Below are 124,208 nucleotides of genomic sequence, written 5' to 3' on the forward strand. Positions count from 1 at the left end.
GTGCACACCTTCTGAAGACAGAGGTGACACTTGGTTATTGTCTGCCCTTCCAGACAGTTGCAGTGGTGGCTGATAATGCAGCTGAAATGAGATACAGTGACAATGCTTACCCATACTTTGGCCTGTTGGATCCTACATAGCAGACTTTGTATCAGTACAGAGTCAGTGTGAAGTTACATCATCTTATTTCCAACACTTCTGTTGTCTTAGCAGCCAGAGGAAAACAAATAGATCAACCCAGCAGCTTTTCCCTTTTTACTGAAGAGTGTGAAATGTCAGCTGTGTAAGACTTATTGCACATTCATTAAGTTATAATTTCTGGCAGATATAAAAGGGGAGTGATTTTTACAATAACGAGATCTCCTTCAGATGTGTAAAGGGGGTCTTTTGTTTCCCATTGCTACACTTTAGATGCTTCCCTAGTTTTTGCATTCCAACATGCAGAGCCAACATAAGCTGCCATTAATGTGTACACTGGTTTACTGCCTTCCTGAGGTATTTTCTGTGCTGTCTGGTATTTCCAAATATTAAGTATCTTTGACATCCAAGAGGTTAAATTTGTGTCACACATACTGCCACCTGCTGAGGTTAACCAAAACAAGAGCTAAAATACTCCTTTAGAGTAGATTTCGGCTTTTTATCAAGTATGAATAGGGACAACATTTGCAGACAGGTGTGGTTACCCTGAAATGGAAAACCTCTGATGGTTTCAGTCTACACATAACTACTGAGGAACTTTTTCATTGAATTACTTCCATGTGAGGAAATTCACCTTAATGTCAAGTGTGCGTAAACCATCCTTCTGATTCCGTGCATGTCAATCCACTTGGAACAAAGGCTCATCTATGTCTGGTCATGTATGCATGTATGTACACACAGACATACAAATGCACAGGTCATCTGGTACAGGAAAGAAAATGACAGTGCTATAAATATTCTGATAAAACAATTGATTTAATAATATAAAAGAGTTAGTTATGGTTACAAGTAGAAAATGGTCAAGTATAAGTGCTGTGTTTAAAATATGCAACCAGAGAAAGTTCATCAAGAAGTTACTGGATTTCTTATGTTTTGTTCAGGAAATTATGGAGACTGTCATGGACAGCAGTTTTGCTGCTGGGAAACCCCCTACCCTTCCCATCTTGATTTGAATGTCAAGGATTCCAATCAGTAGAGATGATCAATGATTGTCTTAGGGTGGGAGTAGGAATGAAATTATATAACAAGCAAAGCCAATTATTGTAAAGGTTAAATTAAAGAGCGGACATATTATGCATAGTACATAAAACAACTTACATAATGATAGCTTGGCAGAAAAAGTATATAAAATGGATGGATTTTGCTTACTAAGTGGAACACGCTTGGAGGAGTAATCCTGTGTGTCCCCAGCACAAAAATAAAGAAGCGTCTGCTTATTCATATCAAATTGGTGTTGGAAAAGTTTCTTTTGTCCTGTTTTCAAAACTCAGACCGGTGTTTAGATTTGTGCCTTTCTCTTGGAGCAGCCATGCTGCACGGATCATTTCATTAATCACTTCCTTTTTTACTTCCCTGCTAAGGATTAATGAGTACTCTAAGTACATCCTGATAACACGTCCTGCTGCAGGGTTTGGATGCAGGCTGTGCCTCCAGACCGATTTCCACTCTTTAGCAGGACCAGCCAAAGGAAGGATAACCCTGCTGCCTGCATTGTCCTTTTGAAAGCTGCAGTTTCAAAAGAACACATAACAGTGGAAGCTGATACGCTACTAATGAAACTTTTACATCTCAACCACACAGGTTGTCTCTACCTTAGGTACAGAAGTAGGGCAAGGAAATTTAATTCCAAGACGTTTGCTGGGGACAAAATCGTACTTCACTTGGGGAAAAAAAAAAGGACAACAAAAAATCAACTTATTTTAGAAGATCATCGGAAGTGGCTGAATGCGGCAGGGAAAATCCCAGCCACAGGAAGGTGTGCTTATATATATATATATATATATATAATATATGTAGTTATTATATATAATCCCAGCTGCTGGAGCTGGGATTTTAAGAACACTTATGTCTTTGGGAGGAGCTATCAATTTAATTGGATTCTCATTACGGACCTACCTCAGCACAGGTGAGCTTTATGGGGTTCTTGGGTGTTTGTTTGTTTTTCCCCATTCTCACAAATGATCATGTACAAAATCCAGTTAATTTCAGTGGGATTGCACACAGCCTGGGTGAGAAAGTGGTGCGAAGGATCACGGCTCTGTGCATATACAAAACAATGGCTACGAACTTCCAGGGCGCCTCAGAGTTATCTCAGCGGGTTTAGAAATAAGAAGCGGGCGGGCAAGGCAAGGGGACGGGCCTGCCCCGTCACGGCGCCGCTGTGGCCGCGCTCCTCCCAGGCTGCGCCGGGGCTTCCCGTCACCGAGCCGGGCTCCTCCCCGCCCTGTGTCACCGAGCCGGGCTCCTCCCCGCCCTGTGTCACCGCCCGGCTCCTCCCCGCCCTGTGTCACCGCCCGCTCCCCCCTCGCCCTCAGCGCGCCGGAGCGGTGCCGGGCCGGGCCGAGCGGGTCGATGCTGCGCCGGGCCGCGCTGCTGCCCCGCGCCCTGGGCGGCGGCGGCTGCGGCTGCTGCGCGGCCCGCGGCTGGGCGGGCGCGGCGGGCGGCGGCTCCCGCCCGAGGGCCGCCCCGGGGCTGCCGCCGGGCCGCGCCTGGCGCCGGGCCGCGGCTGTGGCGGCGCTGCCGCCGGGCGCCCGAGGGCTGCGCTGGGCCGGTGAGCGGCGCGCAGGGCCCGGGAGAGCCGGGCGGGGAGAGGCCGGGCCGGGCCGGGCGGTGTCGGGCTCGTCGCGGCCTTGTCGTGAGCGGCGCTTCCTGACGTGTGCCGGAGCCCGAGAGCGGAGCGCCGCGCAGCTCAGGCCCAGGGCGGTGAGCTGGAAGTAGAGCTGTGTTCTCTCCCCGCAGGTAGATTTTACCTACATGCCCCCACCGAGACCTCGCAAGCCACCCTAGCCAGCGTGTCTCCTGTGTTTGCCGTGGTAAGTGCCTGCCGGCATTTCCGCCAGGGAGGGCAGCTGGGGCGAGGTGATGGTGCTTTTTCCCTGTTGGCTGGTTGACTGGCTGGTTGGCTTTTAATCTTAAGGCGTCATAAAAACAGATGGATTTGTGTCTCGGAGAACGTCCCTAGTTCTAAATTGTTGCTTTGAGTTACTCTGATACGAGGACCATTTAAAGCACATAATGTTGATGAAGATACTTTTCAAAGGCCCAGCGTCTGCTGGAAAGTTCTCTGGCTCTAATTGTGAAGGCAAGTCAACCCTTGGAATTGCTGCAGTCAGAAGTTTCTTTTTAACTTTATCAAGGCTTGCTAACACCTTTTAGAAATACCAATCCTCTGTCTTGATAGCTGCATTTCTAAGCAAACATAGGATTTGGTAAAAAACAAGCTCTTTCTATGTTGTCTTTTAAAGGAGACTGAAAGCTGTTTGCAAGCTGCTTGGTTTTCACATTATATTTTTCTTTTAAATATATATATTATGAAAAATCACATTATTAGTTCCAGTGAATGAAGGTGTGGTCTCCTTGTGGATAATGAAAAGCAGTCATTCTGCAACAAGGTGCCATGTAACCTCCACTGCTGTAACCTACTGGAATGCATGCTCAGGTAGACTTAATTCACTGAAAGTCAGTTTAAAAGTTAATAATGTTGAATTAAGTACATGGTTTATTTATGATTAATCCAGACATGGCAGTCTCTCCAAGAAAACAATTTTACTAGGAAATACAAGCATTAAATGAATAATATGAATGACAGATGCTAAGACAAGAAGTATTTAGGTGCAGGCTACAAGCTAAATAATGTGTCTTTGCAGTACTTGATGTGGGCACAAAGCCTAACAGTACAATCCATGGTACTCTTTTTAAGTTTTATTTGTAAATTTTTCAGAGTGTTTCAGAGCAAATAGCTGAATTTTTAATCCCAGATGTAAGATGCCCTGCTGATCTCCTCTCTGTGAGATCCAGTGATAATATGTATGGAAATAGCTCAAAGCTGTGCCAGGGGAGGTTTAGACTGGAGAATTAGGGAGCAATTCTCTACCAAGAGGGTAGTCAAACTCTGGAACAGGCTTCCTGAAGAGGTGATTGATATCCCAAGCCTGTCAGCATTTGAGGCATTTGGACAGCATCATCCTTATTATCAGGCTTTAACTTTTGATCAGCCCTGAACTGGTCAAGCAGCTGGACTGTGATCATTGTAGGTCTCTTCCATCAGAAATAGTGTATTCTAAGTCTGATCCTCTGTAAATCACCTTAACAAGGTTTGTGTAGGCTCACGGCCACGCAGATGGTGCTGGTCACTAACACAGTGAAATGTGGCCATTTCATGCAGTTATTTGCTTTATTGTGAATAGAGAGCATAAAAGTTGCTTTCTCTTCATAATGTGTTTTTTATTTGGCTTCTAGGGAAGTGCAACTAATTTTAGAAATTTAATTCTTGTTTTATAGTGGTTCTGTGAAAAAAATACTTTGTTTTTTTTCCCATTCCTCCAGATGAAGTTTGACAAGAAGGGAAATACTACCTATTTTGGTAAGTTTCCATTGTAGTTTTGTTTGGGGTTTGTTTGAGTTTTTTCCTTGTCCAATAAAGAAAAGCCCAATTGGAGATCTACATGGTTAAAATTTCTTCTGTTTTGCTGCCTTCCATTGGGTCTTCATAGCATTTTTATTGTTACAGTTTTTGTACATTTTTAAGTAATATTTTCAAAATAATGTGTTACTGTCTCTCACAGGAAGGTAATTTTTGTTTTGCCTTTTCTTTTTGACCAACATGCTACTTTTCCTGCCTTGTCTGTCCATGGAGGGTTACATTTGCTTTTTCAAAGGAGTCACTTGTTTCTGATGTGAAATTAATTGTCATGGCCAACTTTTTCACTTATATCTAGAATTTTTCCATTCAAGATACAGTCTTTTAAATTTTGTAGAAAATGACTTAGATTGAGGAGTCAGTGGGAGCAAAACCTTTAAGAATAGTTGGATTGTTTTATTGTGGGACTTGGTAACATACTAGGATGTAATTTCAGAACATACATGCTTGTCCTCTAAATATTTTCATCTAAAAACATTTTCATGATAGAAAAGAAGAAAACAGAATTGTACCAGGAGTTGGGTCTTCAAGCTCGAGATCTAAGATTTCAGCATGTGATGAGCATTGCAACCAGGAACAACAGGATCATCATGAGAATGGAGGTAATGGTTTCCCTGTATCTGAATGTTAACCCTGTCTCATCCTTGCACTTGGATTTTCTTGCACAGCAAGAAAACAGCAGCTTTCTGTGACATGCAGTCCAGCAGTAAATGTTTCTTTGGAGCTGTGCCTAACTCCAAAGCAGAGTGTGAGTTCACCAACTGTACATATTTGTGACCATTTTCCTGGTTGAACACAGGAGAAATATTACGAACATTGTCACAGAAGTAAAGGCTTGTGAGGAGCCTCTTCTCAGTTCCTGGTGCAGTGCTTTGTCTGAGCCTCTTTGCAATTAGCACGAGTTTTTCTTATTTTCCTACCTGAAATTACATTTGGAGATTGGTTTTGTCAAAACCCAGGTTATCAAACGTGCTACAGAGTTATGAGAAATCTTCAGAGATTTTTTTTTCAGACTCCTTACATGTACTGTCTTTTTCAGTTCTTGAAGGCTGTCATAACACCAGAGTTTCTTCTGATACTAGATTATCGTAATTTAAGTCTGGAACACTGGCTCCTCAATGAACTAGCATCTCAGCTGGCTGGGGAAGGTCAACTAGTCACATATTCCCTGCCCTTTGAATTCCGAGCCATAGAAGCAATCCTGCAGTACTGGGTGAGCTATCTCTTTTTTTTTTTTATTTATTGAATGTTTGGGAAGTTCTTGCCAGACAGAGAGGACAGTATGACTTTAGTCTTGTGTTAATATTTACACATACATATTTTTAAATGTATTCTGCACCTTTTTTGTTTTGACCCTTGTTTCTTTAGTTCTTATGGTTTTGTGTGTATGTGTGTTTTCATTCCCTTTCCAATAAAGTGCTATTTGGATATGATGGCTTCACCACCATTTGGATAATTAAAAAACAAGTCAGAATTCTTTTCAAGAGACATGCTGTAGCTGAATGAAAATCACACAAAAGTGCTGATGTTCTGGCCTCTTGAGCAGGAGTCAGATAAGATTTCTAGCTATCATTAGATATCTGTGGTTTCTATGTCCAGCATAACATTTATCAACAATACTGTTTTAGCTTTATGAGCCTTATTGGTGTGGTTGTCACTGGGTTTCAGTTCACTTTTTTAAAATACTGTATTGTGCACTGGCTTTGTGCTTATGGGGTATCCATATAGGAAGTATTTCCCAGGCATTGGAAAGCAGGTTGTGTTAACTACCTATTACTGTGAATTCTGTGTTGAGAGACAGGAGTCAGTTGCCCAAATCATTCTAAATGAATTATTTTAATTCTTATGAAGGATCATGTTGTTATCTAGATCAGCAAACTGCAGGGAAGACTTAACACTTTGCAGCCTCAGATCCTTGAGACACTGGAAGCCCTAGTGGATCCCAAGCTTTTATCTGTGGATAGGAGTAAACTACACATTCTTCTGCAAAATGGCAAGAGGTAACTAAGAATAAGCTGTGAAGACGCTAGAAGATGACTATAGAAAATGGCATGCCTTAAAGTGTTAGAAAAATGGCATCTGATATTAATTTCTTAGATTACTGTAATGCTGGGTTGTGCATCTTACTTGGAAATGGAAAAATCAGACTACAAATTGCCTAGATATGGGGGAAAAGGGAAAGAAATTCTGAATCGTCAGAAATACTGTCATGCTTCTTAAATAGCATATGACAAAACAAAACAATACCCAAGAGAATCAGACAGTGTGGAAATGTTTCCCTTTATGCAAACCTTCGTAAATCTATGGAAATCTGTGCTTTGAGGTTACTGGTACATTGCTAGCTTCCTGTATTGGCCTCCCTCATATGGCAATGCAAACGTGGGCTTGCTGCATGCTCAAGGAGTGTTTGTTTTTTCTGGGTTACAGATACACCCAGAAATACATCTGGATGCCTTCTAGTGTGTGTCTGTACCTCACTGGTCCCAGACAGATCACTGCCACAGCTAAGCATGTGCCTTGTAGAGCATGTTTTGAAGGAGCTTTTACAGCCCTGCAAGGAAGTCTTCCCTGGCCACTTCTCTGGCAGGGCTGCTGGCTGGCAGACTTCATGTAGAGATTACCTTTGGGCACTGGTGACACTGGGGAATTACTTGACCTTTTGCCTCTTCTTCCTTTAGCTTGTCAGAACTGGAAACAGATCTTAAAGTTTTCAAAGAAACGATTCTGGAGATCTTAGATGACGAAGAAGTAATAGAAGAACTTTGTCTATCTAAATGGACTGATCCACAAGTATTGTATGTATATTTGGAAACCATATATATTTTTTTGACAGTGTATTTTGTTTGAGGAGAACTTGAACACTAATCTAGATGTTTACTGCTAAAAACCAGAAAGAAGTCTTTCCAATATTTTTTTAACCCTAATGCTTGCTACTTCAGAAAACATTGTAGTTGCCATTTTGGAGAGGAACTCCATTGTTACACAGTTACAAAGAGTTCTTGACGTAACAGGCCAGCTCATCTAGTGTGTGGTGGGATGGCATCAGGATAGCAGAAAAAGCAAATACTGTTTTTCAACACATTCTGGGAGCATTTTCCTCAGTTTCACCAAAATAAAAACCAGAGGGAGGTTTTAAAGCTTGTCTTAAATAGGTCAGACTCCACACTTCCTTTACTATAAGTGTTCTGAATGCCTTGCCCCTAGGTTTTTGCTCACCAGCAGAACCTGAAGGAAAAAGGCCTTGGAGCAATCTTGGGCACCTGAAGAACAGCATTCCAGGAAATGTATGTGCAGAAACACATGGGGTTCTGGTGAAGGAGAGCATGCAGCAACAGCTGCACTGGACACTTTAATAAAAACTGAAAATACCTGACAGATGGTGTATACAATTTCCAAATATATTTTGGGGCTGAATTGTATTTGAATCTTGGGCATAAAGATGTATTTATATATAAGCAGATAACAGAAGTTACCTTCCAGGGTACTTTGTGATGATGACTTTTGTCTAATTGCATTGCATGTACATATTAATGCTGTTCACATGGTAGTGTGGGTTTGAAGTCTTGCCCTGCAGAGCTTAATCTAAATGTGCAGCAGGAACTCAATGTTCCAGAAGTGGGACATAGTTTGCATTTCTAAGGCATCTTCTGGAGCAGTATCAGATGTAGCTCTAAATTCCAGCTGCTCCCGAGTCAGCAGCTGATCTTTTTCCTGATTTTGCTCACAGCCTTCCTTTAGACTTAATACAGTCTCCTGGCAAAGCCTTTTGTTGCCTCACGGTAGACAGTGTGTAGGGGATCTAGGAAAGATCCCAGTGTCACCTTACACTCATGTCAAGAGAAAGCCACAGGCATCCCTTCTTTCAGACACCATTGCACAGGGGTAGGAGAGGTTGTGTGAAGAGCTGTGCTGCAGGATGCAGTGAGGCAGTCTGTGCACAGGGCACACCAGGGAGCGCAAGCCATGACAACACATTTGCAGGCACATTGGCTGTGTGTGAGCAGCTCTTTTCTGATCCAGGATTGATGCACTGAGAGGTGATGTTGGATGAGCTTGGGAATCCTGAAAGGATGTGGAGGAGCCCACTTAGGCAGATAGGTGCCATTGGAAATCTTTTGCAGCAGAATGGTGAGCTTAGCTCGGAGAGATGAGGCAGATCTCTAAGCTCTGTGTGAAGGAATGTCAGAATGTGGAAGAGTCATGAGGCAGATGGAGGCTGATGAAAGCACATCCAGTGGCAGTTACTTTCATTTCTTTTTGGCTCTCTCTTTTTTGTATATTCCCAGAGGAGCTGATGTAAACATAAAGATATTCATCAAGTATGACCTTGAGCTGAATCTGTAATACTGCAGATAGAGCTCTAAGACATCCAACTCTGTAACTCCTCTCATCTCCATGCAGTGAAAACCTCAAGGTCTGAAGGGCTTTCAAATCAGATTGTCTAACTCAGTTTCTGCCCCAGAAGAGAGAAACAGGTACTCTGTTAAAGGTCCTCGGGGAGCTTACATGAGTTGATTTGGAAGACATACCACTTATTTTCGTGGAAGACCATATCAGAGATGTTCATTTAGCAGTCAGTAATGCCAGGAGGAGATTCATTAAAAAATTCAGTCTCTCTAGAGAAATGAGATCATACCAAAAAACAAAAATTATGAACAATTTTCCTGGCTTTGCTGCTTAGTTGCCAAGCTCTTGTGGACCTCAAGTGCCTCAGTTTCATCTGTACAATGCCAGAAATGTGTTTCAGAGGAAGGCTAATGCACCAGCAGTAGCATTCTGAAGTAAGATTAAAGTCTCTCAGACTTCATTTAAGAGAGGAGCATCTTTCATTAAGATGGTCACTCTTTGGCTGATTCTGGATTGAAAAATGTTTTACAAAAATTGTTGTGTATAGCTCACATGCTTTGCTGCTAAACCATTTTAATATACCCTAAACCATCTCCATTACTGTGTAGTTGTTTGTGTATTGACTTTTTGTTGTTTTATTGTTGGGAATTTTTGACTGCACTGTTACCAGCTCTCACCACTTGAGGGCACCAAAAAGTTAATCGATCAAAATAGTTAGCATTTTATAATAACTTAATAATAATAATATATAATATAAATTTTTTGTAACTTTTAGACCTTGTAATATCTGAGAAACTTAAGATTTGTGGTGGTGTGCGTACTTTGAGCATATCAAATGTTAACTTTGCTACTTAAAATAATTGACAGCCTATGCTGAGGTGCTGATAAATAGAAAAGTATTTCTTTTATGTTCTGCTGTTGGAACTGATGGAAGTTCCTCACCAAAAGGTTGGATTTTGTTGTGCAGTGTCTAACAGCACTCTTGTTCCCCACAACTCTTATGTACCTTAACACATCAGTAATATACTTCTATACAATATGTAGCTAACCAGGAAAATATAAATTGTTGCTCACAGTGAGGAGAGTATGTCTGGGATTGACCATGCAGAGGAAATGGAGCTGCTGTTGGAGAATTATTACAGACAAGCAGAAGATCTTTTAAATGATGCTCGTGAACTCAGAGTACTGATTGACGACTCAGAAAGCATCATCTTTATCAACTTGGACAGGTTAGCTACCACTTGTTAGATTACCAAAAACTGACTGGAATTTAGACTTTCTTGGCCTAGACTTTTTCAAATCTTATTACAAGGAAAGTTGGAGAATTCTGTCTAAGTGAGGGTTCAATGGACTTGTAGTCACAGCTGCATTGCTCTTTTCTAATCATGAAACTGGATAAAGCAAAGCAAGAAGATAGCCTAATTAGTGTGTGTAATTAGTATGTATGTCTGTAGCTAGGAATCAGTCTTCCCTAGCAGAGAAACCCAGCTTCTCCTAAACTCTTCAGGGGAGCTATTCAATATAGGAAATATCTGCAAATTGGGAGGCATATTAAAATTCTGTTCAGAAAAGATTAGTAGCCAGAGTCTGGCTAGGCTACTCAGGTTTCCATTACAAGTTAAACTATTACTCTCTAGAGTGGTACAAAAATTAATAACTTGTGAGCAAGTTTTCTTTCTCTCTGTATGCTACATTTTTCACTTCTAGTCAGATTTCTTACTGAAAAACAGTTGTAGCTTGCATTTGCAAGAATGTGCCAGATTGGTGTTCAATATTCTTTCTCCTCTACACTGAGGAGTTATCTGTAGAAGCACGTAGTGGATGCCATATCAGGAAACCACAAAAATCTTTTTGTAGAAGACTTGAATATGGAATTCACCCAAAAGGATTGGAGTTTGTAGTCTGCAGCATTTAGCAAGTCCATTTTTTTTTCTTGTACAATGTATTACTTTGCAATGTAACAATACATTTTTGTCTGTTGTGAATACAGACATAAGAAATTCCAGCCAGATGGTGGTGAGAGGTCACAAATTTCAGCAGAAATTTTCTGTTACTCTGTATATACAGCTCTGAGAAGTGAGCAATGCTGGAAAGTCTGATGATGGTTAAGCAGAACCTGCAGTCTTTAGAGGTGTCCAGATGTAGCAATGTCAAATCAGTAGTCTCTTTGTATGGTTGTTTCATGATCTTTGCATCTGGGTTACCTAATTTCAGCATGACATCCTCTCTTTCACTATTTGTTTTTAGTGCATGCTATATGGAATTTTAAGAATTTAGGCAGCAAATAAATTTTTGGGTTCCCCTTACAGATGTTTCTCCCTTCTTTAGCCACCGTAATGTGATGATGAGGCTGAACTTGCAGCTGACTATGGGGACGTTCTCTGTCTCTCTCTTTGGACTCATAGGAGTTGCATTTGGTATGAACTTGGAGTCGTCTCTTGAAGAGGTAAGAAACAAGTCCTGCATTTATCATAAAATGTGGGTCCTACTCTTACAGCTTACTTCATATTTGGTTCAACTTCACTCTTTCCATAGACAAAGCTCCAGGGATTCATGTGTTCATTCAGTCACTTCTTTTGTAAGCAAATTACTGCATGGCAAACTGCACAGTATTGCAGCTTTTTTTCTGTGTCATGTCCATGGAAAAAAAATGGGGAGACAGATTTTTGGTTGCATAACTAGTTGATTATAAAGTAGTATTGAAGTTTCTTTAATGATCATCTATTTTGACAAGAAGCTTTGTCTTCCAGATACAAGGGTATCTGTCAAGCAGCCAGGGCATTTCCAGCACATCAGAGAAAGTACTCTACTGTCAGTAATTGTTTATACCTAAACTGGAGAGGAAGGAGTACAGGCTAGGGGGCTACAGCTTTAAAACTGCACATGCTGCCTTTAAAACAAACCAGCAAACAAAGCAAAGACTTCTTCCTTTTCAAATCAGTTAAATATAAGGGTTGAATTTTCCAATTTCCCAATGAAGGAAGGAAAACTTCATGGAACAGTAACAGAATACAGTACAGTGATCCTAAATAAAATGCTTTGCTGTGAAATAGCCCTTTTCCCAAGGGAGGGCTTGGCTGTTGATGATGAAGAGTTTACTGCTTCCATAAAGGAAGAAAACACTGGTGGGGAGTGAGAGATTATCTTTGGGTAATCCCTTTTCTGGAGAGGTAGTTGGATGCCTAATGGAGTGTTCTGTTTGTAGGACCCCAGGATATTTTGGTTGGTGACAGGGATTATGTTTCTGGGCAGTGGTCTCATCTGGCGGCGCTTGCTTTCCTTCCTTGGGCGGCACCTGGATCCTCCGCTGCCTCCTCACGTACGTATGGCCAGCTGGGGCTTCTGCCTCACACTCTGCCTGTGCAGTCCATCCCTGAGGCAGAAAGTAAGGTGGCTTAGAGGGGTAGGCCAGAGCATGGCAGAATTCAGCTCAGGGGCTGTGCCACAGCAGAGAAGGTGCTCCCTAGCTGGATTGAAGGAGGTGGAGAGCCCCAGCCCTGGGCAGAAGTGAAGCTGCAGGCTATTCCATGAGAAATGCTGTATTTACTTTCACCTGGAAGCCCAGGGAAAGCTGAGGCTAATAGTAGAAGCAGTCCTCATCTTCCCACCCACATACTAACTCTGCTTCTGTAGTCCCTGTCTTGTAAAAGAGTAAGCAGTGTTAAAAGGATGATGAGGACAAGTGCTAGCTGTAACTTCTCTCTGGAGAACAATGCCATAGTTGTGATGTCCTGACTTAGTCTGAAGTTTCTAATAGTTGCTCACATGCACAGCAGTTATCTTTGTCATTGATAGGACTGAGCTGTGGGAAGATTGCCAAAGAGACCATGTTCAAATTAGCATGTATTGGTCGTTTTCCCTATTCACTATCCCTTTTCAGGACTTGGTGGAACAATATTGTCTACCTCATCTCTGCACTGTAATACAGCAGACATACCAGTAGAGTCAAAAGTTAAGTTGCTACAAGTGACAAAAGGAGGGTCAGATAAATTCCCCTTCTTCCCTCTCCTCTTTTGCTATTAAGAGGTAGCTGGAGGTAGTTGTGGATTGTTGGCTATGGCTACAATTAACTAGAAAATCCTGTAGTGTAGCTCAAAACCAAGTCCAGCACATACTGACTGACTTAGAGAAAGATACTGGAAGGTATTAGGGAGGGAGAAGCCAAAGACACTGTTTTGAAAATAAGGGGAGCAAAATCGGGGTTCAGGCCTCTGTGGAGTCTTATTTCCTTCTACCACATGTAGAGAAGCTTCTCATGTAATCACAGCCTATTTTGTTTCTTGCCTAGGTTCCTGCAGTTTTGAAAAAATCCCAACCAGCAGCTGGAAGAGTGGAGATAAAGACCAGCCTGAAAGGAGAAACATTTGGGCTGAGCAGAAGCACATTAACAAACCAGTAGGAACAGCGGGAATGAAGAGACTTTTGTTGTTACAGGGTGGACTTTGGACACTTTCCTTATATTTGTTCTTTACTGAAAAAAATTTCTAAACTTGCTAATTTAATATATATATTTTGTGCCAAAAACATACAATGAAATTTTTAATGCTCACGCACATAAGGAGAGAAACACAAGGGAAGATAAAAAAATGCTTTCTACAGTAGTTTCACCTCCAGCCCGTGTATGTGCCTTTAGTTTTCTGTATCACATACATGTACTTTTTGGGCATTCTCATTTTTAGTGTTTCTGTCAAATACTGCTTCGCTTAATGACCTTTCTTACAGAGAACAGAATTTTTGGCTTAAAGAAGGACAGCGGTCAGCACTGATCAATAATTCTGGTTCTGAACTGCAGATTTAGGAATCTGACTTCAAAGAAAAATCAATCCACCCCAAGAGTGGCTTCTTGAATGGCTTTTTTAGACCCTATTTAATTGCAGAGAACAGGTTTTCCAAAGCAAAAAGCATACATTCATCTCTTGTGAAGCATGACTTCTAGATTGGCAGCAGTGAGAAAAAAGGAGCAATAAAAGGCTTTGAATTGTAGCTGCTAATCTTGTATATTCCTTAACAATTAATTTTGGCCCAAAACAGCAGTTCTGGGAATGGGGCAAGCAGGCCTATGCATAATGCCCACTTGTGTTTTCCATCTGACATTATTTCAACACACATTGATACAGCTGCAGTTTAACAACTCCTTGTGTTTCCATAATTCAAATTCTAGTAAAAATCAACAGATGGTTTTTCTTAAGGTGGGCTCTGTTTTCTCTCTTCCCTCCAAGACAAAGCATGGGCTAGCCTGCACCACAGTAAGTAGCCAGGTTAATTAAAGGTGTGGAAGCCTGATGTCCTGTAATAGGCTGAAGGAGGGAATAAAAGCCTTATGCCAGGTATTTCTGTTTGTTCTTGGGACTTCCCTTTAAGGGTGTAGTTCTCCACTGGTTTCTCTCAGGTTGTAGAGGGAGCATGAAATGTGTCTAAATCACGTCACACACTGTCCATTTCTTCTTTGGGATTTTTTTAATCTATTTTTAACACAGTGAGCAGCTCCTTAGGTGACACCACATAAATCATTATACTGGCAGGGGTTGAAAAGACAGTAGCTATAGCTGTGAACATTTTTCTCAGGACTAATGAGTCAAAGATGGAAATAAAAAGGTTCATAAATTAAAGTTGTCCAGGCCTGTGGTTCTGGTTTGGTTAAAGTCAGTTGTTCATGGTTACTTTCCAACAGTTCTTCTGTTCATAGCTTTAAGTACAGATACTAATGGCATGAGAAGCTGAGAAAAATAACGGGGCCTGTAATGCTTTTGAGTTTTCTAGTTGATTTTTTTTGCAGCCGTTAATCTTAGCATGTAAAGTAGTAAAAAAATCTGCAAACTGAGCAATCCAATGGAAAAAAACAACAGCTCACATACCTCGGCTGATAAACCCCAGGAATCTCGGTGTGTGAAGGGAGATGGATGCTGATGTTTTCAAATGAGCTGTAGTTACTTTAGGCCAGAACTGATATGTGTTGGTGCAGCTGTTTGAGAAGCTTTCTCGTAAGCTTTTTTGCCGAGAGGCTTCTGTGAACTCCTTTTTACTCTGCCTGTACACATAACTGACTCAAAGTGCAATAAAAACGTGTAGACACATCTTCTACAAGGCTGCTTTTTATCTCTACAGACAAATGCAAAGTACTCAAAACATAGTCAAGTGCAATGAAATTACGTGGAGTTCATACATACGAAAAACAAAAACCAGTGGAGAGAGTATATTTGGAATGGAATTGCTGCAGAACATACTGGTTTTGTCAATTTTGATTTGAAGAGAAAACCTTTATTCTGCCTTTAAAAGCACACTGCTTGTTTTGCCTCATACTGCATTTAACAGATTTGTAATGTTAGTACTGCAATCCCAGTTGTCTCCAGTTACTTCTTCCATGAAGTTCAGATTTATCTACTTTTTTAAAGTGTTTTGCTATTTGGGCAAGTCCTCAAAATAGATACCAGAATGCATTGTACATCAAGCTAATGTTCACCTTGCTGTTTTTGATTTGTTTAAAACAACATCCTTGAGAGAGAATTGCTAGGAAGGTAAGTTGAGATGTTTAATTTTGGATTAGGACCTTTAGAATTCAATTTTATTTAAAATAAAAATAATGCTTGCTTTTGTGAAGGAGGCAAGAGAGAGTAAACACCCATATGTGTCTACAGACTAGCATTGGTAATAATAATATCAACACATTCTGCTGCTCAAGTTTTTAATAGATAATTGATGCACACTGTTAAACCTGCAGCATACAAAATTAGTGTTAATTAAAGATAATACTGTTAGCAATAAAAGCCATTAACAACTCTATATTACCATGGTCATGGAAATTTACACAAAAGCAGAAAGGCTTGCAAAAGCATTTCCTAAAACTTCATCAGTCTTGCTTGTTCTATTTTCTCTGGTAGATCCAAGCTGCTTTACACCCTCAATGCAGGCCTCAAGATTTGAGAGACAGGAGGGGGATAGAGACAGTCCTGTTGATCAGCACCCACCTTTCTGTCAGTCTAAAAGCTGCTCCATGCTTATTATTTTGACAGTAACTTTCCATGCTTAGAATCCTTATCACAGTATGTAAGGAATCATAAATGCTGTGCTGGTTTCCCGATTTTCTCAAGAAGATACTCAAATCTGGCCAGTAAAGGTGGCCACTGAACATTTGTTACACAGCCAGATACTACTACCAAAAATGCAGCTGCCTGCTTATTTCGACCTCTAAAAGGTTTTCAAACCAGCTTGCTTGTTTTAGATAAGTGATGCTGCTGCCCACCACAGATTTCAGCAAAAGCTTGCTGACACGGTGTGTTGGTTTGGTTGGTTAGTTTGTGTGGGTTCAGGAAATAGCACAAATACTATAGAGATTTTTCACTAGAAGACCAGGTGTGCCCTGGTGTTTTAAGGCTGCTGTGAACTTTCAGAGTGAGTAGACAAAAAGCCTTCCACCAAGTCGAGCTTTCGCAGAACTTCTCTCTGCTGCCACTACAAGTTCCTTCTGCAGGGACAAAGAACAAAGGTTAGCAAAATGCAACTGCAGGTGCATGGCTGCCTTAAGCTTCCCTCGTGGATTTTAACCATCTCATTAGCGTCATATAGAAATGGGATGGAAAATGAGAGAGCAGCGCACCTCATCAGAGTAGCAGTTAAGAAAATAGTTTGGCAAACAGATTGTTTCATTTGGGGAACTGGAGCAAGCTGGAACCAAATGAAATGAGTTTCTTGCCCATATAAACTGCATCTCAGAGCTAAGAGCAATAGGGATGGAGCAGGAGTGTGGACTAGATGGTGCTATATCAACAGAACTCAACTGCTTGGAGAATGGCCTCAGCTGCACTTAGCAGTGCCTGTGTTTCAGGTGTTGGATTATTCACCCTAATCTAGCTGAGAAGAATTTCCAGGTGTTTCTCCATTGCAAGCTTTAACAAAAGAAGTCAAACACCATTTGTTGAAGACCTTAGCCTGGTACTGAGACTTCCTCTGTACTCACACTGAGAACCTGAATCCTCATGGAGGTGATGCTACAGTGAGCATAACATTGGAACTCAGCACTAAGAACATTGAACAAGCACTAAGTAACCTTCCAGCTGAACAAAATGGCTCCTCAGTGCCTCAGACAAATTAGCAATTGGTGTTTGGCAATTTGCTCAAAAAAATGGTCATCTGAGGGAAGCAAAGAGAAACAGGTACAGAAACACATCCTACCTAAATCAGTCAGGTAGGAACTGGACCTCTGTGTTTAGAAACACATGGCATATGATCAGTGTTCACTGCAGGTAATAGCCAGGACAGCAAGCCTGCAAAGACTAAATGAGGGGGATGGTTTTGGGAGCCTGGTTTGCTCCATAGCTGAGCATCCACTTTTCATCCAGGTTGGCGTGAACAGTAAAGCTGGGAGGCGCCTATGCTGCATTTCTCATGGAACCTTTCAGTACACTTCTAAGCAGTTTAGAATTCAGGCTGCTTTGAAGTGATTCAAATTTTTTAATTTAGGTGCCAAAGTGTTGGCAACTCCATATCTCATCAATCTATAAAACATTTAATTATCAGTTCAGAGAGGACTTAATTAATGGTGTAAAGAACTTAAGACTTGAAAATGTGTAAGATACCTAGTATATGCAAGTGAGGTAGAAGGATGCTATGAAGCAAGCAACCACAGTAATTTTTCTCACCTTTCTTCCAGATTTCACAGTGGTAATGGAACTCCCAAATCTTGATAGTTCCTGTAAAATAATATTGCTGTTTATAATGCTGGGAGGTTTTTTTAAGTAGGACTTTTTAGTTTCTCTCAGTAGTTTGTTTACCAGTTACTTACCTCAGGAGAAATCAGGACATATTGTGCCTAAAAAAGAAAAAAAAAGGAAATAAGAAGTCAGTGGAAGACAGTAGAAGACCAGTATGATAACCCTGGCTCCTAAACAGGAAAGTAATTTAAGAACAAACAGGAGGGGCCAAATTGCAGAGATTCAGAAATCTGAGAAAACCTTTTGTTTTCTGGAACCAAGGCAGAACACACTTGGTATTTGCACTGGATGTAATGAATTAGTTGTCATTCTAAACTTATGTCCAGAATTCACTTTCTTGTGAATTTCACATTCTTACCCAGTCCTCAGGACAGGGAGATGTCCATGATGTGCAGTGGCCTGTCACATTCCCCGAGGATGCCTGTCTGCCATTGTAAATATAAACACGGCCAGCAGCCCCACCAGACAGGATTGAGGTGACACCGTTAGTTCGCAGTGGGGATGCCACAATCATTTCATCTGCACATATTGCAAAGAGGATATAACAGAAGAAGTGAATTAATGGTAGATCAAAACACAGGAGAGCTGGCATTTACATGCCTGTAGATGCCGCAATTCCTATTAATGATGGCAACTAAAATGTTTCAATTTCTTACTGAGTTGCTTGAGATTTTAGAGAGGTCTCCCTGTAGGGAACAATGGAATATTGGTGCAATTCAACTGAGAAAGCAGACTGTGTTTAGCACTTGTATGAATATGTAGGTGACCAATTTTCCTGTTGACAAAAGCTAAACACTTCCCCTCTGGTCTAGATTCACCAAGCTTTACCTAGCCCATCGCTATCCAGATCACTTAAGTATATGTCTCCTCCAAAATGAGAAAACCTCTTGTCCCCACTGAATGTGCTGAGCAGAGAAGGCTTGGTGCTGTTTGACAGGTCATATACCAGAGCTAATCCAGCTTGATGCAGCACTGAGGGCATAAATAAAATCCTAGACGAGCTGTCTGGAAAAAAAACAAAAACAACAAACCAGATGTTGAGCATCAGACACAGGAATTCAGGTTTAATACAATTATAGGTGAAACTAGCATAACATGAAATGGATAAAATTAATATAATGTATCAAATAGCATCAACAATTATATGGGATTAACACTAATTAGCATAGGAAAAAAAACCCTATCTTTTACTCATAGTACCAGGGGAGAAAGGCATCCAAGTAAGACTTCTGCAGTTTGACATCCTCAATTCCTTACTGTCTACGGCCAGAGTGAGGACAAAATACTGTGTTGTTTCAATTCTGAGAAATATGCAGTCTACTAGAAAATCACTGTTACATAAATAATGCAAAGTAGTAATGCTGTTAAGCCCATTTTAAAAAAGGAAAAAGACCTATTGAAGTGCAGGCACAGTAGAGAGGACTCTACATATACAGGCATATACAGATGATTACAGAGATTTCCAATTGTTTTTTGGTTTTTTAAATTACATGGTAACTTAAAGGTCTCTTTTCCCTTAAACATTGTATGTGTCCTCAAGTCACACAGAAACAAACAGAAGGCAGAAATGGTCTCCAGTTTCAAGACATACCTGCAGTAGGTGCACCCACCACCAAAACTTTCCTTGTGTTCCCAGCCACAGACAGCACACCACTGGCCAGAGACAAACCCATTCTGCCCATCTCCTGTTAGATTTTAAAACACCTATGTAATTTCTACAAAATATCACTTTACTTCAAATTATTCATAGGTGCCATATTAAAGAAGCAGCCCTACCTTGTCTCCAGTTATCTCAAACCAGCGCTCTGTACTTGGTGGGTTATACCCGTACACCTTCCCAACACTCTGTCTGACATCCGGCAAGAGGGGATTGCAGCTGAATTACAATGCAATATATTATTGTACATGTTCTCCCCTTTTACTTTGCAATATTAGTGCCTAACAAATTCTAGAAATCTACTTTAGTAATTCCCATACTTGTTTTAATTAATTACACAATACTTAGAGTGCAGACTTGATCTGTCTATCCACTTTTTTATCATCCAATACATCTTTGGGTTTAATTTGTTTTTAAAAATGCTATCTCAAAGTAAGAGTTATCCATATGGTTATTTAGGGAACCCTTACCCATCAGCATTTTTGTGACCCCTCTCCCACCCCAAGGAAACCCAAGAAATTCTTAGGTGTCTTTAAATAACAAAGACTTGCCCTATATAGGGTCTAAAACCACTGGTCTTCATAAGGAAGGGTGAAGGCATACAAATACTAATCTAATAAAAATATTCTAAGCAGAACAAAAAGGAAACTTCCTAAAAAGCTGGAAGTCTAATCTATTGCAAATCTTAAACCTTGCAGAAGTAGAACAGAGTGAAGACAGAAAGCTGTCACATGCAACACACCTAGAACAAGTCTTCCATGTAGGGCTGCCAATCAGCAGTAATGTCACGTTCTCCAGCTGGCAGCTGGCAAGCGAAAATCCAAACCAAGCATAGTTTTCTTCCCCCTCCACCATCCAGTTGGCATCCTGTACTGACAGGAGTCCTGAGAGACCAGAAAAAAATATGAGTTAAATCTTGGTGTGCCCTGGCATTGAAAAACCCATTTGCAATCCTCCACTGATTCATTCTGCGACAACAAGTTTCTCTGTGCAAAATTACACTGCCCATGAGATGGCAGCAACTACTGAGTTGCTGACTTTGCTTGCTCACTCTGCAGCCCTTCTGGCTGGTGAAAGCTTTAATTTGACACAGTTTGTTTCTCAATCCTTCCAATAGCCTACAAGAAGTATATGAAAGCTAGCACTTGAGCCTGCCCTAAACTACTTACTGTTTATCAGAACTTGTAATTCTTCAAGGGTGCTGGGTGGGAGAGCCTCAGATCATTCTGGCTATTATTTAAATAACTCGTTCTGTGCTTTGGTTTCACAAAAATGCCAGTTAGCAGTGTTTTGAAAACCATGTTCTTGTGGTTTCTAATTTTATATGAATTAGAATAAGCTGCAACAATTATGCATTATTGTAAATCTTAACTACATGATTCTGACAAAGCTGCCCAAGCTTTATTATTTAGTTCCATTTATGACATTTCCTCCCTCATTCACTAGAAGCCTCATCACCTGTACTCATTAACTGTATTCACTTGTAGCATTCCTCTTTAGCCACATGAAGGAACATACAGAATGATAAAGATTCATTTGTTGAGGTTCATTTGCAATTTTCCAAGAAAGAGCAGTGAGCCTACCCTGGACTCACAATCCATGCTTGAACCCATTGCTTTAGAAGGTTTCCAGCACAATTGTTCTTGCATCCAAGCTGGGACACTGCAGTCTGGATGAACAGAAAACCAGATAGGAAAGACCTGGTTGAGATGATCCCTCTGACAAGAGCAGAGAACCATGTGTTGTTCTCTGAATGCCTGCAGCAAGTGGAGTGACTTCAGGGATCAATTTTTTGACTCATCCTGTTGGACACTTCATTATAAATTATTTAGACAGGGCAACAAGATGCCCTTTTGTGAAGCTGGCAGGTAACAGGAGATTGCAGGGGGGTGATCCCATTCAGAGGTACCCAGGCAGACTGGAGTAACAGGCTTGTTACATTCGGTCACAGTTTTGGAGGTAGGCACACAACTGAACATGCTGAGATCATGCAACAACAGCTAACATTTATTCATGGATACCCTCTTCTATAGAAAGTTCAAAATTCCTGTGCTTAAACACCCAATTAGTCAAACACTGCCCAACTTACTAGCCAACTGTCTACATTCAAAATTAAATAAGATTAGCTTAAGTCTCTAGCTTAAATTTACATCTAACCTATCATTACCTCACTCAACTTTTTTACTTCTACTCTTTGACAAACTAAGCCAACCATTGTTACAGCCAAATTTATCTATCCAGCTTCAGACCAGCTGTAGCTGTCACACAGGCTGACAGGAACCTCACAAAATTCAGTAAGGATGAATGCAAAGCCTGACCCTGGGAAAGGAGATCCCCTTGCACTGACACATACAGCTGGGGACAGACTGGCTGAGGAGCTGCTGTGTGGAAAAGGCCCCATAGATCCTTGTGGGAAGAGAGCTGAGTGTGAGGCTCTGACAGCAGACAGCCAACAGTGCCTCAGACTATGAAAGCAGGAGCATGGCAGAGATTGAGAGAAGCCATTGTTCCCTAGATCACACCTATAATATGTTGTTCCATAATAGGAAAGATGTTGACAAACTCGAGCAAGTTTAGTAGGGGTGTTCCATGCTTTCTGTGCCTAGAAGGTCACTCTGCATGGTGGGAGGACAGTAGACAATGAACATAAACTGAAACAAGAAAGATTCATACTGGCTGTAACAAGAGATTTTTTTCCCTATGTGGACTGCCAAGAAGTAGAACAGCTGCCCAGAGTGGCTGTGCAATTTCTATCACTGGAGATTTTAAGATGCAACTGGACAAAGCCCTGAGCAATTTGTTCTGGCTTGACAGCTTATTGAGTAGGAGGGACACCCTCTCACATCATTTCAGACCTGAATTATGCCATGATTAATTAGGAACAAATAATCAGTCACATAAACTATGGGAGGGTTATTTTATTCAGCAAGTATTACCTTGGTCACTCCTGTTGAAATGAGAGTAAAATGCAACCACAAATCCTCTCTGCTTCCCACCACCAGGTGCATATGGAGAGCCCACAACCAGATCAGCATTTCCATTTCCATCAACATCAGCTGCCAGGAGGGACCAACCAAAATTACAGTAGGAATACTGCAATAAACAGTTAGTTTAAGCCTGAAATAGAACTGAAACCATCAATTCTGTAGCAAAATAGAGCAATTTAATTCTAAAGAGCTAACTTTTCTTCTGACCAAATTACCCTCCCACTCCCTGGCTTCAATTTTGTTTTCTTTGTTTTTCTGTTTGGTTTGGGTCAGGGTTTTTTGGTGGCTTTTTTTGGTTTTGAGGGCTATGCACCTCTTTATTCACCCTGCTGTCTTTCTGCACTGGGGTATAAATGTATTTCCCAAACACAATCAATCTAAGCAAGCACCTGCTTGCTCCATCCCCCATCAGTCTAAATTTCATTGCAATGATAAGTTGAATTTTAACATTCTTTTTTTAAGCCCATAAGCTCTTTTCCCCTTTATCTCACCTTCTGCCTGTATAGTCCTGTGTTAGCCTGGCTAACAGGATTGTATAAACAGGACATTACATTATCAATATACCTGACAAGTTATGGTAATATTTGGCTGAGGTGCCAAGCCTCTTCCCTCAGTTCCAAAGTAGACATACACAGCACCCTAAACAGCAGAAAAAGAAAATAAAACATGAGAGCACCTGCATGTCAGTATCAAATATTAAATCCAAAGCAAATCACAAAAAGTGGAACAGTTCTGCAAGGGCTATTCATACAACTTCATTTTTCCTCTCAGAGCCTTCCCATAATACTTTATTTCCCACCCCAAACCTAAGAATATCCATGAATAATGGGTACTGCTGTAACCAAGCAACAAAGTAGAGAAGTACATTTTCATGACACTGTGTGTAAGGAACAAGGGCAGTATAGTGTGTATTTATACTCAATACACATGTTCAGATGGCTCAAATTTTGATAATTATTATTTAATACAATGGCAAACAGTGCCAGGCACAACAGATGCACACAATTTTCCAAGGGGTGAGTCTAAATAAAAGCAACATAAATTCTTATTTAGACAGCTAAATTAGTATCTAAAATTCTGAAGAGTTTTAAGCTTAATGGATATTGTTTAAATCAAAACATTTTACCTCTCGGTTTGCACAATCTTAAAATACTCAGAGACCATTATATGGGTTTATCTGGTAAGCTGCAAATCATTAAGCCTCTGTAACTTTATTATTTTAGTAAGTGTGTCTGTTTCAGATTACAAATTAGATATCATTTGTTGGCCTTGTGACAGCATATGACAAAAGTCATTGACCCATGAGGTCCATTCCAGACTCTCTGTTCGTAAACATTTGTATTTCATTAATGGCCCCTTACATTTCCAGCATGTCAGCGCTGCAAAGTTGCAATCTGGTTCATATTTCTAATGTGCAAAAAGGCCACTGAAATAAAAATACAGGTAGCTGTAATTGCTCTAGTCAAAGTACCCACAAACGTTATAAACTTTTATTTATGTTAAGCAGTGTTATGTTGAGCAACAACAGAAATTCTCTTTTTATTTAATTTTTTAAAAAAATATATATCAATAAAAGCATTCAGTTTGGAGAGTTTAAAAAACCAAAACAACAAACCCATATTTGTAGCTTACTTTGTAAGTAAGAAACTGAGATCCCACAGAAGGTGCTCCAATTGCCAGATCTGGCACTCCATCCTCATTGAAGTCCAGGACTGCCAGGGCAGAACCAAATCTTCCTGAAGGCTAAAAGAAAAGGAATTGCTCTTATGTTTTCAAATCAAAATCATGAAAACCAAATGTTTGCAGAGGGAAGAACTGGAAACAGATGACAAAAGTCTTTCCAAACAATTCTTTTTCTTTTAAGTAATAACTTCATGACAAGACACTAATTCAAAGTCAACTGTGTTAAAATGAAGGACAACTGAATATTATATGGTGCTGCTTTGCTATTTCCTCTTCTGAGTCCAGTGCACCATTGATGCTAAGTTTATGGTCTTTCCTGTTGACAGCATTATGACTGAGAACTATTAAAACACTCTGTAAGAAGACAGCAGCTGCTACTGCACAGTTTGTGAGCACAGAAACAAATTAAAAGGAAATGTATATCATTTCTCCCTGTGATCTTCTTTGTGAATAAAGGTGTTTTCTACAGAGGGTCATATTTAAAATCAAAAGGGTCATTTGCTCCTACTTCTTGGTTACAAAACAGCCACCATCATGTCAAATCAGAGTTCCCTCTTTTTTTTTCAATAGACTTACTACAGACAAAATTATCTGGGGAGAAGCTAATTAATGAATAAGTGTAGCCTCAAAGTAATTAAAATGTATAAAATGAATAATTTCAAACTAAAAAGGACAGGAAACACAATATTGTCTTAAATACGGGGAACCAGAATGAGCTATACTGTGATTTACAGAGACACAACCTGATTTTTATTTAAGGACGCTTTATGGTCTAACACTCACTTATCTTGTACAGTAATGGAAGTGAACCTACACATTACCATCATTTCGATTGTTCCAGTTTAATGATGATTATTTTTCTTGAAAACAATATGACACCTTATGACATCAAGAGGAGTGTTTCAGGAGTAATACTCATACACATTAATGATACCACTTCTCATCCAAAATTCACCAATTTTCAGGCAAAAAAAAAAAAAAAAAAAAGCGACAAATATCTACCTTGGTCCCTTACCTGATGACCCTGTAGTATTTGGTCAGCTTTTGCATCCAGATCCATGTCCTCTGCTGGCAAACCTGACTGGTTGCCATAGACCACATACACCCTTCCTATCTGAACATGGCCCATGGTGCTGTACCCTGGAGCTCCAGCCACCAGATCTTCATATCCATCCTGGTTGAGGTCAGCTGAGATCAGTGCCCTGTGCAGCAAGGGAGTCAATAAAATCAGCATTAGTTCCCAGACTTCCACAACATTAGAGGAAAAAAAACCCAAAATTCAGATAAACCAGGACCTGTTTCCCCATATTGTTTTGTAAAGATCTATACAGCATTTTTAAATTATATATTTATTTGTGTTTTCTTGAATTAAGTAAAACCAGAAGAATCATCTTTCATCAATGCATCTGAGATCTACAGGAACTGCTTTTTATTGACATTAGGCACCTGAGAGCAATCAGAGCAAGGAGCATGAAAAAGGCCTGCTTGCATATGACAAAGAATACAAAAAAAAAAAAAAAGGAAATTAAAATATCTTTTAAACTGAACATCTGATTAACTGATGGTCCTAAAAGGGGATAAGCAAAAGGACCACAGGTCTCAGTAATGTGCTGGAGTTTAGAGAGGCAACATGGAAAGAACTAACTACTGTTAATTTAGCCAGTGTGAAGTAAACTCACAAATTAGATAAGCAGCAAATTTGTTTTAATTATTTTCCCTGTTGCAGATTAAGGTAGAACCTCATTGGCAAGGAGAGAGAATATGCCTCCTTCTGTCCTGAATCTATCTTTGAACTCTCTACTAGTCTAGAGTATTTCCAAGAAGTCTTGCTAGACATCATCAGTCATCAACCCATGACAGATGATTAATTTCACACAAACATCATCCAACAATCAATAAAGGGTAGCAACAATCCTTTATTGTTCAGAACTAGAGCCACTGTTAGTTCTAATGTTGGTTCCTTCCATTCTGAGTTTGATCAACATCTGAAAGAAAAATCTGAAAGTGTTAACTTGCTATTCTGGACATACAATATAAGCCATTCCCTCAGATTTGTACCACTAATTGATTTGCACTGCCACCTTTAAAGAGTATCCAAAGGATCAATAATAATATTTTAGTAGGTACTCAAAATTTTCAGAAATTAAAGGGAAGTGGGATGAAGAAATTACCAACCATCCAAGCCTAGCATAGGGCGAAGTCAGAAAATATGAAGCTGCTGGCTTGGAGATGTGCTTAGAAGATTTCTGATGTGTAGCTGCCAATGCTCTCCAGACATTGGTTTTAAAAGCATGGTTTATCAAGCGAAGGGATTTCTGAAATAAAAATAATAAAGGGACATGACAGTGGTTAAAACACAGGTTGAAACTCTAGAACATTTTGGGACACCTCAAAAATCAAGTCACCAACAGTGGAAATCACCACATGCATTTAAGAGGAGTCTGACTCAGATCATAAGCACCATTTTAGGAAGACAAAAATCTGTATGCTGTAACGTGAGCACTACAAATGATTCACTGCCATGCTCTGCTGGGAGCTCTTATACCAAAAAAGCCATTGTATGTCTGAAAAATGTAAATAGTAAATATATATTTTGTCATTTTTAGCACTGCAGGATGTGCAGATGCATTCACTATACAAAGAGCAAAGTTTAAAAATTGAGTATTCATGATGCACATACATAGATTAACAATGGTACTGGAATGTCCATGAAGCCACCTACTGTTAACACCCAGACAACCTGCTCCATCATGCAGCATTTCAGACAGAAACAAAAACAGTTTTATATGGAGATGTATTTTACCTGACACATCTGTTACTTTTCACTTACTGTTGCCCAAGGCTGTATGTTGAACTGAACTCCTCTCTCTGTATAGTTTATATTCTTCTCAAGTGTTTCTGTAAGCAAAGAAGTTGTATTCTTGTGATGTTCATGTTTTGACTGTTTGTTTCTGCTAAAATAAAGAAGGCAGTGATAAGAATTAGAACTGAAATAATGACTCAAGGTAAAAGCCACTCTTCTGCACAGCTCCTTTTTACAAAACTTAGTTATTCATGCTAAGAGAATCTCAAATACATACATAAAGAAACTACCCAAAATATCTTTAATTTTCAGTAGCTCACTGTCCACATTAGCAGAAGACTCTCATCACTGAAGCTTTAAACCATCAGAGCTATACTTACATGTGGTTTTCCTTGTGCTCCTTTGTGCAGTTTATGAACAGAGGATTCTCAGGCAGGTAGCAGTCACTAAAGAAAAATATACAGAATGCACTTCAAAGATTTTACCACAATGGAAGTGAAACTAAAAATACAACTTTTATCCTTACTGATTCCTCTGTTAGAAGTCATCTGTTTTCCCAAGAAAATCAAAATCAGAGCATTATCATAACCCTTATAAACCCCTATGAGGTTTATTTGATGACTTTAATTAGGTTCTGTATGAATATAATGTCTTTATAGAGAAGGAAACTCATTTTAACATGCATGTATATGAATCTAAAGTGCTTTTAATGAAAGTGCCATTCTGGAACAAAGAACGTAACAGATTGTGCTATTCTGTATTTCAAACATAATTTCCCAAGACAGTAACAGTGATATTTTCCATATAAATGGATTAATTAATTGCCACTGTTGGTCTTCTAAAGTTATTTACAGAAAGGTTGTATTTGTAAGAGAGATGTACAAAGATAAACTTCTATAAAAATATGAAGTTGAGTAGAAGCCTGAGCTTAAACACCAGAATATATACTCCTATTTTTTCTAATCCTATTTGCCTTCAGAGTCTGAAAGCAATATCTGACCTCTCCTCAAAAGGAACATCTTTGCTGACTGATGGCAGCAGCTAAAAGGTGCTGGCTCAGATTGCCAGTCCAGGCAGAATCTCAGGGTATGGCTATGCTACATTTAAGCAAACCCTTGAGTAAATCTTAAAGAATGCCCCAAATTTTCCCTGCTAAGTATCACCTGGGCATGCCATAGGCGTGCCAGGGGAAAGGAGTATGAACATGTAAAAATACAAACTCAAGGCCTGTGTAATCCTGTGCACCCAGATAAAAGGCTGACACGGAAATCCCTTTGTCCGAGTGAGAATCTAAGCCAAGGACCTCTTCTAGGAAAGATCCTGCCTTAAGGAGAGCAGTTAAGTGGGTCTCAGCACTTGACTACTGCATGTCATAGTTCAGGATACACATTATACCTGGTTCCATTCTCTAGCATATGGCTTGTCAGCTCAAAAATGTTGTTGCTCCAGAATGCCATGTCATCCACTCCTCCAAGGAAATATTCATGGAACTTCTCCACCAGAAATGGAGATTTACTAGCAAATGTTGGAAAAAGCTGAGAGACAGGCAACATACTCAGTAAGATGGATCACATCTTCTCCACGCTACATATTCGTTTCTATAAAGAAAGCTGAAAACCAACCTTGCCAACAAGAAGCCTTTCTCCATGCCTGAAAAAAAAAATCAGATATAAAACTTGATTCATTTAATACTTAATTATTTAAATAGCTCTTTTCAAGAGTCCTATATGGTAAATACTATGCAAGTCATTACATTTCTATGTGAGTTGTTAATATTTTTTTTTAATTTGAAATGCAAAAAGTAACAATATAAACTTTATTGCCCTTAATTTTTAAGGATTCACAGTTTTTGTCAATGTTGTGTGACTATTGGTAATTAACTGAAATTAACAGGATACAGCTAAGCTGTTCAAGATGTTCAAAAGCAGACACTGCCAGGTATCCAAAGTATTTTTTGAATTATTTTTGGACTTGAAGGGATCTACATAAAGTGTAGATAAGGCATGTATCTAGAGACTCCTTCCATGCATGATAATTATACTGCTAACTCACCACAGTGCAATGGTACTTGAAGACACAGCTGTTCTCAAATAAATAGGCAGAAATATGTTAAATGTATACATGCATTAAATAGCTAAGATTCACCATCTGTGGTGCAATAATTAATTTAACAGTCATTAAGTAGTCCAAATTTGAATCCCAGCCATTAAAAAAAAAAATCAGGTGTTCTGTGATTTTGGGTGTAGGATGGAGTCTTCATTGCTGACATCAATGCATAAGGCATTTCAAATATGATTATCATATTTCTTCTATATATGTTTCCCTTACAAAAGTTCAGGCAGAGATATTCAACTTACAGTTCAAAAAACAGCAGGTAAGTACATTCAGCAATTGTGCTTTCAGTTATGATCTCTTTTCCATAAAATTCCTTATAAATAGCTGCTAGGTCTTTGACAGGTACATACCTAGAAACAAAAATAATGTATTACAACAATAGATGTTCCACATCACCTGATAAAAGATTGCAATTATTGTAATAACAACAGCCTATAAAATATTCCAAATTTCAAAAGAATACATAAGGTCATGAAGATTTACAAATACCAATATTGCACATGCAACTGAGGGGGGGGGGAAAGTGGATTTCTAAATCTTCTGCTCATTTTTATGGTTTTAAATCTATGTGAATTCAACATCCTCAACTTCCAAACTTTAAATAAATTTCACTGAGATTTCCCCTTAACTAAGTTATTTTATTAGATGCTAGGAGATTCCAGCAAAAAGTTTTCATTAGTTATTTTATATGTAACTACTTATAGCTTAGGACATAAATAATTTAATCTTTTTTGCTGTGTTCCTATACATAAAACTCCCTTCTGTCCTACCAGTTTTTAAATGTCAGTGAACAGTAAATATGCATATAAGGAATACCAAACTCATAACATTTAAAATAGTTGCAAGGGTTTCTTTTGAAAGAAAAATAAAGGGCAGCATTTTGTTAAAACAGATTAATACATAATTATGTGATATTATATGTCATTTTATTATATATAATTATACAAAAATAAACATTAAATATTAAAGAAGGCAACTCATTATCTTACCAACTGGATGCCAGGTAACTGAAGTCCAGCTCAAACTGACTCACTACATCTCCTCCTGAGGAAGAAAGAATGAAAAAACTCCACATAGCCCAATGAACAAAACCTGTTATCTGTCATGGGTAACAGTGTGCATGGCTCTTCCATATGCATTTATATGGCAGATCTTCCAGCTATATATTTAGAATACACAAATGGTTCACCTGAAGTATGCTGCACATTTTATACCTCCCAAGAATAATGTACAATTTAAAATCACAGGAATCACTCCATCCAAATCTTAGCATCCTTTGGTCTGCATTTTGGCTTTAATCCAAGCATCCATATGCCTTATGACATCTCCTGAAACCTGAGGACAGGTACAGCAGGGCTTTGCAAGCCATGGGGGAGTGCAAGAATACAGTGTCCATATGCCATTCCTAATTCCTGCATTTCCCAGGACAAGAGCCAGAATCAACCACCATGGTTTTGAAGAGGACTAGTCATTCCAATACAAGGATCTACAATTGGCAAATAGAAACATTACCAAAATCTCCAACACTGTGAGCTTCTGAGTATGAACCATGAAAATCAATCTGGAGAAAGAGAAAAACAAGAGAACTGCCTGTTTCTTTTAACATGAGCAGAAACAAACTCTCCAAGCAACACTAATGTTTACAGGTCCAAACCTGACCAACTTCACTCTTAAGAAGCTTGTGACATTGTGTCCCTCCAAAAATCTTCCTGAAACAGGGCTCCAGCTTTTCTCTTTCCTCCCCACCAGTCCAAAGCAAAGCTATCTGTTCCAACAAATCCAGTTGTATCAATAAATAAAATAATACAGGCTTACTTCTCCCATGGCCTTCAGAAATCCTTGGTCGATTCCCAGGCTATGCCAGCTAACATCTGCCACCATATGTGAAGCAATTCCAAACAGGAAAGCCACCAGCTTCTCTGTAGCCTACATAACAACAATCCATTTGTCCATCATTTTACTCCTGTCTTTAAGAAAATGTTAGCATTTTCTGTATGTGCATTATACGAGGATACAGGTGAGAAGCTCTTACAGTCCAAGAGTTTACCAGGACAAAGTGCTGACCACTCATTGCTTGGTGCTGTGGTCAACTTTTGTAACTTGAGAAGCTTTAAGCAGTTTATAAAGTCCAACACCATAGAATTACATGGTTGATGTGAGGGTAATTTGCATACTTCAAGTTAAATGTATACTAAACTGTTTCTCTGGACCAAGGATAAACACTTCCACTTCCAAGAACCAAACTCCCTCTGCAACCATGGTTGTTGTGTAGGCAGACAGAAGAGAGAAATACATTCCTCTGCACACTCACTTTTGATAAATTGTTTTTCCTTTCCTCCTACATATCTCACAGTCCATTAACAAGAGCAAGTCTGGACGAAGTTCAGGATTTCACAAGTGAGAAGTCTAAAAGGTGTCTGGTTTTCAAATGGCAAACCTTCAACCAGACCTCACAGAAATGCAAGACCACCAATCATATTTAAAAGTTTGGACCTACAAAATGTATCATAAGCACCAGACCACAGTGGAGGTAACTGAAAAACTTTATATGGAAACTGTAAATGTTTTTTATGGTAAAGATTAAAACAGGATTTCAAGTGTTCCTATATAAGTAGAGAATTTAATATAAAAATGTTTGGTTTTTTCTACACCTCACAAAGGATGAAATTACAACTAGTGAAGGTGAAGAAAACAGTTGAAAAACACTGTTTAAAAAGTTAATCAATTTTCTTACCCCTTCCCAAGGCTGAGGATAATTCCTTCTGATGTAGTCAATACTTGTTTTGAGAAATGGTGACCAGTGAGTGTCTTCAGACACATCATGGAACATTCCTATTGCAATAAAATTATATCAATATTTGATTTTGGGGGAGAATGAAATAGAAAAAAGAAAAAAAATGTTTCCTCCATTAAAAACCCCACAGACTTTTGTTCAATTTCATGTCAGACAGATGATATATTTTGACCTCTAGCTAATGAAAAGAGTCAAAAGAGACTTATTTTTATCTGATTTATACTATCAAAACACACACTAGATTTACCCTCTGTGATTTAGGTTTGAAGCATCTAAAAATTTTGTGCCTGCACCTTTTCTCTGTGCCTGAGAGTAGGTACAGTACCATGAAAAGCTGCCTCCCAAGCAGAAAGCATAAAGAGAACTAACAGAGAACCTGTAGACTAAATTAATGCATCTACTTGAATGGCAAAAAAGTTGTAGGGAATGGCAGCCAACTCAAAATGTCATGTTTTCTGGCAGGTATCAGCTCCCACAGGGCAGAGGAGAGCTATGTTATCATTATTACCACAATAATTTTCAATAGAAAGGCAAACTAGCCAAGATAAAGTCAGTGTAGAAGGAGAAAAAGGGAGGAAAGCAGGAAAAATCAGGTTTCATTTGAAGAATCAATTACTACTCTCACCTGAATTTAGGCAGAAGAGACTGTGTAGGATATAACAGTGACCTTGCCTAAAAATTTCTGTGTACCTACATGAAGCTAAGTGCAAAGGGATGTTGACATAAAGAGATCAAGCAGCACACAATGTTGAATTCTCTAAGGGGAAAGAAGGTAGATAGGATATTGTTCAGACCATCAGTACTCTTGGAGGAGGAGTGTGTGTTTGTTGACACAGCAGTGTGAAACTGCTCAAGGTAAGGGTAGATTAAACACTGAGAGAGCAGACCTTGGGGGTAATTCAGTTACCTTTTGGCCTCTTGATATTTTACAGTGCAGCTAAACTAGATAAAAGAAGGATGGTACTTGCTTGGCCAAAATCAGAGTAGCCTTCTACATCTAAGCTTTCTCCTGTCCACAGAGGCAGTCTGGATGGCTTTGTCCTTGATCTTGTTGCACTCAGTTAGAGCAGCTCAGGTCTGAAGAGGGACCTATTACTTCCATATTAACTAAGAAGACTGCTGATGAGTGGTCCAACTCTAACAAGGCAAGTGGACTCCAATATTAGTGAAGGAATGAAGATTGGACACTGCAGCTAGAGAAGCTCTGACGTGGTATAAGACAGGCCAAAATGGTTAGAAGGGAAAGACAAGCTAGACAGTTAGAACTAAGCAGAAGTAGGAACTGAAAATGTCAAGCAGCCTGTAGTTGGAATAACCAACAGGCAGCATAAACAGCCTCTGAGAAAAACAAGAACTTTGGCTGCAACAGCATGATTTGGCTCTAAACCAAAGAAAGATCCTAAGTACACCTCAAATTTAATGGAATTTGCATGGCCCACTAAAATACTTCCAATACTTTGAACTTTGACTAATATACCAAGAATATTGAAGCCAGTAAGGCTGGATATCCATCACTGCCATGTCTCTGGTATCTGCCTAAACTCCCTAATAGTTAGTAGCTGGAGGACAGGCTCTTTAACCCATTTGCTAACTGCTCACTATCCAGATTTACCCTTTCAGCAGCAAATATCCTACAGCAAGGCCTAGCTGGCTGTTTTATAGCTCTAACGTTGCTGGAGAAGCTGACTATAATCAAGAGCTGACCTTTCAGAACTGAAAAATCAGGGGACCACTTGCAAGTCAAGACATATTTTTTGCAGCTATTGCAAGAGAGTGCTAATTTTGTAGTGCAGCCTTCTGATCTGCAAGCAGCAAAATTAAGACTGACATTAATTTCCAAAAAGAACAGTAAAAGGCAAAAGACTGCAGTCTGGAAAAAAAAAGCTTTAAACTGGGATGTTATTAACACTTGCCTGCCCACCCCCAGCAAGTCCTACACTATTTTGTTTTTAGACACTTTAGGGATTTTTAGATTCCCCCATCCTCTTTTTGACTGATCTAATAAAAAAATAATAATTTTTAATATGGAAATAGCTTTAGGCCTTCCCTAAGATTTATAAGAAAAATATCATTTTGTCCTCTCTGTACTCAGTAATCTGATGTAATTTAGTCAAACAGAATCCTTCTACCAAATGGCCTTATCCATGAAATAGTTATTTTTACCCTAGAGTAACTTTTTAAAATACTTTCAAATATGTTATTTCATTATAAAATCTCTAAAGTATCAAAAAAGGCTCTAATAAAAATGGTGCATAGTTTTTGCAGGAAAGAAAGAAAGCATTTTTGGCCGTGCTTCGTTTCTTACAATGTAACCATTTTCAACCCACTAAATTCTGCAGGATTTTCACATAAAAATGCAGTTGTTATAACATTGGGCTTAAAAAGCTTCTCTTACCACGTTTGCAGATTGGAGGATAAAAGGCATCAGGATAAATGCTCCCAGCTTGAAAAGCATCTTGGTGATTTAATAATAACTGGGGAAAGGATGGGGGAGGAAAAGGAATCAGAATGTTATTGCACAGCACAAAACCACATTTTGCTGCCAACATCAATGATACATTCTAAATGCCAGCAAAATACAACTATTATCTTGGTAAAATACACCATGTGGTGCACAAAATCTTGCAGTCACTTTGCTGTCCTTACATTTATTAAACCTGCTTTCCCAAAGTCCTCTACTGATTCTTCTAATACAACTACTCACATAGGATATGACTAAAGAAGATAGGAAAACATGCAAGAAACCACACAAAGTATGTGTATGTATATATATACACACACATTGGTATAATTACTATATTTCTGTAAAAATATGCAGAAGGAGTCAAATTATTTTGAATAAAAAAAGATAAAAATACAATATTGACACATATTACTGAGAATAATAAAGAAATGCAAGACAGAAAGAAAAACATTCCAAGAAAGATGGACAAAATTAGGCAATAATATGCATCCTACCTGTCTATAATTAACACTCCCTTCATGCTTAATGAAAAATTCCAGAGCTCTATGTGCTGAAAAACAATATATTGAAGTGTTGATTTATAGTATTGTTTCCAGGCCCACATTTTTTTAGAAGCACTAGCAGAAGACACCACATTTTCATACCTAAGCCGAGTGCCATTTTCATGAAACACCATTTCTCACAGAACTGTGTACCTGTTTTCTCACCTAGGGAGTTAATAAGGAAGTGCTCTTTCTGTGGCACATCTTCAGTCTCTCTCGAATCCCTAGCTCCAAAGCTGACCAACCAAGTGGAAATCACAAGGAAATGAACTCCCCATGTCCAGAAATGAGCTACAGCAGTGAACTGACAGGACCACACGCAGCAAAGTGTGGACCAGAAAGTTCTAGCTGTGCTGTATTCAAGCTTCATTGTTCTTAACAGTGAGAAAGATATGTTGGGTATCAATGTGGGTGTTCAACAGTTTGATTAATTTTTAACATGCATGAGAAGTAACAAAAATCCAAAGTCAGCAAGGTAAATAACACTATTTATTCACCGACTCGGCAGATATTCTAATTGCCAAAACCTTTACTTAGCTGGCATAACAAGTGAATGAAACGAACTGACATCCTTTTCTTTAATGAGGTCTCCAAATTAATATTAGATTCCAGGAATAATCTATCAACACTATTCTAAAAATACCCAACATTTCCTCTAAAGCTATTTACAAGATTGAAGTTAATTTCTTCCTTACCAAATAAATCATATCAGAAAAAAAACCCCAAAAACAAACAACAAAACAAACAAAAACCTCCCCTCATCAAATCCAAAACAATCCATTACTATTCTGGAATAAGATCTAGACAAAACTGCGGGGATTTGAATGATCTTTCACTTTGAATTTTACCCAGTAATCTAAATCATCCTTATACAAATAAGATACCTTAAAGACCAGCCTTGCACTGGAAGAGAAATAACAACAAAATAATAAGTAAATCTAAAATTTTAAGGCTCAGACATTTCTACACACATCTCAGATTCCAGTGTGGGAGAGCCGCAGTTTGGCAGTTTGCTTTTTCTGCCTCACACCTCCCCCGCACTTCTCTCACTACTCAAGTGGGGCCAGGTTCCACAACTCCACCTTTACAAGGAATTTTATGCCAGATCCCCACAGTCCCACAGAGCGTCACAAGTCTGACAAGGGCCCCTAGGGCATTCCCACTCAGACCTGCTTCCAGGCACGGCCATGGAAGTAGGACACAGCACAGCTCTGCCAAGCACACTGAACACCATCAACATTCTGAACAGGCAGAGCTTTTCTCCATTTTAAAAGTACTTTCAAAACTCTGTCCAGAACTTCTTTGGTGCTGGCTTTGACTGAGAGGAATTCCTTTCTATAGTTTGTTTGTTTTTTGGGGGTTTTTGTTTGTTTGTTTTTTCAGGTTTTTTGTTTGCTTGTTTTTGTTTTCCTGGATCACTCAGTGTTTGAATTTCGGAAGTATTTTCATCTTATCATCATAGACTTTCATGTGAACAACAATAAGAGCACTCAATTTAGCAGCATCAGAGTTGATCACAGTTTAATGTAATTTTCTGACAAATGGACAAAACTTGTTGTAAACTATGACTCAGTAGTTCAGTGTATGCACAACTCCTCAGACAACCAAGATCTTTATATTATATAAACACAAGTTTCTGCAACATGATTAGATCCTTTGATTAGAAAAACGAAAATAAAGACTGCTTTGGGACAGATCTGTCAGCTTGTTTCTCTCTGCAGTTTTTTTTTTTTTTCTCAAACACACTCTATTCTGTTATTTCAAGTCCTCAGAAGCTCATACTCAGTAATTAGAGCCCTGAGCTTGCAGAGTTGGGTGCACTTGCCTAACCTCAGGCAGCATGACTTCTCCTACAGTTTATTATGGGTTTCTTGACACATTGTTAGGAAAGACAAATTGTTCCAGGATGCTGACCATGGGTACAACACTCAGTAAAGGAACACACTCCAGTCTCAAACACCATGAATAATCCCAGTCTTTAAATTGTTCAAAGTTGCATGTATTCAGTACTTAAAGTCTGAGAAAATCATCTGAATAAAGGCAATATCCTTCATTTTATCCTCTGTTTGAGCAACGGATTTAGAAACAAAACCAGAAGAACAAACAATTAAAACTGTCAATTATTATGAGTAGCTGTTTCAAAACAACCTCACACTGCTCGAGTTTGTGCTTGCAATAACTGTGGAAGAAACCAGATTTTAAAAATAGCACAGGCAAACAAGAAGTTCAAAACAGAAATATTTCTCCATTTTGATGTTCCTCAGTTCTCTCCTTCATTCTTTACAAGTCTAAGCTGTTCTGGCTACAGAGAGCAACCTACCAGAAAGAGACACAGAACAAAATTTTTATTATGTTAGTTACAGATAGAAACACATTACAGAATTGTATCTACTTGTGCAGGTATGGCATAATTAATACAGTTGCCACAAAGGACTTGTGTTATTCTTTAGTTTAAATATAACAATCCCATGAATTGCCTAAAGCATTCCTTTTCTTTCTCCAAACCAAACTCTGTCTGTGTACAACTCACAGACAAAAACATTCCAGTTACATAATGCCTGTGTCTTAGGAGACGGAAAAATACGCAACCCAAGTTAATGAAAGCATTTTACTTACAAAAACAGTAAAATTTCAAACTCCAAAATCAAACTCATTTATCCCGTTATTCCCATTTTAAAAATGATGTAGACTGCTTGTTACTTTAACGTTATTTCCTCCCTCTGCTTTCCAACTGAATCTGAATTTACTTCTCTTCCCAAGAAATTCAAAACACAAGAAAACATTCTGAACACGTCTTACCTATTTCAACATGTGTCGAAATTCCACAGGGGATACATCTTTGACAGAAATGGTAGAGTATAACCAGCAAGACAAACCAAATCTTCAGACCAACCATGATGCCAGCTGGCTCCAACTGTGGTTTTCAGCAGCCTGGAGCAGTAGCACTGTGACCTTTGAAATGTAGGTTACGGAGCATGCCTTTTCTTTCACACATATTGCTGACACAGCAAGCAAACAACTGCCAAATTTGAAAGGCTATTTTATACCAATGCTGTCTTTTACTGCAAATAAAGTCATTTATATAAAGAAAGAAATAAACTGTGGGTATTCTCCCCACTTCTGTAATATCTCTGGGATCTGAGCAGTGTAATCAGTGCATCACTGCAGAGGTTTCTGTTAAATCCAACAGCACGGCAGAGTTTGTCCAGTTGATGATGTGCTTGCCTTACAGCAACTACATCCCATTTCACAAAATAAATTAAAGCCGATTGCCAAAGCAGTATTAACAGAAAAACATTAGCTCCTGAGTTTCAGGTAATACAAATTGATAACTTTGGCCAGCTGATAGGATATTGCACACTTAAGTCTAGGTCTTATTTTCAGTATTGAAAGCCCAGCTGATATGTGGGAGACTCACGGAAGTACTCCTGCCAGGTGTGCTGCTATGAACTCCCGGCTGCAGAGGCTGGGCACCCTGCGTTTCCCTGCCGCCGTTTGAGCATGTGGCACAGCCACACCAGTCCCCAGCGAGATGGTGGCACTGGGCAGGGGCTTTGCATGGCCCTTGTGCCAGAGACTGTCACGGGCCCAGTGGCCCACAGGCTCCCGTGGCCAGTGCTCCTGCAGTATAGCACAAATTAGAGGAGACTGAGCGCCCTCAGGCCTTATCACGGTCTGCAACTTCCTCACGAAGGGACGAGGAGGGGCAGACACTGATCTCTGCGGTGACAGGACCCGAGGGAATGGCACGAAGCTGTGTCAGTGGTGGCTTGGTTGGGTGTCAGGTTCTTCACCCGGAGGGTGGTCGGGCACTGGAACAGGCTCCCCAAGGAAGTGGTCAGACCACTAACCCTGACAGAGCTCAAGAAGCATCTGGACAACGCCCTCAGGCACACGGTGTGACAGTCGGCGTGTGCTGCGCAGGGCCAGGAGTTGGACTTGGATGATCCCTGTGGGTTCCTTCCCACCCCAGAGGATATTCTGTGACCTTAACCTCCCCTCTCTCTACGAAGCCGCGGTCTCTACGCGCCGCGGGACATGAGGCTCCGGGGAAGCAGAAGCCCCCTCCCACCCCGGCCCGGGCAGACCGGGAGCCCCTGGCCGGGTGCTCCCGCCCCGTGCCCGGCGAGACGCCGCTCCTGGCCCGGCCCCTCGGCAGCAGCTCCTCCTCCGGGGCGTTGCGGGCGGGCCGTGGGCTGTGCCGGGCCGTGCCGGGCCCCGCCGCTGTCCCCGGAGCGCGGCCATGGCCAGCACCCTCCTGCCGCGGGGCGCCGCCGCCGCCCGCCGCCGCCTCCTGCTGCGCCCCGCGCCGCTCGCCCCGGGGCCGGCGCGGGCCGCCAGCCGGGCCCTGTCCGCCGCCCTGCTGCGCCGCGGCGGCCTGGTGGGCGGCCGCTGGCTGGAGACGGCCGCCGCTTTCCCCGTGCGGGACCCGGCCAGCGGCGAGGAGCTGGGCCGCGTGTCCGACTGCGGGGCGGCCGAGGCGCGGGCGGCCGTGCGGGCCGCGCACGAAGCCGGCGCCGCCTGGGGCCGCCTCCCCGCCAAGGTGAGCGGCCGCGGGAGCTGGCGGCGAGGGGGCCCCGGGGCGGCCCGGTGGGGTCTGCCGGGGCCTCGCTCCCCCGGCCCTGCGGGCGGCGGCCGCGGCAGCCTTGTCTCTCCCTCCCTCCTCCCAGGAGAGGAGCGCGCGCCTCCGCAGATGGTACGAGCTGATGATGGAGAACAAGGAGGAGCTGGCGCGGATCATCACGGCCGAGAACGTGAGTGGGGCGGCGGCGGCGGGCGCGGGCCCTGCCCCGTGCTGGCACTCGTGCTGGGGAGCCCAACGCAGGCAGGCGAGCAGTGGCTCCGAGTAAAACTGACAGCCGTCGGGCCTCTCCCTCAGCGCTTCACCAGTTACCCATCGTGTCCTCTTTAATAACATCCTGTGCGCTCACATGGCTCTGCTGGGTCAGTGGGTGAGGTTTCAGACATCCCTCTGGACATACAGAAAGCGCGTTGGTTTGATGAGGATAGTACCTAATCAGAGGAAACCAGACCCATGTTCTGCTTCATGGCATGCAAAAGTTTACATCCACCTAAACCATGGTCCTCGTGGCAGAAATGTTTGTGGCTGGCAAAAATCATGCAAGTCTCCAAGTTGGATTCACAATCTGTATCACTGAATAGTCCGGGAGCTCACAAACTGGTGTCCTTTTGGACAAAACCTTGCTGGAAGATACTTCAGCAGCTCCTCTGTGGTGTCACAGCTGCTAATGGCCATTCAGTCCACGGGATCAGACCTGGGGATAGTCCAAAGCAATACTCCCAAAACAAATGACCCTGGCATAAACTTGAACTGTTTTGACATGATTTGTGTCTTTCTTCAGAGTGGTAATAGCAGCTAACTCAGAGTTTGTAAATAAATGCATACTACATTTGCTGTTTTTCTTCCTTGTCCTGAGCAGGTATGAATCCAGGCACAGCATACAAATTATTGACTATACAATGATGGTATATTGAATCCACACAACTAGTGCTGCTGCAATCATGTAACCCTTGTTGGAGATTGCAGTGTATGTTAGAGGGAGCAGATCATAAAGTATTTTGAAAACAAGAGAAACTCTAAAATTACTTAAACTTGTTTACACTGCCTCCATTTGCTATTTACAATGTATCTTCAATCTGATTTAATCGAAGGGGAAGCCTCTGAAAGAAGCACAGGGTGAAATTGTGTATTCAGCCTCGTTTCTGGAGTGGTTTGCGGAGGAGGCTCGACGGATTTATGGTGATGTTATTCCAGCATCTGCAAAGGACAGAAGAGTCTTGGTGCTGAAGCAGCCAGTAGGAGTGGCAGCCATTATAACCCCAGTAAGCACAGCTGAACTCTTCTGTGTCACATGAAGGTTTTCAGCTCAGCCCCCTGTTCAAAATGTCACTTACTTCTGCAAAATCAGCAGGGAAGTTTTCCCAACTTTGATTGTACTATTTTCTCTCTTCCTAGTGGAATTTTCCCAGCGCTATGATTACCCGGAAGGTTGGTGCAGCTCTGGCAGCTGGCTGTACAGTGGTAGTGAAACCTGCAGAGGACACACCTTTATCAGCATTAGCTCTTGGGGAGGTGAGCTTTACCTCAACAACGGACTGATACTGTAAACAGGGAGTCTGATGGGCTTGGAAGGTAGCTCTGGCCAGTTTCATATGTGAAGAAAGGACAAACTGACTTGATGCAGATGTTTAAGTTTAGTGAGAATCTTGGCAAATTACTTGTAATATGGTCTAGAGCTTCAAAATGGATTGGGCTATTTTGATACTCAAAATATCCTTATATCTTTAATTTGCTTCTTTTGAACACACACACACACACACACACACACAGCTTAAAGTGAAGCAAAGCTTTTCTCTCAAGCACCTGTGGCACCTGTTCCTAGTAATGCTGAGTCCTTTTGGCTTGTATTGACTTACACACTGTTTTCTTCAAAACAATGAACAATCATTAAGTGACTATTCCTCTTACAAAATCCACTAATAATGCAAATTCTGTTTTTCTTTTGTTGCAGCTTGCAAACCAGGCTGGGATCCCAGCAGGAGTGTATAATGTTGTCCCTTGTTCCAGACAACAGACAGCAGCTGTAGGGGAAGTTCTATGCATGGATCCATTGGTATCCAAAATATCTTTTACTGGCTCTACAGCAACAGGAAAGGTACATACATGGACAGAATATCCTTGAAGATTATTACTGTGGTTATACTAGATAGGTAGGGGGAAAGTGTGTGTTTTTTATACAGAGCCTTCTTTTCTGGCTACTGTACACACATTGTCCAAATAATTGTGTACCTCTTGAGATACTGCTTACATGTTTTTGCCTCAATACTTCATAGAAGGATGGCTGATAACTGCTCTTTATTAAACTATAATGTGAACAGTCCTGTACAAGATATTCTTGGTTTATAGCATAAGGAAACAACATAGTAATAAGAACACTGAAACTGAGTTTCAAAGGCTATTCAAGAATAGCTTCAGTAGTTGAGAGAAAGTATTAGAGGAGTGAGGCCTTGGAATCTCTGCTATCAACCGCAGTCAATAAGCAATCTTGTCACCATCTCTAAATGAATCACTAAAACTGCAGAGTGTGGCTACAAAATGTCAGACTTCTCTAGGATGGCTGTATACAGAATGAAGAAAAGGTCTGGTGTCAAGGCAAATCATAATACCAAATTCTTTCAGGTCTTGGAAAACTTTTGTAAGAGTAGTCAAGATTTTATTATCAAAAATAATAGAACAAACAAAAAAAAAGTTGACAATACTAGTGTATAAAAGCTTGACCTGACCTGAAGTTGATAAAAATCTTTCTCTGCATTAGTCCTTGGCCATAATTTTATCTTTAAGGAATTTAATGGATGAAATTTGTTTTTGTCATAGGAGATGGTCTAGCACTGTAGAGAAGATGAGATTATTTCCTTGCCAGAGTTAATTTTTCACTGCCTTGCATCCATGATTCCACTGTTCAAGTCTATTAGAGGTACAGATGTGTGTGTCTCTTGTGTTGCCTGCAGATCTTGCTGAAACATGCAGCTGGCACTGTGAAGAGAGTTTCCATGGAGCTTGGAGGACATGCTCCTTTCATTGTGTTTGACAGCGCCAATGTGGATCGGGCTGTTGCAGGAGCCCTTGCTTCTAAGTATAGAAACTCAGGACAGGTGAGAATTTTTGTCCATGTTTCTAGACAGTGAAAAGCTGTACATAAAGTTTAAGTTGTAAATAAGCTATTTGATGTAAAAGGAAAGCATAGAATACTTCATTGTGAAGAGAAAGGTGCTGCACTCGCACATGGCTCTGGGCACTAAAGCCAGTTACTAGTAAATCTAAATAGCAACACTGAAATCCCATATATTTTCACAACATACATGACAGTCAGTAGCATCACTATTAGAGAAGATGATGTTTTCTAGGACCCCTTGCAAGAGCTTGAGAAGTGATAAGGCATTTTTTCGTATGTTTTGCTAACATTAAATTCATTGGAGAACTAGAGCCGTAAATGACACCATTTTGCTTTAGTCTGTAAAGACACAGATAGCTTTTTCTACAATGAGTACCTTTAAAAAACTGGTAGACAGGATTCAGTGTTTGTTGATTCAGATGTATTTAATTTAGGCAAAAAAATTTAAGAGCATCACTTTCCAGAACAGTCAGCTGAGAAGGGCTGTTTGGATACTATTCCAGCCTTACAGGTACATACAAAGTTGATGAACTCCAGCTTTTGAGAAGCACCAAATTTTCAGTGGGTTTGGGAGGTCATTTGATAGGGAAAACTTTATTGAAGAACATATGAAGACATGACTAATCTTGGGAAGAAAGAAAGGAAACAGAAACAGACAAGGACCACTAAGGGATCAGACCCAGACTGGACAACATATAGCATAAGAGGCACCTCTGCTACTGTATAGAAAGATAACTAGCTGTTACTTTTCACATACTGTAGCAATCAAAATAGGATGCAGTCAGAGCAAAGGGGTATCACAAATAAATAAGCCATTGAAAGCACTTAAAAAACAACTTTCAGGAAGAAAGCAAACTCAAACTCAGATAAGAGAGTTAAGAAAAACTACCCCAGACCACTAAGTGTGATTTGAGTTTTTTGCTGTTCAGTCCAGCATGCTCTTATTAGAAGGTAATGCAGCTTCTGGACCTTGATTGAACCATGTATCTGAGTCCACAAAACTCACAAAACATTTCCCCAGCATAAGCAACTTAGCATTGTGATATATTTCGCATACCCACTGACAGCTTGGTGAAGTTGTATTTCTAAAGTGAAATGGGTGGTGAAAGAAATGACATAGCTGGGTAACAGCTTAGGATGAGGGAGGAGAGGCAGGGGGCATCAGTGTAGTAACCTGATTCTGTGCCATGAAGGCCAGAATGAATCAATGGATGGATTAAATACCATATAAACTAATGGGTTTTTTTCTTACCTTGTTTGTTTTCAGACTTGTGTTTGCACAAACCGTTTCCTGGTGCAAAAGGGAATTCATGATGAATTTGTGGAAAAGTTTGCTAAAGCTATAGAGAAAGAACTGCATGTTGGAAATGGATTTGATGCAAAAACTACCCAGGGACCACTAATAAATGAAAAAGCAGTGGAGAAGGTATAAGTAAATATTTTATTTATAACATCCTAATTTTCTTTTTATGATTCATAAAATAACTTTACATTTGTGTTTTACCTTCTTTCCCTTGTTTTATTAAAACATATTTGCAGTGTGGAAGTGTGTTCTGTCCCCCAAGTCCATGTGTACGTATAGACAAACAGATGTGGACAGTTCATGGATCATCTCATCCCTGCCATTAAGGGAAAGAGAGGCCTCCATCAGGAGAAACTGATAATCCTCCTGGTTACTCCCTAGCTGTTGTCAAGTCCATTCACTAAAATTGGATACACTATGAGAGCTGTACAGTGATCCTGCAGTTCTGAAACCCTGTGATTGACAATTTCTTTTGAGGAACAATGTTTTGGGTTTTTTTTGCAAAAGCTAGGCAGAATAATTTATTTTGGTTATAAACCAGATCTCTGGATGTTGTAATCACTTGAAACTTCATGTGCATGGTTTGGGTCTTCATTTTGCAACTCCAGGACTATTTATTTTCTAAAAAATCCTAAGAAGTCATATCTATAATATTCACTCTTCCTAAGGTTAAAGATTATTGAGGCAAGTGGCCCATACTTTGTAAAATATTACAGCTTAGTTGCATGCAGGCTTGGTTTGAATCCATTATACATGAATGTTGCCAGATTTGCTTTATAAAGGAGTGGGAAAATACTCAGTTATTTGGGAAGCAAAAGGATACAGTCCTTGAATTCCTTTCCTTCATGTCTTCCCTTCTTGCATCACAAAAGTGTAGTATGTGTATCAGGTACAACTATATAAACAAGTAAACACTGTATATAGTCACTTTCTGTAATTTCAAAGAACAGTATTCTAGGTGGGGATTGCTGCTTTAGTTTTCTTATTACTTTGTTGTCTTTAGATGAATTGTAAATATAGGGGGTAGGTAGAATCATAGATGTAGGAAAATGTTCTTGCCAGTTCCGTCTTGAGAGTTGTTTCTCTTTCCATGGCAGTCATATACTTTATTTCCATAGTGTGGGATCAGTGATAAAAGATTCAGTTTTTAGTCCTGCAAAGACTTTTTCTCACATTAGATGTAGGTTTTTAATTTTACAGAAAAGTGGGCTGGGGACCACGTTCATAATTTAGCCCTCTAAAATTATGTCAGACTGAGAAAAACAAGAATTGAAGAGAAATTAGATAATATTGCAAATGATCCTCTGCAAAGTGTAAACCTGTCCTCAAAGTTTTCTCATATCTAGAGAGAGTGCTATTTCTTCAGTGGGAAATGTATTGTTGATCATTCTTAAATACTGACTTTAAGAATTTTGTTATGCCTACCCCAGGTAGAGAAACACATTAAGGATGCAGTTTCTCAAGGAGCATCTGTTGTGACTGGAGGGAAACGACACAGCTTGGGGAAGAATTTCTTTGAGCCAACATTACTTAAAAACGTTACAACAAAAATGCTTTGCACCCAAGAGGAGACATTCGGCCCTTTGGCACCAGTTATCAGGTAAGATTATGAATTCTATGTATTAAAATTCACAATTCAAAAAACAATAAAGGTTATTTTAAATAAGATTTGAAAGACAAAAAAGTATTTTTGTATGATCACACAAGTCTTATAAAAAGACTGGGGTATACATGTGAAAACATACTTTGAATATGTGGCTTGTTTGTTTCTTTTCCTTGATTTGATCTTAGCATCTCTGCAACTTTTTGAAAATTAAAAGTATCTCAATGGTTAAGCAAGGCTAAATAGCAGCAAAACCTTCATCAACTTCATGATGAAATAGGAGACAGGACTTTAGAGTTGTCGTGTGATTTGGTAGTCTTAAGCCTTTCTGATAGAGGATGAGTTGGATCTGTCTGTTCTCCTTAAAGCCTTCCCTGCCTTTGTGCAGAGCAATTGGATGTGATGGAAGAACATACAGTTATCTCTCAGAGTTGAGAGTGCTGTGTAGAATGGGAAATAAGTAGGCTAACCCATGTGAAGTAAATGTCTCAGTAACATCCAGCTACCTAGGGGGAATAAAGGCAATCTTAACTACTTAACTGCAGTTTAAATTAAGAGAAGAGGTAGACACTTCAGTGTGTCAAAATGAAAGTTAAATTAGCTCTATAATGTGCACTTTTGGCAAAAATAAGTTGGCATTTTAATTCTTGATAAGACTTCTTGTTGGTGAGTCAGCAAGACAGCAGGTGAGCTGCAGGCCTCATTTTAATTTTTTCTCTTTCTGTTGACAGATTTGACACTGAAGCAGAAGCTGTTGCTATAGCAAATGCAGCTAATGTGGGTTTAGCAGGTAAGCTTCTCTGTCAGATAAGTGTACTTCTGGGTTTTGTGAGCTTTAGTGTTATGGGATGATGATTTTGAATGTCATGAAGTCGCTTTTTCACAGTCTTCTGCAGTTGTTCTTACTGATTTTCACTCCTGTATCTCTGTGTCTGCACAACAGGGTATTTCTACTCCCAAGATCCTGCTCAGATCTGGAGAGTTGCAGAACAGCTGGAAGTTGGAATGGTTGGTGTTAATGAAGGCATTATCTCATCTGTGGAGTGTCCTTTTGGTGGGGTAAAGGAGTCTGGCTTAGGGCGAGAAGGTTCAAAGTACGGCATTGATGAATACTTAGAAATAAAATACGTCTGCTTGGGAGGATTATAAAAGCCTTCAAACAGCACAGTCCCCACAACTTCAGAAAGGGTGCTGTTGTTTTAATAAGCTTCTTGAGCCAGAAATATGTATGAATGCAACTTCTACCTTCTTTAGAACTAATCAACCCTGTCCTGTGTGTGTATAGAGATATCTACAGTAATCTGTGCTGCCAAATGTTTTTACATGGTCTTTGTTTATACATCCAGTTTTTCAGCAATGTGATCACAATGTCCATTATTTTTAGTAATGAGTAGGGATATACATTTATTGTTTAGATTATCCCTGTGTAACTGGGACAACTTTGAGACTTGTGCATAATGAAAACAGATTGCAACCTATAGCAAGGGAAACTAGACTACCATTTTTTACTACTATTAGTATTTCAGTGGAAAAGGGAGGCTTTGAAATGGCAGTCTCTCTTTAGAATTTTGTGTAAATACTCACACTTTCTAATGTGGTTATGTGACCTCCTTTAGAAGCAAGTATATGGTGGGGGGAGGTGTTTTTTTTTTTTTTTTTATTGTAGGAGAATCTGCTGCTTACAAAAGGTGAGGAATTGTTTTGAGCTGTATCTATGCATCCACATAGCCTGACACCTTTTTCAACATTGTTAATGCTGACTGCAGGGCTGCTGCCTGTTCAGCTTTAGGTTTTTGAGCAAAGAGGTGTACTTTGTGCCTAACAGTTTGCATGTCTAGGATGAAATACAGCCCTTGTTTGATGCCTGTTAGCCCCAGCAGTCCTGGGAACAGAACAGTTCATGACAAAGAATTGCTGGCTTAGTGAGAAGCAGGAGGAGGGTAAGATACTCACAGGAACAACTTATAGAATTGCAAAGGGAGACTATAAGGGCTGTGTGAAGAAAGCACAAGTGACATGATGATACAGATAAACTCCCTCCCTTCCATGAAAAGACCATGACTCTCCTTAGATAGAAGTACACTACTTACCCTGGTATAAATATTGCTCAGTGCCTAAAGGAACATAACTCACCCCCTTCAAAGAATAGGAGCAGATATCCATGCCTGCGGACTTTGTGTCTTGAATTGGATTTGTGGTTACACAGGTGAAGGTCCATTAGGGAGGAAGGTTTAAAAACCTTTGAATATGGATCATTTGTGACCTAATAAAGATTTAAATAGTGGTGGTTTAGAGGTGAGGCTTTGACACATCACCTCACTATTCTGCCATCTTCAAAAGATGATGTAAGGCTTCCTCAGTATGAAATAAACAATGTTGTTTAAACATTCTTTTACTGGCAGTCAAAAAAAGCACTTTAAAAAATGTGCAATGTAAATTCGGTGAATAAATCAGCACAGGAGAAGTTAAGTGGAATAAACTTTGTTTCTCGTGTTCATTAAAAATAAATAAAAGAAGGCCACAGAGCCCTTCTTCCTATAAAGTAATGAATGTAGCCTATGAAGTGAGGTATTTTAAAATATTTTATCCCATCAGGTAAAGAGATGCCAGATAACAGAAGACTTGGGGAGGGAGGGAAAGCAAACTGTGACTGAGTTTCACAGGGTTTTTGTTTAAAGCGCACATAAAATAGCATTGACTGCTACTCCTTATTTTTAAATATTTTGTTATGGTTGCATTTGTGTAGCAGTTGAGACCAGGTGGGTCTGGAGCACATTATCTGTCAGTAATGTGTGCATCATGCCAACCAAAGGGCAGTTAAAGGGCATTTACTGCCCTTCCAGTAATTCCCAATGCACCAAACCTGCATATTTGTGATAGTGAGGACTTAGTACTCTTGTCTGTGCTTGTTGTCAAGAACACAAAAAGGATGGCCTCTTTCTGCACTAATTGCAAGAAACTTTCCTGTAGCCAACTTGTCAGATTACACTATTGAGCACACAGGCTGCCTGAATTTGGGGAATACAGTGTTGTGGGAGAAAGCTGTTTGCCAGCCTTGGCTACCGATGTGTTTGGTATTAACTGGAAAATACAACTGGGTAAAATAAGGTCACGCCTTGGTTCCCAGCTTCCACAACACAATGATGCAGGCGTAGTTACAGGTATTGTACACTGGTAGTGTATCTGCCACTGAAATTCAATTATGTCTGCCTGGGAACTGCAGTATAAGGTCATCATATTTACAGCTGTATGACAGTGTGGTATTTAATATGAGTGTACTTCTTGGGACAGTGCAGTTGGAGGAGAAATTATTTAACCTTTGCTCTCTTCACTGCGAAGTTACTGATATGATGCATTAGTACATTTAAAATCTTAATGCCTTTTCTGATAATAGCACTTCTAATGAGTGTTTACCTTTTTTTTTAGCAAATAATACCTTTTACAATGCCTGATAACAAGCACAAACAATAATTAAAGATAATGTTTGAAAGAAACTTAAAAAATACCTTTGTATAGGTTGGATTCCAGCATAATATCCTCATGTCAGTAAAGTCTGCATCAGTTTAGCACAGAATAATCAGTGTTGTCTTCATAGCAAAAGCTGGGATTCTTCAACAAAAGACATACTTGAATTCTCACACCTCAGTTGTGTTGATTGCACTTGTGATAGTTTAGCAATTTCTGGATATCAAAACTGTGATTAAAAAATGTTTTCAGTTAATAAATAACTTCTGTGAAAGCACCAGATTTTGTGGTTTATTACCTTATTCAATGCTGAACTGACAAATAGACAGCAGCCACATTAAGCTCAGTCTCTCAGATTTGCACAGAAGATTTTGTTCTGACAGGTTTATCACTGGAAAAGACACCACTTCTTTGCACCCACATGTTCATACAGTGTAAAATTTTGGTACCCCATGAGACTACCTGAGCACAGTAATATGCCATCAGTGATTTTCTCTGCCAGTCTTTTATGCTGAATCAAACATTTTGTCACAAAATAGATCGGAGTGTCTCCCTGCTTTTGTAATGTGATTACTTGCATAATTCTTGATTTCATTAAGCTTTAAAACAGAGTTTTGGGAGCTCTTTTATTTCTGTTTATTTAATACAGTCTTGAAGAGAAGCTGTCTTTTAATTTCCAACTTGACACAGTCATGGCCAATTTCCATTTTATTTTCTTAAATTACTCTTTAAACAGCTGTTTCACACACATACATACACACCCCCACAGCCTCCACTGCCTGTCTTCTCTGTGTAACAAGCTCTCAAGAAACTGTTTACTTGTTCAACCAGATACTAACAACTTAGTTATCTTAAAGATTTTAGTATGGTGTTCAGAAGCTCTGAGTTACATTTTAGCGCTTGTTTAATGGGCTTCCAGGTCAAAACTTCCTGCTTAGGTCCTTCAACGAAGAACCATGAGAACTTGGTGGTTTAGTCACTTCATCAGTGAGTACCAAAGCTGCTTAGCACAACTGGGTGAAGTTGTTTCAGAATCATGCTGATTATTTTCTGTTGCACCACCTACTCACAGGGATGGGGGAAGGCTACTGCTATTGCCAAAATGTACAGTACAATACTAAAGGAGCAGATTCCATCCTTCAACAAAGGACATATATTTCATCCAGCTGCCAGTATTCCCAGTGACAGTGCTTTGAGGTACCACCTAGGCTGTGGCACTTTGTATCCAAACAGACTTAAAAAATTGCTTTCATGGTGTATGATTTTTTCCTCACAGAAAGACATTTTTATCTCATAGCATCTTTTATTATCACTATTCAGCACAAACTTAATACACAATGATAGAAGGATTTTTCTTTTCCAGTTCAGAAACAAGCAGCATAAACTACCCCTCTGTAACAGCATATTTTGGGTTATATTGCACACCTGTATCTTTGATTGCTGCTAAGCAGCTGACTCAAGTATGGAATCTGTTACAGAGTAAGCCACAACACCTGTGAAACCACCACACTTGGCCTGACAGCTGGTGATTACTTACACACAGCTAATTAAACCAAGGAAGGACAAGTACCACATGAAAACTTATTGTGAAGTGCAGTAATTTTTTTTCCTGCTCTCTAATCTACTGAATTATGTCACCTCTCTAGTAAAAGATGTTTCTGTCAGTAGGGAGGGAAAGAATCAGCTACTGCATTGCTTTTATGTTCCAGTACAGGCAAGCTATGGAAGACAACATATGTCTATTATCCGGGCTGACTGCTGGATCCAGTACAGAATACCATGCTTAAAAGAGTACCTGACAAGTTTATAAAGGAAAAGACAAAACTTTATTAATAGTTACATAAATGTAGCAATTTCAGCTCAGAAATGGTTCCAGTTACAATACAACAGCATTTGCAATAAATAACATTTTCTAGAAACAGATTCCTAATATAAATTCTGTAATAGCTCACCCATCCACCCACAGGGAGAAGTGCTTTCATACAGAGATAAAACACAGATGTGCAGCTCACCTGCACCTGATTCACAGCCTGTGCAAAAATCATTTGCCTTTGCTGCCTCCTTAAAATTAAATTTCTTAAACTTTGTATTTCCTTCCTTCACCTTGGGGAGTTAAGAATATAAAAAGTACATGAAATGGGTTTTTCTCTGATGCAGAAGTATGGAATTAGTATCCAAGTTAAAAATCCCTGACAAGCAATAACTGACATTAAGAAACTAATTTACCTCTATCCTGGAGGAACATTTTCCTCTCAAACCTCACCTAAATATCAGAAGACTACACTTACTGTTATTTTATTATGACCATCCTGAAGCTCCACCTGACTACTTGCCCATTACTGGTATACTGGGGGACAAAATTAGTTTTACTTGAAGTTAAAAGCAGGAATAGAACATTTGCCTAGGAACTCAATTATTTGAAGAATATCTGAGGGAAGTTTGCACCAGCACAGAGAACACATGCATGCACTCATTCTCTCACTGTTAAGTTCCTTGCATGTGTGTGCACTTCTGTTTGCCCATAGGAGACCAAGGAAAGGAAAACTGACATCATATAAGCAAAGAGCTGACAGCACAAAACAAATGCTTGAACAGTACTTTTATCTGATGCATCTGACAGAGGGAGAGTAACAGTGCTGAGTAAAAGGACAGACTTGATAATCCATTTTTACACACAAAACAATATTTTCCCCCTATGCAAATTAACAGTTATCTGTAATTAGAAATTTTACATTTTGCTTTGTTTCCACTGCTTAATATGACAGATTGAACCATATAGTACAAAGAATCTGGATGTGCATCTCAACAGATTTGCCAAGGTAAATTGTTTTATACTGCAGTATGATTTTGGTTAGGAAAATAAAAACCACTGTTTGCAGCCATGGCAGTTTCATGCTATGTATGCACTGCACTGAATACAACAATTGGGTACTGAACCTTTTTAATGCTTAGGAAGATTTCTTCCAAAATACACTCCTTCCTTAAAATGCAAACAAAGGCAGTCCTTTTACACAGCTGGATAATCCCTGGTTGTGCGTGTAAATCATAATGCAAATGAAAATTCAGTGCCTACACTTCAAGGCAGTGAGGCACTGCAAGTATCACCACACCATCTGCCTTCAACAAGAGGGAGTATCTTAGCAGTGCCAAACTGAATTACTCTTTATTTTCAGTAGACTCTGAGCCACACAGGACAAGCTCTATCTGGTCTCATCTGCTATTCAGTGCAGATGAGTATTTTGGGAATAGCCCCATCCCTATTTTACAAATCAGCTGCCAGTACTCTTTCTGTATGTGAAGGAAAACAGTGTGCAGAAGTAAATGTGAGGACTGACAACCTGCTTGGAACCTATAATAATCCAAACCAAAGCATTAGAATCCAAATTCTGACATTGTGTTTGCACCATTACAGCCAGTTTTCTGACCCTTTCATTCATGGTATGAACTGACATTCTGCAAGAAAGCAGTAGCTCTAGGAGAAAGAATCATATTGAATCAAGATACAAGGCTTGCTATAGTCTCTACTACATTCCTGACACAAACATACTTGGCCAAGTGATACAAACATGATACCACAAATTGACAGAGCCAAAAATTATTGCTTTCAGCTTCTGTGCAAGTGCCATGTATTAAAAGCAAGCCTGCTCTTATGGTAAAAGGAATACCTTCTCCTTCCAAGCAGGTGGAATAACCAAACTAGTAGAATCAGAAGCAGGTGAAAAATTTAAAGTATTTTCAACTCTGAAAACATAGCTAAAATAGTTAGCAACAAAAATGTCAAAGTATCATCTGGAGAACAGAATTCACCAAGCAACTTCCACTTGCTAGGGCCATATACAATGAGAAATGTCTAATACTTCTTATTTGTTAGAGTGAGAAACAAGCAAATCATGCATACATTCGCATGGCCCGTGAACTTACCAGAGATCCAAAGATCTGGGCCCAGCAGTGTGCATCCATGGGCAGGGGAACAGTCCTGGAAATTCTGCAGCATTAAGGAATGCAGGTTTACAGTTCCTGGAGTTATTTTACTAGAGAAACAGTTTTCCATTTTGGTGGAGTTTGTTTGTTTAAAAAAGACATTTCAATATCTTCAAAGAAGAACATCCTAGGTTTCAGCACTGGCTTTAAAAACATAAAATAAACCCAAAAGACATAAGTCACTAATTTCACAAAACTGACAGATGCTGCTGACTGCACTGACATATCCTAGAAGGTAAGCTTATAGATAAAGGCACACTGGAGACAGTATTAGCAGAAGCATCAATGGCAGCACGGCACGTACAAACTTGAAATTATTTAAGCAACTTATTTACTTGTTTAAAAATGCATGTTTTCAAGAGAATAATTCCTGCTAGAACATTCTATGTAGTTGTTCATAATGGATTAAGCCCAACATTTGGATTTCAAAGGAAAGAAATAAATTACTATTTTGAATGGGCTTTAACTTTTTTTCAGGAATGCTTTAAAGTGAACACTACTTTTATTATGTTAACACATAATAAATAAGTTCCTAGAACAGGAACTGAAAGACATCAGAAGCTGACCTTGCTTTCGTTGACCAAGTTATTTAAAAATATATATATACATACACATGCACACTCTCAAGAAGAGGGAGAGTGTGATAAAGTAGATTTGTTTCAAGAAATAGCCTAAACCCCCATACACAGAGTTGAAACTTGGTTTCTGAAGAAAGCAAATCATACCATACATACTGTATACTTTGCTGGTGTGTATGGGAAAAACATAGACAACACCTGTATTAGCCCTTTTAGCTCTTCACAGCCTCTCCCACCACAGTGATTCCTGCAGCCACACCGAGATCTCCAGAAAAATGCAGGGCTTGACACAGGGAAAATACTCCTCAGTGCTGAAGTAGTAGTCTTAGGGACTGCTGATGACTGCACTTGAGAACCAAAAGTATAAAATAAGTTATGAGAATGCTACATTGCTGCAGCTTTTGACCACTGATTTTTTCCAACCTAAATAGTTCTGACTGTTGCCCAAGTCCCTTAACAAAAGCACAGAAGCCACAGTGTTCAAGCCAGCTACTCTGTTGTGTTAGACTTCTAAGAAAGGATGGAGAAAGCCCCCAAATTCTCTACTACATTATTCCTCTTGATGAAAATGGGCTATGTCCCCCTCCCAACCCTTCTAAACAGCTCGCCTTGATGTCTATACTACTCCATCCTCTGATAACAGGTTCTATACCACTGTAATAAAAAAAACCAACCAACCAAAAAAAAAACAAAAAAACAAAAAAAAAAACAAACCCAAAAAAACCCCACAAAACAAAACCCCAAAACATTTAAAAAAAAACTCTTCAAAAATGCTCCCAGAAGAATGCTTTCTCCAGCAAAACACGAAATTCCTACATCTCAGCCCTAGACTTCAGTACATCAGTAGAGGACCCCCAGGAGAAGCTGATGTCATGGCCACACAGTACCACTGATACAGATGCCCTCACAAGTGAGGCCTGTATATAGAAGTCAGGTCTTCAGTTAGAGATTTCAAAAGCAGTACTGGGGCCATGATTTCAAAGCCTAACAAGCAGACTGTGAAGAAATTACCAGGTTGTGAACAAGAATGTCAGAACTGTGATACACCTTCCCTTGCCAAAGACCTAAAAGGATCTCTTCAGGCCAACACATCCAGTCACTCAATGGCCAGAGAGGAAAAAGTCAAACAATCTCATGTTCAAGCTAAAACATTGCTCATTGCCAATTACCACAACAATGAAAATACAATGACCCTCCTGCTCCACACAGGGTATTTGCCGAAAACATTTCACTGCACAAGTGCCCAGCACATTCCTTATTGAGCACTTGATGCTGACAGATGAAAACTCACCTCAGCTGAGCATTTAGTCTTAAAAGGTCCAGAGCTCCTCAAAGTGATCTAAAAAGGTTGTTTGGAGTGCTCAAAATGCTCCTCAAGGTGCATTGCACCAAGTCCTTCCTGCTACAGTTTCCTGGATGGAAATGGCAGACCCAAAACAGCTTGATCATTACAGAAGCAACCTAAGGCTGGCTTTCCCTGCAGATATCACACCTCCTATGTGAATAAGGGAACACTGCCATCCTACAGGACAAAGATATACCATGTTACATTACAGCTGATCCAGTGCCTAGTTGTTAACTTTATCTAAAAACAAGAATGTTTTCACCCAATGAACACTATCCTAGAAAAGGAAGTCACAAAGAAGAATTGGATAAAGACAATGCACTAAAAATGCTCTTTGTGTTTCCATACTAAACTGAAAATGAAGATGGAGCCTGTGGCCACATATTGCTCTCTATAGTTGTAAGGAACTTCATCTACATTGGCTTTTGCTGTTGTAAATCCCATCACTTCTCAAAGAGAGCATTAGCAGCACATATGAATCTGTGTGCCATTGTTAGTTACCATAATTTGTAGCAGAACAGCTCTGGCTAGTTTTGTAGCAGTAATATAGAAAAAAAAGGCCTTCTGAAGTTCAAGCATTCAGCACAGAACATGCAAGAAGTAAGATGTGCTTTTTCTTGCTCCTGTAATAGTGATAAGAGGAATTAGCTCACCATCTAATCCTTTCTCCCTCCTTCTGCCTTTCCCTACCTGTGCTAAAAATTTACCCTTTAATCTGCAATTAGTTGATATTTTAGGAAGATTTTGATGATGGAAAAACAGAGGTGGGCCAACATGTTTCAGATATGTCACACCAGTGTGTTCTGTGCTTTTACCCTCATTCAGTTATCTGTCTTTTGAGCTATAGTTGAAGGAAACTCCATTTCTGACAGATCCATTTATAAGTGTTCTAGAATTCTCTCTTTCAATCTTTTCTCTGCTGAAGATAGTGTCCTGATCACTGTCAAACTCTGACTCAGAGACCATCAGACTGGAGTTGTGTTCTGTACTTCTGTGTTTTATACCTGACAATAAAAAAGCAAAACAAACTCATTAGAAAGTATTGGGGTTTTAGTAAGATATAACCATCTTCTCCTCTGCTGTGATATGAAAGGTAAGTGAAAACATTCTCTGCAGTGCAATGTAACAGCATACACCAGTACAAAATCTGGCTTAAGAATTATTATACACCATTTCAGATACTCTGATGACTTCACTGCAGGCCCAGAAGTTTATGACTCTAAATGTGAATATATGCATTTAAATTTAAATGTACTTAAACAACTAGATTATCTTAGTGTATACCCAATGTATTTTTAATATCTTGAATCTGGAAATCAGTCTGTCCACTCAATGACCTTATTATCTTGAGTGGTAGTGAAAGGTCACATTTTCTAAAGAAACATTGTCTTTCTAGGAAGCAATTTCTCAGAACGATTTTATTTCCTTGGATTCGAAGATTTCCCCTGCTAAGAACTGAAAGTCAGGTAAATTAAAAGATATGCAAACAGCAGCTGAAATCTACTGATGTCTAACAGGGCACTGATGGGTTAGGAGAGAATTGCCATGCAGCAACAAAATCAGTTCCAAATTAAAGCACGTGTAGAGGAAGAAGGCTTACATGGAGGAAATCTGTGGGGCAGTTCAATGTTCTAAATTAATATAAACTCAGAAGCTCAGAGCAGAGGCTGAGCCCAAGGCTTTATTAAAGAAATTAACTGATTCTTCCCCAACCACTTTACTGTCTGTTTGTCTCTGCCATTCCCAAATTTATAGACCTGCTTTTGGGTTCCCCTGCCTACAGGTATCAGTTCAGACACACTGGCTGTAAGCTTGGTGGGTGAGTTCCATACAGCACCTACCATATTTGGGCCGCAGCTCCATTCTCTCCTGTTCGTCTATGTTATCTAGGATGGTATATTTTGTTTTCTTTCTTATCTTGGTCCTCTTCCTGCTAAAAAGATAGTAAGCAAAAAGACATTTCATTCTCATGTACACACATAAATCCACCCCCCTTTCCTTTTCATATATATCCCCAAACATATAGAATGTCACTGTACTTTTTCACCTCCACTGAAAAATATTTTCAGTTTATACCTAAATAAGGCAGTAGTACAATATGGTCAAGACAGTATAGTTATTTTTCACTGACATAGAAAGATGAAGAAAGCAAGGCAGATTGATTTGCTCTCCTAAGCCAGAGTTTATTCAAATCCAACACAGTAACTACAATTGCTAATTCATGTGCCCCCACAGTTCACAGTGGAGAAGCTACCTTACAGCTCAGCCAGCATTACAGCAAAAGCCAGCCTTGGCCTCCCCTCCGCGGTCTTCTGTAGAATTCATCTGGCAACTCAAAGTTTATAAAACCTCCAAATCTCCAGCCAAATCTTGAGTCTACACTTTTTCATGTAGTTCGCACAAGGCAAAGGGAATCTCTTGGCATTCTGTCCCATGCTGTAATTCCCTCCTCTTTTTCACATGGATCTCTATCAACCAGCCCTCCCTCTCAGGCACAAGCCATATGAGGACAAAGGAAACAAGCAGCTGAACTCATAAAAAATCCCTCAAATAATCATCCAATACACACAAGCCTGTGCACCTCCACCCCACACTGTGGGAGTGGAATGGGACACACTTTACTATTTAAAGTTTTCTACTAACAGCACTGTTCCTGCAACCATAAAAATAAACTTGATATCGACTCCTACACATTTTTTGCACACTGCAAAGACATCCTAGAAAAAGATGCAAATCCAGAAAGATTTTGATGGCATTTTATTTCTGCTAACACCCGAACAAGCTATCTATTTGCTGAGCTATTTGAGCTGCAGCAAAAACACTTGCTGTAGTGACAGAATTTGCAGAAGCTTGTCACTTGAAAGAGAATTTCTTATCAGCTCACTAGAAAAGACTGGAGGGGAGGCAGGGAGGGAAATGACATTCAGTAGTATGAATGCTCCTGTTTAAGGAAAAAGAAAGCAAGAAGTCAGCATGACTTAGATCACTAGAGTACTCTTTGCCTGCAAGCCACATGCAGCCCAGCCAACCATTCTTCCTATCCAAGGAAGAAACCAGACTGGGAGCAGATCCTTTCCCATGGCCTAGAACATGTGACCTTCAGGGTGTGTCTTTTTTTCCTTAGTATGGAGTGCCTGCAGGACTCAGTAGGAGACTGAAGATCTGCAGCATATTCTCAGCATTTTAACATTAATTACCACTTAACATGAAGGATACTGCAACATTAACTTTTTGGTTTTCGTAATGCAGAAGAGCACAGACACACAAATGGATACGCTTTTTTTACAAAAGGAGTGTGTGTCTACACAAACAGCTACTGGAAGCTCCTCACATGTCCAATATGAGCTCAGTGGTTTAGTGCTATGGACTGGACTGAAACATGTGATGGTGTGTGCAATTTTTGTGTATACCCCATCAAAAAGAAACACAAATCATGTACCTTTTACAGCAGCAGATGCAGAACCAGGCAAGCCCTACCATGACCACAATCAGAATAAAAACAGATACAGTCACATAGAGTATACTCCACTCTGAAAAAAAGAAACACAACAGTGCCTTATAAGGTCATATGAACAGAATAACTTCTAATACAATGCTATTAAAATAACCTGAGGAATGGGGAGTGGCAACAGGAATGTAGGAAAACTCAGCACCAACATATTCTTGCATGAATTCCTAAAAATCTTTAAGCTGTAAGATTAGAAATGCACATTAGAAAACTGTATTCCTCTCAAATGACTTCTACCATTCCAAGATATCTGAAGTCTGTGTAGGAACTGACACTCCTGCAGAGGGTTGTGGTTACCACCTCAGTTATCATGCCCTAACTAAAATAAACAGAGGTACCCTGGGTCTGGCACTTTAGTGCTTCAAAAGAGGAACTGATTAGAGGTAGATCCTTCTACCTGCACATTTATATTTATAAATCCAGGAAAACAGGAAAAGATAGAGAGAGGTAATTTGAACTCCAGAATGTATACTCACAGTTGTCAGTGTTATCAGGTTCTAAAGGTCAGTACTGGTCAGTCTGGAACACTGATATTTTCTTTGCTTAGATTAGATCACACTTTTGGCACAGAAGCATCAACCATCCACTCAGAGAAATTGAAATTGCTGCCTCTTTTCCAGCCTTGCAATAGTCCTACTCAAAAGCTTTGTGATCTCCATGTTATTCAACAACCCCTCCAACAGCCCCAAATTATTGCACAATCTCCCTCCCATGACCAAGTTTTCACTTTTTTTTATCAAACAGTGATTATCTTTAAAATTTAGCCTACCACTTTCAAGACATCATTTCAAGAAATCATTCAAATATCTTTCAACAGAAAAGTATTGTTGGGCTGGAAAACAGACTGGTTTAGTCTTCCCTCAGCATCTACCTCTTTATTCCCAATTCTGAGAACAAATAATCAAGTCTCACATGACAACAAGTTACTCTTGAAAGACATCCCTCAACACCCAAACTCACCACAATTACTCTCTCCATCATTTAGATAACGATGAATCAGGTTTTCCATCCACAGCTGGTAGCAAATGCAGCGCTTTGTTATGGGGTCACAGTGCCCATGTCCAGAGCATTTCAAAAGACAGGCTAAGAACAGAATCAAACACAGGATCAGTTGTGTAAATGGACAACTTGTCCTACATTCTCTTAATGTTAGACTACATTGGTGGCAAAGCATCTGGCTCATTACACTGTATGTTTTGAAACTCCATTTCCTTTGGGGTTATGTGTCAAATAGATCTACAGTGTAGCAGACTGCTGGCTGTGAGGAGAAAGAATGTAATCAGAATATATTCGTAACAGAACAACAACCTTTTCAACCAGTAAATAAAGACAGATTTTATTACACAATCAGTGACTATTTTATCACCAGAGCTTGCTTACTTTGTACTTGAATTGTTGTGTCCTGATTTTAAATTATGGAGAAGTCATGTCTGTAATACCTAAGGATCATAAAGGGTTGACATTACTAGTGAAGCTTAAAATAAGCTTAGAAGTTCAAGCATCTTTTTGGGCAAGAGAAAGAGTTCATTACAGGAAACCCCAGTGGCCTGTGTACATTGGACAAGATTAGAAGACTAGGTCTCAACACAGCTATCACACATATTGCCTGATACAGGCAGACAAGAACAAGTTAGATTACAAGCCTCTTTGCTGAACTCTAAAAACCCTGAAGGAAGCAGAGACATGAAACATATCAGCTTTATGGCTATATTAAGTTTTGCACATCTTCCAAGAAAAGGCAGTATGTAAGGTATCTTTATCCTCATTCCACAGGCCCTCCTGATGCAGACCAAATTAAGATGAGCTTTTGCCTGCTGATAGAGATGATGTCTTTTAAGAGTGTCTGGCACCAGACTACCTACCACAAATCCTGAAGCATTTTAAGTATTGTCCTCAATATCATTAAAAAAGCTACACCCACCAAGCCCAGACACCAGATGGCAGACAGAAAGACTTCACGCAGCGTTTCCAGGTGCTGTGTTAGCCAAATGCCTGCAAAGTTCTGAGATGAGCAAGCACAATCCAAAACATACCAGCCGTGTCAACTCTCAGGACTTTAAAAAGCAAGAAGTCAGCCTTCTGTTTCAAAAGCTGCACGTGCAGAGTCCGTGAGACATCTGATGCCTTGATCACCGTGGAAGGATGCCCGTTCTGCACGTAGAACACGACTGCAGTGCTGCAGAAAGAACAGCTAAGGTCAGGACTGCTGCCACAGATCACTTTTGTCAGGCATTCAGCAATAAAGTATAAAGGTGTATAGCATTTTGTCTTTTTTGCTTCTGGAAAGCCAATGTCACCATTGATAAAGATTAGGGAACTCTGTCTGTGGAGCAGTCAACTGATCTTCATTCTGAGCTGGGAGCAGCAGCAGTTCTCGGGATTCTCAATTTCACAGAAGACAGAGGAGGCTAACAGCAAATGTAATTCCCTCCTTGGTCTTCTGACTTTTGCTTTAAGAAGCATCTCCATTCTCATGTAGAGCCTTTCAAAAATACTCTGAAGAAATTTCACTTAACTTAAGGAAACTGAATTTAAAAGGAGAAAAAGCTCAGAAGCAAGGGATCCAGAGAACTTCATGTGGAAACTCTCCTGCCCTGTCATCCACAACTTTTAAGCTGGGTGGTGTTGATCTCACGCTGTATCAGATACTTCAGGGAACATTTTAATTTGAAAAGCTGTGATTAAAAATATCATAGCTATAAATAGTAGACTTTCCTCATCGTGTTTTTAAATATTAAGAGGTTCCCTGAGAACTAAATAAACACCAAAATGGATTTTAAATTACCAATTGACAAGAAGTAATTTAAAGCTAGCTCGTGTAAACAGGTTCTACCAATTATGCTGAGAAGTTTCTCTAGGTACACACAGCCATCTCTAGCACTCTACACCAAGCAGAGGGAGTATTTCTTCTTTACAGTAAAATACCACATTTAAGAGAATCCACTGTGGAGCTTTCTGTGCAAAAAATGGATTTTCATCACCAGTTACCTGGGAAAATGTTTATAAAATATTAAGACTATAAAAACCATGGAGAAGAAGTGGGGAAAAAAAGGGGCAATAAAATAGGTTTGATTAAATAGAGCTGGAAATTTATTTTGAAATACAATGAAAGCCTCACTGTGAGAAAGTCTGTTTATCTCACACCATCCATCATTTGGAACAAAGGCACTAAAATATATATGCATGCATCTTCTTTAAAGGAAAAAGAAAAAATCTGTACACAAAAAAATGGGACTTTTTAAAACAAAACACGTCAGTTCTGAGCCTCCACAGAGTTTACTTCATCAATTTTCTACCGCAGAAGAAATTCACCCTTTAAAGTATATTTCAAGTATATAAGTCATCTTACGAAAGATTATTTTGCAACTAATTATGAGCTGTCAGAGTGGCAAAGAAAATCACAAGTCTCTGGCACAGCAGAACATCTCTGTACCTTATATCTGAGTAGGCTTGTATCTTCTGAACTTTGATATCTGAATCCAAAACATTCAGCAGTACAGCCAACTGTCTCACCAGAGTGTCCTTCTGCTGCTCACTTAGCTGTCCCACTCCAACCTGCAGGATCAGCTCCACCAGACCACTCTTTCTGGGATCTAACAGAAGAAGAAGATGCTATTCCTTCAGAGCAAGTATTTCAGTACCAGCATGCAGTACTTGAAAGGATTTATTAATACTATAGTTTTCTGCATAAGATCCATACCACTCATAAGCCAACACTTTTGTTTTCTTAGAGAAGTACTCAGCTAATTTTGTCACACTCTATGAAACAAACCTGGTGCGTCCTAAGATAGTAACTCATCTTATCAATAGAAATAAAGTACTTCAGGGTGCATTTTCAGCATTTACACATTTGTGAGCAGAAGAGCAACTTTCACTCTCCTAAATGCTGCCATCTTAAGGTTAGAGGGAAGCACCAGATGAGTCCAATGATCAAGTTCCCTGCTAGTTATCTACTACTAACTACCACCAGAAAAAGGGAGCAAAAGATGGACTCACATTGTAGCATGCAAGACTGTGAGCAAATGAGGATGGTAAATTTGAGAAATATCAGGTATGTTTATCCTGCCTATCCTTACAAACTGAGGTTTCTTTTATATGGTGCTTGAATTCTAGAGTGCCTCACAAACAAAACAAACTTCACAGATACCCCATGATCCAACATCTATATAATATCTCAATATCCCATAATCCAATTACTATGATTACATTCAACAGTAAACTTCCATTATTTAGCTATTTTGCCTGCATTTACAAACCCCTGAAATTCTTTGACAATTTTTTTTTGTCTTTCAGGATGAAAAAAGAAAAACAAAGCCACACTCTCAACCATCGAAAACAGCAGCATTTCTACTTAAATTTAATGGTCAGCTCCTATCTCTTTCTATTGGCCAAACTTATTAACAACCAGGAGAAGAAACAAAAAAAACCTACAATAAATGAGAAGCAACAAAAGCCTAATGAAAATATTAACTAGTAGGTATAATTTTTTATTTATTTATGGTCCCAACTGTGGTGACTGCAGTTGTTTAAAATCCTGATGTCACCTTTTAACACACCTTGGGCCTAGTCACAGAACAGTAAGAAGACAGAGACCTGTTTGCTCTGCGTTTTAACTTGAGAGATTCTCATCAACATCTGAGCAAGCAAGTGAAAAGGAGAACAAAGATATGGTATTCACAACATGTCGATGACCTTTTAATTGTCATACCAGGCCGCACTTCAACAGTTGCTGAATCAACATCTGAGTCTCCCTTAGCATCCGTCACTTTCAAGTGGAAAATATAGGTTCCTTCCACAAGATTAGTTAGCTGCAGTACTGCCTCATGGTCTGAGCCATGGATGACATCCTGCAAAAACCAGGTCCAGAATAGTTACACCCTCAGACAAAGATGCAGGTTTCATTATCTGGTATGACACTATGAGTTCTTGCTTTTGACTTTTGGGACAAATGTGACCTACCCACAGTTTATAGCAGAGTAATGAAATTTGGAAGCGACAGTTAATGAGGATGTCTGCACACTATGGATATTTTCATTAGAAATACCCAAAGAAGAACAGATGACATTCTGAAGAACTCATCTTCTTGAAAATTCAGGACAGTTACATTATTATTTCTCAATTTTATTCCGGTATCCTTAGTTCTGCCTTCTTAAATCTTAATTTCTTTTCCTTGGAGTTTGTGCATTTTCAGCTATCAACTCTGCCAGCTACATTTAAGCTAAACCTCTTCCTTACACCTTCATGTGAATTGCCTCTAGAATTTTTTTATGGCTTTGCTTTTTCTCCTCTCGCAGTACCTGCTGATTTACCACTATCTTCCCGAGACCAAAGAGCTGTCCACAACACTTTTTGCAAATAGGAAATTTCCCAGTTTTATTAGCTGACACATAACTGAAGTTTATCCTCAGGGTATTTCTGCTGTCTGCCCCACTCAGAGAACAGAATCCCCTGCCCTAATGCCCCAGGCTAATCACCATTGTCTGCCAGGGAAGGTGCCTACACATCTAATGTCAAACACCATTTTTACCTTAAGTTTACCTCATATGCCACCAGGCAGGATTCCTTAATCTTTATTAGTACTTGCTCTCTCAGACCCTTCCTCCTTTGGAATATCTGAATTTCAGATATTTTTTTCCTCTCAAACTCATTTGCTTCATACAACCACCAATTACTCTGCATTGCTGCAGTCCTTAGCTGCTATATTCTCTAGCTGTACTGAAAATATCACCAGCCCCTTGACCACAGCATTACAGAGAGCAAGGAAGACAAACCAGAAACAGGCACCACATCTGACAGCATCCTGTGGGCCGTACCTGCTCTCTCTGCTGCAGTTACATGCATAACAAAAGCCAAATTTTGTTACAACCTCCAAGAAACTTACCCCAGCTGCTGGGCTTTGACCATCCCGAATCCACAAATACGACACAATCCCCTGGTCATCAGCAGACCCTGAGCCATCCAAGGTAACAGAGTTGTTTGGAAGCACTAGAACATGCTTCCCACCAGCATGTGCCCGGGGTGGACTGTTGTTTTCTAGCCATAAAAATAGTGAAGAAGGATTTGCTTTCAAAACACGTGATATGCCATTGCCAATACACCCACACTGCAATTCTTTACCTGATGATTGTAGATAGTACCAACTGAACCCCATGTCAAAGCTACAGGGAAAGGATGAGTGGGCATACAGAATCTGGCTCTGAGCATATTGCAGTTGAGGAGGAAGATCTTTTTCAGGAAGCATGTGGGATATTCTCAGATCTTCTCAGTCAAGCAAAATGATTTTCTGCCTACTGAGGAACACAGCCCATCATGAGATCACCATGCTAGGACCTTTTCATCTGGAAAATCACTTATTAACCAATAGAAGCTTGTGCAAGATACTGTATCTTCAAAATGCCTGTATTTAGGCAAAATGCAATCAGGTAACTTAAGTCTAATGCCCACATGTTTTTTGCTCACCACTATCAGTAAAACTAAGGCATGCACTGGGCATACAGTGAAAAAAAGCCAAAGAAATATGACTATGTCTCCTTCCAGAAACCAGACATCACTGATTTTTTTCAGAACACAGCTAGTAAGCCAGGGCTCAGGGAAGCTGCGGGTGAGTGAAATACCTCACTGGACACAAATAGTTGGACGTAAATAATTCAGCCCTGGGCAGATCTCAAGGGCATTGGCTGTAACAGCATAGGGCTGTGTCTCTTCCTAGTGAAATAAGTTGACTAAACTTGGTTATTGGAAAAGAGTATTTTTAAGATCAAACCTGCAACTGTAGACAGAACTTACTATGGTTACACTTCATAGCACAAACAAGAACATGGGCTTATTTGGGCAGAGCTGTTGCCATTTATTAACTGAAACTCTGAAACAGTTCAAGCAATGATGCACATGAGTAAAACAAAGTCCAGCTTTTTCTCCAAGATGTATTTGGGTCAGAGCAATCCCAATGCCAAATACAAGTTGGGCAGAGACTGGATTGGGAGCAGTCAGTATAATGCCACTAAGCCTTAAAGAGAAGGATTTAGGGTGTTGACTGACAAGAAGCTCAGCATGACCCAGCAGTGTGCACCTGCAGTCCAGAAAGCCAACTGCATCCTGGGCTTGCTGAAGTCAACACATCCTTGGAAGTGTCCAAGGCCAGACTGGCTGGGGCTTTGAGCTACCTGGTCTAGTGGAAGGTGTCCCAGGCTATGGTAGGAGGTTTGGAACAATTTGATTTTCAAGATCCCTTCAAATCCAAACCATTCTGTGATACTATGATTATCCTAAACCTCTTCCACAGCATGTATGTTGGCAAAAAAATCCAAAAACCCTAAAATACTCCACACTACAGCAACTGTTTTTCTATATAATTAAAAAAAAAAACAACAAAAAACCAAAACCAAAAAACAATAACAAACCCACCACAACAACAGAACACCAAAATAAAATAAAAAAACAAACCAAACAAACAACCCAGATCTTTTAATACTAAATTTTTAAGTGGAACTTGGTTCACTGAGATGTCACTTCTTGGAAGTTACTTTAAAATCCACAGTAAAACTGCTTTTCTGCTCAAAGCTTAATTTCAAAGATAAAAGAAAAACGTATCTTTTTAATGATGTAGACATACAATTGTCAAAAATATTATTTTGGAGCATGTTTATTGCAACTAATTTTTCATATATTGAACATTAAAATAGCTTGCATCAAATGAAATTAATTCTGCCAGTCACTCATAATACTACTTTACTACAAAAGAGCAGTTTTCTTAAACACATTTGAAATATAACAATAAATATGTTACACCTTTCTGCTCTGATTTCCTTCACATTCTGTCAGTGACTGAATGAACTATCCAGTTGCCCACCATGGCCCAGGAAGCAGAACCAGGCTTACCTTCCTTCACAGTAATGGAGAGCACAGATGCACTGCTCAAGCCCTGTTGGTCTTTCACAGTCAGCCTGAAGTGATAGGTACCAACCTGGAGACCAGTCACAGTCGCTATTGCCTTGTCATCATTTTCCATCTGTACAGAGCTTGGCCCACTGAAACAAAACATCTCGCAAACATCTACCCAGGCAGCCAAACAGTGAGTTCACCAGCATTGCCCAGGCCTTTTGATTTTATATGTGGTAATTCTACTACTGCTATAAGCACTGATGGCTAAAGAACTATTTGACACATGAGTTTAGTTTAGAGAATTCATTCATGCCTTTTTTCAAGACATTCTAAGCATTCAAGCCCAATTCCCCACCTATCAGAAGAGTAGAAAATACCCCCCAGAAGTCCAACCTCATCACAGCTCTTATTCCATGAGAGCATGAAAATAGAACTCATAGCAATTTCATGCAAATTATATTGCTCTAAGAGCCACTCACAACCTGTACAGGCTGCCAGCAGACCTCTCCCTGTGTCAGGTACAATAGCTGCATGAGCTAAAATACCTTGCCCTTTTATTAAGGATCAGTTAGTTTTGCACATAAACCTACAATTATAAGCTTTTCTAAAACATTTTCCATCATCATTCAAGAGTGATTTAGTCCCCTGTTACTGGAAGTTCAGGGCAAAGTGACTGACACTTTACTGTGCAATAAACAAGTGACTCAGAAGCCCTAGTTCTATGCACAGATGGAAAAATTTTTCAGGATGCAAACCAAGCCTGCTACTTGCTTTTTAACAGGAGACACAGAAACTCCTGTTATTTTCTCTTAATTTTATAAAAGTAGGCCTCAAAATGAAGCACTGCAAATCATAGGCAGAGACTGCCAGAGCTTTTCAAGTTCAACTTAAAATTGCTATTTCTTATGCTATTACTACCCAAGTGGGATTGTCCTGAAAGCAATTCTCAAATGTAATTCATGATTCGTGATTAAGAGGTTCTAGACTCAATCACTTTCACTCTTCTCTATTTTACTAAGTAAAATAGTTAGTAAAATCTTTGGATACCTGATATTTTCCCAGTGATAGAAGACAATGCCTTGGTCATCTTGGCTTTTGCTTCCATCCAATGTAGTACTTTCTACTGGGAAGGTCAATTCCTTGTCAGGGCCAGCCACTGCTACTGGAGGACTGTTATTTTCTGCAAAATTGGCATTTAGTGTATGACATTTTCTAGGTAGTCACTGGCAAGTCTTGCCAATCAGATTTTGCACAGGGTACTTGGACAAAATTTTGACAGATTGGCTCAAAAGGTACAAACCACAAGTATGACATGCACAAGCCAGCATGTGGGAAAGGTCAGCTCTGCAGCAAGCCAAATCCCACAAGTACTTCCTTTTTAATTAGTCTTATCTGAAGGCACAGTTACACTCCCAAGAATCTTGCTGCATACTCAATGCATTATATGAAATGTGAGAAAACATGAATGGGGGGGGTATTCTCCTGGTCCCACCAGTCTATCCCCTTCAAAACCTTCCACAAAAATATGATTCTTTGCTCTCAGAGGAGATATTGATCCATTCTGTCTGCTGCTCAAGGCCACTAAGCTAATGCCAAATTATAGCCTTTGAGGATTTAGTGCAGAAACATAACCTGTCACTCTGTTTTTAGCCTCTGCTTTTGCGAAATGGTAAAACTGGTAAAATACCCATTTTCCTGGGTATTTATTTACCCTTGAGCCTGACTTCAGCAATAGCATTTTTCTAACTCCACATTATAATGGGTCTCAAAAAGTCACCACCACACACCACACTTCCAATTTATGTTCTTGATTTCTGCAGTGAATGACTGCTATAAATTTGTCCCAGACGGGATCATCTACAAAAGATATATATTAAGCAGCAACAGAAAGATAAAATATGGCCCCATGGTAGAATGCACATGGGCAGAAAAGGCCACTGTGGATGTAAAAGGCAAACATACTGTGAAAAAAAAAGGCATTAAAAAAATCACGAGGCCAAACAATTTGGGCTTATTCTTCATTTGGTTCCCAAACCTAAATAAACATGTGAAAGATGTAGCTTTTGAAAAGTCCTTGGTTGACACTTTTTCCTAGGAAACAGAATGCAATTTGTTTGAGCGAATTCAAAGCACACAAAGAATGTTGCAGGAGAATAGCAAAACAATAAGAAAACTGAGCAAAGCACTCTGAGCTGCTTTCAAAACAGACTCTGTAGGACATGAAACTCAAGAGCTCCAATTTGGGTTTTAAAAGCACATTCAAATAGACCTGGTGTGAACCCTCAGGGTCAGCACCTGGATTTTGTTTGATTCTACACTTAACTGCCTGCTTTGACAGCAGATGGACAAGTCCTTGATGCAGAGTGTGCCATATCAGAGGTGCAATGCGGGCAGAGGAGGCGTTGGAGAACGGTGCCAAGGCACCAGGCTGGGCCAGCCCTGAGGGACACCCCAGCCGTGCTGCCCTGACTTACCAGGCTGCACGATGAGCGTGACCTCGGCCGTGGAGCGCTGCCGCGCGGAGTCTGTCACCGTCAGCTGGAACGTGTAATCCCCTTCCTGCATTGCGGAGAGCTGCAGGTACGGCGTGCGCACTCCCTTCGCGGCGCCGGCAAGGACAGAGCACCAGAGAGAACAGAAATAGTCCTGGCTAATGAAAGGTCTTGCAGAGCAAATGTAAGCAAAAAGAAATCCTTGAAGTCATAAATGCAGGTTTGAACAAGGAGTTCCTGCACCTTGCAGATAAAGAGGAGGCTTAAAATTTGGTCACAGACAGAGGTAATGTGTTCACTATTGCAACTGTTCCTACCAACCCAGAGAAATATCTGTAGGCAATAAATCCTAATTTCTCTGCATTATTTCTCCACAACAATAATTGTGAAACACACGGAACACATTCGGTTCTCAATTAGGAAATTAAACACTGATGAGAATTCCTACAGCTTATTCCATTTCCTTAATGATATTTTCAAAACCAAACATCATGACATCCTTTTGTACTTATAAAAACTGTTAAATGCAAAACCAAGCTTGACTTGAACCCAGACAAATAGGGTTATGGAAAAAAACCCCATATTAAACAAAACAACTCTGTCCTGTATCTACTCTTCCAGCAGCATTTGCTGATACCTATAAAAGCTCATAAAATGACTGGGCCCAGCTACAGGTCCTTTTTCTTATAAAATGAACATTTTTGGCACCTCTCATAATTCAAATAGGTTTGGCTATCTTTTTTTTTTTTTTTTTTTTGGATAAAGATGACAGTAAGAACAAAGAGACTTGATATACAACTAACTAACCAGCAGAGGTACTTGTTACATTACACTCTAGCAGTGGATATCATGTAATATACCGCAGACCAGCATCGGCTGAAGCACCTCTCCAAAAAAAGGCTGAGAAAGTTGGGGTTGTTCAGCCTGGAGAGGAGAAGGCTCTGGGGAGAACTCATTGCATTCTTCCAGTACCTAAAGGGGGCTTATAAAAGGAGAGAGAGGAACTTTCTATATGGACAGATAGTGACAAGACAAGGGGGAATAGTTTCAAAGTGACAGATGGCAAGGTTACATTAGATATTAGAAGAAATTATTTACTCAGAAGGTGGTGAAGCACTGGCACAGGTTGCCCAGAGAAGCTGAGGATACCCCATCACTGGAACTGTTTAACACCAAATTGGATGGGGCCTTGAAAAACCTGGTCTAGTGAGTGACATCCCTGCCCACGGCAAGGCATTGGAACAAGATGATCTTCAATTTCCCTTCCAACCCAAACCATTCTACAGTTCTATGATCCTCAGCTTGAGGCACACAAAAAAGATTACTAGTCTGTTGAAAAGAACCTGTAACACGCCCTTGCATCTCCACATTAAATACCTAATGAATCCATTGATTATCTCCTGTAGCCATTCCCTTCCTTCAGACAGTTTGCTTTAAGATAGAACAGCTCTCAAAAACTACATGTCCAGTTCGCTTGGGTGCTTTTGGAAAGTTTTTGTCTTGGTGAATGACCAGAAGAAGTCATTATGCTGTAAGTCCTTCCATAATTTTTAATTTCCTCTACAGTGTAGTCTTGTATTAATAACATTACTTCTTTCCTAAATACAGTGATTGATCTCTTTTCTGATCTTAAGGTCTAAAGCACTTGCCAACATGGCAGAAATCAAGTGTCAAAAAATGGCTCCTGAGTTTCAGCTGTATTAAGTACATTAATTATCTCAACCACCTACAGAGCTGCAAGAATATCCAACTTACCGAATGCAAGTCCAGTGAAAATATTTAGTAACTTTTCAGATTAAAAAAAAAAAAAAAAGCCCAAAACAAGAACAACAAAAACAATCATCAAAATAAGAGAATAAATTCTGTAAGCCATCACTGGAAACCCACATTTTAGTGAGAATAAAAGTCCACCACAGAGCTGCATAAACACTGCCAAAAGGTCTTGTCATCTTTCACTCACAAAACTAAGTTTCTATGTGAGTTCTACTGTTTCCCACAGGAAGTGTTTCAAGAAAATTCTGACTACCCCAACATTCTCCTATAGCCAGTTTTCAGCCTGACCACAGTCTCAGAAGATGGGAGCCCATGAAACAACCTCTGGGATTCAAGGACAGACAATGTGAACTTGAAGTCTTTCCAAACCACCTGGGAACAAGCAAGTTTGTTTGGCCCCAAAGAATATAAAAAATATGAAAAGGAATTAAAACTAGTATCTAAAATAAGAGCTGAATACATGTGAGAGAAAAACAAAAAAAATATACCATCACTCTAGGTATTTCAGTGCTTCTGAGCAGTTACCTAGGTATGTGTTTGCTCACATTAGAGACAAAGATAAAAGTGCTCTTCAATCCTATGCAAGGAGAAATACACATACCTGCATTGCTACAACCTTGCCTTTGCTTTTGGGACTGAGTGACCACTCATAGCTGACAATTTCATGGTCATCACTGCTCTGGTTCCCATTCAGTGTAATGAAGTTCTGGGGCAAAGTGACTGCCTGATTCGGTCCTGCATTAGCAATAGGTGGGTAATCCACTGGCTTGTTGACAGTCAGAGATGCAATGGTGGAGTTGGCTGCACCATCTGAATCAATCACTGTGAGTCTACAACAGGAAAAACAGTATCTGTTAAGATGAACTTCTGCCAACTTCTGAATTGAAATATTAATCTTTTTCTGGCACTTTTTCAAACACCACCTAAACAAAAAACACTGATTATATGATATGAACTTCTGCTTCAGACACACATATCCCTCAACTAAGGCAGGAAAGAAATTCAGAAAACTTTACAAACACATCTTTCAACTTTTAAGAAAAACAATTAAAAAAAGCATTGTTATTCTGGATCCAAGATTAAATCCTTTACCTGCTGACAGTGGCAACTTCACCATTCACTACAAACTATTTTAGAAATGTACTCAGTAAAAAAAAGGGATTTTACTCATCACCTATAATGAAACAGTATAGTGAAACATCTACAACTACTCTGGATGTTCAGAAGCTTTGCATATAGCACAGCAGCAGATCCTCACTTCTTATTTGTGGCACACCATTACTAATTTTAATGGAGCTTAATATCAATGTCAAGTTACAAAATTAAAAAAGTACAGGGTTTTAAAAAGCCCCAGACATTACTGCCTCTCAGAAGCACAAAGTCATCTTAAAATGAGAATATTTCAGACACTTCAAAGGGATGAAAGCTGCCCTCTGCAGTGTGGTGACCAACTAATCTCTAATCCACCTCTCTTATGAAAACTGCATACAGCTGACCATGTGGAAGGGAACCTGAGCAGGAACAAAACTAGTGCTCACTACCTCAGACATCAGGGAACATGTACATTTTGCCATGAGTGCACATCAAGAGCACTGGGTTTTTTTGTCCAGCTAATTTCTTGTATCAGCACATTGCTCTACTGCTCAGGAAAGCCAGCCTCCCCCAAAGGCACAGGGATGCAATGACTTCTTAATTCCCTAGGATTTGGAACACACTTAGAAGCATTGGTTGTGTAAGCAAGACACTGCCCTTTATAACATGGAAAAAATTAACACTCCTTTCTGCTACTGTCTGACATGGAATAATTCCAGTAAAAAATACAGAATTCAAGTAGAAACTGTAAAACTTTTGGTGGAACTTAGGTGAAGCACCAAGCTAATGTATATAATGTATAATAATGTTTATATATGCTGGTTTCAGCAATCTGCTGCTGCTACACTGATATGTAATATATTGACTGATATGCAATCCACTGGCAACCAAAGAACCCAAGCTGTGTCAGTGGGAAGTCTGTCTCTGTATAGACTGGGCATTAAGTTACACTTCAGAAAAAGAACTGATCTTTACTAAAGCAACTTGAACCACAAATATTGCTTCCACTGTCTGGGCAACCCCCAGCTTCAGCAATGCATAAATGGAAGAAACCAGTAGCAAGGCAAATGATTTTATAAAGAAAAGAATGATCCTTAGTAAAAGCAGTGCATAAACATGTTTTGTGAGGATCAGTCTGCCAATATTATTCTGTCTGCCACCACCCTTCAAAGGATGACTTTCACAGCCTGACTCATAGTTTCATTCAGGGCACTAGCCAACTTCTAAGCTAAGGAAAAAAAAAATAGTCTGTCACAGTTGTTATTACTGGAAAGTGGGGAGATATTTAATTTAAGATACCCTCTTTTCTGTAATTTTGTGTAATAAAGGATCAGAAGCAAGCATTTTTTATTAAAACCTCTCTGTATGTTTCTCCACTGTGCAAAATGAAGAGTAACTGTAACAGAAGAAAAATTAAGCTTTTTGTTTGAGGAGATATATATGAGCACAGAAAAAAACCAAACATTTAGCTGATATGACAGATAAGCCCCCAAGAAAACCATCATGCAGGTACCTGAAGGTGTAGTTTCCAGGAACAAGGTTAGACAAGTGCAAGACTGGTGTGTCAGCAGATGCCTTCTGCTCTCGCAGGGGACCTTGAATTTCTTCCCAGTGGTAACTCACTATCTTCACATCATCTATGCTTTCTACATTCATTAAAGAAAAACTAATCAGTTTCTTGTATTAATTGCTGGAATGAATACTTGAGTCGTTCATCCCTAACTCGTTTTCTACAATTGTCTCTACAAGTGTAGTTGAATAAACTTCATGAACCACAGTCATACCAAATTACCTTTGGTATTATTTATCTAAACAATTCTTCACACACATGAATTAGAAAAAAAAAAAAAAAAAAAAAAAAAGAATATCAGTCTCAGACTCTGCATATTCCTATTTGTCTGCACTCAGTAATTATAAATGTAACTACAACACCTCATCACACCCTATCTGACAACCCTCTATTATGGCCCCATGTACTGGCATAGAGGCTCTCTGGGCAGGACAGGAAGAAGCTGTAAGAGTAGCTGCTGTCTGGATGCAGCAGTCTCTGACACACTGCTTCTCCAACTCCAAGCGCAAGGTTGTGTTTTATATTTATTAAAATAATTTATAATTATATTTAACTGGACACATATTCCCAGAATAAACCATTATTCAGGAGCTTCTGAGAAGAGTGAGGAGAAGGAATTTCACCTGTAATTGACAAACAGTATATTAATTGACAAACTATATCAAAAATATAGGATATAAGCACAGAATGGTCCAGTACATACGACTGCCATCGATGAAGGTTGAAGTTGTAGGCAAGGAAACTTCCTGCACTTTGGGTGAAGCAACAGCAACAGGTGGCTGGTTAATTCTGACTGCTGTAAGAAAGATGGGGAGGAAGAAAAAAGGGAAAAAAAAAGAGTATTAGTGAAAGCCCAGGCAAAACTAATGTTAAGTCTACAGATCAATAGCCCCCAGTAGCTAAAACTAAGAAACACAGCTTTGCAGCATCTGCTGTCCTTTTTGGACAAGGCAAAGAAGAAGTTACTGATAAGTCGTGTGCTGACACAGCAGTGTTCCACTGCAGTGCTCCTACGTGGTGCAATTCAGATTGCATGTACTGTTGGGTGAATGAAAGGAAAGGAAATGCAGAAAAAGTGGCATGATGATATCTCAGGCTTTGCCTGAGGAGGGAGAAAGACTAGGGAGCACTTAAATACAAGACACTTAGTTCTACTTCCTTTAAACCCCTTATAGACACCAAGGTATGAAATACATTAGCATGACTGGACTGCCAGATGTCCTTGACAAACAGCAACTGAGAGACTGTTTGATAAGTATGCTGTACTTGTGTCAAAGACATTAATTATATCAAGTCAACTGATTTACCTGGTTTGACTGTGACATTTACAAAACCTTCACCAAAGGCATTTTCACCAGAAACTGTCACTTTGAAGGCATAAAGTCCCACTGATAACTGAGGCAAACACAGAACAAATAGGGTTACATATTGAACTGTACAAAATAAGTATGCTTAAATACGAAAATCTTATCACAAAAGAATAAATCTGGATGTCTGAATTCTCAAACTACTTTTATAAATACATAAATAAAAGGCCACTAGTCACTGCCTGGAAATAGGGAATATGAAGCAAACATTAAGGAATTTTTAGTCTATCTTAGAAAATTATTACAGCACTCTAAGATACTGGTATAAATTTGATGACACAAATAAGTGAAGAGACTCAGTATGGCTTGAAGCCATTTGAACTCCTTGAATCAAGGTGCCCTTCCTCAAAGGTTGTAATTTCGTGAAAGGACCACACAAACATAACGAGCCTGAGCTTACAGCTCACTTACATGAGAGAGCTTCAAAGTCTGGCTGTGCCTGTGCTCCATTTCCCCACTGTAGTCAGCAGGGTGACTGATTAAGCTCCACTCATAGGTGTAGGCTGTTTCTAAGAGCAATAACACAGCATAAGAACAATCAGCCCAGAAAACAAAGAAATCAAGTTCACCATTCATCAGATGAAATGCTGCAGTATAAAATCATGACTGCTACTGCTAAAGCCTGTAAAATGAAGCAGTATGACCACAAATTGAATTCCCAAAGTGTTGCAACTTGGTAAAGCAGCAAGGATGTAAAGGGCTTCACAAATACCTGACTTCTTCACAAAACCAGCTTCATGTGAAGACAACATATTTTACATAGCTACTTATGAAACATCTTTCATTTGCTCCTGCAATTCAGAAGCTGGCAGTTCTAAGGCAAATGCTGCATTCAAAACCTACTTTCCCGCCTCCCCTGAGCTTTACAGCAAGATGCTAAAAACTAGGCCACATCATCTTTTGGCAGAAATTACAGGCTTTCTATTGAACCATCTGGCTAGTGAGTTCAGGTTCTGAAAGTAAAAGCCACTTAAAAAAAATAAAATTCTTCTTAAAAATCCAGCAGAGGAAATCCTCTCTGCAGTTACAGCCACAAAAGAGGCAGTATTAGAAATGAGAAAAATTGTTTTATCCCAAGTGGTGGATGTTCTCATAACTCAGAATTTGTCTGCATTTGCAAGCTGGTAGTGTGTGCATCTCCTTGTGTACCAAGGCATTCAACTCACCTGTAGATGGTGGTGGGACAGCAAAGGCATTCAGTTCAACATCATTTTTGGGTAACATCACTTGTATGTTATCTCCAGCAGACACAGTAAGTTCTTTAACTGTATGTAAGACAGGATGAGTACACTATGTTATAACAGATGGAACTGATGTAAATTTTGCAATGGATTAAGGAAAATTTGACAAGCACTTTACAGAGAACAGGCAGTGACAATTAAAAAAAATCCTTAATGCATTATAAAATAACAATCTATTTAATCACGACTGTGATTCCCACACTTTTTACCAAACCAAAGTTTTTTTTCCTTCTCCAGCTATGAAGTGTCATTTTCCCTACTTCTGTCTCAGAGAAAAGCATTCTCATCATTCTTCTACATCAGAGGTAACTATGCTCTGCATACAGAGTATGTACTTTTCTCAGTAATTGGAAGCACAGGAATTTAAAAAATACAGTTATAGAAGACAAAAAAAAAGCATAGTAGAACTTCAATTTTCACCAAGAAGTACAACTTTGATGTTTGTGTTGCACTTGTAGGGCTGGTTCCAATGTCCATCTTGTGTTTCTTTTAAAAAATTCACTTGCACAGCAAGGCAAATGGTTACTTCTTATCTGAACTGTCCACTCAATCCACTTGCTATCCAGTCCTTGTCCGTGAAAACTTTTCTCCTTCAAAAAAATGCCAAAGTACACAAAAACAGCCCCCAGGAGAAATATATCAAAGCACAACTTAGGGAAACTTTGTTTAGTCCTGCATTTCAAATGTTTTAAATACCTTACTTTTAATATTGGGAAACCACAGAACACAAGTTCTCCGAAGGCTGCGTTCACTAGTTTCTAAATGTCCAACTTACAAACTCAGAAGAGATGCCAAAGAAGCTACTCAGCAGTGGCAGCTGATGGGTCTAAAAATGGATGAAGTGAAGACACTGACAGCCCACTTTCTGTCACTGCTACTTCAATTCACCCAAAGCTTCACAACTGATCACAGAAATTGCCCTAAACACCAGTGGAGCAAAGGTTTGCACTTTGACCTTCACATGAGATGGTAATAAAATGGCTAGAAGAGGGTGATGGCCAAAAGAGAGAAAGAGGGACTGTCATTGAGACTCTCTAGACAATCTGGCTGAGAACACACAAATCCTAGGCAATCCTTGCATAAAGCAGTACCTACAGTGAGATTCACCACAACCTTCCCCTCAGCTTTTTCTTCCAATCTCCTTTTTGGGCTCCCTTCAACCTTCACAGGAAGAGGAGGAAGAGCTGCCTAGTCAACAGTCAATGGTAATGATGATTCATTGTCTTGGAGAGGAATCTCTTGTAGCTCATCTCTTCCTGTTACCTTTTATTGCTATTCTGGCTGGCAGGTTTCATTTTGGTAGAGGCTGTCAAGAATGCCCCAAACCAGACTTCCTCTACCAAGAAGCAAAGGCTCTCCACATCCCTCAGTACATTAGGAATACAGAAAAACACACATGTGTGCTTCTCTGCTTCCTTCTAGTCCTTTGTCAGTGTGTGCAGGGAGGTAGGAAACTCAGGAGGAGAAAGGAGAACACGAACATACACACAGAATTTAACACAACTACAGAGGACATGGTAGTTAAAAGTTCTTTTCAAAATAAAACCATTTGTTTTGCAGCTGTGTGATAAGCTTCCTCATCATTTTGAAATTAGAGCAAAATTTTGTTTTCCCAGGATTTGGAGGCCAAGTTCTGCACTGTCAAGGGCTGAGCTTCCTCAGGTTCCACCTATGCTGTTGCATGGTACCTGGCAACTACAGACAGGCTTCGACTGCAGAGTTTCTGAGAGGGAACAGTGTTCTGAGGAGTCACACCAAAAATAACAATAAGGCTAGAAGAGACTATCCTGAAACTCCAGAAAGCCTCAGGTATTGCTTACAAACTTAAAAAAAGAACCTAAATCACTTAAAACAGGTCTTAATCTCTGCTTTTTTGCTGTATACTTGGCTGTATTTCCTCGAGTTGTCATTTCCCACTAATGGTGGACTTGGTCAGAGTTTTGCCTCAGAATTAAGTGACTACAAGGTCTGGAGTTTGCAGTGTTACTGTAGGTCTACAGGTTTAAAGTGGGATTCTGTAATATTTGAATAAAGAATGAGCTCTTATAACAACAGGTTGGAAACGTGACAGCAGAAAAGCCATCCCCACTCTCTGTCCAATCTGTAGTTACCTCTCAGCTCACCAGCTATGTTGAACATTACCTGCTCTAGCAGCAGTAGCAGGTGGTGTGAACTGCTGCATGGGCTCAGATGGAGCAGTATTAGTGGGAAGTAGCATGATCCCACCTTCAGTGGCGTTCTCTGGGGCCACTGTGGGAGTCTGGGTTTTCTCTGACACATCTGGGGAGAAACCTGGTACATCTGAAGAAGAGGAAGGTGTAGCAGCCTGTAAAAAGGAATTATAGGAAAAGACTTGTGAGACATTTTTCACATTTCTAGATTTAGGGGTATGTTGCTTTTTTAATAGCATGTACGATGACCCTAGTGATTTATGTTACTAGGAGAATCTTATTCGTGTACAGAATATCCATCTAACAAGGACTTTTTTTTTCCCAATCAGGCTTTGTAACAAATCCTAATAATTTTCCAAGTTTCAGATGTAAAACAGTCATGAGATAACCTGGAATACAAGTAAGGCTACTAGTTATCAAAATATTTAAAAAAATATCAGTATAACAGGTCTAAATACAGTCATAAACTTTTAAAAGCCAATGTCAGAAAGTCTGTGTGGTATTACTGTCTTTGTGCCATATACAAACATAACAGAGTCCTTGCTTCTTACTACCTCTGCTCAGTACACAAGTTGCTCATGCCTTTTTATCTCCTCAACAGTAATAAAACACCCTACATGTCTCTACTTCAGGCACAAAGCAAAATTGCCTCATCTTATTAATAAATCAGAACTGCAGCAAAGGACATGGTGGGTATGGCATGAACTCAGCACTTGATTAATCTTGCTGTGCAACAACATATTGCCCAGCAGGTTTTCCTTAATATTCTTAAGACTTATTTCTGATCTAATGATATGGGAAAAGCATTTTTCCAATTATGGCTACTGTGTTTAGCATGTGAAGGTACAGCAAAATACTATTATTTGTACATTGTCTATTAACTGAAGAATAGGATTATGAAGGTTGGCAAAGTGTACACTTATATCACAAATGGCTGAGGTGGAAAGGAACCCCTATAGATAGCCCAGTTCAGCTCCTGTCTCCAAAGCAGGGTCAGCTACAGCAGACTGCTCAGGACCAAGTTCAGTCAGGTTATGAGTACCTCCAATGACAGAGAATCCACCTCTCTGGAAAACCTCCAGTGTCTGGCCATCCTCACAAGAAAAAAGATGTAAATAAAACTCCCTGTATTTAATTTTGTGTCCACTGTATCTTGTCCTGCCACTGAACAGCACTGAGAGGAGCCTGGCTCCATCTTTTTCACATCCATCAGAGCTATTTATACACATCTGTAAAATCCCCTTGAACCCTCTCTGCTCAAGGCTGAACAGTCCCAATTCTCCACTCTTTGCATTTCAGGTGTTCTACTTCCCCTTTGCAGTTTGCCTCCCTAGGAAATAAGAGCAGCCCTGCCTTCTGGGCAGGAGAAAAAGCTCCCTGTGAAGCAGCTGGGAACACGAAAGCAATGCCAGGAACTGTTCCTTCCCAGCCAGCAAGGAAACAGAGAGCCTGGAAGTCATCTGCAACTCCAACTCAACCTCCAACAATGGACACAAAGATCCCTGTGGAGTGTCAGGGATTGTAGCCACCCACCCTTGAGGATGCCAAGGACAACACCAAGAGCTGCACTTCTGGGTGAGTCCAGAACACAGACAATACAAGCACCTTTGTGGTCCCACCTCCAGCTCTGCTCCACATGCAGATAGCACTCTCTGAGCAGCTGGGATAGCAGGATCAGGGACTGCAGCTCCCCTGCAGTAGTGCCATCAGGAATCTCACCCTTGACAGCATCATGTACAGAAAGAGCCCCAACCCATCCTGTTTTCTATGTTGACAAAAGGTTTTCCCTCCAGATAGGTCTCCTTTACATACTCACTCCACCCCTTATCCTTATAAAGGTTTTTCTTCCCACAATTGGACAAACCACAGTGTTCTTTTGCCTTCCTGAGCTTCCTCTGGCTTCTCTCTTCTCATCCTTTGCCAATCCAGCAGCTGAAAAGGAGCCATCATGGCTTTGTAGGACAGATGGAGACAAAGTCACCTCAAACGTACCTTTCCAGGGTGCCTCTTCTGCAGTGGCACCAAACATCAGACAGCAAGCCTCAGCAAGACACTGCAGTCAAAAAAGGTGCCCTGTGGCACTGTCTCATCTGAAGTGGTGTCACAGCCAAAAAGACAAGCTATAAATGTTAGCAGACAGAAGACAATTGGGGTAGGGACAATATCAGAAATTAAGTTCTCAGACAGAGACTATTACTGAGAGATCTGCTGGAACAGATGTGGAAGGCAAGATTAACCTAAATTCCAGCTAGGAAAGTGAAAGTTAAAGAAAAGAATCTTTTCTGGGAGTGAGTCCAATAGGCAGTTCTGCAGGTAGAGCTTTGTGGGTTGTTTGCTTTTGCCCTTTTTTACAGCCACTATTGCTCAATACAAACACACCAATGGTGAGAGCCCACATGGTCCAGTTCTCTGGGTTTGACTTGAGTGCAAATATCATAAGAATTCCAACAGAAAATAACAACAATCACATAACATAAAGTACAGACTTCAAAATAGAAAGAAAGGTAAATTGAAGTATCTAAACATCTTTCAGGGGTTTTATACATCCTCTGTGGATCAAGTCAATGTATTTTTGACTAAACAGAACTGTCCAGCTTCTGCAGGGCCTCAAAGCCAAAACAAGAGATGAACATTTATGATATTCAACTGTGTTCTAAGTCTTAAATATGAGCTCTGAAGGCAAGCCAATTATACACTAAAAGGCTCACCATCACATAAAGACTGTCAACCATCTTAAGGTTTCTCAGGTAGAGATTTATGCATTTTGACTGCACCATTATCCCTGCAAATACATAAGCACAAGAATTAAGTGAGGCCTTAGCTATTGAGTAAATGTTTGAAATATTGCAGCATCAACATAGCAGCAGCTAGACTCTGACTAAGACCTGAAAAACCTTACTTGGCTTAGCAGATCAGCAGTTAACCAGAAATTTTTAAAAGGAAATTAATTCTTTGCAGATATTTCACTTCAAGGATGGGTAGCACTGCAAATTTCTGTTCTGGGCATCTGGACAGCATATACTCTGTACAGATTTCAGAATGTACTCACGTTATTGAGCTGCCAGAGAGTGACATTCCATAAGATCTCTCCGAACTCTGATGTAAACCAAACAGGCAGGTGACTCACTTAAGTGACAAACCCCATATTCTCTCTCCCAAATCACACAGAGAAACTCCCTGCATCTGACTGCATTTATGATAAGGGTGCTCCAATGGCACAGACTCCAGAGGTCTGTGTTTGGTTGGTTTCTCAGTTAATTTAAAATCTCTTGCTCAAAGAACACAGTACCTGAAGACACTACATCCTGCTGACTACTGTGAAGGGAGGGAATCAGGGAATCACATTTTTGCCACCTTGCTCTGTCTGGCTTGTCAAAACAGCTTTGTCTGGAAGCTGCAGAAGGGAGTGTGTCAGCACAGATCCAGGAACAGAGATATAAAATTGCCGTGGCAGAACTGAGAGGATGATAGGAAAACATTGTACAATGTGCAATAAACAGGTCAATTCATTACACTTAGGAGCAAGCATGATTTTAAGACCTTCATATTTTCATAACCTATGCAAAAACAACACAGTTTGAGAGGTTGTTTGGATTATATACCAACGAAAAAACTGTTTGGAGACTTCTTGGCATTTTTAATCCAGTGTAAAAATTTAAGATTTCCTTCATAACAAAATTTGGCTTTCAAAAACCAACTTTTTTCAGAAGGAAATACAAATATATGCTAAACAATCTGTATGAGATTTGATGAAAATGTCTGCTTGCTGGAGAAAGAGACACATAAGAAGGAAATCCTATCACTAGAATATATCACAGACAGATTCATTAGGGTCACAAGTAAAATTCCCAAACCAGAAAAACTTGAAACCAAGCTGAAAATTTGTGTTAGGCATACCTGTCAGGGCTTAGGTGGCAGAGGACTGGCTGCAGGGGCCACACTGGTGGTCCCTCAGTTTGGCAAGTGGGTGGAATCAAGCCACCATGCACCAACACTGCATCCTCTCAAACCCAGTTAAAAAAGGGCAAAGGCCACTGTGGGCAGGGGACAGGAGGATGTGGAGGGATGCACAACAGGACACATGAGAGGAAACATCTGGAAGCAGACATTATTGTGCACAGGGCTGGATACACCCTCGTGGAAACATGCACTCCATGCCACCTCCAGGGGAAATGAGGCCCCCAGAGAAGCTCACACCAGTGCAGATGAAACAAAAAGGAAGGAACAGTGACAAGAGAAGGGACAAGTGGCAAGGAGGAGACTGCCATGCACTGACCCCAAACTTCTGTGCCACCTGTTTCCTCATCAAAGCAACTGAGTATAATCTGCAGTGAAAGGAAGGGAAGTGAAGACTAGGAAGGGAGAGAAGATGTGTCTGGACTGAAGCTGATTCTAGAGAAGGCCAGGGAGAACTATTTGCTAAAACTGCTTGTCATCTCCATTTCTCCACACGCCTAAATTCAAAGGATTCCCACCTAGGAAATAAAAGTTGCTTAGGCTTTGGCAGTTTCTGAAAGCTCTTTGCCTCCCCAGATTCCTTCTTTACATTAATAGAGAGCCTTTAGAGCCATTTCTCAATACATGTCATGGACAGAAGTTGATGTTATCCCATTAACATGTTTTCTACACCTCTGCTCACAGAGCATGTCTCAATCACCTTCTAACTACACTTGTCTTATCAGTTCTTCAGCATCATTATCAGCTGTGGCTAAAGACTGACCCAGCTTTGGAGTTTCATCCCTTCTGCACTGAAAACAGCAAGATCATTCCTCAGCCTTTCTAATGGAATTTCAGTGGCTGGGCTAGCATAGTGTTAGCATCATATAAAGAGCATACAAGAATGACTCCTCTGTGTCACTGTGAGAAATAGGTTTCTTTCCATTTCACTTCACAGTAAACTCCCATCTTCAGTCAGTGTAAAAAGAGAAAGGAAAATGTTTATATTCTGGCTGGGGTGGGAAAATCAAAGTAGAGATGTACAAAGTAGTGGCCATATACATTTATCACAGCTGCAGGATGTGAAATCTCAACTTTCATAAAATGGCATTCACGTGATCCCTTAGAGACAGGGAACTAACTTGCTCAGATCTGACACATACTTTAGGTAACCTCGAAGTTTTATGACTCCTCTAAGGCACAAGGCATAAGCAGTTCAGTCAGCAGGTATCCTGACAATTGGCTAAAGATTAGCATCACACTAATGGGTCTTCCATTAGACAGCAAAATGCAGTGAAAACAAGTTGTAAGTCTTACTGCACACCTAAAGTGCACAAATATGGTGGAGCACAGAGCTACTGCAGGTTCTTGGTGTGGCTTGATTTCCATCACACCACACAGGCAGTAATTAAAAGATGCTTGCAAGTTTGCCCTAGCAGATGGAAGGAAATATGGAAGACAGTTTAGTATAGCAGTGGTTGGGTGTCCTTAATTTTAATTTTGTAAGAACAGCTCAGCTATTGCCCTTTGCTAGAATTAACTGCAGCACTAGGGCATGACAGAATGCAACGAAATTTTATTAGCAGAGACAGTCTACTTTGGTATCATACTCTTCATATGTACAAATATACATGCTTTTTGCATACTAAGAAATAAACAAGTATCTACTCCTCTCACCTAAACCCCCATGTTAATAATGCTCATTTCGAGGTGTGCACGGCAGGAACTTTTTAAAACAAGTCTCCCATCATCAAGTCTGCTTGCAGAAATAATACCTAATTTTCAGCTTGCCACAGCACCTGTTCTGTTGTCATGTGTTCTTCCATATACATGAAGAGGAGCTCTCTTCTCACTTGTGCCAATACACTCCAGACCAACTTAGGCAGCCAGAAAAGTCACAGGCTACCCTGACTCTATAGGAGGTGGTCTCAAAAAGCAACCTGCTGTCATGGCTCCCACTTAATTCCAGGGCCATCTCCCTTGCAATTCTTCCAAACAGATCCCACAACAGGCGAAAGACTGCTCTACTGCAGCCCATGGTTGTATCCCTGCTTCCCCACTTATTCCTGCCCCTCCTAGGAGCTTCTGCCTCATGCCTGCATCCCTAACTAACCCCTTGTTTTCTGCAAGGATGAGGTCCAGTGGAGTCTCTCTCCTTCTCAGCTTCTTGGAAGCAACTCAAAGCAATAACCTTCTTGGAGTTATCAGCACCCTTCAGAAACTTCCTGTACAGCTTTTGCCCTGCTCTCTCGTCCTCCCAGAATCTTATTGGGGGATCTTAAATCCACCATGAGGACCAGGATTGTTAATAGGAGGCTCCTTCCATTTACCTGAAATCTTTATCTGTTTCTTACGACTTGCTGCTCTCCACACATCAGTCATCCCCTTCCAGAACTGCAGCTGTCAGAGGTTTCACGCAACTTTCTTATTTGCTTGCATTTTTCTTCCCTACAGTAACAGCAATAAATTACCATTTTTACAGCAAGAGATACTTGCTGGTTACAAAATCTTGTGGAATTTAGAGCAAGTCGGCTAACACTAATTAATTTCCTCTTTCCTCTGGCAAGGGGAGTCAAACCTAGAGAATGTTGAATTTATAGCCTGTTTAAACTTTCCAACTGAACCCACCTTGTTCTTAAGAAACCAAGGCCCCTTGAGTCTCAACTGATCAAACTAGTTGGCATAAATAGAAAACAGGTGCACCTTATGTAAATAGAGAGCAGGTGCATCCTGATTTATATATTGGATTTTAAGTAATTAACTTATTTTTCTAATTATCAGACACAAGGTTTCTGAGAACAGAACACCTTATCCACTTTAGCCTGCTGCACATCATGATCAAAAACCACTATCATCCCTCCTTAAGTTTCATGCCCCACTCATGTTTTAAAAGCATTATAAAAACTCAGCACTTACATCTGTAATACCACTGTGCATTAGTAGCATGAAACCCATGAAGCAGGCCTAATATTATTGCTGGAGGAGCTGATGTTCCCTGCTTAAAGCTTATGGCCTTTGGATACCAGAGGGTTTACTAGTTCTGCTCTGCTAACTTCTTCAATGAGTCACTAGAGGTCAGAAGTGAAGACCACTGTAACACTATTACATCAGGTCCAGATTCACTCATTTGTACACTTTTAAGGAAACCTCACAGTGCCCTAAATGGAAACTTTACTCCTTATCATCTGATGAAAAAAATAAAAGTCCTTTAGTGATTCACCTGCCTCTTAAGACAATCCTATCCACTTCAGCCTCGTCTACATTGGAACACAACTGTAAGTCATACAGGAGTTGTAATATTACAAAGCAAATACCTAAGATTTTCAAATATTTGAAAACTAAAATAATTGCCAAGTAGCCTCATCACACTCTGCTTACTGAAGGGCAAACATACCTCTTTTTGCAAAGCATCTTCAGGTTGTGCAAGTGGAACAGCTGCTTCCCTTTCAAGTGTCTTCCCAGGGAGTGGTGTAATCTCCGGAAGGGATGACCTCTCTGTGGAGTGCTCGTTGATAGAAGTCAGCTCAGAACTGTTTTTATTCAGAAGGCTTTCCACCTTCCCAGCCTCCCCTTTCTTTTCAGCAAAATCTTCCTGGTTATCTCCATCATCACCCGTGGAACTGTTGAAGCCATTTTCACCTGCCACCATCAGGCCCCAGTCAGTATAATCCATACTGTCCTTCTGTGGGTGTTTGATGCCCACCTGAAAGGGGTCCTGCTCCAACTCTTTATAATCATCAATGTATTCAGGTATCTCCTCAAGGCTGGGATCTTTTCCAAGCAGAGACAGCTTCTTCAGGCTACTCACTTCCTCTGACGGGTCATTCTGGAGCCCCACAGAGTGGACCATGCTTGGGATCACTTGCCCAAGCCCTAGCAGTGAGGCTGGCCTCTGAGAAGGCCTCAGCACAAAGGTAATGTAGGACTTGACAGTTTCAATTTTTTTAGGTTCACAGTTGTCCTTGTGTTGGCAGTTCACGATGTAACAGCGCCGTTCAAACATCCAGGACAAGTCACAACCAGAGAGGTCACAACACGCTGCGATGCACTCGGGCACTGACAAGGCGTGAGGAACCCGCATGATTTTAGTGGTTTCCAAGTTGGGAGATATTACTGCACCTGAGTACGTGGCTCCTTCTCTGCACTGCTCACAACTGGAACCTGTAACAACACCACCACCATAAGGCACAGCACTACAACCAAGCCATAATGTAGTTTACTGTGACCCTAAGTGGCTTACGAGACAGGTGGTACCCTGTTTAAAAAAATCTCATTTCCTTTCACTAACATCACCATTACCTTTTTAAAGCATGTCTCTTTGCAGTAATATTTTTACTTGGGAGGATTTTTCAGTATAGGACCTTGATGTATTTTGCAGAAGTTCCTTTTACTCCTGTGCTACAAATTCAAATACATAGAGATGACAGCAAGTTGCCAATACTTAAAAACAAGCACACAGCAGAGAACACAAAAAAAAAAAAAAAATTAAAAATCATGGGGTAACTCCATTACTTCCACATCATGTTTCTACTGGGATCTTTAAAAACATGTTTTAAAACAAGACTCAAATAAGATGCTGTAGCACATCATTGCTTCACTTGAGAGAGAAGGGAGCAAAACTCTAAACAGGAGAAAGATTTGTCATCTCATCCAAATGTAATGAAGAGTTCCTCAGTACTGGTCTTAATATAAAACCTGGATCAATTTCTTAAACTTTTGCTGCTTTACCCACAAGCTCATGTGAAAACCCAAGAGCTTGCTCCAGTATGGAGCTCTTTCCTTCATTTGCAGTAAAGCTGCAATGTTTTAATATGACATCAGGATTATTTTCATAGCACATTACAGACTGAGTGTGAAATCGTCAAAAAAAGCATGAATCAACATATTATATATTTCAGTCAGTTTTTAACATCTTTTCTAGGTGGTTTTTCCCTGGTTATAACTGCTTTTCACAATACCTCTCCCTAAAATCTGAATATGTTTCAAGAAAGTTGAGGAAAACCAGGAAATCATTCTCTTTGTTTTTTAACTGGACTTGCTAACTCGATGAATAGAAACAAACACACCCCCACTGTGGAGCTAATGCAGGAATAAAAGACAATGCTGACTTTACCTGCTTTGTACCTCATTATTCACAATAGTATAGGTCAGGAAAAATGGAATCAAGGAGCAGGAATAGGCTGGCAATAGGGGTTAGGTCTGAATATGAGATGCAGAGATTCTCCAACACATGCAATATGTCCAGCACGACATTTCAGTTCCCACCACTTCATCTGGGCTGAACTGTGGCACACTCCTTCACAATACATGAACAGAATACAGCCATCAAAACATATGTAGGGAATCAAACCGGCTAGGAAGAATGTAAATCTTGCAAAGTAGGTTAGTTCCATGCAAAAAAACCCCAACTAAACAAACAAACAACAAAAAAAAAAAAAAAAAAAAAAAAAACCCACCCAAAATCAAACAAAAAAAACCGGCACCACATACATGCTGAGGGATAGAGTGGACAAGATGGTATGATGGTTTTGCAAAGCTGGCTGTGTGGGGTAAGGAAAAACATGAAACGAAAACAAATTTTAAAGAAGACTGATGACTTGCAAATAGGTATAGCTGAATAGGAAGCTGACAAAAAAGAGCTTCAAGTACCATTTTCCTGACTGCAGCTACTCCTTCACACAGAGCTAGGATGCTGTCAACTGTTCCACTTTATATTTTCAGTGAAAAACATCTATCCAGGGAAACATGCACTTAAAACAACCTATCCTGTTCTTACACAGCCCAGACATGAAGTATCCTTATCTGTACCCAGAATATGCTCAAGATCTCTGCATTTTTTTTCTGTTACACTGCATATAAACATTTTCTCTACATACTCTACATCCTCCATTTCAATGCATCCCCTTTTACCTGCAAGAACGTAATGCCCTGGCAGAGACTTGAAATTGTCATCACAAGTCTGTCCTTTAAGTTGTCTGCACAATTTAGAACAGGGCAGCCAGAAAAACTCTGAGTTAAAATGAAATATAGGAGTCAGGCATCCCATTCAACCATTCTGTCTTTTTGCAACTCATATGCATTTAACTAATCCTATAAATCAGTAGAGAGATGAGAAACAGGCCTTTAAAAAGGGAAAATAGAAACATGACTCTGTGCAAACGTGTAATATTAGGTCAGCAACAAATCACTACAATGAATACTTTAGGAACAGCATTACTAATCTGGGCCAAAAGCTCCTTTGATGGCTGTTTTCATCATACTCCTTCTTTAACTCAAAAAAAACCCCAAAACTGAAGGTTTCACTACTTATTTGTTCAGAACACGATGACCAATAGCTCTTGTTTTGGAGACAGGCCTACACAACTGGGACGCTCCACAGCTTTAACACAAGGCCAGCCTCAAATCAGCTTCAAATCTCACTGTCAGTTTTAGTTTGACACATCAGTTATCACACTGCAGAGTCAACATCCCTCAAAATTCATGGTGCATCTTTAGTCATAGAGAGAAGACTGATTCCCTTCATTAAAAGCAAAAACCCTCTGAAACATGAGTCAATAGCATAAAACTTCTGCAAGCTAAGTGTTTCCCTTCCTCTTAGCTGCACCCTGTTACATCTCCACTAGGATAACACTGACATATCCAGAGACCCAGGCAAGTGGGTTACCATGAAAAAAACCTCCACCTATATCCCCCACCAAAATCCTAACAGTCACAGTGTGGAATACAGTTTCATTTTAAAGATACACCCTCCTTCAATGAGGGAACATCCACATCTGTCTTTGAGCTTCACACATCTGCTCCTTCACATCTTGGAGCATGAGTCCATTGATTCCAAGAGCCCATCAGGAACACAGCTGTTCCCCTGCTGCAGTTGGCTGGAGACCTTTCCTCAAGTGGACATGAAAACCTAAGAGTTGCTCTCCCTCATGCTCACACAGCCATGAGCACTTGAATCACTTGGTGGCAAATATTCTTCAGTCAGTCAGTATCAAAATGTGATGGTGTACTAATATGTAGGACATCACAGCTCATCAGCCAGCAGGATGCCCTGTAAGGGCAGAACTATCCACTCTGCTTTCCCTAGCAGCAAGCACTGCAAGAAAAAGTAGAAAGAAGGGGCAAGAGAAAATATACAGTAATAGAGAAAATCTCAGACCTTGCACCAAGTCACATTTGACTAGAAAAGTCAAATGAAAAGTCACATTTGACTAGAATCCCATTACTTTTTTGTTGGCAGCCCATAAAGCACATTATTCTCAAAGCCTAAAAGCTTCCGAACTACCTGAGCATGGAGGATCCTATAGCAGTTTGCTACAGGAAAAGTAGGATTGTCCTTGTTTTCTTGCCATATGCTCCATCCACTTTCTCTTAGCAGCAAACAAGTTCTACTCTGGTTTTAGGCTTCATGGGTTTTTTTAAATCTATCCAAGTAACTTTTACCTCATTTAGTGAATTTTGAGATGAAACATTGTATTGATAAAAAGTAAGTTTTGTTTTAACTACTACCATAATAACATAATGAAACAATTTTGATAAGGTTCTGGAAGCAAAATTAAAATTAGTTTTTATTTTTAGTAACAGTCATCTAAGAGGAGAAATTAAAATTCCGAATTTTAAGGCTAGAGAGAATTTCCACAGCAGAGCTATAAACCTCTGCAAAGCACACTTCATATCCTAAATGATGAAAAAGGCTTATACTCCATCAGCTTTGGCCCTACAGAAGGTACTGTCTTGGAAACCAAAAAAGCAGCATCACTGACATCTGAACATTTCAATATCTGAAATCTCACTGCACTGGTTCCTCTAGCAGCAGCTAACATCTCTGCACACATGAAAGCATTTTCATTCTTTTACTACAGGCTGCCCTGAGGTTGTTAGGACCATGAGGCCTCTCAGTTCTTTAAACACAGATACATATGTGATTGAACAAAGTACCCTTTTGGGTGTTGGTAAAGGTGCTGACTGAGGAACAAACAGATTAAAAAAACGCACAGTTACATAAAAGCAAATCCTCAACACAAGCTGTCAACAGTAATCTAGCTACAACTGCAAATAATGATCTTTATAATCATTACAGCAGTTTTCACACTTCTTTTGTCCAGGATCTGTCAAGGCATTATAATTAGTTCAGTGGGTCTGATGATCCTTTCCAAGTACGATTCTCATTCCATGAATTGTCATCATCCCTGTTTGTTGCTGATAAATCAACTAAGTGCTATTTAAAAAGAGGGGAGATAAAAAAAAGAAAAATAAATAAGAAGGGTAGATGCACAGCTGCAACTATTGTGTCCCTCCACAAGGAAATACCAGACCACTTCCAACAGAGGTATGGACAATGTGAACTAACCTGGCATACAGCATAACTCACTATAATCTCAGAGATTGTAATCAAGCACTACACCATCTTGTATCTCTGGAAAGACCTGTGTGAACCAGGAACTAGAACATCCAGGCACGAAGGTATAAGTAACAAAGAATGCACCAAGACCCCAGGGCAGTGGTTCCACTGTCATTTCAAAGGCACACCTACATCTTAAAGTGTCCTGTGACATTCCTGGCCCAGGCTTTACGTGTCAGACATGTAGGAAGAAAACGGTATTAATCTTTTGCAAAGTCCAAGATCAGTAGTAGTGAAATGTGTTGAAAATGGAGAGCTTGTAATGCATTTAGAAACACCTGCTCCTGGAGTAAGGAAAAAGACACTGGAGAAGGCTATCAAAGAATCTGGGAGGTCATATAACCTACATCTGGATTATGTGGACTCGAAAACAGGAGACTAGATAGCACAACACCTGTGACTGCAAGTACCTGGTAACTGCTGCTTATATTTTTGTTGGAGTGGCTAATCTCAAACCAAAGCACACAACACACACACACAATATGACAAAACAGAGAGTCAGCCATAAGAATACTATTCATAATATTTTCAGAAATGCATTTTAACAGCAGTATTTGCAAGGTCTGCTTTGAATGCTAAATTAGAGTATGTCTGCTCAAGACAAGAGCTAGACTTAATTGTTTCCAAGATACTGGACTCCCAGTTGCAAAGTAAACTCATGCTTCTGTGTTAGAAAACAATGTCTCCTCTCTCTCATAGAGAAAAAAGAAATTGATACATTAGCAAAAAACCCCCATCAAATAATGGCCAGAACAAGTGAAATGTATTTTAAATAGGCTGCCTACATCAATGAATGGATTTGAAAAAGTGAAATGAGATTATAAGCACACTAAGGAATGTCTATATGGATAAATTAGGAGCTGCATCCACATTCTGGAAATCAATCACCCAAAATACATGAGATGTTGAGTGATGGAGGCATGGTACACACTCATACCTATTGCTACACTCTGCTCAAACCTCCTGAGAGGCATGGACATTAATCAGTGATGGGTATCTGTATCATGAAGTTTATGAGGCAAATCTTGGTAGCTGGAGGTGAGGGAAATGGACTGCTGGAATGTCTTTGTGAGAAGACACCAGAAAATGCCCCATGTCAGGACAGAGCCTGACAAGACTGACCCACAACTAGCCAAGGCTGAGCTAGCCAGGGACGGTGGCAAAAAGTCTGGCACAACCACAGCAGCCAGGAGAGAGGAGTAAAATGCAGAAAAGCCATCCTGTATACAGCAAGGTCAGTGAAGAAGGGGTAGGAAGTGCTCCAGTGCCAGTGCAGGGACTGCCCTGCAGCTGTGGTGAAAATCATGGTCAAGCACACTGTCTTGCTGCAGTCCACAGAGATCCACAGTGAAGCACATACCCACCCCTGCAGCCCATGGATGACCCCACCCCAAAGCAGGTGGGCAAACCCTGAAGGAAGGTGTGGACCCTTGAAAAACCCAGGCTGGAACAGACTCCTGGCCTGAACTGCAACTCCATGAAGAGGAGTCCACATGGAAACACATCTTCCAGCAGGACCTGTGACCCCACAGGGGATCCACACTGGAGTAGCCTGTTCCTGAAGGACTTTCATGTGAAAAGGACCCACAGTGTTGTAGTTCTTGAAGAATTTCAGCCCATGGGAAAGACCCCATGCTGGAGTAGGGAAAAGGTGCAAGGAGAAAGGAGCAACAGAGAGAAGTATTATGAACTAATTGCAACCTTCATTCTCTGACTCTCTGAGATGCTCAGGGGGAGAAGAAAGAAGAACTGGGAGTAAAGTTGAATACAGAAAGATGGAAGAAGTGAGGGCAGGTGTTTTTATAGTAGTCCTACTTCTCATCCTGCTCTCCTTAATCGACAATAAATTAAATAAACTCCACTAAGTCAAGTCTCCTCTCTCTTGACTGTAACTGGTACATGACCTCCCTGTCTCGATCTCAGTCCATGGAGCTTTTAATCTTATTTTTCTCTCCCATCTTGCTGATAAAGGGAAGTGATAGAATGACTTGCTGTGTGCCTGGCAGCCAGCAAAGGTCAAACCACACATTCATTAAAAGCAGTACAACACAACTAGTCAAAAACCATAATGCATAAAATAAAACTAAATAAACATCACCTAAACAGAACAGAGTAGCCCACTTCTAGTTCTTTTAATAAACCAGAGCATATTCTTCAATATCCTTCCAACATTATTCATCAGTGAGGCTGCTTCTCACTTCTCTTAGTGACGGAATGCCAAACCTGTCCTACATTAAGTCAGTCTTCTAATTACCTTAAATTAAAGCAAGTATTGAGATGACTGGGGGTTTTTTAAGAAAAGGTAGCCTTTAAAAGCACAAGCTCATGTGCAGAAAAAAAACCTGTAGAATGAACATCTAGCAAATTCCTGAGTCTCAGACAATTCACCTCAAAGCCTGCACTAAAAAGAAGTCTTTTTGACTTAGAAGAGAAGAGCATTTACTGATATCTTGTAGCAAACATATCCTAGAAATCAGTAGGAACCCCCCAGCTTAATTAAATATTAATTGTATAAAAAATACTGCAAATTATTGAGATGGAAATGAATACTAACATTTTTACTAAAATAATATGATCTATTAGATTATATTATCCTCTAAACACTGTGAGCTGGTAGTTGAGATACAGGTAAAGGCCTGAAATACAACCAGCATTTTGAGAGCAATGGTCTTTTTCTCAGAGAAGCCAAGAGAGCACAGCGAATTTGCAACTAAAAACAGATAACTTCCTATATGCATGTGGAAGATGCTCTAATCTGCTAACAATTAACAGTACTATCAAAGGCATGAAACTGCAACATTCTCTACAGGCAAATTTCAGTATTTACTGCACATTACTGTCTTCTGTTTAAGTTGTTGTGGTTTGTTTTTTTTCCTAAAGACACTAGCATAGACCTTACAGCAGGTTACTCAGTATTTGATAGGACAGGATTTTATTTACAAAAAGCATACTTGTTCAGTACAGCACCAAAATACTCAACTCCATGTTCTCTTCAAAAAGCTTGGCACTATGAGATCCTCATGGTGATCTTGACAACTACCTGGAACCATCTACAAGCTCAGACATAGTTAATGCTTATTCCCCTCAGCTGCAGGCTGATATGCATCCCCTTTCATCCAACTTTTCCAAATTCAGCAGTCAATTTAAGCCTCAGCACATTAAGCAAGTCTCTCTCTCATGAAATAGCCCATTCTGTTTATACTAAAAGAGATGAAAGTCAGATAACAGTGCATTATTTTCTCAATTTCTGCTAATAGGGATACTTCCAGTGCCATCACAGACAGAATTCAAACACTATGTTTTTAAAGGAAATAAACCCGACTTCTTCATATATTTTTCTTCAGTTACCATATCAAAACTACCTGCATCAGATTAAGGCTCTCTCTCACAGAGGCAGTATCACTCTTCATTCTTCATCTGCCTGGTTATGGAAATAAATTACCTATTCCTGTGGCTGAAGCAAAAGCTTACAGGACTTTCCTGTGTTTTTGAAAGGATTGATATGTTTGTAGAGAGTATGATGAGGTAAGAGATGTGAACCAGTGCACTCATGCTATCATATATGAACCACCTTATGATAACTCAGAACAAAAATGTAGCTCAGAATGTAAGCAACACATTATTCTTCAATTGCTCTCCTGCAAGAGAAGAAGAGGGAAAACCAAACCTTCCCACCACCCATTCTTACCTCACGCATCTCCTCTAAAACAGCCTGCTGAAATTGGCTTCAAACATCTACTCACAACTACCTTCCTTCACTGCAACTTACGAAGCTGTAACTTACCAAAGCTTTTTGCACTGAGGAGTCACAAGATTTCCTAGCTTTTGCCTCATCCATATTTATTTCACAGCTGTATACACACTCCAGGAGATTTAATTCACTTGTTCTCTCTGGATGACTCAGACACAGGAGAAGTAAACTCCTACCTGTTATTGTCCATAGGAACAGGCAGAGAACACCAGGTCCAAATGCCATGCTGCACCAGGAAGGCAGTGACAACTGCTTTTCCAGCCAGTCGTGTGGAAATTATTGGTCTTAATGCTGGGTTTTTTTTCTAGTATTATTTAGTGCCCTGCTGTGGCCATCAAGCACTGAAACAGATAGCACAGGAAAAAATAGGTCAGATGTGAGCATTAATTAGAATGTCATAGTAAAAGACAATAGACAGGTGACATGCAGGCTTCATCATTACTTCCAGATTTCTTGATGGATGACATAGTAGATCAGGCACGTTGAAGATACAGAACCAATTATCCACCTGGAAATCTCTTTCTCTAGAGATACAGAAACATCTCAGAAATATTTGCCCTCTTGGGCTCCAGTACCTCAAACCCACAAATACTCTGCAGTTATTCAGATCTTGGTTTAGCTGTGACTGTAAACTAGCAGGTACTTTTAACAGAGGACTCACAGACAGCATTTTCCATGCTAAAATCCATGCAGTGTTAAGCCAGATTTTGAGGTAGTGCTCAAGCTATTATTTTCCAGCTATCAAGGCAATGCATGCAGACACTACTCCAGAATTTCTAGGAAGACATTCTTTGTCAGGACACTAAATTATCTAAATAAGGTATCCTAAGCAACAAATAGATGTAAGGAATGAATAGCTCAGAGCAACATTACTCATGCAAAGAAAAAACTATTTTAGCCAAACTCCCTCCACATAAAGGATCCTAAACGGATGCTTGACCAAGAAACACTTCTGTAAATGAAAACACAGTCTTTTCAGTGAACAGCCCTTCTCAAGACAGAGTATCACACATTCATGACCTTCATATTTCAGCTGCCTATGTCTACATATGATAGAAATGCTGCTAACTGGCTGCTCTTGGCAGATCCCTTGACACACATAACTTCATACGATGAAAGACCGGCTAGGTCTTTTCCCTTGCAAAAGGAAAACTAAGTTACTTAGACAAGCCAGGGCTGACTGAGCTAGAGTAGAAACCCTAGCAACTCAGCAGTTGGATTTCTGCTCTCCAAGAACGGATCCTTTATAGGTGGCAAAACTCTAAAACACACCAACAACTGGATCCTGATCTGCAACTCGCATTTCTGTGACTGACCACAGCTTTCCCAAAGCAAGACATGTATTTATCTCAAGACAAAAGGGACCAGATGTTTGTTTAGGTGTTAGCAGTTCTATCAACAGCTGAGTGGATCAACTGATGGAGTAAATATTTCCTCCAATTAGTTCATTAAAGAGCGTGGCTGCCTCCCTGAGGAAGCCTGACCTGCATGAGCCAAGCGAACAGGTGGCTGATACAGAGTATAAAAACTAAACAACTAACAAACAAATTTCAGAGACAGCAATGGGCCTGAGCTAGCTTCAACCCAGTTCCACCCCAGTGACAGAGAATGCCCAGTGTTGTGATGCTGGGATTACAGAGACCAGTGATGGGAATCATATTGGTATTGAGATAGAATTGTATATTGCGACTGCTACATTTTGCCAAGTATAATGGATGTATGCATTGGGATTTTAGTACACTTGGTATTGCTTCACTAAATGAGAAATTCCATGTCGCAGTATCTTCAAATAATTAAATCTGATTTTAGACACTGCATGCTCTACACATGGAATATCTAAATGAGCCTGGTCAGAGAATACTGACAATTTCTTCTCAAGCCTACAGTACAAGCATTAACTTTGCTCAAAACACAAACAAAATGACTGCAGAATATGACTAGAGCAAGGACTGTCCCAAGTACAAAAAGATAAGGCTTTGGGCAAGGTCCCCATAAAACTCAGAGAGACTATTACCAACTTTCTAAAAGTCTGATACTTGACTTCTGTGATCTTTGTTCTATCCAACATAAAACAAAATCCCCTTCCTAAGGCAGTTGCCTTAGAGAAGAGTAAGCTGGTCTCCCAATCTATTTCTATGCTGCACAATGAGAAAAATTATCTCTGATCACAAAAAAACAAATTAAAAATAGAACACATAACACTATACTGCTTCTAAGATCATTCTTTTTTTAATATCTGTAATTAAACGTTCTCTCAGGAAGCAATTCCTGACATTATACACACAGCTGTGCTCCTCTGTAACAAATTTGGTAAGGCTTAACCTGAGAGAGAGCAAAAGGTTTTCGGGATGCTTTCAGGTACTACTTCTATGATACAAAGTTTTCAGCAACAGGGCCATTTTTTGCTGTCTTGCATTACCTAATTGCTCTTCTGTCCTTCCATCAACTCTAAACTTTGGTTTTATAACAGACAAAAAACCCAAAAGTCCTTATGTTTTTTAAGCCAAGTCATTCTAAATGTTCCACTTATGCAGCCACTGAAAGAGCCACTGAACAGTGCCAGGGTACAGGACCATAGGCAATTGAAAAGAAATGAACACTTTTGCACAAGAGGGAGAGTCAGTCCTGAATCCAACAACATGGAGCCTTGTCTTCTGATTTCACTGTAAAGGTGAAGCAAGCTGAATTGTTTAATTTCACACTGAAATGAAGTACGGAGATTAACACAACCCATTCATAGAATGTCTGAGGTCAGAAGGAACTTCTGGAAGTCACCTTGTCTATCCTGCAGATTAAGTGGGGCAGCTGGGAGTTGGCTCCCAAGGACTATGTCCAGACAGATCCAAGGATGGAGACTCCACAATCCTCCTGGTCAACCTGCCAGCATATGGTCACCCTCACCATGAGAAAGTCTATTAATCCACATCTCAGTTATGCAGACAGGGATCTCCAGCTGAAAAGAGATGATTTCTTAAGCCTTTCCTTAAGCTGAATCCAGCAGGATACACTTACCCATGCACATTTATTCTAACACATTACTCGAAATTATTATTTTTATTTGGTGTTTTATTTCAGAACATTCAAGCTAAAACAGAGAGATGTACAGAGCATACAATTTTTATAGATTTCACTTTTCAATGGCTTTTGAAGTGTTCCTGTGGCTTTTGAAAAAAAATCAGAGGAGCAGAAGGACCATATGTTCCTACTAAATATTTCCAACTTATTAGCACAAACCCCCAAATACATCATCCTTGAGGGATAGAGGAGATATTATTATGGTAAGACCACAATTTCACATACAGACTTTTTCTTGTTTCTATGGAAATCCTTCTAGACTTGGAAAAGTTGTTAGCCACAAAAACCCCATGATTTGCAGAAGAATTTACTACTGCAGATCAAGGTTTCTGAGATATTGTGCATTTGCTGTAACCTTCAGCCATTCCCAGAAACAGCCAAATGGACTATTTACCTAAGAGAGACTTTTAGTTCTTTAGCCTAAGGAAAAATACATCAGGCTTGTATCAGAACATCACGAGGTCAAAATTAACCACAACCACAGGCGGAAAAATAATTTGTTTATTTTATAGGCCTTTTCCTCTGCAAGGCCAACTTTACAATCTCACTTGTCACTAAAAAGAGACAAGTAGCAGCTTCTCTTTCCTACAAAACAGCTCCCTGAGGAGTCCACAGGATCACTTGCATCAACCCTAAGAAAAACACTGAGAGATGGTGCAAATGATCCAGACTTTTTCAACATTACTTGTCCCGGGTTCACAAACAAAAGTTCTTGAAGTAAACAGTCATGGATTATTTTTTGCTTGTTTTTTGTTTGTTTGTTGTTTTATAAATTTATATTAATAAAACACAATGAAGCCAGACTTTGGACCACATGCACAATCTTCATAGAATTCTGATGGGATTCACACACCATGTGAGGATACAGTGAATGCACAAAAGCAGCACTGTGTCCTCCCATGCTCCTTTGTGGCTCCACATCTATTGATGTTTAATTTCCACATAATAAAAGAGCTCGCATTCACTGCAACAATAGCTTGTGCTTCCTGATACTAGGATCAAGCCCAGACACAAAGCATTCCCAGTCACAATTCAGTGCACAGCTTCTGACCCACAGATGAGAACAAAGCTACCAGACACTGCACAGCTTCTTAAACTGTTAAAACAGTAAACAGTGCTGCAATGTGTGCATGTAATGCTCCTCTTATCTTCCCCATGATACATTCCTGTTCCACACAAGTGCAAGTTTCATCACACAAACACAAGACACAGTAAAATTAAAGGTGGCCAAACCTTAGATCCCACCAGTTAAAAATAACTAAGGCCATGAGATTAATTTGCTAGCTGAATCTCTATCCTTCACATAGAACACAAAGCTTGTTATTCTTATAACATAAGCAGACAGCATTGCTGGCAATTACTTTGGCATTTCTTGGCTTTTAAGAGTCCAAGTCTGACCTGCAGTCTTAGCTAGAAGAGGGATAGCAGCCTTGAGCAGTAGTATGGTGAAAACACGGATGTATTATACATATATTGCCATACTCTGAAAACTGTATTTTTCTGTTCCAGCTCGCAGCTTTTGGCAGTGCTCTAACCAACAAGATAAGGAAAAATTCTGAACTGTTCCTTCTAAACAAACACTTTGACTTAATGATCTTTTAAACATATGCAGTTGCTGATCAGGACTATGACATCTTTTCATGGATAACACATGAAATACAACAGATTTCCAAGGTAAGGAATTACCTTCATATTTTTCCACTCCTACATCCCAAATTTCACTCTGCACTTTGGTTCATCTTAACTTTAATGCAGACTCAAATAATTTTCTCCCATTGAGAGAGAAGCAAGAACTAGTTCAGCCAAGCAGAACTATATTGCCACTTCCTACACATAATTAGGCCAGAGCCATTAGCAGTAAGAAACGTGTACCGACTGATTTACCTGTATCTGGGTATACATTCAAATCCTTCAGCTGCAAAACTGCAAATAGAGCATAAAGGAGTATGCTGGTGTTCCACAAAAGGTGTAGCAGAATCCCACCATGCCAACAAAATCAGAGACAGGGACAAATGGTGTCATGAAGGCAGTCAGAGAGCACTGCCAGGCAGCAGATACCTCCAGGAGAATGAGGGCCCTGAAAACACTGGGCCCAGCCACACTGGCATCTGTGGGAAAGGCAGGTAGGAGCTCCTTTGCCTCCTTTGCCCTTTTGGTTATTAGCTAGGGAACATTCTGGAGGAAAGAATGAAAAAAAGGAAAAAAACCAGACTTTAATATTTAAAAAATATAAAGCAGACTGGCTGAGCAAATGAACGTACAACAACACCTAATGAAAGTGTCTATACACATAAATACACACACACATACATTTGTCAGCATTTCTATTAAATGCAATACAAGACAATCCTTCAGGAAATCCACCTCTCATGAAAAATTCAAATTAGTCATTTTGTCAGTTGTGGTACCTGCATTAATACCTGAGACAGTTACTTAACAGCTGAGCATTAACATTGCATAAATACTGCAGAAGGAAAGAAAATTAAACTTCGTGCCATTAGCATTTGTCCCCAGTAACAGACAGAAAAACTCAGGACATGTGCAGACACTAGGACTTCTAACAGTAACACATGCTATATGAACACACATCATCAAAACAGCCACAAGTTAGGCATCTAAATAAAGGAGATATTTTTCAAGCCCTTCAGCAGATGTGGAAGATACTGCAGAGTCATCAATGCTTATTACATGTGCAAAGTCACCTTCCTCTCACACAATTTTCTAACAATAGGTACCTATACTTCAAAACAAAACCATGACTTCTGATGGAATGTTATTGCAGCTGCAGGACACAGCTGTAATTGCAAATGTCTCTCTGCTTTATTAAGAGGGCCTCCCGCAGGTCTTAGTGAAGGCTGACATTAGACTGGTATTACATCCCAACTCTCATCAATTTCCTCAGTCAGGTCCAGGGCACAAACAGCAAGTTAATGGTGATTAAACAACAAACTGAATAGCTGAATATAATCTGCCATGTTAAGTCAGACTGGATATGTGCTCCACTAGCTCCATTGGTAACCTCAGCTCTGTCAACTGCTGACACCAAACAGCCAGATAAAGACAAAAGAGCAGTGCTACACAGAAAGAGCAATTTTATTCTACAAGATTTCAACAGCCTTCATTACAACTGCTGTGGAGAGTGCAAAGAATAGTGGAAATCTTAAAGGTGAGAGAGTTAGCAGGGGTATATGGAGCCAAGAGCTATTGACAAAGAAGGAAAGAATATTTTAAACCCACCAATGAATGGTGAACTGCTCTGCTAAGATATAAAAACACTGTAATTAGTGTCAGGATTGATGTGTTTCAGGATTGTTACTACTTAATTTTCAACACAGACATTTGCATAGCCCTGAGGTCAGACAGCCCAGCAAGGAGGGAAGGATAATCAAAAATTAACCCTTAGGAAAATTACTAGCACATTGAGATCACTAAACACCTGAGAGCCTTTCTCTCCCCATGACAGGCCAGACACATCAAAATATCTCCCTTCAGAAGGCAGTCAAACTGTTGGACAACTCATCTAAACCACTATACTCAGTCTCCATTTCTTTTCCATTTTTACAAGGACATAGAGAGAGAACTGGTAAGTGAGGCAATTTTGAAATATGTACTCCTCAATGAAAATTAAGTGAGACCCATAAAGGGAGAGCTTGAAGGAACAAGATGGTATCTTATCCCTTCCACAGCACAGAGGCAAGACAAAGCAACCTTGCATGAGCCTCTGGATTTTCATCCAGCCTGACAGTAGCCTGTCATGAAAGGTAGCTCAGAATCAATCAATCAATCTATCTATCTATCTATCTATCTATCTATCTATCTATCTATCTATCTATCTATCTCTCTATCTCTCTATCTCTCTATCTCTCATCTGTCTATCTTCTAGTATTTAACTACTTTTTTTCCAACTGGAAAATAGGTCACACAAGAAAAGTATCCAACAGGTGTACGTGACACCAGTTTTGAGCTTTGATGGAAAAAGCAAAAAGAGATTTAGCAAACTGCCTGCAAAAAAGATGCATACAACCACAGAGAAGGTGGTAAAAATCTTCTTCAGTTTGCAGAATCCAAATTTGCCCAACTGCTGACTGTGTGACAAAATCCTGTGGTCTCAGTTAACTGCCTAGTTCCTTCAAGTGCCATTCTGGCAGAAAGCAATTACACACAGCAAGCTGCACTGCACAGCAGGCTCCAGCTAGGTGCTGAGGCATCCCTGTGCAGCAGGGGGACAATTTGCAAGTGCAGGGTTGATGCTTCTGGAGAAACTTGAGGAAATTAAAAGGAGAGGTGGAAGAAAGATTCTCACATGGATAGTTCAATCTGGATCACATAATTGCACAGAACACAAGAATGTATTTATTTTGAACTTGCTCAAGGTCAAAAATGACTATACTAAACTATAAAAAGCTTTGTTATAGCATTGAGCTGAAACTAAGAGCAATTCTCTCCACTTATATTCTATATCCTCAAATTAAAAGCAAAAATTAATTGATTCAAAACACCATTGTTGAACTGCAGTTCTTAGCATTATGACAAATTTTCTTAAAGTGGCATTTCCTGAACTACAGTAATTATTGGAAAAGTCTCAATCTTCAGCAGAAAAAAAAAAATCTCTCTACTGAAGAGAAAATTGCTCTATTTAAACCCACACAAGATTCACAGTTTTCATCGATTTTAATTCAAGACTTTAAATACGGCTTTTTTTTTTTTTAAGAAAAACTCAATAGGACAATATCATGACCACATTTAAATCAGTGCTAGGATTTAGAAGATCTCTTTTATGATAACTTGAACTGTTGCAATAGTTAATATTGCTATTTAGTACCTAATACTAAAAAAAAAAAAAAAAAAAAAAAATAAAAATTAAAGATGATTCTCCTTGTAACACGATCTCTACCTAAGCATCAGTGCTAGTATTTACAGACTGGAGACCAGTCCATAAAGTTTGCAGACACTTTATATCTTTGAAATGTAGAGGATAACTGTCAGATAAAACATAAGGTTGTCTCAAAAAAAACCAGGTTTATAACCTCAGCCAAAGCTGAAAGAGTTGCTTCTATGTTATTGTCCACTGCAATTTGCTGCACTTAATTTAATGACTATGTTTTACTTTGAACTCCAGCTCTAATAGCACTCACAATGAAAACACTGTGGAGGTAGACAATGCAAAACTACTACATTAAAATTTAAGTTTTACTGTAGAAGTTTTCTGAACTCACTCCCCTTACATGAGATGCAAACTTTCTGATTTATGGCCTTCAGGTGATAACCACTACCTTCATTAACGAACAAAGCACTATACAGTAAAAGAAATAACAGTCTGACACTTGAAGTCAAATGGATGCACTAGGGTTTTAGGTAATGTTTTTTCATGCTATGTTAGAAGGTTTTAATCATGCTATGGTGTGATAAAATCAGACTTAGAAGTGCATCTAATTTATGAAATCTTTCAAAGCTGTTCACAGATTGATTGGCAGAGACTGGATCAAGCAATGTAAGTATTAATGTCAACAAAGTTAATTGACCATCTCTGAGATTAGAGTACTGAACACCCAGTGACTGCCTGAGATACTGCAGGAAAAAAAGCTTGCATAAGGGACATGGGTACAACAGCAGGTAGCCAGAAAAGCCCAAATCTTACAGATGAAGTATATAAATTTGTCTTGCTATTATTTTATCGCCTTCAAGAAAAAAGCTTTAGTTAGTTGGATGCTGCAAATCCATTTCTACACACGGGGAAGTCTTTTGACCCAAATGACCATGTCAAGTTTTTATGTCCATTGTTAGTCTGTTCTCCTGGTCTTGCCTGAAAGATTTTTTTCACTTATGTACCCTTTAAGTCATTCATTGATTTTAACCAAAGAACAGATTACTAGAAGGTAATTAAGTTCTCATCAATTTTGTAAAATAAGCTAGGCCAGAGAAGGCAAAACTGCAATTTGAACATCTTTAGGCTCAAACCTCATAAAATATGCCATCCAGTTTCCATAATTGAAAATGGTAGCCCATGATGGTGGCATGAAATCAGTCTAGTCTGTGGAAAGAAGAAGCTACATGGCAAAAATGCAGAGGTACAGGGAAAGACAATTAGAAACATCCAGTTTTGACCTCAAGATACAACTTTACAGAAATTTTGATTAACTCTGTTCAGAAAATTACTCGTTTGTAATAAACAGATAAAGCACATGTGCACACACACACTCCCCTAAGATGCAAACTTTTGGAGCTCAATCTCAGATAATTGAGCACATTTTATTTCTCTAAAATCCATCTGTGTTTTACTGGGGGAACTCCTTGCAACAAGCAAAACAGTTAACAAACTGTGCAGAGGACAGACTTATCAAAGAAAATGCACCAAGACAGGAAACAACCTTTGAACTGCCTCTCCATCAAGGTTAGCTAGCTGAAAACTGGCATTAGACTAACAAAATTTGTATCAATCTCCAACTGGACTGACTCAATTCCAATCTGCTCAATACAAAGTCACATCATCCTGAAAAATAATCAGTGGTCATACCCTGGCATCATTCAGGAAGAGAATAGATGCTTAAATGGAAAAGCAACTATATCTGCTGTTAAATTAGATTATAAATTTGTACAGAAAGACACCTTGTGACAGAAATTGAAAGCTAACTGCCTGACAGTAGGAAGGATTTCTCTCCATGGGTACAATATCCCTTACAATGGTTTTTGCTTTCTCCACGGTCTTGAAATTGGAGACTGCTGGATATGCAGCACTTGTTCACAGCTCTGACTTTAATCACCAGTTTTCCATTAAAGATATACATTTAGTACATAGCATACTAACATATCAAAACTAGCATGTATAAACCTTTCCCACACACTTTCTTAAAGGAAAGATCTATAAGCAAAGTCTGTACAACTGGTATGTGGGGAAGGCCACAGAAAGCTTTCTCCAACATTACAGAAGGTACAGCTGGAAAGGGTCAGAAATACCCCACCTGAAACAGATATCATGTCTTTGCATATGGTTAGGAGAGAGAATAAACTGGTTTTAAAGCATTCCTGATGGAGATTTCACTAGCAGGTTCAGAAAACTGTCCATGATAACTCCTCCATCTCCATGCCTCTGAAATTAGCAGCCTGCTCAGAACAGCATCTAAAGACAACATATTGAGAGGTCAACTCTGTGCAAAGCTGAACCAAACTACAGCATCTCCAGGTCACCAAAACTTTATCACTTCATGCAGTTCATTCAAATCGACAGAATTACAGCGCACTGATGCACAGCTAGTGAAGATCAAGCAGATTAATAGTTGTGTGTGTCCTCTGTGGAACCTCAAGTTTTCAGAAGTGTTATAGAAGCACTCCTCCAGCCCTCCACCACGGTATTCCCCAAAGGAAATGCTGGGGAAAAGATTAAACTGGGCAAGCAGCCCCTGCGCACAGCATCCTCCACAGACCACGATGACCATGACTACACTTATCTTAAATAATGTAAAATCCAGGCTACACTGCATTCTTCACTGCCTTGTGCATAGGGGAAAAGCATCAGCCCAAGAAGCTTGTACACACCACTCTCACCTTTACCTGCACCACTCAGACCCACAACATGCTGAGCAGCTCACCTCCCATCATCTAAGCTACCAAAATGAATATAACCAGTATCACCTATTAACTCTGTATTATGCCAGGTTTTTAGAGATTCAAATTTGGCTCATTGCAACACCTAACTGTCAAATTGCAACACCACAACAGTCAAATCTTGTCAAACACAAGGATACTTACATGATACTTACATGAAACAAACATCTCTCAAAATTGTGCGGCTGAGGATCAGCCTCCAACTACAAGATATTGCAAAGGCAAAAACAGACAGAGAACCTACCCAAAGAGTTTAAGATATCAACTCCACTATCTTGTCATGCAGTGTGAGGAACATGAGAGTGTTCCTACAGTATAAACAGATAAGGAAGGAATAGAGGACAAAGCAGTTTGCATTTCATTTTGTTCCCTCAACTATCTGACTATTCTGCATTAGGCGCACGAAGGGGGTCAGAAGGATGGAAATGTTTCTGTATAACAACCTTAATGCAGATAACACCCGAAACTGCAGTGATATAAAAATTACACATAGCACTTTCTCCTGTTTAAGCTCCGTTCTACTGCTCAGAATGCAATGTAACAAAGCCTTTCACATCAGCATCATTCTCAGCAGACACATAAATACATGTCTGGGCTGCAACAAAAACACACTTTGACAGAAGGCTGGAAGGCAGTTTAACAAGAGCAATATTATTATATTCCTTGGATATATAAATATCAATATATACATACACACAGAGAAAAACATAAAGCTGTGATTTCTGATCTCGAATCAGACACAGCTAAACACACATGAACACCTAGAAAAAATCGTATCAAAACTGATCCTTCACACATCAATACTTATTTTTCTACACGCACATAAATAAATACATCTATCTGACAACTAAGCACACACACACGCTTCCCCAAAGCAGCCCCGTGTATCTCCCCACGCTCCCGGCCTAACAGGTCGCACGGAACACACACTTTGCCACACGCAGACGGGGGAGTCGAGGAGTGAAGGAGAACTCCCTGGAAGACGGGGCGGCTCATCGCTCCCGCTGTCCCGCAGCCTTCCAGCCCGGCGTTCCGGCCGTGCCGGAGCTCCTTCCCGCGGAGCCCGGGCAGCCCGGCGCCTCACCCCGCGCCCCCTCCCCACCCTCGGCCAGGCCGCGGCGGCGATCCCATCCCGCGGCGATCCTACCTGGCGCGGGGCAGGAGCCGGCGCGGCCCCGCCGCCGCTCCCTCGCTCCCCTCCGCGGCTGCCGGGCTCCGGGAGCGGGCGTGGGGCCGGGGCCGAGCCGGGCTGGGCAGGGCTGGAGGTGCCGCCGCCTCCTCCCCGCCGCTGCTGACTCAGGAGCAAGCGCCGTCCCTCCACGCCGCTCCCGAGGGGCGGCCGCCGCGTTCCGCGCAGGATCGCTGCCCACAGAGCCCGCCGGGCACGCAGCCCCCGCCCGTGGGCACGGCAGGGGAGGCGAGCGGTGGGAGGCGGTCCGGCTCCATCCCAAGAGGGAATGGGGGATTCCTGCCGGCGGCAAGGCAAGGAGGTGCCGGGTCTCCATCTTGAGGAGGGGGCGAGCGGGAGGCGCAGCCCCTCGGCACGGGGTCCCGCTCCCGCTGCTGTCCTCCCCGCCCGGCGGGACCGTGAGGGAGCCGAGGCACCTTCCGCGGTACTGGACCGTGGGCTTTTAGTGCTCCATGGAGAGAGAGCAGCGAGAGGTCTCGCACGTCCGAGGACCTTCAGCAAAGGTCGGAAGGTGTCGAGCCAAGGCGCTGTAGCGGGAAGGCAGCCGAGCCCTCTGCCTCACGCCTCTTTGGGTACCAGCGCCCGAAAGGCGACCGCGGCATTGCTGCTCTGCCAAGGGGCCTCGAAGCTGGGATCCCACACCCAGTCCCTGCGTGCAGCTCTCCCTGCTTTGCCACCTGCGCAGCTTTTCGCTGCTGTTCCCGTGTGCCGTGTTCTGGGGACACTTGCTGCTGGGGGTGTCCCACGGTGGCTGGCTGCCCGGCCACTGCAGCAGGAGGCCAGCACCTGTCGGGCATGAGCTGCGCTGGGGGATGCTCCCCAGCTCACACATCCTCATTCTACCTTCCCTCTGAGCCTTTCCTTAACAATTTTCTGATAAATGCTGGGCTGGGATGCCAATGCTGCTCATCTGTCAAAGTCCCACATCCTAATGACAAATATTTCTGTCGGAAGCCTGAGCAGCTTTTAAACAAAATATTCAGCATTTCTCTGTCTTTGATTTTGCTCTATTCTTGCTACATTCCCATTTTCTGTTGCAGTCAGAGTATGCAGAAACGGTTTGATTGCTTCTTTGATTTTTACAGCTCCACTCCAAAATAATAGACCAATTTCATTTGAAAAGAGGCATTTTTCTACTCAACACCAAAGTCCATGTGGCATAGAGAAGTGATTTAAGTATGTCTGCCTCAGCAACATTTTAGAACAAGTACTTTTATTTTTAAGTGAAGTAAAACAAAAAGAGCACTGAATTTGAAACTTGCAAAGGTTTCATGCTGTTTTGCACCAGCCTATCAAGGTCCCAAATCCTCTGTTCCACCTGTTTGTGATGCTATTGCATTGCCAAGTTCTTCTCAGTCTTCAATGAATTGCCACTACTTGACTCAGAGTAAATAGTGTTTTGCTGGTACTACAAGATGATAAAAAAAAATAAAGCATTTTAAAGATATTAAAATGTCATCTCTTGAGTGAACAACAGCTTTTACCTCCTCGTCTGATTCTCACCCTACCAACTGTTTTCAATGGTCTGTTATGATATTTCCTGAAGCTACTTATGTCTTCCTCAGTATGGGAAGGTTGTGATTCATATGCTTGCTCTCTAAAGTAAGGAATGATACCTTGGAACTGTAATAGTGAAATGCTTTTGAATATATATGAAGGAGCCTAAAGGAGCTGTCTTGACACTTTTTAATTTTATTTTTTTTCTATGTTCTTGTGCCAGTTTTGATTCCACAGTTTCTGTGATTTCTGCATGTTGGCTGTTTTGGCCAGCTTAGGGAGATCAAATCTACTTATTTGAAGTAAAAAGGTATCATGTGAATTCCTAAAAAGTGTTCTAATTACAACACAAGAGAAGATTTACTATTTCCGTTGTTGACCAAGTCTACTTGACTTGGAAGAGGATGTGTGTGCAGAGGCAGGAAGCCTGGATATCTTTCCTTTGTGGCAGCCACATTTCTCATGCCTTGAAGCCTTCCTGCCAGCACTGGGACTCGATTTACTTACCCACTGGGAGAAGAAACTTGTCCTCTAATGCTTCATATGGTTGTGTGATCCTAATTTTACTGAGTGCCACCAGATATTGTGGCACAATTAAAAAAAAAAATCTATGCAGGGAGGATTATTCACTCAATGTTAGGGCTTTTTTTTTGAAGGACCTGTGCAGGTATGCAAAAGGCTCCTTAGCACAGCATAAGCTTGGGGACACAAGTCTTCTGCATGTCCTGTCTGGAGGTTCTTCCCACTATCTTAATTCAAACAGGGTGAAAATGATGAAAGCAGTAACTGTCCCTGTTTGCTTTCCCTGTACAGGGGTAGCTGAGCCAGTGCTCTTGACTTTCCAGATTGTCCTCTCCACTGAATGATCAGGATGCAGCTACTCCTACACAAACACAAAGGAAATGGGAACAAAGAGCTCCCATTCGAGAAACCCAGCAGCAGCACCTGGTGCCTGTTCTGCTGCCAGTCTGCAAACTCCAGAAATGCTGTGAAATGGCAAAACACATCATGAGGGCAGGTTTGCTGCAGATGGCTGAGGCTAGGAAGGTATTTTCTTGCTGAGCCAGTTCTTGCCTTTCATATCATCAATAAATTAATGGGCCTTAATCCTCCTGAAATAATAGTCTTAGCATGCTATAACACTATCTGAAAATCATTAAAACTTCAAAATGTGGTCTTTCTAGGTAAATGTTGACCTGGTTACCTCCAGCTGCCTTCCCACAGTAAGTGCTTTCATTTGATCAGAAAAAAGTCTTGTGAAGCTGTCAGCACCCAGGACAATTAACTCAGCACCAGATAGCCAGGTTCATTTTGGAGCGTGCCTTTGACATGCATCACTGCCGAGTGACCCTATGAGCAGCTTCTTGTTGTGTCAGGGAAGCCCTGACCTGAGGCATAACACAACCTTATCGTGACATACAGAAGGTTCCTCCCACCAAGGGGCTGGCACAGCCCTTCCAGTCACTCTGCACCCTATTCTCCTTCCCCTTTTCAACTGCTTTGCTAAACCAGCTGTTCTGAAATTTTCCCTGTGACATCTGTTTCAAAAGAAAGAGGTTTGGGACATTTGTCACTTATGTCCCATTACTTAACCCTTATTAGACTGTGTTGTGCTTTTCTGAAAATAACCTTTTCCCATCTCCCATTTTAATAGGTAACATAACTTCATCTGTTTCAGTTCAAGGAAGAGTCTACCAACACTGAAAAAGAGGGTAATATTGACCTTTAAGGTATCTGAGACAGATTTTTTTTTTTTTGATTCATCAATAATTGTAAAATTTTTTGAAAGCCGGAATGAGATGAGTTCCCCTTGGCCACATTTGTCCACTGTGCCAGTTGTTCTTATGTGTTATTTCTACTGCCAGCCCAGGTAAAGCTTCTGCCTTTGCAAATTTTGTTTGAGTAGGTTTTTATTGGCTTTTCTGTCCCACCAATGACAGTGTCAGGAAACCTAGTAAGAGTGCAAAAGGTTAAAGAGTCATGGTGTAATCCTTTCCTTCTTTCTGTTGTTGTTGAAATGTTATGTTTCATTGAAGCAAGTCTATACTTTTTCCCTTTTCCTTAATCAAAACCGTAGTTTTACAACATTACTGTATGTTATTAAGTCCATGTGATGTCAAGTATGCATGAATCCATAAATAATGACAAGAGTAATGATCTTACCATGGGTTGTTGCAGATGCAGTATTACTTTCATTTCAATTGTAATGTAACAACATTCCTGCCTACTGCATCTTCCATTTAAGCCTCCCATTTTCTCAGCCTTACTGAAATGACAGCCTCTTTGTAAACAAATTTTTATTGCTTACTGTTTTATATTATTTTCTATAGTTAAAATCAGATTATTTTCAATAGCTAAGAGCAAAAATGTTTTTAGATGTATACTTGTAGTCATGATAAAATGATTTCCTGTTATTACTGTGATTTTGCTTCTCCTTTTTAAAAAAATCCATCTAATTATTATTTACCTCTCAGTTGTTTAACATTTCCTTATTTTGTTATATCTCTTCTGGTTTAGCAATTTCAAGCTATTTTCATGTATAAATGTTTAAAGCCTTGCCTGGATTCTCAGAAGAAGTTGCTTTTCTTGATACCTAAATTAAAGTATTAAATTAAAATCATACAGAATTTTATCAAGGTCCATTGCTGTTAGTGATTATCAATAGGAGATAATCACTACATTTTTTTGTATTCCATGTTTGTAAATCCTTTGGGATACTTTCCCTAATATCATATCAATGATTCAGGAAAAGAATTCAAATTTTAACTTGTAGCGTAATAAATATTTTGTTAGATTTTGCATTTTTGTTTTTAGAACGTTAAATATTTATGGTGTTTTCTTACCAGTTTGACTTGTCGTACTCAGCAGTTATTTTGCCTTTTACATCAATGTGGGAGGTAAATTGATATAAGGACTCTGTCACTTGACTATCAGCGATTTTGGTGCTTATTAAGTGGTTTAAAATGTATTTAGTTAAAGATGTTAGTGCTTGCTTAATATTCAATAGTCACTAAAACATTTAGCATTTATGCCTTTTAAAAATATGATTGCTTTATTATAGTTCAAAAAGATTTTTAAAAGCTGTATGCAGATTTTCTCATTCTGGAAGAATGACTAACTACTTAATTGCACCAAATATAATCTTCTTCTTGCCTGTCTTTGCAATTTGAAAAATGAATTGTCTTACAAAGTGTTATGACTTTGCTTGTACCTAATAAAAATATTACATCCCCACTCACTCACTCACTCACTCTTTCAAAGGTGAAGAAACACTACTGATCAAAGGAGGGAGCAGTTAGTCAGCACTAGAGATGGATCTGCAGCATAAGCGTGATGCTAAGTCACTCAAAGTTCTGAAACTTCTTTTTTCTTTTCTTTTTTCTCCAAATTGAAAACCTGTCCTACAACTTCAGACATTAGTAGCATCTTTCCTTTCTGTCAAAATAGTCCAGAAGATACACAGAGAAAACTAGTGCTTCTGTGACAAAGCATGAATTTATTGTGCTTTCCCTTTCTCAGGGATCCTTAGGAACGTTAAATTCCCACCCTCTGTCTTCACCTTCTCCATGAATCCTTTGGCTGGAATTCCCATGGAGGGATAGGAGATGTAAGCAATGAAAACAAACCTCATGGTTTTCCTTTCCTCTTAGGAAGAAGCAAACAGTGCTTGTGCCTGCATTGTCACTCACAACCAGATGTAGGAGAACAGGGAACACTTGCTTTGTCAAAGTTACAGATGTAGAGGTGCAGAAGCAATGCCTTTAAAATGCCACTAAATATGAACTGAGGTTGTGAGTCTTTACAAGACTGTCCTTTTCTGTATCATATGACCCTAATAATTAGACTTCCAAATTTTATACCACTGGTATCACTTAAATCACAGTCCCAATTCTTAGCACTGAAATGCTCCCAGTCACTTAAGCTGGAGAGAGTACTTTAACTTAACATCAGATTCATTGCTAGTAAAAAAAATAACCCACATAGGTTAAACGTGTATAAAAGGCAAGTATAAAAGACCCAGTTTGGCAATGTGTGAAAACCAGAAACAAGGTTAAACCACACTTTTCTTTGTCATCATAATTTCCTTGAAAGTCTAAGCAAACAAAAAGCTTTTCAAAATGAAAACAAAACAACAACAACAACAACAAAAATCCAACCACAAAGACTCTCTATTGCTGCTATGTTTGAGAGCTGTTCCATATAAAATAGTATGTGCCTGAGGATTTTATAAGCTTTTAGGTATTTGGGAACATAAATGAATAAATCAAATGCTGAGTTTTCTGCCTTAGCTGTCATGAGACTTTACAATGATGTTTCTAAGCCGAGTTACTCCTGAAAAGCTTTTTGGGTATGTTAAGAATAGGTCTTTTAAAATCTTATTTCAGTTGTCATATCATGGTTTCCCTTCGTGTAGCCAAAAATAATGAAGGGCTGTGTCTAGATGTGACTTTTCTTTGTACCTGGGCAGGTCAGTGAGGCCAGGAGGAGACCAGGGCTCCTGATCACAGAAGAAGGGCTACTTCTCACTGTCTGTCCCTCTCCTCAGTTTGAATGTCCTTAGTGGTTTCATGTCATGCCATGACCTCCTGCAGCAGAGAGGCATGCCCCTGACTGTGGCTGTAGGGCATGAGCATCCTCTGGTGCATGAGCAGGATGAGCCCCCTGCCCCAGCACAGGGCTCCTTGCCATGCCCAGCAAGCCCAGACAGCAGCCCCCAGGGAAGCCCTTCAGGTCCCAGGGTGGTGAGAGGGGAGGAAAGGGTGTGTGGGGAAACAGGAGGTGAGACGGGGGCTCTTACCCCTGCAGCTGTCTTCCCCTCGTGTTTTGAAAGTTTATTACTGTTGCCTTCAATAGTTGGTTCCCATAGCATTAATCAGTCCTTATAAACAAGTCAGCTGTAGAAAACAGAGGGACTAAACACGCTTTAGTTGACATAGTTTACACACATCGAATTAGAATAAAATGAGTGGCCCTGCTGCCTTTTTGGCCCACGGTGACAAAAGTACTCAACTGGAAATTGTACTGCAGTACCAGCCTTCCTAAAAAAATCGGTGGCTGGAACAGGGATGTAAAAGTAGGCAGAGGCTTTTGAAAAAAGAAATGGTGTCATCATGGTCCATTTTTATAACCATATTACTGTACTGTTTATAGTTACAGGGAGATGTGTAGGGCTTAGAACAGAAAATCCAGGCTATTTCCAATTATCCAGGTCCAGGCTGAGCTTCAAGAGTTTTTCTATCTCACAGCACAGTTTGATCTTGAGCAGATTCTGTCATGTAACAGGCATACTTACTCACTTTTATGTTGGAGAGCTGATTGTTAAAATTACATGTCAATGGTTTCTTACATAAGTACAGTCAAGCCAAATGCTCATTTAGTGCCTATCCTATATTGTTGCCAAAATCAGGCAGCTATGGAAAAATATACGTGGTTGCTTTTACCTTTGTCCAGAATCCAGCTGGTTTTGTCTCAGTGCTTGTGGTATTTCTGGGTATTTCTAGCCCATGAGCATGCAAGTTCCCTTGACCCTGTGTTAGCTCTTAGTTTCCATACCATCTGGTAGCAAGAAGTTACAGAGCTCTAAGGCTTCAAACACCTACAGCTCAAATAAAGCATAGGGAGGTTGAATTGTCAAATAAGTGACTCAGAATAGGCATCAGAAAAGTCTGATATCCTGAACCCACCCTAGAGAGGTACAGTGCATCATATTATTGCTTTGCACATTTTTTTTCAGTATTGCTAAAATTCTGCAGTATATTTTTCCCATGCAGCTATTTTACAATACACAGAAATAAGAGCGCAGCTCTTCTAGAAAGGTGATTTTGGCCAGTTCTTGAAAATCACCTGAAAATTCTGGACTCAAAGGCTTGTTAATCTTTGAGCTAAACATCCCAATTTCATTTTTGTGTTTAGGTCAAGTGTAAAGATTTAGCTCCATACTTTGCATCAACACTTTTGACAGTGTTACTAGAATGTTTTCTGCTTGATTAGCAGTGTTTTGAGGACACATAAAGCTTGCAGCATCCTAGTGAATTCTGCATGTAATTTTAATGCCTTTGGTTTGTAAGACTGGTAACTTAAGAAGTCATTCCTCAGCTACAGACAATATTATTAAATTTTGTCCTAAATTAGGTATGATTTTGAATTTGCAAATCTCTTCATGGAGATTTTTACTCAGCTAACTGTTAGTATTCTTAATCGGCTACCAAACTCAAAACTCAAAAACTTCGATGTAAGTTGCTAAAATCTGTTTAAAAGAGAGGATAGGAGGCAATTTGCCAGAACAAAAAGAATTACTAATTATATTTAAAAAAAACAAACAGCCTTTCTTCTTCTGCAGCTAATCAGACTCTACTACAGATTCTGTAATATCTTAGTATAAGAATGGTCAATCATCTAAAATTGCAATATAATATTTTAAACAGCAGATTCTGGGTGTCTAGAATTTTTTCTTGTGTTCCTAAGCAGATGATAAGACTGTCCATTACTTTATCCAACTCTTGAAGGATAGTGTATGTTTCAGAAATGAAAGCCATTTCTATTTTTTGCCCACATTTTGTACATTTGAAAAGTTACCGTCAATAATAGTTAACACTTGAAAGAAAGTACTACAAATTTCCTGTATGGATTTTAAAAAATTATTTATAATTTAAACATAGAATCTTAGATAAGGAAATAAAGAGATGTCCACTTAGAAGAGCTCCAAAAATATCAAGACAGAAGAAAAACAATTCAAGCTTTTATTTAGACACTTAATTCTCAGGATTTCTAGAACTTACAGCAGGGAATTAGCATCCCTTAAAAAAATTAAAGCTTTCTCTTTCATGGGGGAAAGGTGTTTTATATTCAGAGTCACATTCTACTTCAGAAATGTGATCTGTTATTTCAGACAGCAATAACATTTAGAAAGGTTTCTAAATTATACTTTACACTGTCTTTTAAAGAATAAATACTATTGCAACTGGGATGATATAATTAGCATCCTGGAACAATTTCTGAGTTTTTATAAGATTAGAAGGTATTAATTTTCAGCAAGTTATTATATGTGAAAAGTGTAGGTATTCTTATTTTTTTCCAATTGAAATAACTTCAAAGCATAGATCTTAGCAAACTGTGCTCTAATGAAAATACTGGGGTTTATTTTTTTTTAATATATGTGGACCGCAAAATTACAAAGAGTATCTACTTCTTACATGCTGTCTGAGGGAGGTCATTAAAGACTCAGATTCTGAACACAGGTTAACTATGTCTGCTGTGTATTTCCATGAAGTTTAGACACTTAGATATGCCAATGCTCACATAAAGCTCTTTTTGCAATTTTGTGAGCAGAAAAGCATAAACCTGGTTAGGTGCTCTTCCTTTTCTACCTCTTTTCACATTTATAGGGTGTTTAGTCTCATTTTGTCTGTTTACATATTGCAGCAGACATTTGCAAATACTGTGGATTCCTTTTGACAAGTACCTGTTATACACTGCAGGAGATTTTCCCCGTTGGTAAGATAGTATTGACCTTCACTGTAGACAGCACTCTGCTCTGATTCAGTTTCTGCTGGTCCAGGTTGGAATTTTATAGTACAGTCAGGATCAGGATATTCCTATACTTTGTCAGAAGGTACTCAAGTGCTTTATTTCAGGCAATGTAGCCATGTCATATCCATTTTATGTTTGGTGAGCATCCTCTCCTTTTATAACAAATTTATTAATTTGGTTAACTCAAAGAGCTCCACTGACTATGCCCTCAGGATTCAAATGCTGTGTCAAACAAAATATATTGCATACATGTGCAGCATGCAGGAGGACTATACCCCTGCAATCTTGACTTGTAGCTGCTGTATTTTATGACAACTTGTATCCCTGGCAACCATTGGTGTGGAAGAAAAGTGCCAGAATCACCTGAGTAACCATGGAAACGAAAACAGTGTTTATGGGTAATTGACTAATCTAACCTACCTACATACACAAAACAGGAAATAATTGATATTTAATACCTGGAGACACTGGCGTGAAATTAATCATTTGGAATGAGTTATGTCTTATCATTATAATCATTATCATTTTTATCATTATATGTCTTATCATTGTAATCATTGTCATTGAAGGCTGGAACAAGTTTTTTAAGGTGCCTCCAACACTTGAAGCTAAAAGCTACATAGAAAACATATAAAGAAAATGAGATGACCTTTCTGTAGCCTTTTCCTTTCTGATCACTCCTACATCAAGTAAAATACCCTTGCACTATGAGGATATTGTTTCATTAGTATCTGTTACAGATATCATACCAGGAATTACTGAATTCTGATCTAGCCTTGATTTGTCTTTTGATATAAAATATTTATTCTCCGTGTCATTCAAGAAAGAAGTGTCAAATCATGTGAAATACTTCCACAATGAAAAACTATCTATGTTGCTGTTTTGAGTAAGATGTTCAGATCAAGACTGAAATGGGGAAAGGCTGTTTGAAAGAAGGTCTGTGAAAATACTCTGATCTGTCTGGTCTTGGCTGCTCTCTAGAGCTGCAAGAGAAAACTGTTACTGGCTTCAGCTGTACTCAGGGAATTGCTGTGGGAAAAGGCAGTGTAACCCCTGCTAAAAAAAAAGAAAAGAGTTCTTACAGTGTACTTTTATCTTAAAACAACACAGCATCCTTTGAGAAGAAACTGGCATGGAGGAGAGGAGATCTAAGACTCGGTGCAGGAGGCTTGATCCTTTCTTTCTTCCCCTTGAATTCTCATGCTGCATCTTTTGTATGGGTCTGGAGTCCTTACTGCCGAGCCTGGTGGGAGAACATTGCAGGGTCAAAGGAGAGGGCAGTGAGGGTACTTCAGTGAGATTATTACACTTGCAGCTGAAGTTTTACATCTGTGGAACTGCCTTTGCCTCATAGTGTCCAGCTACTGCATCCAAAAGAGAAGCATAAAAGCAGTAGATGTATTCATGCTAACTTACTGCTCCAGGCTCATCTCAGGGTGTTGGGAAGCCCAGAGAGTGTATCTGACAAATTTATTAAATCAGGGAAAAGGAAAGAATGCCGTTAGAAGATACTCAGTAGGAGAACATTGGAATGTAATTGCAGGGAAAGGAGAAGGTGTTGTATTAAATGATAAATTATACATTATGTCATTGAGCTTATTGCAGGAAAAGTCACCAGCACCGATTTAGGGTATGAAAGCTGCTTTAATCAAAGGATAGAAAGGTGATTGCAGTCAGGGACTTCTAAAACAAGAAATCAGGTACCGAGATATCTAAAGGAAAATTAACTACTTAAAAAGGCTTTCAATTGAATACGTGACAATGGAAAAGAAAAAATTAAGGCCATAAGTAAGTTGAAAGAAATGTCTAAAAAGTGAAAGGTAAGAGAAAGCATTGTGAATGAGTGATCTAGGTCACTTAGAGAAACACGACCAAAATATCAACAAAAGCAGGTTTAATATAAGTTTGCAAAAGCTCAAAGTTTGATGATAAGGTCCATTCTATTACTATATGCATAAAGCAAACAAAGTAAAATCAGATTAGAATGAGTCTAGAATGGTTTATGTGAAGATTAGAGATGCTCTTTGTTGGGAAACAGGACTTCATTAGCCAACAGAAATTCCTGGGGACAGCCAGTATTTACAGTCTCAAGGACAGCTTAACTGCATAAGGCTTGGGCCTAACAAGCATTCCTGAAATTGTAAAGCAGCCTGTGGAGGGGTGGGGGGATATGCACCTCAACAGACAAATATGATTACTTTGTCTAATAGAGAAATAATAGGTTTATTATTCCTGGGGTGAAGGTGAAGTGTATTTTGGATACCCTTTCTTACTAGGAGCTTACAATGACATTTGAAAATTCCCAAAGCACAGCCATACAAAATGAGAGTCTGGGGAAACTGGCTGGGGAAACAATGCATGTTAGCAGAAGGAGCAGAGAAAATAGGGCTAAGATGGGTATCTAATAGAATTACTACATCATAAAAGATAGAAAACTGAGCTTCCAAGCCAATGAGGAGATATTTGCTGAAGCCACTGTGAGTAAGACTATGGTAGAATATCAGATTACTCTTGGAAAAGTGTGACTGTAAATGGATTCTTTGGATAATAATAATAGTTTGTATGCGACCTTGTAATTGTAAAAAATATAAACTGCTTCACCTGTCCTTAGAGCCTTCATTAATTAAGGCATGATAATAAATTGCAAAATGGTTGTTTTGTGAAACATCCAACATTGCTATCTCATTAGAGGTGGCTATTTCATGAGAGTTTTTCTAATTTAGTACTTCATGACACTAAGGTCTTAAAAGTGTATAGATAGACTAGAATAGCTAAATATTATCTTCCAGGAAAACAAAAAAATCTCTGTAACAACAACTAGATTTTAATTTTACTTTCCCTTTCAAAAAATCAAAAGGACTCCTTTGCTTTCAGCAGATAATTGAAACAAGTAATTTGCACAGTACATAGAAAGCAATAACTAGTCCAAATTATTAGAGCACTATGTGCAACCTAGTAATTTATTTGAAAATCAGGATCAAGACACTGTTTATTAACTAAATGAGCACTGAATAATAATTACCTCATTCTAAACAACTATTCTAATTTTTTTATTTGATTTACCCAAAGATTGCTTCATCTTTTTCAATTTTATCATCAAGGAATAGTGTTGGTGACAAATTTAATACTTGCCCAAGTCTACCTAAAGTAATATTGTCAGCACAAAACAAGCCTGTAGCAAAGTGGGAATCCCTGCTCAGATGATCTGATCTATCAGTTGTCACTGTCAGTTGGGACAAACTGTATGCTTCCCTTTTCAACCAAGAATGACACTTCTATTGCTGCATAGGAAAGTTCCCTGTATTTATAGAAAATTGAGATGACTGTGTAAACAGCATTTTGTATGTGCAAAGTAGCAAAAGGCTACCCCTGAGATTTCTGCACTTGTGAATTAATGTTTAATGTTATGGGAAGTTTTCCTCCTTTCTGGGGTGCAAAGGAATTCCTGTAAAAGACTCTAGGTTGAGAGTGAAATGGTAAGCTTATGCTTTAATATTGCTTATGCAATAATTTTAATTTTTATTTTTGATTTGATATTTAAATATCTGATGAATAGTATTTTCATAGTTAGACACCAAAATTATTAAGCAAATACATTTGCTACAATATTTTATTTATTTCTATAATTTGAAGACCATTTAAATACTACCAAAGCTCTATGAAATCGAATATATAAATTTACTTACTAATGTAGGAAACTATAAACTTCTGATAACCAAAGTTGCAGAGGACAGGCTAAAGCAGATAAACTAAAAAACCACGAGTTCCAAGGAAAAATGAGTGAGCAGCTGAGAACACTGGCAGAGAACAGATTCTTTATCCCCACTTTTTTCACCCATTCTTTATTCTATTTTGTTTTAAGGAAGTAATTTTACATTGTGAAACATAGGCATGTAGTGGAGGCCAAAAGTTTTAATGAGCTCAAGAGAGGATCAGTTGCATTTGAAGACATATGCCAACATTACTGCTATAGAAAACTATTTTGATAACTACACAGATTTTTGAATAATTTTTCCTTGTAGCCTGTTGTATGGTTATTGCTGTTGAAAAGAGTGTCTGCCATGCGAGCAATACAACAGAACTTTGTGTTTATAGCTCATGGCAGTATTCATCCAATATCTGAAATAAAATGGCAAACATTTCATTAATAGTAAAAAAAATTTGCTTTTCTGAAAACCTCTTTGCTGCTAGTGATATTCATTAGGTAACATTAGGGAAGTTCTGTTCCCTGTAGTGGAACAAGGTAGTTGAATTTTACATGAGAGTTTTATATTATTTATGCTGAAGCAAAGCAAAAGGGCAGTCTTGGAAAGGACTTGGCTTCCTGGAAGCTTAGAGCTGTCTCTGAATGATAAAAGACAAGCCTAGATGACCTAAACACCAGCATCCTAGGTCCTCTAGCACATCTCTGAAACTCTTCTAGTGTCATCTGGCATCATAAGGACATAGCTGTCTCAAGACTGACTCCAGGAAGATCTAGATCAACAGGCAGCAAGAATCCTAAGAAATGCAGTTGCTTTGCAAAGTTTTACTGCCATTGGTAATTCATAATAGGGGAGTTATTGATGGCTCAAATTGTGTTGTACCTGAACAATTCTGTAAGACTATAAAGAAACTATCAGAAACCTGTGTCAGTCCAGATTTGGGGAGCCCAAATTTGGGTGGGGCACTTTATGTTCATGAACGAATATATACACCAGAAATTCTAGACTTTGTGTCCAATTTGTGCTCTTCAGTCACCACTGACCACTTGCTATTTTTCTCAAGAGTCTCCATGGAGGAGGGTTTTGCTTGCCTGAAACACCTTCTGCAAGCAGATTTTGTGTTCCCATAAAAAATAGTGCTTCCAGTAAGCATTTCTTTTATTCTTAGCCTTTTAGGACTTTTTTTAGTGCTTTAACTTAAAAAATTGGAGGGGAGGTGGGGGGGGGGGGGGGGGTAGAAATAATTTAAAAGTTCAATAAAGAGTAAATCAACACTAAAACCAATGATGTAAATAAGCAATGAAATCCAGGGGCAGAAATAGTGAGATTAGTAACAGCTAGTACAGGGTATAGGGTACAAAAGACCAGAGAAAGGAAGTCCTGGGGTCAGAATTTCAGCACTCATTTCTTCAAATATGTACATTTTCCAGAACAAAGTTATCTAAAATTCAACAGACAGAAGCCAGGACAGTTCAGCCCTGAGATATGTGTGTGTATTGGTTGTATGCACACATATCAAGTATCATGTACCTGGTGTGAGCAGAGCACAGACATTCAGCTGCCTTTCTATACTGACACTGTGGGAAATAGAGAAATTAGAAAACTCTCAAAAGCTCTGTGAAAGCAAATCTCAGAATGGAAGAATGCAAGAATGCTGAAGATGCAAGGACAAGAAACAATAAGGCTATGAACTGTGTAGAGATAGGCCTTAGGAAAATGTTCAGCAAGATAGTAGAAATATGTAAGTTTAATAATGAACCTTTATCCATTTTTTTAAAGCTATTACAAGCAAGCATTGTTCAAAACAAAATGTACGTGCAGCTCTATGAACTGGCTTAAGCAAAAGCTTGTTAGCTTTTAACATTATGCTATTGGCTAGAGAGTTCTTAGAAAACTTTGTAACAAAGAGAATTTCGGCTGTTGTCAGGGCGGGGGCTTTCACCATCTCCCGTGTCTCACTCTGTAGAATGAGGCTGATGATGCTGATGAAATAAAAGCGCTAAGACTGCCATACCTGCAGCCTTGTCCCGTGATTGTGTAGATTAGTACATTAATATATGATATTATGTTAATAACAAGAAAAACCAACAGAAATGGTGCTCTGTTTCGTTTCGAGAAACATATCTGACTAGTTGTCAGCCTGCTGGAAATTCCCAGATATAAATAAAGAAGATTTGTTGAAGGAAACGGATAGAAATTCCCGTCTCTTCCTGTGGCTCCTGGACGCGCCGAGGACGGAGTCGGCGAAAGGCACCCTGCGGAGAGAGGCACGAGGTGAGCTCTGGGGAAATCGACATGGAACAGGATTTATCCCTGGAGAAATGGGACATTTGTGGTTAACTTAGACCCCGTGTCTGTCTTCACATACGTGTTTTGGGACGTTGCTAACTGGAAGCTCTATAACTCACTCTCAGTGGAGACCAGAGCGTTGCAAAGTCGCTGCCTGTTTGTCGCTGAATGTTGGACATTTTTCTACACCCGAACCCACCCGCGGCTTCCCCTGCAGCCCAGACCGATTCCTCGGCTCCCCCCGCCCAGCAGCGGCTCCTCTGTCCCCGCAATCCCGGTTTCTGCCGCCTCCTCCCTCGGGCTGTTCCCGGCTGTCCCGCTCCGGCCGCGCACGGTCTCTCCGATCCCCGCTCGCTCGGCCGGCCCTTCCCTCCCCTCCTCGGGCCCGGCTGGCCCCTCAGCTCCCCGCGGGCCAGGGATCGCCCCTCCATTACTCCATTGCTCCATTGCCTCCGACCCCCCCGTGTGATTTCGCGGATCCTGCCGCCATTCCGCTCCTTAAATCCGGCCTTTCCCCGCCGCCCCGTGCCGCCCCGCTGCCCGAAGGGATCGGGCCGCGCCTCAGCTCCCGCCGCCGCCATTGCTCCCCTCACGGCGCCCCCAGTCCCATTCGGGGATTCCCCTCTACCACCGCGCCTTCCTGCCTTTAATGAACAATCCCTGCTGTTCCCTCCGGGCCTTCCCCTGCTGCTCCTGTCCGGAGAGAGGGGAAGGGGCGGCAGCACGAATGCAGGGTGCTGGTTTTAACTCCAGCCAGCCTGTCTTCCCTGCACAAATGCCAGGCAGCGCAATAGTTGGGAGACAGCCTGTCACTGAACTAACAATGGGTACCAAAGTCAGCTCCGATGGGAGTTTTGCCGTGCTTAAAACTGATTCAAAGACTCCCTCGTTTTTTTTGTGCAAACTCTGGGGAGCATCCAAAAATGACAGTCGTCCACTATGTTTACCTCATTGGCCTGAGATCAGACGGAGTTTGATTTTGACTCATTAAATGAACAACTCCTTGCTGTGCCGGTGAGATTTGTGATGAATAATCGCAATCCTCAGTATGAATCTCTATCATATCACGACATCAAAGAGCTCAGACAAGCTATAAAGGATAGTGGGCCGACTTCTCCTTATTTTGATAACGTTGCAAAAAGTATTTTTGATTCTTATGATTGCACTCCCGCAGATTGTCGTAACGTGGCTTCCCTGATTTTAAGCATTTCTCAATATATTTTGTAGGACTTTGAATGGAGAAAGCTTCTTAACAGAGTAGCAGAAAAGTTGCTGGTTGTACCGATGCTCAGTTTAATATTGCACAGTTATCTGGAGATGGACCTTTTAGCAAAGCGGAGGATCGGGCAGCACTGCTGCCCAGGGCTGTTCTAGAAGAAATATGCTTTCTGCTTGTAATAAACTTAACACTCCGCAGCATATTGCTGAGGTCCAAGCTAGCATCTTGGGTGAATCTCTGGGAGATAAACTCTGCGACAGTTTTCTCAAGGGTTTGTGTTCGTGTCTCGAAAAAGTCCCCGAGAAACAAACAAAAACCCTTGAGAAAATTCTTGCAGCCTTCCAGCTTGAATCTACTAAAGGGACTTGCTTTAACTGTGGGAAGCCCGGTCACTTTTAAACAGACTGTTCAGAGGCTACCAAAAAAGCTAAAGCACCCAGTATTTGCCCTCGGTGAAAAAACAGAGAATATTTTGGGAAGCGCCTCAGAAAGAGCGCGCAGCAGCTCCACCGCGTGGTGGGACAAAGAGTGGCACCTCAATTACCAAAAGTTGAAATACCTGCATGGAACCCAAATCAAATATAATTTGTGATTCCTCCAGCCGTCCCTCGAGCGATCCCGCTTTACTTCCCGCAGGGGCACGTTATGAACTGGCAACTTCCAAGTTAATTTATCTTTTAAATGACTCTTGTCATGACTGCATACCCACAGGAATTGCTGGTACCTCACAACACAGACAAGACTTTTTAATTATAGGCAAGGACAGCAACAGAATTTTTGGGCTTTCAGTTTTTCCAGGTGTTGTCTCATAAACTGTAATGAAGAACTAATAATTTTAGCTCTTGCATAGAGTGTCCCTATTGTAATTAAACCAAAACCACTGATAGCTATTGCCTTTGCATTACCAGTGAATACAGCCAGTCAGGACATTTACCTGGAGAATCTACCTTTAACTAAGCAATTTGTGTACCAGCAAGTGTTGTTTGGGAATCCTACCAATCTGATGTCTTTTGGGTGTAACGTGTTGGTAGTGACCAACCATAGCTGATATGCAGCCTGACTCACCTTGGTAAAACAGTTTACATCAAGGGTATGCTGGACACAGGCACAGATGTCATTGTGATTTCTCATAGGTTTTGGCAGAGCGATTGGAATTTGGTATCACCTATGGGCACTCTCACAGGAATTGGTGGGGACACTGTATTTGCAAAGTGAATCCGTGATTATCATTACAGGTCCTGAAGGGAAGACAGCTGTCATTTGTCACTTCATGGTGCAGAGACCCATCACAGTATGGGGAGAGATGTCTTGCCCCAAAGGGGAACCAAATTAGAAGTGGGCCTTTGTGGGGACCACGTCAATGCCCACCACTAAAACTGACATGGAAAACTGATATCCCTGTCTGGATTGATCAATGGCCTTTATTACAGAAAAAGCTAAATGTTCTTAAAAAAATTAATAGACGAGACGTTACAAAAAATTACATCATGCTTGTCTACAAATAGTCCCTGGATTTCCCTAATGTTTGCCATCTACAAGAGGACTTCTGACTCCTGGAGATTGGAGACTCCTGAGGAAGATCAATGAAGTGATCGAGGACATGAGACCCCTGCAACCTGGACTTCCCTCTGTGTCAATGATTCCAAGAAATTGACCCCTTGTCATCATCGATGTAAAAGACTTTTCAACGTTCCATTTCATCAAGAAGGTGCCCCAAGGTTTGCCTTTTCTGTTCCAGCTATCAACAGAGGAGAACCACTCCAAAGATATAACTGGAAATTTTTACTTCACAGGATGAAAAATTCTCCCACTATTTGCCAATATTTTGTTGCACAAATCCTATCTCCAGCTCAACAAAAGCACCCACAATCCATAATTTTACATCGACAATTTTCTCATTGCAGCCCCAACACAGACAAAGATGGAATAAACTCATCAAAAAAGCTGGACTGTAAATTTCTACATCAAAAATAGAAGAAATCCCACCATCCCTGAAAATATCTGGGATGGAAGATGGCAGGACAGACAATCAAGCCACAAAAGATAAAGCTTTGGACCAGCATCCATACTTTGCAAGATCTACAACAGCTTTTAGGAGAGATTAATTGGGTCAGGCCTGTTTTGGAATTACCAATGATGAACTTGCCCCACTCTTTGACTTGTTGAGGAGAGGAGACTGCAACATCAAAGCTATTGGAACTTTAACACCTGAAGTGCAAGCAGCCCTGGAAAAAAT

General features: G+C 40.1%; 4 protein-coding genes across 5 annotated transcripts; 2 read left to right on the forward strand and 2 right to left on the reverse strand.

Annotated features, from left to right (window-relative positions):
• The first annotated feature begins 2,497 nt into the window (after positions 1 to 2,497).
• MRS2 (magnesium transporter MRS2) lies at positions 2,498 to 13,948 on the forward strand. Its single transcript, XM_056483872.1, has 11 exons — positions 2,498 to 2,749; positions 2,938 to 3,011; positions 4,525 to 4,561; positions 5,108 to 5,220; positions 5,658 to 5,831; positions 6,488 to 6,618; positions 7,297 to 7,413; positions 10,042 to 10,194; positions 11,294 to 11,411; positions 12,171 to 12,284; positions 13,254 to 13,948. Exons 1-11 carry the CDS (start codon positions 2,551 to 2,553, stop codon positions 13,362 to 13,364), a joined length of 1,341 nt encoding a protein of 446 aa, XP_056339847.1. The 5' UTR covers positions 2,498 to 2,550; the 3' UTR covers positions 13,365 to 13,948.
• A 2,140-nt stretch (positions 13,949 to 16,088) lies between these two features.
• On the reverse strand, positions 16,089 to 37,651 carry GPLD1 (glycosylphosphatidylinositol specific phospholipase D1). The gene is made up of 25 exons (XM_056483871.1): positions 37,518 to 37,651; positions 34,671 to 34,726; positions 34,108 to 34,186; positions 31,653 to 31,750; positions 30,734 to 30,844; positions 30,431 to 30,479; positions 29,908 to 29,962; positions 29,161 to 29,268; positions 28,426 to 28,453; positions 28,199 to 28,338; positions 27,184 to 27,249; positions 26,831 to 26,954; positions 26,176 to 26,315; positions 25,016 to 25,202; positions 23,950 to 24,060; positions 22,882 to 22,956; positions 22,267 to 22,423; positions 20,073 to 20,214; positions 19,450 to 19,549; positions 19,265 to 19,358; positions 18,502 to 18,678; positions 18,032 to 18,192; positions 17,745 to 17,771; positions 17,602 to 17,652; positions 16,089 to 16,427 (listed from the first exon to the last, which is right to left on the reverse strand). The coding sequence occupies exons 1-25, from the start codon at positions 37,612 to 37,614 to the stop codon at positions 16,350 to 16,352; spliced, it is 2,511 nt and encodes an 836-aa protein (XP_056339846.1). The 5' UTR covers positions 37,615 to 37,651; the 3' UTR covers positions 16,089 to 16,349.
• Positions 37,652 to 38,932: 1,281 nt separating this feature from the next.
• Positions 38,933 to 49,065, forward strand: ALDH5A1 (aldehyde dehydrogenase 5 family member A1). Its single transcript, XM_056484869.1, has 10 exons — positions 38,933 to 39,261; positions 39,389 to 39,472; positions 40,392 to 40,562; positions 40,696 to 40,812; positions 41,252 to 41,395; positions 42,249 to 42,392; positions 43,680 to 43,838; positions 45,146 to 45,315; positions 46,050 to 46,108; positions 46,262 to 49,065. Exons 1-10 carry the CDS (start codon positions 38,962 to 38,964, stop codon positions 46,465 to 46,467), a joined length of 1,554 nt encoding a protein of 517 aa, XP_056340844.1. The 5' UTR covers positions 38,933 to 38,961; the 3' UTR covers positions 46,468 to 49,065.
• A 6,447-nt stretch (positions 49,066 to 55,512) lies between these two features.
• KIAA0319 (KIAA0319 ortholog) lies at positions 55,513 to 105,760 on the reverse strand. Of its 2 annotated transcripts, XM_056484231.1 has the most exons (21): positions 105,692 to 105,760; positions 94,044 to 94,208; positions 85,113 to 85,879; positions 77,754 to 77,937; positions 75,537 to 75,635; positions 74,782 to 74,879; positions 74,311 to 74,398; positions 73,707 to 73,799; positions 72,947 to 73,079; positions 70,943 to 71,171; positions 68,551 to 68,674; positions 67,124 to 67,256; positions 66,074 to 66,222; positions 64,077 to 64,228; positions 62,904 to 63,042; positions 61,629 to 61,788; positions 60,229 to 60,371; positions 59,156 to 59,278; positions 58,127 to 58,217; positions 56,529 to 56,620; positions 55,513 to 55,691 (listed from the first exon to the last, which is right to left on the reverse strand). In XM_056484231.1, exons 2-21 carry the CDS (start codon positions 94,090 to 94,092, stop codon positions 55,513 to 55,515), a joined length of 3,225 nt encoding a protein of 1,074 aa, XP_056340206.1. In that variant the 5' UTR covers positions 94,093 to 94,208; positions 105,692 to 105,760. The 2 variants fall into 2 exon arrangements, with proteins under 2 accessions (XP_056340206.1, XP_056340205.1); XM_056484230.1 differs by lacking the exon at positions 105,692 to 105,760 and having other exon boundaries at positions 75,537 to 75,641; positions 94,044 to 94,092.
• Positions 105,761 to 124,208: the final 18,448 nt, after the last annotated feature.

Source organism: Oenanthe melanoleuca, chromosome 2 (genome assembly GCF_029582105.1).
Source record: "Oenanthe melanoleuca isolate GR-GAL-2019-014 chromosome 2, OMel1.0, whole genome shotgun sequence".
NCBI lineage: Eukaryota > Metazoa > Chordata > Aves > Passeriformes > Muscicapidae > Oenanthe > Oenanthe melanoleuca.

Excerpts from the sequence above, each read along its gene's own strand:
- MRS2 (XM_056483872.1), top strand. The coding sequence starts at position 2,551 with ATGCTGCGCCGGGCCGCGCTGCTGCCCCGCGCCCTGGGCGGCGGCGGC. Across the intron at positions 2,750-2,937 it reads CCGAGGGCTGCGCTGGGCCG|GTAGATTTTACCTACATGCC; the intron begins GTGAGCGGCGCG and ends CTCTCCCCGCAG. Across the intron at positions 5,832-6,487 it reads AAGCAATCCTGCAGTACTGG|ATCAGCAAACTGCAGGGAAG; the intron begins GTGAGCTATCTC and ends GTTGTTATCTAG.
- GPLD1 (XM_056483871.1), bottom strand. The coding sequence starts at position 37,614 with ATGGTTGGTCTGAAGATTTGGTTTGTCTTGCTGGTTATACTCTACCAT. Across the intron at positions 31,751-34,107 it reads TCCTCCAATCTGCAAACGTG|GAATGTTCCATGATGTGTCT; the intron begins GTAAGAGAAGCT and ends TTATTGCAATAG. Across the intron at positions 18,193-18,501 it reads TCTGGATAGCGATGGGCTAG|ATGAAATGATTGTGGCATCC; the intron begins GTAAAGCTTGGT and ends CAATATGTGCAG.
- ALDH5A1 (XM_056484869.1), top strand. The coding sequence starts at position 38,962 with ATGGCCAGCACCCTCCTGCCGCGGGGCGCCGCCGCCGCCCGCCGCCGC. Across the intron at positions 39,262-39,388 it reads GGGGCCGCCTCCCCGCCAAG|GAGAGGAGCGCGCGCCTCCG; the intron begins GTGAGCGGCCGC and ends CCCTCCTCCCAG. Across the intron at positions 45,316-46,049 it reads CCTTTGGCACCAGTTATCAG|ATTTGACACTGAAGCAGAAG; the intron begins GTAAGATTATGA and ends TTCTGTTGACAG.
- KIAA0319 (XM_056484230.1), bottom strand. The coding sequence starts at position 94,092 with ATGGCATTTGGACCTGGTGTTCTCTGCCTGTTCCTATGGACAATAACA. Across the intron at positions 85,880-94,043 it reads GTTCCTATGGACAATAACAG|GTTCCAGTTGTGAGCAGTGC; the intron begins GTAGGAGTTTAC and ends GTGTTGTTACAG. Across the intron at positions 67,257-68,550 it reads CACGCTCATCGTGCAGCCTG|AAAATAACAGTCCTCCAGTA; the intron begins GTAAGTCAGGGC and ends CCAATTTTGCAG.